The sequence below is a fragment of the Dreissena polymorpha genome, chromosome 2, assembly GCF_020536995.1.
Source record: "Dreissena polymorpha isolate Duluth1 chromosome 2, UMN_Dpol_1.0, whole genome shotgun sequence".
Classification (NCBI taxonomy): Eukaryota; Metazoa; Mollusca; class Bivalvia; order Myida; family Dreissenidae; genus Dreissena; species Dreissena polymorpha.
Genome location: NC_068356.1, coordinates 150,068,173 through 150,212,351, shown reverse-complemented (window position 1 = coordinate 150,212,351; position 144,179 = coordinate 150,068,173). Strand labels below are relative to the sequence as shown.

Here is a 144,179-nt window from a genome sequence, read left to right as displayed (position 1 = left end):
AATTAGCTATAACGCTCACCTGAGTTTATCTCGGTATAATGAGTTTTTTCAACCGACTTCTGTCGGTGATTTCTTACGACATCGCGAACACTATAGTTTGATTACCTGAAATAGTCAAATTGTACAACCTGAAAGTCAAACGTTCATTAATTAGTAATAGATCTAGTATCTACAGATGGTATACACTGCTGGTAATATTTTAAATACGAAGAAAGTAATTCTACTTTGATTTGCAATTATCTAGGTAGCTGTTAAACTGTGACCAATCAGCATTGACCAGGGGACTGCGAATGTGTTGTCAGTGTAGACGGTCACATATTTCGTCGGCACACATAACTAATGGTCGCGTAACGACGCATCTCTGGGTCTGTGTGTGGGCGGTTTTTGGTAACCCTTAACATGGTTCAAGTTGAACAAATTAAAACTAGAAATGGCGCGGCTGTGGCAAACGCCGCATGTTTGACCCAGGGGCGCCCCAGGATTGGTAATGGGGCCATGCATAGTTGAGATTGACCGTATTGTCAAAAGAGATGTTCAGTATCAATTGAAAGTAAATCGATGTAAAAATGAAGAAGGTAATGTAAAATAACATAAAACAAGAGATATGGATGTCAGTAACACAATGCCCCCTACTACGCCGCTTTGATTTTTTTTTAATGATCATTTGGCAGGTTCATTTATTACATCCCTTTAAAGCTTATTACTTCCCTTGCATTTGTTTTTAACCTTTGACCTTGAAGTATGACCTTGACCTTAAACTTTCACCACTTTTAATGTGCAGCTCTATGAGATACACATGCATCCCAAATATCAAGTTGCTATCTTCAATATTTCAAAAGTTATGACCAATGTTAAAGTACATAAAATAAAAAAAATGAGTGAAAATATCTGACCCGGCCCCAACCCAACCCCCATAACTTTTGACCCAGGGGTCAAATCAAAATTCCAAATAGTGCAAGGTCGCACAGATGCTGATAGCTACCATGTGTGTAAGTTTCAAGGTTCTAGCATGCTTATAGTGTAGGAGGAGATAGTGGCCAGGACGGACGGACGGACAGACGGACGGACGGCGGAGATAACCACAGTATCAGCGTGGGGATAAATACATTGTATATACAATTTTATAAGCGAATCAGATTACAATAAGCAAATAATGTTAGAAATATACAGAATGAATATATGCACGAAGTCAAAATATAAATATTTCTTACATTCCTTTGACCTTTAAATATGATGCAAGAGCCCCTACTGTAGACCGTCAAACGACGAAAGCTGGTATTGAGGCACGAGGCACGACTCGATCTCGGTGCAAGACTGTTTTCCGGACACGCTAGAGGGAGTTCGACCTCTAGACCGTCAGAAGAATATCTGGATGGACATTGTAAAAGAGTGGGTGTCCCTTCCCATGGATGAATTATTTTCAGCAGCACACAACAGAACTGACTGGAGGAGGATTTTTGTATCGTCGTCCCTAATCCCCTTTACGGCCCAACCGGTCGAGGGAACGATCATGACCCTTAAGGGTCGTATTCCAGACAAGTATAACGCGAACAAACCACTTCACTTCAACAGACACAAGTTCATAAACGCAGTCATTTGTTACCAGTTTTTGAGGAAATGTTTCATTCCCAATTGCGGAAAAGGTCAACCGGTCCACGTAAGTGATTGACAATCACGATAGCCATTTGTGCAACACAATCAAGGCCGCAATCGAAATTGACGTGAATCAGTAATAATGACATTAGTATGAAACGCATTGGATATGTTCTTACTCGCATCTTTTAAGTACCGGTATAGCGTTTTCAACTATAGATACCGGTAGATGTGTGTCGTCAAGTACTGCTGTCGTCCAACAATGAATAAAATGAGGTGACAAGTTAAACTGACTTTCTGTTCAGTGTAACCAGTATTACAAGGAAATGTAGTAATGTAATTAGAATCGATGGGTAGCTCGATCGCTTGGTTTTCTTCGGCTCAGGTACCTCGACTAACCATGGATCGCCGTTATCACAAAGGATCATACATGGCAAACACAAACTTCCAAACTTGCATATGATAAGGGATGATAAGGTTCAAGCTGGTCTTGAAATGAACGCACCTGCACATTCAAACAGAAGAATGTGCGATCGTGAATTTAACGAAGAGTTTTATTTGAATATGCATATGTGTCTTGTTTTGAGAAATTTGGGCTTAATGCATGTGCTCAACGTGTCGTCCCTGATTAACCTGAGCAGTCTGCACATGCTAATCTGGGACGACACTTTCCGCTTTTATGTTTGTTTTAGTTTCAAGGAAGTCCCTCCTTACCGAAAATCAAGTTTGGCGGTAAGTGTCGTCCCTGATTAGCCTGTGCGGACTGCAAATGCTAATCTGAGACGGCATTTTACGCCCATGCATTAGGCCCTGTTTTCTCAGAACAAAGCTGATATGAGCACACATACGGGAAAGCGTGTCTACAGCTGCGGCGTCTGTAGCGCTAGGTTCTCGTCTAGTCATGAGCTGAAATCCCACGAATTATGAATACACTAGTTGAAATTCGTAAGGAAATTTGTTTTAAAAGGTTATTTTAAATAAAGCACCACTCACCGTTCATTACATCCATTAAAGTTTAATTGGTAACCCCACAGTCTCACGCGATCTTGCAGCCTGCTAAAGGTACCATTTCATAACCGGTACAAAGTCTCGAACGATTGACATAATGTAATAAACCGTCTGATGATCCGAAGTGCATCCCGGGTAACACAAGCGTACAAAATGAGGCGATATTAAACGAAGTTCATTATAGGGCTAAAACCTTTATACAAATTAACCACACAAGTATATGTGAAACTATACAGTTTAGTTCCCATTGTAATACGAACCAAATTTGATGAAGTAGCGTAGCTGCATGAAGGCCTTGGTCTGCAACTGTTATTTAACCCATTTATGCCTAGTTGACTCTCCCATCCTTCTGAATTGGATCAATTTATTTCCAAAATTAGGGATGTCTAGTATACTTATTTCTTTATTTAGAATATTTCTTACAGAAATTCCTTTAAAAGAACAGCGCAGACCCTGATGAGACGCCGCATCATGCGGCGTCTCATCTGGGTCTACGCTGTTTGCCAATGCTTTTTTCTAGACGCTAGGCATAAATGGGTAAACAATCTAACTGATATATATCGCAAAGAATGCAAAATAAAGCGAAAGCTTACGGGTTTCGGGTCGCTCGATCGACTTAGCTGTAAGCCATCGAAGTCATTTCCGGACCAACCATCTCCAAAAAAGTGTGCAATTGGTTTGTTAACATGGTATATTTGAAAACGTATTCTACTCTCTGCGTGGGTCGTTTAAATATTAAATCACCGGTTGAAAGGGACTGTTTAAATTAGGAGGGGGCCTAAGGCGCATTGTTTTTAATTCTAAAGTATACATGTATCTTTTATTTTTAGTGACGTGTTAATAATTGCTGAATATTGCGTGTAAAAATATTTTTTATGTGTACAATGTATTTTCGCATGTTTTGCCCATTCGTGTACGTAGTTGAAATGAAATGTCCCTATAAACAGTCATGTTAACATTTGCACTTCCCGAAAAAATGGGGCGAAAAAAACGAATATACTACTGAGATTTGACGACCAAAAGCGGAGACCTCGGCCAACCAACCAACTGCACGTCTTGGACAAATTTTGACAGCTATAGTATACACTCCATTCAAGCACGTATTTCGCTATTTTGAATTTAATATCCTTGTTGTTGTTTTTCGTTCTTTTTTATAAATATCTGAACCAAGTATCTTTCAAACGTTGAACTGTCAACTACCAATGTGCACATGATTATTACCGATTCTCTGAAGAACAATCTCACGAATTTCTTTTCCTAAAGTTGGTCATTATTAAAGTCAATACGTTGTCATTAACGTCATAATAAACAAATTTATTCAGTAAAAGCTCAATGAATTGTTCTGACATGATGCGCGATGAGATTTTGACCGACAAAGATCAAAGTTTCAGTAAACCATTATAACACAAAAATATCAGGCGTTGGAGTACAATTTATCATTATATTGGTTAATCGTCCAATATAAAACAATTGTTTATCAACATCTCAAACGCCGTCGTGGGTACTCTAATGCAACATCATTACAAATTCTACTCTATTGACCAATAAACAATTACAAAGCTAACAAGAGCTGTCTCCATAGGATGACATATGCCCCCGATAAACTCTTTGATAGAAGTTATTAGCATTTTTCGAAATCTAAACGCAGATTTCCAAACCTAAACGCGGACCCTAAGTTCAAGGTCAAGGTGAAAGGGGTCAAAATGTGTGTGCGTATGGAAAGGCCTTGTCCATATACACATTCATACCAAGTATAAAGGTTACATCTGAAGCGACATAGAAGTTATGAGCATTTTTCAAAAAAGTGTGACGGACAGAATGACAGACAGACGGACAGTCCGATCACTATATATCCTGCTTCGGGGGCATAAAAATGAAAACAAATACACAATATAAAGTTAATATTTCTGAACTGTGCCGATCATTATGATGTCCATAATTCCAATGAGACACATCGAAGAAACCCACAGAACTGATCCTTTTGTCTCGAGATTATATCGAGTCATATCGTATATAAGCGATCCTTTTTCCGGAGATGAATACCATCAGACCTTTGAATAATCTGTTAACGTCGTTTATATGAGCCTTGTTCTGAGAAAACTAGGCTTAATGCATGTGCGAAGTGTCATCCCAGATTAGCATGTGCAGTCCGCACAGGCTAATCAAGGACGAGCCTTTCCGCATAAACTTGATTTTTGGTAAGGAGGGACTTCTTTGAAACTAAAAATACCATAAAAGCGGAGAGTGTCGTCCCTGATTAGCATGTTCGGACTACACAGGCTAATCTGGGACGACACTTTACGCACATGCATTAAGCCCAGTTTTCTCAGAACGCGGCTAATATGTTAACTTAACACCCGAGTTTTGTTCTAATATGCGTTATTAGTTATTACACTAGACCGACCGACCACATCGTGATTTAGTCCTTCCCATCATAAATCAGTACCATTGCTTACTTGAAGAATAACAACTAAAAATAATTGTTATTATTGAAAACAAGTGCCTGGTTAACAGACGCATTATATACGTAGTTATAAAGTGTTCTATTTGAAAAAAAAACTAACAACAATACTGTTCTATTGATTTTTATTATTATTTTTTTCCTTTTGAACAGAATCATTTCTAATCACAACATCGACTAGGTTTTATTTGTATATACAACGTGCAATAGAACACGTGTAAGCAATCACAAATACCACTGGGGAGACACCATTCCATCTGGTCATTGTACAAGAAAGAAACAACACTTAAAGATATAAGCAAAAACTGTGAACAGGGCCAGTTTTCAAAAAGCAATACAGAACAGGACTGATTTTCAAAAAGCTCCTTAGGACATGTGTTGTACTAAAGAGCTAATACAGATAATCATTATATGAGAAATCTGATGTTTTCTGTTTTCAAACAAATGTAAACAAGGGACAAAATTGTCACAAAACCAGGTTTTCATTGTGAAAAAAAATCTGATAAAGGGAGACAACTCAAACTGAACTTTTGAAATGAACAAACAAAATTAACCCCCTTTGTAAGTTTGTTTTAAAATAAATCTATTTTTAGTCGTGGCGACCTTGACATTGGAGATATTGACGTGATTCTTTCGTGCGACACACCGTCCCATGATGGTGAACAAATGTGCCAAATGATTTTAAAATCTCATAATGAATGACATAGTTATAGCCCAGACAAGCTCATTTATGGCTATTTTTTACCTTTGAACTCAAAGTGTGACCTTGACCTTAGAGATATTGATGTAATTTTTTCGCGCAACACACCATCTAATGATGGTTAACAAATGTGCCAAATGATTTTAAAATCTCACAATGAACGACAAAGTTATTGCCCGGACAAGCTTGTTCCGCCCGCCCGCCAGCTTGCCCGCATTCGCCAATCTAATAACCAGTTTTTTCCTTCGGAAAACCTGGTTAATAATATTAACTTGTTCATAGCATGTAAATATATAAAAAAAACTAAATATGAAATAGACACAAAATTTGAATTTAAGGAATTTAACAAGGGGCTGTATTAATAAGGGCCCTGGTGTTCACAGAGCAACTATGGAACAAACAAGGGCTGTTTGTAAAGCATGCATGCCCCCCATATTGGCCGTCAGTTGTAGTGGCAGCCATTGTGTTAATACGTTTTTTGTCACTGTGATCTTGACCTGTGACCTAGTGACCTGAAAATCAATAGGGGTCATCTGCCAGTCATGAACAATGTACCTATGAAGTTTCATGATCCTAGGCCTAATTATTCTTGAGTTATCATCAGGAAACCATTTTACTGTTTCGAGTCACTGTGACCTTGACCTTTGACCTAGTGACCTGAATATCAATAGAGGTCATCTGCCAGTCATGAGCAATGTTCTTATGAAATTTTTTGATCCTAGGCGTAAGCATTCTTAAAGTAAACATCCGGAAACCATTTTACTGTTTCAAAACACTGTGACCTTGACCTTTGACCTAGAGACCTGAATATCAATAGGGGTCATCTGCCAGTCATGATCAATGTACCTATAAAGTTTCATGATTCTAGGCCTAAGCATTCTTGAGTTATCCGGAAACCAATTTACTGTTTCGAGTCACTGTGACCTTGACCTTTGACCTAGTGACCTCAAAATCAATAGGGGTCATTTGCAAGTCATGATCAATGTTCCTATGAAGTTTCATGATCCTAGGCGTAAGCATTCTTGAGTTATCATCCAGAAACCATTTTACTATTTCGAGTCACTGTGACCTTGACCTTTGACCTAGTGACCTGAAAATCAATAGGGGCCATCTGAAAGTCATGATTGATGTACCTATGAAGTTTCATGATCCTAGGCCTAAGCGTTCTTGAGTTATCATCTGGAAACCATCTGGTGGACAGACCGACCTTCGAAGGGGGGCATAATTAAGCTTAACTTTTTTATTTTCATTAAGAAATGCTTTGCTTTCTGTTACCAAGAAGATAGAATATCAAATCTTTACAATATTTATGAGTTTGAAACTTCACATTAAAAAAAAAAACAAGCATTAAAACTGATATAATAGGTGAACATGTTGCAGAATTATTTAATTTAGTTTTCCATTCCTTGTGTTGTAAAATAATATTTGGTCTATATGCTTAAGGATTTCTATGCAAAGTTTGGATTTAAAAATACATTTTATATTATATGTACATGTATATATGTTATGGCACAACAAGCATTCAAAACAAAATTTACTGGGTACCTCCAATAAAAGAAAGGAACAGTGTCCCTGAAAAGGTCAACTTCTTTGTATAATTTAAAATATTCATACTGGTGTATTAGAATATATTAATAAAATGTTAAATCTTACATAACATAATCGGAAACTAGGTCTGTTTTAATGACCATTCTGTTTCATTGGCTCATTTGATGTTAAAAGTTTTGCAGCAAAAGTTAAGAGGTGTTTCCATCATTCAAATGCTTCAGTGCAAATTAATGTATTTACTATCTATCTAACTTCAATGCAAAAATCTAAATAATCCTCATTTCAATGTAATTAGCAGTGATAAATATAAGGACAAATTTCTTTGGCATGGTAAACAAACAGTACCACAAAGGGTATTCAGACATCAGTCACCCCCATGCAGAAAACGAACCAATACTGCACATGTATATACAGCCAGTCTACATGTAGTATAACACATGATATATAAGTGGGTACATGTAAACACTAATGTCAGTCATAAGTAACATCCCATCAAACTTAAAAAGAATCATATTTTTTACATATATACAAAAAGGTGATTACCATCAAAATCCAATGGTAATTTAACTTCCAATGGACATGTATGAAATACATGACCGAGTTGTACATGAATTGGTATTGTGAAAGACTATATGGAAAATGCACAAATGCCAATGGCTTAGAATCCAATTCTAGAATAATGACAATGGATGCAGAGTTGTGTACAAGGGATGAAGAGTTTTGTAATCAACATGACTTTGTTATAATCCACACCACTTCCTATCAGGCAAATCAGCCATGCCCAGAGTCCAGAACATTGATCAGAAATACATGGATCAAAACACTTCACAATAATTATATGAGTGGTGTTCTGAGAAAACTGGGCATAATGCATGTGCGTAAAGTGTCGTCAAAGATCCACACAGGCTAAACAGGGACGACACTTTACGCTTTTATGAATTTTTATGTTTAAATGAAGTCTCTTCTTAGCTAAAATCCAATTTAAGCGTAAAGTATTGTCCCTGATTAGCCTGTGTGGACTGCACAGGCTAATCTGAGACAACACTTTACGCACATGCATTATGCCCAGGTTTCACAGAACGCGACTCATATATGAGCCGCGCTCTGTGAAAAGGGGGTTTAAAGTATGTGCATGAAGTGTTGTCTCTGATTTGCCTGTGCAGTCCACACCGACTAATCAAGAACAATATTTTTTGCCTAAACTTGATTTTTGGCAAGAAAAGTTATCCATTAAACGAAAAATACAATAGCAGCAGACAGTGACGTCCGTCATTAGCCTGTGCATACTTCGCAAGCTATTCTAGGACGATACTTTATGCACCTGCATTAAACTCCCTTTTCACAGAGGCTTCAATTGTATAGCTTCAATTTAATCACTGAAGAAATTTAGAAGTTATTTGCTCCATTAACATTACTCATTTGGTTTTGACAGACCAATAAATTGACCAAAAGATTGACTCCAACATACATGTACCCTCCCTTACAAATGTTGTTTGCAGGGGCATAAAAACATGCAAATGTATAACAAAATTCAATGTTTGTTTAACATTTCAATACGCATGTAAATTGTTAATGTGGCAAATTACTTTGACGATGCGACAAAACTGCAATGGTAATGTGGTAATATGATTTCACAATGGGGCAAAATGCAAAGGTCATGTGGCTATATGATAAGACAAGACAATGTGGAAAAATGCAATGGTAAATGGGAAAAAATAGGCAATGAGGCAAAATGAAATAATAATATGGCAAAATACATTTATAATGAGGGAAAAAAACTATGAGAATGAGGGCATTTGTTAAGGTAAATATAGCAAAAGCAATACTTATTCAAATCAACAACGATATTACTGTCCATTAAATATGCTTGAGAAAATGAGAACAGACAATAGTCTGCTATTGCAAAGGAAGCATTGAAATAAAAAAAAGAGGTAAAATTAAATTATTATTTTAGGTCGAACATAATCAATGGAAACAAGAAACTGTCGGAGACGAGTGATGCTCCCCAAAGGTTTTTTTTTGTCACAATATTGCACTATATATTCAGATAAAAGGAAACGTCTTGAGGGCACAGTAGTTTGGGGGACAATAATTTTTTTATAGAAAATTTCAAAGGGCCATAACTCTATGAAAAATCATCCGACCAGAACCCGCTGATAATATGCACATCTCCTCTTGGTAGTGAAGCTTCCCATAAAGTTTCATTGAATTCCGGTCATTAGTTGCTGAGAAATAGCCCGGACAAGAATTGCACTATTTGTACAGTTAATGGAAAATTTCAAAGGGCCATAACTCTGAGAAAAATCATCCGGCCAGACCGGCTGATCATATGCACATCTCCTCTTGGTAGTGAAGCTTCCCAAAAAGTTTCATTGAATTCGGGTCATTAATTGCTGAGAAATAGCCCGGACAAAAATTGTGCACGGACGGACACATGGACGGACAGACGAAGCGGCGACAATAAGCTCCCCCTAAAAAAAATTGGGGAGCATAAACAATCTGAATTACATACAATACACATAAATAAAAAAACAACAGAAAACATCCTGAAAGACAGACTAATGTGTCAATTTAATGGCACAAACAGACATGCAAATCAAAATCAAAAGAGAACAACAATTGCTCATGTTCAAATGTACATTCATAAAGATAAGTCAAGCAACTGTCAAATATTACTATGTAAAGTTTGTTTTAAAAATGGGTCTTTGTCAAAAGATGCCAATGCATCAAAATAGTTTCACCTGAAACTTATTATTCAGAATATTAAGCATGAAATACATTGAAAAGAATAAAATGTAAACAGAGTTTAAAGGTTTTTAGGTTTCCATTTTCTGTTAAGATCTTAAAATAATAAATGTATATAATCCACCCTTTATTGTGCGATGCAAAAATTACATTACAAATATAACTCAAACATTTTTCTATTAATTTTGGTGGGACTCGGAACACCATTAGTGTTTATGTGGTTACACATGTAGTTCCCTGTTGTCATTGTCGTGCTTGGACTTAAAAAACATAATTCTCTTTCACGTTTCTGCTATTCATTATTTTGCTAGGACTCAAAATTCCTAGTTCTCTTGGATTTCTTTCAATTACTTTTTTGCTTAACACATGGTTTTCCTTCATCCTTTCATCCATCATTTTGTTCTTTATTGGACTATTTCCATATTTTCCCACCTTATCAGTTTGCCAGTTCTGAAAGTCTTTTCTAGGACTGAGAGTAATTTTTTTAGCCTGTTTCTTGTGAAATGACAAATCCAATACAGTTTCAGTGTCTTCTTTCAATGTTTCAACATCTTTGGTATTTTTCTGCCTGTCAGAACGATTACCATAATTTTTTAGTTTACATTTCACCTCATCCCTTGCACTTCCAGTGATCTCATTCAAAGAATCATATACGAATTTCTTCACATTATTATCATCACTGTATTCACTGGCATTCTTCTCAACAAATCCCATTTCAGTTTTAACCTTTCCTGTTTCTTTTAGCGGATCATTCATAATTGCTCTGGCCTTTCGTTTAGTGTCACTCTGGATTTCTTGACTTTGTTCACAGCTTTTATTTCTTGCCTCACCACCTGTCTTTGCCATCTCATTTTGAACACTCTTGGTCGTTTCATCATGCTTGTCAACAGTCTGTTCAAATGTATCCACATCAATGTCAATCTTCAAAGCCCCCTCCCCCAGACTTGCATCATAGTAATACATCCGGGATACACTTATATCAACCTCATCTCCATCTCTTTTGTCTTCAACAATATGTTTACCGCTAAGACGTTTTTCAATCAGAACTTTATCTTTCTGACCATTTTCAAAAGGTATAAGATTAACACCTTTCATTTTCTTGTCTGATTCATCAATTCTATTAGCATGTTCAACATTATATGCCTCATTCAGAGAAGAACAATCTTTGACATTTTTCATCCTTTGTTCACAATTGTGACTAGGTACGGTTGCCTGTACTTGGCAGGTAGACATTTTCAACAGCTGTTGCGCAACTTCGGTGCGAGTGGTACTTTCTTCATTTTTCAGCATGGAAGGTAAAGCCAACTGTTCTTTACGTGGATGAGAATCACTTTCAACACACTTTGATTCAGATGTTACGTAACTATTGTCAGTATAACACAAAACCTGTTTAGGTTGCCCAGAATTGGGCAGGCTATAATTTGAACAGTTCATTGATGACATTTCCGAACACTGGATTTTCTGCTCATTTGAATCTCTTCTACTGAGTTTCGTTACTTCTTTTTTTCTGAAATCCTTCAGTTCCATATTAACAGATCCGAAACCCCTTACTTCTGCCTGGCTTGCACTCAATGACCTTGACCTTGAGTCACTACCCTTGGTTTGACCTTGAGCCGGATATAAAGGATAAATTCCACTATTTCCACTGTTTTGGGCCATGTAGTTGAGCATGAACATGTGGTTGTAGTATGCCTGCACCTGGCTGTTGTATGCCTGACACATCTGGTTATAGTCAAGGTATTTCTGGGATCCCAACATTGCAGGTGGATTGCTGAACATTGGATAAGGGAAAGAGGATGGAACTGCTGGGGTTACATGATAAGTTGAACCAGCGTTTGTAATACTATAGGAGGCAGGGCCAAAGGTGGATAGAGTTGGAGTTTTTGACAAGGAAGGTAACTCAAAGGCATTTCCAATGACGGGGAGCTTTTGAGAAGCAGTGACTGCCCCTGATTGCAATCGGTGAATGTTTTCACTTAGTGTCAGTTTGGTGCTGAATGTTTCCATGTCTTTTGTTTCATACCCAGCAATCCTCTTGCAAGGTAATGTTTCCTTTACACTTGTTGAACTTTCATTTTTTACTTGTCCTGAATATGTTGACTTTGCTCTTATTCTTTCTTTGGGTCTCTTCACCAACCATTCTCTATCGTTCAATGCATCTTTTGGCATATTCACAGTCACATTCACATTCTCCAAACTTTCAATACTTCCATTTTGCTGAACTGATTCCACACCCATCATTGGCATGCTCAGAGATCTCCCTCTTTTATTCGCTTCTACATCTCCAACAAGCAATGAAGCCTGTGATAAAGTAGGCAAAGTATTCTCAGACTCATTGCCAATGTCCTTATTCTCTTCATGCGAGCGCAGATGCTTGTAAAGATGACTGCTCTGGGCAAACTCTTTACGACACACCGTGCATGTGTACTGCTTACTGTTTGTATGGGACCTCAGGTGCATCGTTAAATGATGTCTATGAATAAACGTCTTCTGACAATGATCACACTTGTGGGGCCTATCACCGGTATGCCCTTTCTTATGTTGCCGCAAGACACACGCTTTACTGAACGACTTACCGCAGACATCGCAGGAGTGGAGCTGAGAAGGGGAGTGGGACTTGACATGGATTTTCAGCTCATGACTAGACGAGAACCCAGCACTACAAACACCGCAGCTGTAGACACGCTTTCCCGTATGTGTGCTCATATGCATATTCAAATAAAACTCTTCGTTAAATTCACGATCGCACACTTCACACCGGTACAGCTTTTCCCGGTGCACCCGTAAATGCCTCCTCAGGTTGTTGTACTGACTAAACTCTCTTGAGCAATGCTGGCAACGGTATGGATTCACTCCCTTATGGAACAGTTTCATGTGACTAACAAGCTTCTCTGAGCTGCCAAACTTCGTGTAACACACCCAGCAGGCCAGTGACTTCTCCTTGTGTACCAGCTGGTGATTTCTTAGTGCATCAAGCGACGAAAATGATTTCAGACATTCGCTACAATTCAATAAACCTGAACTTTCATGAAGGCTTCCTGCAGGTGGAGACAAACTGTCAGAAGATCCATTACTTGACATAATTCTGACTTCATTTTTACTCTCCGAAACAGCGTCCACTGGTTTCATATTGTCCACCGAAGCCTTCATTTGCAATGAGAGACCGGTGCCTGTATTAGGAGCTACAGAGTTAAATTTCTCCAGCAGTGACACCATGGGCCCCATATAAGTCTTATTCCTGGCTTCTTCTGATTTTGAATAAGCAGATGTGCTCATTTCAAGACCAGCTTGAACCTTATCATATGCAAGTTTGGCATAAATAATTCCAGGTATATTGACTTGGCCATTCAATCCATTTGTTCCATTGGCTATTTCCTCACCCACCAGAAGACTGTCGGCTTTTACAGAATTAGCCATGTCTGTTCTCACATAACTTTGAGCACCAGTTTCTTCAATGAAGCAACCCAGATATTTTCTCTGCTCAATAGTGTCACTGGCCTGCAAACTTAGAGCACCCTCCTCAACCGTTTCCCGAAAGAGGGGCTTAGACAATTGAGGTCTCAAGAGGGTAATTCCATAACTTGGGGTTCTTTCTGGGGTTCGGTGATCAAAGTTGGTTCCAGATGCTTCCACGGGTGACGCCTCCCGTGATCTTGTCACATTCGATTCACAAGACTCACTTATCTCTGAATGTACTGACTGCAGAGAATCATTCCTTTGGCGTGGAAAATTGTGCATCGTTTTAAAATAAACATTTTCCTTGTTTTCTGTATTTTCTTTCATACCATCTTCAACAAGTCTTGCATTGATTTCGTGTTTCGACCCTGCATCAGGAATTGACTTTTGTTGGTTAAGAGCAAAGTTCTCAATTCCATGTAACAGTTTGTGCTCGAACAGCGCCCTCTTCTTTGGCGGATACATTTGATCACCTGGCAGTTGTCTCTTGGCAGACATTGGCATTATTGCATGATTGGAGCTTTCTGAAATATTAAGACATATTTTTACTTTAAGATTTGTTTACAATTATTTATTTACAAGTGTTCCACGGTCGGAGAAATATGCCCCTCCAAACAGGGCTTTGAACTTGTTTCCCCAATTGCAATAGGGGTCATCTACTGTCCAAGGACAATGAGCATGTGAAGTATCAAGCCAATCGGTCAATTTGTGGATAAGTAATTGATCAGAAACAATTTTCAGACTTATTCTGAAATTTACCTTGACCTTTAATCTAGTGACCCCAGGTTTGATAGGGGTCATCTACTGTCCAAGAACAATGTGCATGGGAAGTATCAAGCCAAGCAGTCTTTTTCTCTTTGACGAGTTATTGATCAGAAACGCTTTTCCCAATTATTGTGCCAGTGACCATGAACTTTGATCTAGTGACCCCAATTTCAATAATGGTCATCCAAGGATAATGTACATGAGAAGTATCAAGCCAATTGGTGAATCAGTTGAAGAGTTATTTATCGGAAATGATTTTCACACTGAAGTGTGATAGTGACCTTGACCTTTGACCTAGTAACCCCAATTTCAATAGGGGGTAACCCCAATTTCAATAGGGGTCATCTACTGTCCAAATCCAATGCACATATTAAGCATCAAGCCAATCGGTCAATTTGTTGATTCGTTGATTGTTGATCGGAAACTAACTGGACTACCGACATTCAGACTGGTCTACAGACATTCAGACTGGTCAACCAACAGACAACCAGCAAAACAATATACCCCTTCTTCTTTGAAGAGGGGCATAATAAACCAAAAGGGCACATTGAGGTTGAAAACTCTTGTATTTCATTAATTATTTATCTATTTCACTTGTTTGTTCTTTCCTTTTCATTATGATAATATAAAAGCATTACATCCTGTTAAATGAAACAAATATTATATGTCCTCAGGCAAGCTCAAATGCATTGAACAAGGTGTGATACATGTAATTTTCTTTCAGCCTCAGGTATGCACCTTCTGGAATATCTGCATAAGATCAGCATGTAATACTATGCTAAAATACTTAAAATATCTCTATGTAATTTTCAAAGCAAGGCAAAGCGAGTTTAACCACAAACAATTAATGGTAACATCCACATAGCGCAAATTTATGATGGGTTCATTCTACGGACTGAATCAGTAATCACAGCAAACCATTTATAAATATTTCACAACCTGTTAATAACAAATATTTTGCTCAAACTCTTTCTCTATTTCCATAATTATATGAACGGAGTACCTCTTAAAACCTCCATTTTCTGGTTGCTGTGGGGTCTTGTTTCCTATGATACTGCAGCTAGCATCCTTGACCACAATCCTGAAGTGAAAGTTCAAAGTAAAAAGTCTTATCGGTATCCTGTATGTGTTTTCAATTGGGATTTTCAAACCAAAATAATACATGTATGGAAGGAGTTTTCCCAAGAAACTTTAATTTTACGTGTCATGTTTACAGACAGTAACTAGAAATGGCGCAGCCGACGCGTATCCCCACGCCGCAGCTTTTGACCCAGAGGTCAGATCAAAATTCCAAATAGTGCACTGTCACACATATGCTCATGGCTACCATGTGTTTAAGTTTTAAGGTTCTAGTGCTAATAGTGTAGGAGGAGAAAGTGGCCAGGACGGACGGAGGAGATAACCACATTATTCCCCTGCTCCAATCCGGAGCGTGGGGATAATATTTGTACTTTGCATTGCCTCACAGCATGTATATCATGACATGAACTTTTCTAAGATTTCCTTCAAAACTAAGTAACACTCCAAAATAGCAAACATATTTACCTGTTCAATAATATTTATACATTTATATATGAACAATATAATACTTACTCTGCAGCATGTATTCGCAAATATATCCATTTACATCAGTAAATTATTGTATACATTAAATTGTTTTCAGTTTGTATTTCATCATAATGCCATACTATTGTTGAAATTAAAATGCCAAACAAATCTTCAAATTAAACAGTAGGTTCAAAGTAGGCACAAATTGATCAAATTGATTTGTACACAGATACAAATACACCTCTGAGTGAACCCAGATTTGACTGTGTTGTCTACCTCTAATACATAAATATTTCATTATCATTTCCTGATTTAACCAGATTAGAATCATAAGACCTTTACAAATAAAACAATGTACTTAACATGAACTGTAAGATTTCTCTTAATATCTGATAAACAAACATGGTCCTTGCTTTATGACCCCTTTTATTGACTGTTCAATAGGGGCCAATACTAGGTGTGATAAAGTCATTGTGGAGACTCCATGGTTAGGCAAACACTGCAGTGCCTGTTGTGTAATAGCCATGCATTCTATGGTGTTAAAGAAAACTGTAGCACAGCATGTAAGAGTGACTTAACATTGACATGGTAGATTAGTTGTGGTAAGAGGTTTGTTTGAGGCTGTGTGATATTGTCTGGGATGTGATGACAGACCGCCACAAGTACAAAGGTGTATTGCATAACACCAGCATGCTCCAACTAATCTACATACTGGGAATATATATCAAATTTCTATAGTTGTTTTTAATAAGATTACATGTGTCCATAAATATTTATTTAAAATATTGACAAAAAGAACATTAACAATGCCAAATTACTTTTTTGCATGTAGATATATTAAAGTAATGCAATACATTGCATTATCTGCCGCTTTAATTGTTTTCACCGTGTTTTTTAAATACCAACAAATATTTAAGTATGTATTGCTTATTTTGCCACAATTTTGCAATGTTCAGTAATTATTGGTAGAACTTTTCAACTTTATGTGGAACATATTTCATGACTTTTTTTAAATTCTTGAAATAGTTTTGCTTCGAATTCCTGACCTGGCAGTTATCAATCTTAAACAATGTATATTTATTTAAAAAATCTTCCTTTTCTGATATAAATACATGCTCTTGGTATGCATGTGAAAACTTCAACCAATACACAATGACTATTCCAGCATCCCTGGCCTATAACAGATCTTGAAGTAAAAGCTAGCGGATATTTGACCCTTTCCATCTCTGAAGCAATAGTTAAACAATGTAAATTAATTATGCAATCATTGCAAGTTACACCCTCTCCACACAATAAAAGTGAATTTAATTATTATAATTACAGTAATTATCATGTCACCTAGACCTCTACTCATTCACAGCCTGTCCCTTGCAGTCATTTATAAAAGTTAATGTAAAGGTATTATGACACATGTGAAAATCAGATAATATTGGTAAACTTGCCCAAGGCTGGTAAAGCTGGGACATAATAAACAATCATAAAATAGTGTGTATTTATTCCCCATAGCTGACAGAATGTCAACACAATTTTGCAATATATTATGCATGAACAAAAAGACAAATACTGATTAAATGTTATTTCATTTTCATGAGTGTCACAATATTCAAGTAACTTCTTTATGTCATCAATTACTAGTGACTCGATTGTTTGAATCCTGTTAACAAGGCCCTTCGGATGCTAGAGGATGATAGCTAGCCTCCTTGCATCCAAAGTCCCTAGACATTTTGTATGAACAATATAAGAAAATTCTCATTCTGATTTTTACTGCAAAATTAGGACATTTATGTTCATAAAAACACACGAATTACAAACCATAACATAAAAATGATAGACTTTCAGAAACGAAATTAAAATGTAAAAGAAACCTTTCAAGTTATGGAAGCGTATGACAGCACAGTCAAACACAATTAAGGTACTTAAACAACATTTGCACCAAATCTACGGGACATTTTTTCTAGGATTGTTTGTTGTCCAACTGACTTGAAGATGTGTATAATAATTAAGATACTACAAGATATTATGGCAATGAAGCAACACTGTCCAGAAGTATAACAAAATGTGTAAAATGACTATAATTTGTATTAATTCTCATAATTTAATCATTTACTTTGGTTATTATTTTGAAGCCAACTTAAATAACTTGTAGACATAAAAGAAATTAATTGGACAATTTTTTTTTTTGGTAAATCAGGATACTTTTTAGCCTACATCATCATTATCTAATGAAGTGTTCTCTGAAAGAACTGGCAGTCAGCGATATCACCTGTAACGTTCAAACTAGATGCCGACTACTTTTCCCCAAAATATCATTTGAAATGTAGCAAATACACCTGTTTTATTGCTCAGTTGCCGGCTACTTTTCAAATTAAACTGGAAACTCCTATTTTTCTAGAGAACACTGCTAATTGTGACTTGACTTCTTTAGTAGTAGTACTAACATTTTTAATACACTTTTCACATAAAAAAGATCTAGTGATATGTGGCAAATCAAATCCCTCAATTGAGATATTACACTGGTTAGAACATGTACTGAGCATCATTATCCCACAGTTGAGTCTGTTGTTGAAATTATGTAATGTCTTAACAAACACTACTTTATTAGGTAAAATGCTAAATGATTTCATTCAGATATGATTCTTTGAGATATCAGAGACATAGACGTGTTAATACTATTATCTACGTCTCTACAGATATTTTGTCCTTCTTTATAAAGTACCAGTAAACGGCACTTTCCCAATTACGAAAAAACTACAAGTTTTCCAATTGCTGTCCAAAAAATTCCCAATTTAAGGTAAAAAAAAAACATTTTGTTAGTTTCCCTATGCAGCTCTATGGTTTGAACCTAGGTAAATATAATATTGACAGCTTGAAAACACTTAGTTATCTATTTTAAAGTATTTAGGAGCATAAAATCAAATACACCAATTTCCCAATTTTCAGGTTTTCACGACTCAATTTTTCCCAATTGGACTGGTACAGGTACTTTTCCCAAATGGACAAAAAAACGCTGCTCAAGTTCTTCTTGAATGCTCTGAGCTTTTATGTGTACGGGTTATGGATGTTTCGGTAAATGACCAGTTCGGTAAATTGATTTATAGAGTAAAAGTCGTGGATGTTTCGGTAAATTGATTTTATATAGGAGGTATACCTACAACGAGGTGTTAATGACACCTATTATCGGCTTACAATAACATTAGGGGCATTTATTTGCAAACTGTGGATTAATTTTGATGTACATTAATTGAGTTGTTTGGTACTAATTAAATTATCTGTTTAAATGTACGATGTTTGCAAAGTGTTATTATTAATTATCCAGGCTTGCAACCTATTAAATTTCTAATCGATGGAGGTAAATTATATATTAAGGTCATGATCGTTTTGTATTTTATATATGTTTTTAAACATTTAGTTGATAAATACCTTAATTAAAGCAGTTAAAAAAATATAATAATGTGGCTCTTACAAGAGGTGGCCTCCACGTGGCAAGAGCTGGGCAACATATTCATTATGTTGGCAAACTACCTCATGTTTATGTAATGGTTAATTTTCGGTGGTTTAAAATAATAAGATGAGGCGATAAGAGAGGTTTTTCCTGATGCCGTGATACGGGGATGCGTCTTCCACTTTACACAGCGGATATACAGGAAGATCACCACAGAGGGACTGAGTACCGCGTATCAGCAACATGGTGACAAGTTCGAGTTCTTCAGGAAAATTATGTCCCTTCCTTATCTACCAGTTGAACAGATTGAACCGGCATTCAACAGGCTGATGGAGGTAGCTGAAGGAGTCGGGGGTCCCGTACTGCGGGTATGCGAGTACATTTCCCGTACATGGATCCACGGCAGTGTATGGCGACCCCTCAATTGGTGCGTGTTTAGAGAGGAGGTGCGAACGAACAACGACTTGGAAGGTAACTATAATACAATTAGCATTATTAATTTATAAGTATGAAACAATTCACATTGTATATTTTTCGTATATTAATCTTATACTTTCATATCATACTATAACGGTAATAAGCATTTGTTTCATAATAATGTTATTAAAAACTGATAAAAAAATGACATAATCTTGTTATTAAGTACAAACATGTTTTTATTATAATTACAGGATGGCATAGACGCATCAACGCACGAGCGTGTTCAGCCAACCTCGGGCTTTACAAGTTGGCCAACCTTCTCAGAGAGGAATCTGAGACTGTTGATCTTCATATACGGCTGGTGAGCCAGCACCTTCTCACGAAGATCAGGCGGAAGAAGTATGTTACGATACACGGCAGACTGCATCAAGCATGGGATGACTACGAAGAAGAGAAGCTGACAACAACTGAACTTCTGAGGATCATCAGCCACATCAATGCCCTCGGACCATCCACAGCGGTCCACCACATGCTCGACGACGACGAGGCTTGAAAGATGAACGACTGATATGGTTGAAATGTAACATTAAATTGAACAGTGTCGTACATGTATCTAATTTGTATTAGAAAATCTGAATGATAAAAATGTGTGATAAAAATGTAAAAATATTGTAGTGCGTCAAAAATGTATCTAATTAATATGTGCTTACTCCCTCATTTTTTTTAAATGACATGAAATATTCAAATATATATATATAGTATCCAAGGTTTAGTTGTTGCTTATTTATATTATATGGTAAATAAAACGGATTACAAAGTAGATCAGTTATTATTTATTTATTGAACCGATTTGTTAGGGCAAAAAATGATATCAGTTATTTTGGCCGTAAAACCCATTGTTCCAGTACAGTAGTCAGGTGCCAGTGTATTAATTTGATAAGATAATGATCATCACGGCAGCTTGCTATTACACAGTGTATTCATTCGGCTGGCGTTGTGTTATATGTCAATTTTATCAGTTTTCAAGTATGTGTATCTCTTCGCTTAACTCAACGTTCAATGACACGCGCACTTAACATAATTATAAAACATAACGCGTATCATTATATTACTTTTTATTAATTACGTACACGTTTTAAATTTTATATATTGTTTTTTTGTGTGTTTTTCGCAACCAGAAAGAAATAATAAAACATATAAATAAATATAAAATTCAACATGAAACCTTTATTCTTTAATCATAAAAAACTTTTTAAAATAGCATTAAACGTAATTGCAGAGCTTACATTTATTCCGCCATAAATCATTATTTCTTATTTTTACTATTATGTTATAATTTTGTTAATTAAATAAAAGCACCAATTTAAAAACCAAACAACAGTATTGCGTTATTTAAATCGTAAAATTAACTAAATTCTTTACCTTAGGCATGGCATTAATTACTCAACTCAAAAGTAATCCACAGTTTGCAAATAAATGCCCCCAATGTTATTGTAAGCCGATAATAGGTGTCATTAACACCTCGTTGTAGGTATACCTCCTATATAAAATCAATTTACCGAAACATCCACGACTTTTACTCTATAAATCAATTTACCGAACTGGTCATTTACCGAAACATCCAGCACCCTATGTGTACATACGTACAGCGACCCAGAGGGTCAATATAGCTGGGTGTTGTATTATTCCAACTATCTACGTCTCCGGAGATATAGTCTACCTACTTTTCAGTCTAAAATTTGTCTCACATCTTGGTTTGGCAAATGTGCGAGCTTATTTTAATTGTATTTATATCAATGTTATTTAAGTATATGTACTGTAACAATAACCGAATTAATATTATGATAGATGTTATTCAATGCTCAAAATATAACCTGGGCTACGACATTTCACAACCACGGCACGGGTCGACAGGATTGTGTATCGCTTATGTCATGAAAACATATTAAAATGTACAAACAATCACTGATGTTTAAACTTTAATAACAATTTTAAAGTAATAATATTAAAATTGTGTCTTACCATATTAAGATACTTTCAGGCAATACGAACGCTCCGTCAATTTCCGCAGAATTCTCGCATAAATTCGAAAAGTTTCAGTTAACAATACACATCGATGCACTTTCTTTGTACTTCAAATTATCCGCGGATTGCATCCCTTGTGTATCCGCTGTGTGTCAGCCAATCAGAACATCGAGGTATGGTTCCCGTTTTTAAACGGACACCAATCCCTATCATTGTAAACAATCAAAGCACTGTTAAGCTCCAATGGTCAGTTACCTCCCCTTACCTGTAGAAAAATGGACTTACAAACAGATCGTGTCATTGTATCTGTTTATAACGATGGTTGCAAACGATTTAGTAGGAATACGTTTAAGATCTCACCCAAAATGTGTACTGATATGAATGCGTTATGTATCTTTTGTTCAGCAATTTAATAAAAATTGATTAGAATATAAACTAAAATCAGTGTAATATTAGTTAATACACATACCTGATAAAATATACAGATAATATAAAAGTGAAGGAACGACAGACAAATTAAAAATCGATTAAGAAAACATCGTATAAATTTGACACGTCCATTACGTCGATCGATATACATATTTTTTTAATATAACCTCTCTGTATTGCGTTTATTTGCATTAGTTTAAACGGCGAGTTCAAACGTTAGCGACTTTCTGACATATCAGACTTATCAATATACAATGTATATTGATAAGTCTTTGGACATATGCATAACCATAATTTTATTCATAATGTGACTTAGAGCAGATCTATAGTATGCCAGCTTTTTTTAAGTTGTGACGAAGTCTTACACAATCGTTGCCTCTTCTAAACTCCTGAAAAAAAATAAGAGGAGGTACGTTTTTTTTATGTAAATAAGACTGTTTAAACAATCCCTCAGGGTATGTTCTTATAAAAATATGTTATTTGTAATGCTCTTATGGCGAAAATATTATTTAAAACCATATTAAATCAAATTCATTGTAATATCTGTGCGTATTCGCATACTTGTTAAAGTAATGTGTTGATCTGACATGTTCGTTACTTAAAGGCATCTAGGAAACAAATTGTGATATGAATTGTTTTAAAACTGATTGAACATGGAATGAGAATGTTCTTTGCCCATCTCCTTAAACCTTTCACCGTGTTGACAAAATAAAATGAGACCCGTTGTTGGAAAACTGGTCTTAATGCATGTGCAGCCCGAACATACTTATTAGTGATGAAACTTTCCGCATTAACTGGATTTTCTCTACGAAGAAACTTCATTTTAACCCATTAATGCCTAGCGTCTAGAAAAAGGGCATTTGCAAACAGCGTAGACTCAGATGAGACGCCGCATGATGCGGCGTCTCATCAGGGTCATCGCTGCTTTCTTAAAGGAATTTCTGTAAGAAATATTCTAAATATAGAAATAAATATACTATACATCCCTAATTTTGGAAATAAATTGATCCAATTTAGAAGGATGGGAGAGTCCACTAGGCATAAACGGGTTAAAGGGGCCTTTTCACAGATTTTGGCATTTTTTAACTTATTCATTAACTGCTTTATATCGATAAATGTAAACATTGGATCGTAAAAGCTCCAGTAAAAAATCAAGAATAAAATATAAAAAAGGAAAAGAACATTGCCCGGTCCAGGTTTCGAACCAGTGACCCCTGGAGTCCTGAAGTAAAAACGCTTTAGCCCACTGAGCTATTCCGCCGAGTACACATGCTAAACGTATTTTATACCTTATATAAGCAATCTTCGTAGTTTCACAAAATTTAACGACAAAAACGGAACTCTCCAAATTATTCAATCGTTTCGCGTTGCAACGCTTTATAATTTTTAGGTTTTAAAATCGTCAAAAGATGCATATAATGGCTCTATTAGACCATAGTAAATGTTCAGTATTACTGTTTCCTCACAAATATCATAACTAAAACGAAAATTTGCGAATCTGAAACAACTTTTTTCAATTTTGTCAATTTACCAAAGCGTGAAAAGATCCCTTTAACGAAGAATACGTTGAACGCAGAAAGTGTCGTCCCGGACTAACCTGTGCGGACGACATATTACGTACATGCATTAAGCCTTATTTCTTTTACAGCGCTTTTCGAATATATATTATCAATATTGCCGTACAAAATACATCATACAATGAAACAAAATGTTTGCCATAATTTATAAATATAATGGAAATCACCATATCGAATTAACTTCATTTCAGTTCTTTTTAGCATTAAATGTGTGGCTTTCAGTTGAAAGGTGCATATTAGAATCAAATTCGAAATATATTTAGCCGTCAAGAAAAACAACATAACCTTTGAGTATTACAATTTTGTTTAAAAATGGATTTACACAGGACATTAGAGCAGTTTTGAAATCCGTCAGCTTTTAAATGAATAGACATTAACTTTTAATTATTATTTTGCTGTCAAGCGTACAACATACACCTGAATAAAGTTAAGCGGATTAACTATAATTTTGCAACATTGTTTGTTAGTAACGGAGGTGTCATTTTTACAGCAAAAATATGTGTTCCACCAAAGTGAACGATTGTGATATTTTTAATTCATATCGTCCACTTAATTTAAAAATATGCGCTATTTGTCAATTAAAACTGGTCAATGTCCGGCAAGATTCATGATATAAGAAAAAACTGAACATTAATGTTAATGAAAGTATAATACCAGCTATCACTTTTAGATAATGAGTTATCATCCAATATTATTTGGGCCGTGCTCTGTGAAAAGGGGGTTTAATGCATGTGTGTAAAGCGTCATCCCAGATTAGCTGTGCCGTCTGCTCTAACTAATCAGGGACGACACTTTCCGCTTTTATGATATATTTCGTTTCAAGAAAGTCTCTTCTTACCAAAAATCAAGTTTAGGCGGAAAGTGTCATCCCTGATTAGCCTGTGCGGACGCATATGCATTAAACCCTTTTCACAGAGCGAGGCTCATTTGGTTCGAAAACAGTGTTATATTTCAGAATTGAATTGATATTTACATATGATACTTTGGCTCATTGGGTCATTGTCGACATGAAATGGCTTGAAGTCACCCGGGGGTGACTAGAAGCCGATTCTTGTCACCATAGGGTGATTCAAGGCGACCGGGTGACTAGAATCGGCTTGAAGTCACCCAGATTGACATGAATCGGCTTCTAGTACCCCGGATGACTTCAAGCCATTTCAGGTCGACAATGACCCAATGAGCGTTTCTTTGCATACATACATGTATAAAACATATATGTCCGTGACTGAATATTGTTTTAGGACACCAGAATCCATAGCTGACAAACATAATTCATTAGTCAAAATAATACAATTATACCGAATATAAACCTTTTCATTAACCGTTTTTATTTGTATTTTACGCATAGTGAGTAATAAAAATCTGCTATAACAAACGAGAACAGTCTTTTATCTTAATACAAACTGCTGCGGACATGTGAACTGTGAAAGACGTACTTTCCCAAGTTCTGTTTCAATTTGTTTATTGGGGAGGCATTTACTTCATAATGAAATGTCATTGAATTATTTATTTGTTATCACTGACAAGAATTTACTAACAAAATTGTAATATTTGGAAAAGTATTAAAATAACAAGGAGCACATGTCTGCCCAAATGATTGAACCCAGGACCTCTAAAACCAATGTCTGCCCTGATAATTGAACCCGGGACATCTAAAACCAATGTCTGCCCTGATAATTGAACCCGGGACATCTAAAACCAATGTCTGCCCTGATGATTGAATCCAGGACCTCTAAAACCAATGTCTGCCTTGATAATTGAACCCAGGACCTCTAAAACCAATGTCTGCCCTGATGACTTTACCTAGGACCTCTTAAACCAATGTCTGCCCTGATGATTGAATCCAGGACCTCTAAAACCAATGTCTGCCCTGATGATTGAATCCAGGACCTCTTAAACCAATGTCTGCCCTGACGATTGAACCCAGGGCCTCTAAAACCAATGTCTGCCCTGATGATTGAACTATAGACCTCTCAAACCAATGTCTGCTCTGACGATTGAATCCAGGACCTCTAAAACCAATGTCGGTCCTGATGATTGAACCCAGGACCTCTAAAACCAATGTCTGCCCTGATGATTGAATCCAGGACCTCTTAAACCAATGTCTGCCCTGATGATTGAATCCAGGACCTCTAAAACCAATGTCTGCCCTGATGATTGAACAATAGACCTCTCAAACCAATGTCTGCCCTGACGATTGAACCCGGGACCTCTAAAACCAATGTCTGCCCTGATGATTGAACTTTAGACCTCTCAAACCAATGTCTGCCCTGACGATTGAATCCAGGACCTCTAAAACCAATGTCTGTCCTGATGATTGAACCCAGGACCTCTAAAACCAATGTCTGCCCTGATGATTAAACTATAGACCTCTAAAACCAATGTCTGCCCTGACGATTGAACCCGGGACCTCTAAAACCAATGTCTGTCCTGACGATTGAATCCAGGACCTCTAAAACCAATGTCTGCCCTGATGATTGAACTATAGACCTCTAAAACCAATGTCTGCCCTGATGATTGAACTATAGACCTCTAAAACCAATGTCTGCCCTTATGATTGAACTATAGACCTCTTAAACCAATGTCTGCCCTGATGATTGACTCCAGGACCTCTAAAACCAATGTCTGTCCTGATGATTGAACCCAGGACCTCTAAAACCAATGTCTGCCCTGATGATTAAACTATAGACCTCTAAAACCAATGTCTGCCTTGATGATTGAACCCAGGACCTCTAAAACCAATGTCTGCCCTGATGATTAAACTATAGACCTCTAAAACCAATGTCTGCCCTGATAATTGAACCCGGGACCTCTAAAACCAATGTCTGCCCTGATGACTTTACCTAGGACCTCTAAAACCAATGTCTGCCTTGATGATTGAACCTAAGACCTCTTAAACCAATGTCTGCCCTGATGATTGAACCCAGGACCTCTAAAACCAATGTCTGCCCTGATGACTTTACCTAAGACCTCTAAAACCAATATCTGCCTTGATGATTAACCCTAAGACCTCTAAAACCAATGTCTGTCCTGATGATTGAACCCAGGACCTCTAAAACCAATGTCTGCCCTGATGATTAAACTATAGACCTCTAAAACCAATGTCTGCCTTGATGATTGAATCCAGGACCTCTAAAACCAATGTCTGCCCTGATGATTGAATCCAGGACCTCTAAAACCAATGTCTGCCCTGATGATTGAATCCAGGACCTCTAAAACCAATATCTGCCTTGATGATTGAATCCAGGACCTCTAAAACCAATGTCTGCCCTGATGATTGAATCCAGGACCTCTAAAACCAATGTCTGCCTTGATGATTGAATCCAGGACCTCTCAAACCAATGTCTGCCCTGATGATTGAATCCAGGACCTCTAAAACCAATGTCTGCCTTGATGATTGAATCCAGGACCTCTTAAACCAATGTCTACCCTGATGACTGAACCCAAGATCTCTAAAACCAATGTCTGCCCTGATGATTGAACCTAAGACCTCTAAAACCAATGTCTGCCCTGACGATTGAATCCAGGACCTCTAAAACCAATGTCTGCCTTGATGATTGAACCTAAGACCTCTACAACCAATGTCTGCCCTGATGATTGAACCCAGGACCTCTAAAACCAATGTCTGCCCTGATGATTGAACCCAGGACCTCTAAAACCAATATCTGCCCTGATGATTGAACACAGGACCTCTAAAACCAATGTCTGCCCTGATGATTGAACCCAGGACCTCTAAAACCAATGTCTGCCCTGATGATTGAACATGGGACCTCTAAAACCAATGTGAGCCCTGATGATTGAACTATAGACCTCTCAAACCAATGTCTGCCCTGACGATTGAACCCAGGACCTCTTAAACCAATGTCTGCTCTGATGATTGACCCAGAACCTCTTAAACCAATGTCTGCCCTGACGATTGAACACAGGACCTCTAAAACCAATGCCTGCCCTGATGATTTAACTATAGACCTCTGAAACCAATGTCTGCCCTGACGATTGAGCCATAGACCTCTCAAACCAATGTCTGCCCTGACGATTGAACCCAGGACCTCTAAAACCAATGTCTGCCCTGATGATTGAACCCAGGACCTCTAAAACCAATGTCTGCCCTGATGATTGAACCCAGGACCTCTAAACCCAATGTCTGCCCTGATGATTGAATCCAGGACCTCTAAAACCAATGTCTGCCTTGATGATTGAACCCATGACCTCTAAAACCAATGTCTGCCCTGATGATTGAACTTAAGACCTCTAAATTCAATGTCTGCCCAGATGATTGAACATGGGACCTCTAAAACCAATGTCTGTCCTGACGATTGAACTATAGACCTCTCAAACCAATGTCTGCCCTGACGTTTGAACCCAGGACCTCTAAAACCAATGTCTGCTCTGATGATTAAACCCAGGACCTCTAAAACCAATGTCTGCCCTGATGATTGAACCCAGGACCTCTAAAACCAAAAGCGACCTCGCTACCACAATACCACGTTTGTTTGTGTGAATGCAATATCGGCAATACACGTTTCTACAACATCATGAAAAGCGTTACAAACGCTATATTTTTTCTGAATTTGATTGATGAATATTAAAACAAGAACATATTTTTTTAAACATTATAAATTTCTTAGACAAGTGCGGTATAAAAGTATTTTGCTAGTTTGAATATAATGTATACCTTTCTTTTTAATATGGCAATTATTTCGAAAATTGAAATTGCGCCAAAATTTAAATGTAGTCCGTTAAACTTACGACATATTTATATATTAAATATAAATCATTTTGCAAGCGACGTGTTTACAAAATATTTTGAAAGCATTTTACCAAACCTATTCGCTGACAATAAACACGTACATTATTATATATATACCGGCACATTAATGATGTAAACATGCAGATGCCAAGCATGTGCGCAAGACGTGGGTGGAAACAGCTAGAGAGACTCGCCCAGAACCGAAACGGCTGGAGGAAGCTGGTCGGTGGAAAATGTGCCGCACAGGACCACAAGCAAAGATGAGATGTTGACATGAAATATCACAGCATTCATTCTACCAGGTATATCAAGAAACATTGTGTTCTTTTGTAAAATTGGGCCACGGTCCTTGAATCCGGATTTAACTGGATAAAATATGCTCTACCTCACACACTTCTCAGACACGTGTCTTAGATCACGATCTCTCTCAGCCATACCACCCCCTCATTCCTCAGTGTACCACGATGTGCACATGAAAATTGTATCGACGAGAGTTTAACTGTAAAAAATCTAGTTCGATTGCGTGCATGGGACGTTTGATCGATAGTTAAATAAGATTCATGAACACATTTAACGCAAAAGATAAAGTACATGTAACCCATATATTTAAAATTAATCACTTGAGGAAATAGATCTATATTATAATATTGAAGCAAACATGAAATTATAATACGAAAATTGGATCCACCAATATTCTCGCCTCCTGAATGTTATGTTATATAGCGCGTCACTGTAAACTACGTAAGTTAAGTCAACCACGATATATTGTTGTGTTTATTTGTTCTCTATGACTGTATACATTTGGTATACTGACTACTCAGTAGTCTACTGTTTATTATTTCAAGGTCAATTTCAGGGTTGTCAGCACGTAAACATTCGTGAAATATTAATTTCTCGACATTATCCTAACTGTTTATATCACATGGGTGCTATAAATCTTCATAAACATTTCAAGACTTATTATGGCGTAAAGGAGAAATGCAATAAGTTAGATCTCAATATGTTAAACGTTACAAAAACACGATTACCAATTACTAATTTGACCTATTTTCAATGATATTTAGCTGGGAGTATTATACTCGCTTATGCGTGACCTTAAATTCTATAGGCTTTTACAGTCACCGATCGCACCCCGACCGTGTGTTGAAAATAAATATTGGTTTAGAAAGTATCTGTGAATGACAGTTCATAGCGCGCATATATAATTTTAAAGAGTAGTTAAATCAATCGAAATAAGATAACCTCACAAGGTGATTTTCAATTGAATCTAATTACTTAAAAACTAATGAAAACATCACGCGGGAGTGAGCTTGCGCCCCGGAAATAGTTAACACTGTGTATTGAATGTAGAGTGTAATCTGTTAGAGTAAAAGAGGCCAGCCTTGTAAAAAAATCGTGTGTTTTTTGTTCATTCAAAACGGACTAATGAATTCGTTCATATGGATGGACTGTTTATGTACTTATTCACCGTTTTTACGGTGATATTTTTGTTCCCTTTTATACAAGGTAAGCGCCTGTTTTCACCATAATCCATTGTTTTGGTTGGTTGCAAAAACATACAAAACATCTCGCAATGGCGGCCATATCGGGGTTAACCTTTGAAAAAACTCGGTCAAGATGACCCAAACCTTGTTGTCAACAATTGTGAACACGCGGACTCATTTTGTTAAGATGTGTCGGTATTGGTTTGGTCATTGATTTGTTATTTAAACGAAATATAGATACAGATCTCGTTGTCTTGGCAGAGATGTGATATTCATCATACCGAGTTTGTGTGCATTTTTATCAACGGGGCTCCAAAGGGGAAATTAACCTTTAATTGGGCTTAGCTGACCGATGGATTCTCTTTGATGTGTTTTATAATTGAGTTATAATTGATATTTAGATGATTACGTCATCAGTGTGAACGAGACGTTGCATAGTGCACGTGATTTTCGGAACATGTATGTTGACATTCTTTCTCAGTGTTTACATGCGTGTGCACCAGCATAATATGGGTTGACTCATCAAAACATTATCATTGATTTTAAGCAATGCTTTTGTTTTAAAGAAAATTCTGCTTGCTTTTGTTTTTAATAAGTGTTTGAACTTATTTTCCCTTTTGTTTCCTTTTGGATGTTTGTGAATGTTAAATTAATGAAAGATAAACAAGAATTTCTTTTTGTCAGTTAAAGTAACAGTATCCTTTTTCGAATGCCGGACAAAAACCCTCCCGGATAAAAACCCTCCCGTCAGTTTTATAGGGGCCGTACGAAAACCCTCCCATGAATAAACGGGGACGGACAAAAACCCTCCCATGAAAAAAACAGGGAAGGACAAAAACCCTCCCATTAAAAAAAGGGACCGGACAAAAACCATCCCGTGAAATCTGAGCCACGAATTCAAGTACCAACGATTATTTATGAATTTTTTTATCCGAAATCGGTCATTTCCGAATGTCGTTTCCGACATTTGTATTTTGTTGTTGGTTATCCGAGATATTTATTTTTTGTAATAGTGACTTCACTTCAGAAGGTAACATAACACTATATATTGACTAATTCCGAAATTGAAATGCTGTTATTTTACACCCATTTGATGTCAATTATGTGTGTTGCAAATACATTTGTCGGCATTTAAATGCTTTTTATTGATTCTGTGATTAAAATTATTAAAAACTAAAAGTAGTTGAAGATTCACAGTTTGCTTTATACATTTGTGGGCGTTTAATTGCTTTTTATTGATTCTGTGATTAAACTTATTAAAAACTAAAAGTAGTTGAAGATTCACAGTTTGCAATTTTTACTTTCATTTTCGCAAAGGTTTCAGAAACTTCCCGGAAAGCACGTTTTTGCATGAATGAGCGTATGACGCGATTGAACGTATTGCACTGTATTGTATTGCATTCAATCTAAATATAAATTAACTTGTCTATAAATGGCCTCATTTTATGTTTAAATTGATGTTGTTATTATATTCATTGGATTATCGGATATATATGCACATCAGGGGTTCTGAAATAAGGTGTCCGAATTGTCCGAGTCGTCAATTTCCCCTTCCGGACAAGCAGTTTTTCAAAGCTGGCTCGTCCGGGGACAAGTAAAATTTCCGTGGTAAACATTTTTTGATAACGTAACTACTCCATTTTCCGAAAATCAAAAACGAAAGTTTATAAAAATAGCTAATGATTAATCTACGGACTGGCACACGTTTTCAACTGCAAGGTAGGTAATTTTCCGATAATAATTATTTAATGTAGTAAACCAGTCCATGCGTATATAGCAACAGTCAATCACGCATAAGATAACATTTTCAGTAGAGAAACCAGCGCACATGTCTAAAGCGACAGCCAATCACGCATCAGATAACATTTTTTGTAAATTGCAAAATAAATGGCCTCATACATGTTCTACCGACATGCAGCGAACATTATATGTTTTTTTTTTAAATAAAATGACTTCAACGTCAAGCCATGACGCAAATCAGACCAATGATAAAATCAGTTCGGCGTCGGAGAAGACGAGAAAAAACAAGTATGAATATGATAAAGCCTATGACGCCAAGCGGAAACGAGAATTTTTTAACTCTTGGCTAAACGATTCCCCTTGGCTTGAAAACGTGTGTGAATGTAAACTTTGTAAGGAGTTTCCTTTATTAGCAGATCAAGTATGTTTGTATCATTTGCTTAATTAGTAATGATCTTTTCTTTACCTATCTTTAAAGTACGGACAAGTACTTCTTTGGTACGGACAAGTGAATTTGTGGGTCCAGCTTGTCCGTGGACAAGTAGACTCTTAAAATATTTCAGAACCCCTGCACATTAGAAAGCGGTATGTTTACAGTTAATGGATACACATTTTCTTTCAATTTCACACCCCTGAAAACACAATACACAAAACCCACTATGGGTAATTTTGTCGGATTAATGAATGCAACACTAAGTGAAACAATAACATTTGTCAGTGTTAAATTTCTTTTACGGGATGGTTTTTGTCCGCCCCCGTTTTTTCATGGGATGGTTTTTGTCCTCCCCCGTTTTTTTCATGGGAGGGTTTTTGTCCGCCCATGTTTAGTCATGGGAGGGTTTTCGTCTGCCCCCTATGAAAATGACGGCAGGGTTTTTTTTATCCGGGAGGGGTTTTGTCCGTGTTACTCCTCTTTAGACTCAGAGAGAACCATGGTTGAACTCGGAGTTAAACAGTGATTTGTTGCTGTATATTTTACATTCTGATGCTTTTGGATTTGAAAAAATAATTTGATTAACCATGAAATAAGGAAATATGAAAGAAAGGAAAGATTTTATTCAACAGTTATTAAATTGTTTGTGAGTGCATGTTTAACCGTTTTTTGTTTATTAAAAATATCAACTGAGTTGGTTGTATTGACCCCAATGTCAAAAAGTATATGTTTGGCACAAATGAAGGTTTCTCCCCCCCCCACCCCCCCCCCAAAATTTCCAATTGAAGGTTTCTCCCCCCGACCCCCCACCCCCCCACCCATTTTTAGCTCCACTGGCCAGAGGCCAGCGGGGCTTATGTCATAGTCCTGTGTCTGTCATGCGTGTGTGCGTGCGTTAACTTTTTCTTTAAACATCTCCTCCTAAACTAGTGGCCCAATTCTGATGTAATTTCTCAGGAATGTTCCTGGGGTAAACCTCTTTCAGATTTGTTCAAATTATGCCCCTAGGGTCAAATTTGACCCTGCCCCGGGGGTCACAAATTGAAAATTTGCTCATACAGTACAGCCAAAGCGGAACAAACGTATTTCGCGATCCGCGGCGGCAAGGCGAAACGAGTCGATGCCGCGTCAGTCGTTGAAGCCGCGTCAGTATGCGGCGGCAAGTCGCATTTCGCCGCGAAACTTCGCATCTGTCCGCCGAGGCATGCCGCGGTCCGCGACATGATGCCGAGTCGATGCGATCATGAAATATTTTTTTTTTAATTATTAGTTACATGTAGTTAACAAATTTTGAAAGAACAATTATAATAATAATTAAAATCATAATAAAATTATTGTGCGCGGATTGTATTAGCATATACATGTAAGCATAGTTAATGTGTCTGGCCAATTATTGAGTTTGTTTCCCGCCCGTAGCGTATGTATTTCACACATAAACAAGGTCACGTAATTATGTTTTCGCACATACAAGTGGTCAAGGCTCCAGCATATGGTGGATTTATAAATTAATTGCATGTTGATTCCGCTATTATATTTTAGCTGAGAAAATTAGCAGTTTGAAGCCACATCAATAATCAAGACGGTGACGACGTATTTGTAGTTTTGTTAATTATCAGCGTATTATAACTATTGTTTGAATATGCGTATATAAACACGTTTTATTTTGTTCATATTAAACAGTTAATATCGCTACTAATTACCCGATAATCCCGTATATTCCAGTTTTAAAGCAAATGCTGGTAAATATTAACGATACACAAACATTCTCGATATTTCCTTATGTATCAAATACATTTTGGCATTTGTTACTATTTATAGAGATGATGAAATAACGTCTAATCAGGGCGTTTTTTTTTCTCCACTGAACACGCGATTTACGCCTGACGTGATGTTCATGTATTTACACAACACAAAATACACCCAAACTTTCCAAACGACGTTCTACATGTCTGCATAATTTTCGCGCGCTTTTTATGAAACAAAGGATATTTTAGCACTGTTTATTTGACGCTAGAATTTGCCAAAGGACGCGTTAGCATTAAAATTCGGAAGTGTGTTTCGGATTAAAAATTTAATAATGATAATCGAACGAATCATAAACAGTTGCGCGTAATTAATTCTACGCTACACATACAGGTATGTACATGTAGGTGGATATCTTTTCACTCGATCCGCCGCGTACGTATGCGGCGGATTTACTCCGCGAAAGTACGCGTGGTTAATACAGACTCGGCGTCGTTGCGCGGATCGATGCCGAGTGCCACGGCGATACGCCGCGTGAACACACGATTCGGCCGCCGCGGACTAATAATCTGGCCGTGGCGTAGCCGCGGATTATGTTTGTGCCGCTTTGGCTGTACTGTATAAGGCCTATTTTGTGAAAACTTTCAAAATCTTCTCCTCCATAACCATTGGGCCTAGGGCTATCAAATTTGGTATGTAGAGACATCTAATAGTCCTCTACCAAATGTGTTCAAATTATGCCCCTGGGGTCAAATTTGACCCTGCCCCGGGGGTCACAAAATTGAACATATGCTAATATAGGGTCTTTTTTGTGAAAACTTTACAAATCTTTTCGTCCATAACCATTGGGCCTAGGGCTACCAAATTTGGTATGCAGTGCCATCTTATAGTCCTCTACCAAGTTTGTTCAAATTATGCCCCTGGGGTCAAGTTTGACCCTGCCCCGAGGGTCACAAAATTGAACATATGCTTATATAAGGCGCTTTTTTGTGAAAACTTTAAATCTTTCTGTCCATAACCATATGGCATAGGGCTACCAAATTTGGTATGTAGTGACATGTAATAGTTCTCGACATAGTTTGTTCAAATTATGCCCCTGGGTTCAATTTGATCCTACCCCAGGGGTCACAAAAATGAACATATGCTTAAATAAGGCCATTTTTGTCAAAACTTTAAAAATCTTCAATGTTCATAATTATAGAGCCTAGGGCTGCTAAATTTGGTATGTAGTGACAACCCTATAGTCCTCTACCAAATTTGTTCAAATTATTCCCCAGTGCTCAAATTTGACCCTGCCCCGGGGGTCACAAAACTTAACATATGACGTTTACCAGGGGAGATTACTGCGGCCGTGTGGCTGTGACCAACAACAAACATGAGATAAAACCCTGTCATTTAGTGCCATTTTAGATCAGATGGTGACTGCTTACAAAGGAATTGAAGTAAGAACATGTGTTATGCATGTTTTTCTTATAAACTGAAAAAAATCTGGTTATATTTAAATATGTGGAAAGTGACCATATATCCGGATAAAAATATTTCGGATGACATGTTAATTTCATGTCTTTTTTTGTAGTGTTTAAACCAGTTTAATAATATCTCATGATTTAAAAAACAACAACTTCCATGAACATAATTATTTCAAGAAAAGTCAATATATGATACTGCATGTCAAACTCAAACTTTGTATCCAAGAGAAGGTGTTGGAATTAATGATGTGCAATGGTCTTAACTATCGTATATGCTGCTTTTTAATAACTAATGATTCATTGTTTCATTTGTGAATTGTGACTCATGAATTGTGGATATGATTGCAGGGCTCCCCCTGGCCCAAAAACTTCTGTAGCCAACATTTTAGCCAAATGGATTTTTTTGTAGCCAAATTTTAGAAACTGTAGCCAAAGTATTAGCAAAGCATTTGGAACCGCCTGTTGTAAGTATAGGCTACAGTAGTGTAAAAGAAGAAACTTAACAAAGAAGCTTTAATATGTTTATTACTATAATCATCATGTGTGCAGCGTTTTCATTAGGAGGCGGCCGGCGGCCGATTTGACCGCCTCAAATGTTATTTGGGCCGGTTCAAATTCGAGAAAAAAAATCTTTAAAAAATCGGCAAATGTTCACGCAGATGCAAGATATTTAGTATACATTTATTAACTGTCTGAAACGGAAGTAAACAACCGTAACCGATATATGTTAACTGCTTTCTCATTGGTCGCTTTGTTATAATTGTCTTATCGCGAAGCGAATAACATGAGTGTACGACTTTGATTAAAGGTCACGAACTGACAATGTCAACATGTCTAAAAACGAAAAAGAAATGACTTTTTCTTTTGTGTTTCGAGTAAGACCGATAGTTCGCTGTTGAAGTTATTTTGTTAAAGTTTTTTTAACGTTTATCATTATCCGGCACCTCCGGATGAATGCACTTTCCTGTTACATTTCGGTTTTATTTTCGAAAATTTTTGTTGATGGTTCAGATCATGCCGAAGTTTGGTTTCTCCGCGGAGTTTTGAGCCTCCGAACGGTAAGTGGATTTATTTATAACCACATTTTACAGAAGAGTGAGTCTTTCATTAGGAAACTCTCGAGCCCCAAACTATCCTGATATCGTCATGATTAAGGTTGGAGTTTGCCTAGGCACAATGCCTAAAATGCTAAATATATTGAATTGGCACTGCAATGTTTAGCTTTGTCCAAATTTGTATTGGAAAACAATTGACCAAAAGAAGCTTTCTCGGCAACATATTTAAATCCTAAGATTGCCTCAGCTTGGGCAACCTATGCGCGATTTTGTTGTAAAATCTGCATTGCCAAACTGCCAAATTTTTCTTTAAATTGGTATGCTAGGAGAATCTATGCCCAAATTTTATGCATCTTTTCCAGGGGGCCTCTGACAAAATTTTAAGGTCATCCATGATCTTGAACAGTGTCTTCTATATTTAATGGGCCATTTATACTGTTCTTTGAAAAAAATAAAGTTCAAAAGTAAAATTTTATCTAAATTGAAGTTCAAAAGTAAAATTCAATCTGAAAAAAACATGCTACATTTCCATATTGATTATTTGACTATTTAAGTCCTGAAGCCAAGCAGCCTATCAAGTCAGTAGTCAAGCAGTGGCTAGACAAGAAGGAGCGGCGGAAGATTCCCCCGAAGCAGCCAAGGGCCTCAGCATCAGCACCAGTTCTTACACTTGTGGATGCTAGGGTCCAAACCGATGCTACTGAGGGGAATAATGAGCTGAGCATCATTAAGACAGCTGTCGATATAGCCATACGAAAACTTAACCTGGCATCAAAGGAATATGACCCAGAATCAGATAGTGGATCATCGGATGATGATTTTTGTAGCAACTAGATTAGAATCACACCAAACTCTGTTTTATTTTGGAAAATTAATTATTAAAAGTCGAATTGGTGTTCCATGTTTTAATGTTTTTTTTATACATAAACATGTATATCTGTTTTTATCAAAATCTTGATAATTGCAGAGTTGATGTAAACTGAGGACTTTATTTTTCCTTTACCATTGACATAAATATCCTCTATTTTAACTGAGCAAAATTATGTACATTATGAGCCCAAAATCGCTCAGAGGCCACGATTCGGCACCTTTATTTAAAGAAAATTCAGGGGGAGCGAACCCCCTCAAGCAACTAGCACCTTCGATGCTCGCACAAGTTGGCCTCCTCAAATAACTGAAAAGCCTGCTACAAAATATCCTAATGAAAACGCTGTGTGTGCATAACAAAAAAAACACAGTTGTGCAGCAAAGTACACATTAGTCATAGCCGACACTACAGCTGCTTCACTTTTGGATATTGCTGCAGCCTGCGCATTTGTCATGGATGTTTTCAGACTAGACGCTTGTGAGGCCTCTTTGTGTCTGAAATAAACAAAATCAAATATGCTAAATTTCAAAACAAATAGCTCATTTTGAAAAGTGCAGGGTTTTTTTCCCACTTTTTGGGAAGATAGCCCATGGCTTTGGAATTGGGAATTTTATCGGCATTTTCATGAAATTGGGAAAATACATTCATCAGCCTTTTTTTCCACATGAAAAGTCCACTGATTAGGGAAATACTAAATTTGATGTAACTCTTTATAATCATTCAAATTAACAGAACAAAATCATATAATACTTTGTTAGATGTAATTGAATTGAAATTGAGATAAAATAGGCATAAGACTTCTTTCTAAAAAAAAAAAAAAAAAATTGTTGTTTTTTTTGTGAAATTGGGAATTTTTTGCCACATTTTGGGAAAAAAGAATACTTTTTGGGATTGGGAACATAGCCGAATTTCGGCTATAAAATCGGGCCAAAAAAAACCTTGAAGTGTCAATATATATTTATTATGAACATAAATTATTATTGTTATTATGTCCCCCACTATAGTAGTGGGGGACATATTGTTTTTGCCCTGTCTGTTGGTTGGTCTGTTGGTTGGTTGGTCTGTTGGTTGGTTTGCGCCAACTTGAAGTGTCAATATATATTCATTATGAACATAAATTATTATTGTTATTATGTCCCCCACTATAGTAGTGGGGGACATATTGTTTTTGCCCTGTCTGTTGGTTGGTCTGTTGGTTGGTCTGTTGGTTAGTTGGTCTGTTGGTTGGTTTGCGCCAACTTTAACATTTGCAATAACTTTTTCAATATTGAAGATAGCAACTTCATATTTGGCATGCATATGTATCTCATGGAGCTGCACATTTTGAGTGGTGAAAGGTCAAGGTCATCCTTCAAGGTCAAAGGTCAAATATATGGGTCAAAATCGCTCATTTAATGTACACTTATGCAATATTTCAATATTCAAGATAGCAACTTGATATTTGGCATGCATGTGTATCTCATGGAGCTGCACATTTTGAGAGGTGAAAGGTCAAGGTCATCCTTCAAGGTCAGAGGTCAAATATGTGGCCAAAATCGCTCATTTGATGAGTACTTTTGCAATATTGAAGATAGCAACTTGATATTTGGCATGCATGTGTATCTCATGGAGCTGCACATTTTGAGTGGTGAAAGGTCAACGTCAAATATATGGGTCAAAATTGCTCATGTAATGTCACTTCTGCAATATTGAAGCTAGCAATTTTATTTGACATGCATGTGTATCTCATGGAGCTGCACATTTTGAGTGGTGAAGGGTTAAGGTCAAGGTCATCCTTCAAGGTCAAACGTCATATACGGGGACATAGTGTTTCACAAACACATCTTGTTTTTAATATATTATTAATAATATAAAAAATATTCATGTATATACATTTTAATATTAATGATTGTCATTTTTTTTAATTACCTTTTGATTTTTCGTGTTTTGAAATGTCTTTTTTCAACATACTACACCCAGATGTGAATGAATTTGATTTTTGAAACTGAATGCATATTTTGCAATACATCGTTTTTGATTTTGCATTATAATCTAACCACATGAATTCCGAAATCTTTAAATGATCTTTTATCAGATATGATTTTTTTTTTAGACCGGGTCATTAGATTCGTCAGAGTCCAAAGGACGCTTATTGCCTTAGTATATGGTCGCCATTATGGAAGTCACAATTTCCGACACCTTCGCCGTAAATGTCAAGGGTTTTATACCCCTTCATCTATCGTCATTCACAATTGTAATGCATTTAGCCTTAAATCATTACAAACATTTCGAACTTCTCGAAATTAAAATCAATTATTAACTTCTTTACTTACGTTCATTGTGTGACTAAGTTGATAATTCGCTAACGGCTTTTACTCAAATTGATTGAAATCAGCAGCAATCTTTAATCAGATGTAATTGTTTATTTAAGCCGATGAGATCAACGGTTACACCAGTCAGTTTCCTTTGTCTCCATATCCGGTTTCTGACAGGTGTTAATGCAGATTGCGTATCAATTTTGCGGGTCAATAATACGGCGATGTATTGAAGCACAGTCTTAAGCTGAAAGAGTTTACTATCTGGAATGGCATTTTTCAGGAAAATAATCGTTTGGCAAAAATGTCCGGAGAACGATTTTTTTCCTGACAAAAATCGTTTGCCGGACGTTTTCGCGAATCTGGCGAACGGCAGCGGGAGCCCTGCAATTGTCAATTGCTCAACGATCCATATATATTTCTGACCATTTTATAATTTTCTTTATACAAGTAATGAATTGATCTTAGAAGTCAAATGTATCACTTTATTAAATGCATTTATAAATATAAAGAAATAATATTTAGATTATCATAATATTCTCAGGCCTGTTGGTCTTAAGGATGTGTGGGTTGTTAATTATATTTTGAGATGATTGTTTACAAAGAAAGATGCTACTATTGTATTTGTTATAAATGTGTGAAAGGCTCTGAGAAGGAACCAGAGATTATAAACCCTTTACCAAACACTAACAGTATTTTACGGGTTTGTAGCTGATGACTTTATAAATAATTGTGATAAAAGGAGAAATTGCTCAAGATGAGCAATTTCTCATTTTATCACAATTATTTCTACCCTACCTGATCATTTCCTTCATATTCCATTACAATTAAATTGTCGTCTGCAACCTCTTTCAAATTGGGACAGTCCAAAATGTGTCATTTGGTAAAGGGTTATTCCCGTTAAGGCATTTAGATTCCTATAGGTCTTGTGAATCTGTTTTAAATCAAATGCGTAGATTCGATCTTCAGCATCTAAGAATATGTGAAATAGATAGAACGACAATATCTTTTGGAGAGATAAATGTACCTACGTTATAAGCAAAGGACCTGTGCGACAATTCCCGGGCTTTTTAGTCTGTTTAGTTAACACCGTAGTAACGTTTTCCATATATAAAAATGCTCACCCTTTCAACTTAAAGCGCCCAGTGGGACGAGGGATAGAAAGAGAAAGTCACATGCTTGAGTACATTTCAACCCATGCGCATTACACGCTTTTTTCATAAAAAACAGTGGAGCGATACTGGGCCATCATGGCCCTCTTGTTTGGTAAATTAAATGCAACATATAGTTTTCCCTAGTCAACTCTATGAGTTGAATCTTCCTATTAGGCCATCCTTAAAAAATTGTTTGTTTGGCATAGCCCGACCCAGGTAAATTTGGGTGGGTAGGTAGGTAGTGATTTTTTTTTTTGTATTTTTTTTTCTGACATTGAACTCCGACATATACCAAATTGAAAGGTAATTATCAAATAAATCTCCAAGTCTTCTGCCTCATGAAAGGAAATTGGTAAAAAAATTTCTGCACCGTCCGTATCACGGCACATGTATTCGTAAGTCTATTTTTTGGTATAAAGAACATCGAAACTATAATATAATCGACGAAAAATACTATCCGAAAACGAGAGTTCAAAAAATTGTATGCAATTTTCACATGAAATAAAATGTGCATATTGTTTGACTACAGAAAATGAAAACAAGTAACCTAGCAAATTCTTAATTAATATACTATTTGGTTTACATATTACTTTACAATAGCATAGTTTGTGAGTAAAAAACAACAAAGTAATTATAACATTTTAATTTCAATCAAGAACAGAAAGGTGTAACATCTTCGACATGTACATGTAACTCATTATTTAATTATCATCCTTTAATTCAGATCGATAGACGGTACAAAGTTGTAAAGTGATCAGCTTAAAAATAATTTATTGAGTGTTACGCTTCTTTTCATTTGCTTATTTTTTATACGACTTTTGCCATCGGCTGTTATATTGTAGGCAGACGACAATATCAACTGTGTATTCCATTATCTGCGCATGAATGACCCGATATTACCCGATAGCGAACTCAATGTTGATTGGCCAGCTACCATATGCGCTTCAAAACGTTCATGGAAACAAAGAGAAAAATAGTTATAAAAAAAACAATCCGGATTAAAATGGCGGATGTTTTCAATGAAATTTAACTAGATTTTAGCATATTCGCAATTTTTTTTTTTCTTGAGCCAAAATCGCTATATTTTCGCAAATGGCGAACGACAGCGCGAGCCCTGTAATAGTGAGCATTTATTCCAATAATAACATGTTCGCAATGCTCGCGCTGTCGTTCGCCATTTGCGAAAATATTGAGAATTTGGCTCAAGAAAAAAATCTAAATTGCGAAAATGCGAAAATCTAGTAAAATTTCGTTGAAAACATCCACCATTTAATCCTGACTGGTTTTCTATATTTGTCTCTTTGTATTAATGAAAGTGTTCGCAATTCAAACAGTTAACGAAACCCGGTCTGTACCTGATTAGACATCGCTTGACCGTATTGTTATTGAAGTGCACATAACAGCTGGCCAATCAACATTGAGCTCGCTTACACATGACATGACGTTGTCGAATGAAACGTGAGAATGGGTGGAGCTATCGGATAATATTGGGTCATTCATGCACAGATGTTGTATAATTTGAATACACATTTAATATCGCAGTCTGCCTTCAAAATAGCCGCCGGTCGTATAAAGAGATAAACAAATGAAACAAAAACGTGACAATACCCGTCAATAAATATTTCAAAGCTGACCACTTTTTATCTTTCTACCGAATATTTACCGATCTGAATTAAAGAGTGATAATTAAATAATTAGTTATATGGCGATAATATTACAATCTCTTCCTATTGCCGAATTAATTTGAATGGTGATTATTATTTAATTTGTTTTTTTACTCCCAAACTATCCTGAACGACAGCAGCGTATTTTAATTAAAGTGATATGAGAAAACAGGAGCGGTTTAATTGTAGTTAAAGTCTAATTAATCGCATATGCATATGTCAATTAAATAAATAGGCGACTTAAAAAATTACCGGTACGTGTTTTGGTCATTGCTATTCTAGATATCCTTGAAAGAGCTTTCAATTAAATGACGCAAATAACCGGAAAGGATAAAAAGCGGAAAGGAAAAATTATTTTAGCGGAAAAAAATTTTGGTAAGCAAAAATTTTTTTTGGGAAAGTAACAAAAAAAATTCAGTTGGGCCGATTGTAGTGGGTGGGTCGGGTTATGCCAAACAAAAGAATTTTTAAGGATGGCCCAAATATGATATTTAAAAAACTTTTAATCTTACCTATAAATTAAACTGATATCTTTGTCAATGAGCTTATCAAAATGCTTTCAATAGAAAATAACATTAAACACATTACACCTTATTATTATTTTTTGCAACTTTACCTGTTTATTTTAAACCAAATTATCCTGTTCACCACCTTTCAGTTTTATTTATCTTTTAAGAAATATAAGAGAAAATGTAATTATGAAGACACTTTTTCAAGTAACCAGCACTGCGCTATGATGACATTTAAATGTAGAAATTTGTTTTCCACAAAAGTGCTTATTTAAGAAAGAAGAAAAAGTTAATGTCATAGTTAAGATTTTTTGTTGTTCTTTATGGAAGTTTAAGATTAAGAAATATAAATGCACTCAGTCTCTTTTGGTAAGACAAACATGAGATGAATTAATGTTGGTTGATGGCATCTTTCTATCGCCATGGTGAGCAGTTGAGAGGAATTATACGCGGCTGACATGGCCATCACCAAGATAACAATCTAAGAAAATCAGAACCCTTACCATAAAAACAAATGTTTAAAATATTATTATTTTATTTTTTTTCAGGGGACAATGCTCAGACATTATTAAGTGTTAAAACAGGCGATCCAGACTACGTTATAGCTCATAAAAACTGTGCCCTGGCCCTGAACTGCTCCGTTTTGTACAATGCATCATTTGGATATCCTCGGTTCACATGGTTGAAGAACGGGGCCCCGGTGGAGGACTCGCGCCGTGTGCATGTGCTAGAGAACGGCACACTTTTCATTCGGCGAGTGCTGCACAAGCTGAAGAAGGACGTCACGGACCAGGGCACTTATCGGTGCATTGTGGAACTAAGCGAGGTTGGCAAGGTCATTGTAAGGGACGTCAAGGTCGACATTGCAGGTGAGAAGCCATGGAGTGAAACTGAATTTCCTGCGATAATCCCTCAGTCCTTAACCTCCTTTATTGGTGTTGCTATGGTTGAGTTAACTTGATCAATTTGATTAAGCCAAATTTAAACAAAATCCCATTTAACTTTTTTTTAAGAATAAAAGAAGCGCTGCCTTACGTTTATTATATCTTAATTTTATTTCAAAAACATTTAACAAAGTATATAATTATCAATTATCCTATCCTTTGACTTTGTTTATATAATTTGAATTATTATACAGAGTTATATATTGAATGAGCTTTTCTCAAATGAGTTTACTTTTCGTGCAACAAATTCCCAATCCTGTAATTGCATTTTTGTGAAATGGTCTGGAAAGGGCCTGCCACTATGATCATTCCTGATAATTTTCTGTGCGATACACTGTAACTCCAATATAACGTAGATGACCAGGTTCAAGCAACAAGACTGCGTTATAAATGGATCCACGTTACAAGTTCTGAGCTCATTAATTGTGTCGTGATTTGCCAATACATGCATATAAACCCTACTGTATTGATAACTGTTAACTGAATATTGACGATATAAAAGTTCTCAAGAATTTCATAAACACAAATGGTCACCATTTTTCTAATGTATCAAGTTGGTGTAGGAATATGTGACTATTAAAAGATTTGATGAAATAGACGTCCAATTGAGACCGGGGTATTCCCACAGAACATGCGTAAATCACCTGGCCTGATGTTTGCGTTTATTACAACAATCAATACATGTTTTCCATATGGATGACATGAAGTTGTTAATAAAGTGCATAATTTGCGCTTTCTTTTTTTTTTTTTTTGAGATTCTTTTTTTTTATTGTCCCCTACCGGTGAAACCGGAGGGGACTTATGGTTTGCGCTCTGTGTGTCCGTCAGTCAGTCAGTCAGTCAGTCAGTCAGTCAGTCAGTCAGTCAGTCACACTTTTCTGGATCCTGCAATAACAGGGCTTAATACTAAGGCACGTCCGAACAACATTCACTGCCTGTACCTAGGTCCGGGCTAGCCAATGTCCCAGGAACATGCCCGACCGGTCATGTGTATTTTGGGCGGGATTATGTGTTCTTTTTCAATAAACTGTGTTTTAAATAAGCTTTTCAAAGATGCAGAAATCTTAATACAGTATGATCAGATGACAATTAAATCCCAGAGTGAAGTCGGAGACAACAAACGGATCGTATCTCGAAATATATTTGGAACCCTTGATTGCAATCAAAAAGAGGCCCACAATTCAGAAAATTCCCGGCGGTTTACCTGGTAAAACACGTCAGTACCTATTTTTAAACAGAATTCCGCTAGATACGGGTTTAAATTGGTTTCCTCGAAGTGACGTGTTTTCTCGATAAAAATACGTTTTAAACTAAAAGCCGGGATCGCCCAGGATTTTCCGGGATCAATGATGGTATAAAACTCGACATTAACACAAAGTTACTATAAAATTATTAGTTATTAACCAATTTTAAATAATTTTAATTTGTTTGATCGATTAGAAGTGTTTTGACAATCTTTTTAACGCAATTCAATTAGCAAAACTAATATTAATGGTTGATCCCGGATTTTAGTAGAGAGTTAACCCTGTACAATTGTTACGACTACCGTAACACGTTATTTTGCGACACCTAAGATTCACTGACCATTTGTTGTCAGACGACAACCGCAGCAATCTATGTAAAAAAGGTTTTAACATTCATGTCCTTGTTTAAGTTTGGCTTTACGGGTGGGGATGGGGGTTCCTCGGATAAGAAAAGAAAAGGGAAGGAGGAAAGTAATAGAAAGTATGAGGGAAAAAAAAACAAGGAAATTTCTGAAGTAGATGAATATTGAATTTATTAGCATTAGTAAGGCAAGCTAATAAGAATGATTGAATCATAATTGCGCATCTCCACGCACAAGAAAATACAAGTTGAATGATAAATATAAAGGTTTTGATAATATTTGGGTCAGGGCACATGAAAGAATGGTCAGGGCTAGTAGGTTCTGCATTTACTAGCCCGAATGGGCTAGTTGAAATTTTTTTTGTGTTAAGCCCTGGATAACTTTAAAAAGTTCTTTAAATTTTTCATGAAACTTGAAACATGGATAGATGGCAATATGGAGATTATGCACGTCATTTCATTGTGTTCCTACGTCAAAAATTCTGGTTGCTATGGCAACAAATATAACAGCAACAAAAAATTCTGACAATGGGACAAAACATCTATTTACAAATCTGTGCATACCTTAATAGTTGAGTTTTACAAAGCACATTATGCTAAATCTACAAATTTACTAACTGTACAAAATCAACTATTTTTTTTAATTTTATAAAATGCACACACTCTTCAAATCAGTGAAGAAAAATTCAGTGTATTATGCTGTCTTGCATATTTTCTGGGATTAAATAAGAAATCAGAGTTTATGTGCAGCCAAACAAGGCAACAAATTACAATAGAAATGGCGCGGCAGAGGCCGACATGTATCCCCACGCCGCATGTTTGACACAGGGGCGCCCCCAGGGTTGGTAATGGGGCCATGCATAGATAAGATTGACTGTATTGTCATAAGAGATGTTCAGTATAAATTTGAAGTAATTGAATGTAGAAATGAAGAAGTTCATGTAAAATAACCTAAAAAATGAGTGAAAATCTATACCCTAATTTCTCCTCCTCATCCTGCTCTCCTAACAAATCTAATAATTAGAGCTGCAACTATTCGATCCGATGCATCGAAAATCGGTTCGAAATGCGTCAATTCGATTACGATACCAAACCTACCAAATTCGATTCCATTCTTTAACATATAGACATATATACAGTCTTCGAAATTAGCACAAGCCCGATTGCCCGTTGCGAGTGGGCATGTAAATTATTGAAGCCAATTGACAGTTAATAAAAAAAAATCGTAAGTTCTTGATATTTGCAAATCTATTTTTCAATTTTGCGAACAAAAACCTTGCCGGAAATTGTAAAACAATGAAATTCGATTGGTTTAACAACACGCACCTGCTTGCACAGGTCATGGTTATTGTTTTTGACCGATGCAGTTCGGTCACATTCGGTTCTTATCGACGGTTCCCTTCTCGAAAAAGTGCACTAAATGCGCATTTAATGCGCATTAAATGCACATTAAATGCGCATTTAATGCGCATGTTATTGGCACCGTATTTTTTGCTTAACAAGTGCATTTTAATCTGTTAAAAAAAAACACTTTTTACTAGTGTGTTTATACATTTAAGTGTATTTTTTCCACAAAATAATACACTTAAGTGCGTTTATTATGATAATGAGTGCGCTTAAGTTTATTTTTAAGTGCATTTATACACTTGAGTGTATTTTAAGACATACAAATAATACACTTCATGGTCAAAGTAAATTTTTTAAAGCGCATTAATACACTTGAGTGCATTTCCAGTCATTCAAATAATACACATTACAGAATTAAAAGCAAATTATTTAAGCGCATTAATACACTTGAGTGCATTTCCAGTCATACAAATAATACACTTATCAGTAACTCAAGTAATCTTTCAAGTGCATCAATACACTTGAGTGTATTTTAACTCATACAAATAATACACTTCATGGAGTATTCAAAGTGAATTTTTTAAGCGCATTAATACACTTGAGTGCATTTCCAGACTTACAAATAAAACACTTCATTGAGTATTCAAAGTGAATTTTTGTAAGCGCATTAATACACTTGAGTGCATTTCCACTGATACAAATAATACACCTTACAAAATTGAAAGTGAATTTTTTTAAGCGCATTAATACACTTGAGTGCATTCCCGGTCATACAAATAATACACCTTACAAAATTGAAAGTGAATTTTTTTAAGCGCATTAATACACTTGAGTGCATTCCCAGTCATACAAATAATACACCTTACAATATTAAAAGTGAATTTTTAAGCGCATTAATACCCTTGAGTGCATTTTCAGTCATACAAATGATACACTTTTTGAAGTGTTGGAAGTGAACTTTTTAAGTGCATTATACGCTCAAGTGTACTTTTCATCACTTCAAATTAATATGCTTAAAAATTAACCAAATTAAAAAAAAATCCCAGCATTTTGAAGTCAGCATTCATTCTTTAAATGAAAGATTAGTGTAAAGACATACATAAAAAACAAAAAGTACAATTCAATAGATAAATACACACTTTTATTAGAATGTTAAACCTTAAAAAACAAATGTTACATATCTACATAAAAGAGAGGATTCAAACGGGCTATTGCCTATCTGGAATTAACAATTGAAAATATCAAGCTCATGCCAGTGATTTTTCTCCCCTCTGATTACCGGTAACTGATTAACAGCCAAATACAGGTGGTTTCCACTTCAAAAATATAAAAGTTTTTCCCTCCTTAAGCTGAAATGTTTTCCCTATCATTTACTAGATTTTTATATATTACATTAATTCCAAATCCCTTTTTAATATGGACAAAAGCAGCACATTTAATTCAATCATATTCTGGATCCTAATATATGATAAATGAACAGTATTCATGAAATTTATATAAATCTATACCTTATTTTTAAGATCTTCCTTTTTTTGTTCATTATTGCGCTAAAACATGCCCTTCTGAGAGCCAGTACGTACAGGTTGTTTTGAATTTCCAAAGAAAATCACTGCATACATGCTGACAATATTTAGCAGCTTAGCCCCTGTCACTATATTTGTTGTTATACACTGTTCCTTACAAAGAATGCATTCATAAACAACCCTTTATAGAGCACTTCACCAGCTAATCAGGTCTGAATACTACTGTCATGGTCTGCGAGGCGCTTCTCGTGCATGATCTCATTTGAGATCAGGTCCTGAAAGATATTTTATAATGTAAGTGTTAAATATTGCTGTTATGGTAATCTTGTTCAACAGTTGCTATAAATATCATAAATTTAAATCAAAACAAGTTTGTTGGCTTGTTGTTTTTGTTTGTTTATTTTTGCAATTTTAATCTCGTGATCACATGTGACTTAACGCTTTTCATAAATAATTTAAAGAAATTACGTTTGATAGAAAATACTGTTAATAAATGTACTAATATATGTGGTCTCCTTTGGCTGTGTGGACTGTTCGGAAGTGTGACGTCTTAGAATTGCAATAACCTTTATTATATTGACCTTATCGCGATGACGTCATAAAAGGGACAGTCCCTTAGCGACGGTGAAAACAATGCCCTAGATACGGTCGATTTACTACGCTGATTGAGCACCTCTGCTGATATTTCGTCAATTGCATTCCTATTGGGAAGTCGATAGGTAATTAAATGTCCTGTAATTGGTGTTTAAAATGTCTTTTGACTATTATGAAGGGTAAGATTGCACTTCGAAAGCCCGATATGATCAGAAAATAAAACTAATTGGACTTAATGAATGTCCGTACAAATTGCAAGCTGGATGTTGGAAAAATGACCCGACCAAGTGGCCGATGATCGAGTACGGCGACATTCATGATTAACTTTCTCACTGAGACACCGGGTAAATTCGTTTATTCTGTAATAATGGGAGTATCCTTGTAGATGTTGATGTAATGAGTATTGTCGTTCTTTTCAGGGTCCATTCATCTTCAAACATTATAATTATATTTCTACTATGTCAATTTATCATGCTAATGTGAAGCTGTAAAATATGTAGGGACATCTGGTACATGACTTACTGAAAGCCTTAGTTGTGTTCATTGTAATGAGTACGAGTGACAAATATTAAAATTAACACACATATATCTGTATAAATATTTGTTTTTCAAACATTATTTACCCCCGTTGCTGTCAAACGTAATTTCTTTGTTATGATGTCGATCGTTTATTGTCGTAACATTAAATCTTAATACGGAATGACGTCTTTTTAATTAACTGATACACGCTAAATACGTTACTTGTTTTTTTACGTATATTTTATAATTATTAAATACTTTAATAAATTAATCGGGCTAGTATCTTTACGGTGTAAATTTCTGATAATCTAAATTGGACATGACTTTAAATTTGACCATATGTCACATATCTAATTTAAGCAACTGTTAAGTACATCGGCGTTAATTATTCTTCCAAATGACTGCTTAATATTACCAGAAAGAGTAGACATGGTGGCATCTATCATGTTAAATGACACTGTCTGGACCACCCAGTGTGGTTTATGACACCTTTTTGTCAGTTAAGTTTGGACAATATTTGATCAAAACGAGATAATCGGATTATGCAAAACAAAGGGGCAATTAAACACCAGAATACAAAAGCTTACACGATTTTAAGACTGATGCAAACAATGAAATGAAAAATATTGCATTTAATTTAATTAAATGTTTATTTAAGGTGTCAACGTGTTTTATAAAGCAACTGTATACTCAATTATTTCGGCATTAAAAATTTGGCTTAAATGACTGCTCAGTATGACAAGAGATGACATAGAGGTATCATAAATTGTGTTTAATGACCACATGTGGTTTATGCAGAGCCCCAAGTATAGGTTCCCAGCTGGCTTTATGACACCGTGTTTTCTTTGTCTGGACAGTATCCGATCATAACGAGATAATCGGTTTGTGATGAAGAAAGGGGCATTCAAATACCTAACATGCGGAAACCAAAAGTGTCGAAATTGGTGTGAATTTAATAAAAACACTAACATTTATCATGAGAATTTATTTAATACGTAACAAGGTAATAAGGTAACAAATATAGAGCTTTTAGAGGTTCAAATCAGCTACTATATGTTGCATATATTTAAAATTTATTGGTTGTTTGTTTTCATCCTTATTTGTGTTCGTTCATTAAATTAAATTTATTATGAAAGAATTTCTATTTCTGGGTATTTTTATTGTAAAAAAATGGTCGCGAAGATGTGCGTTAACTTAAGAAAATTGCGAGCAGTGTTAAATATTTCAATGCAAATAAAATGGCGACAGCGCTTTTGTTTTCACCGTCGTCAAGGGGCATGTAACTCTAACTGACGCAAGTGCCCGGATGTTGCGATAAGGTCAATAGTTTTACCTCTCAACAAATCCATCTTTTCTTGGTCAAGGACAAGCTACAGGGCACGGTTTCCCACTCCTGTTCCCCTCAAGTTGGCCTGCTCGTGCAGGGTAAAACATGGTATACATGTCCATACATCAGGTAGTCTCCTTTTTGCTCCCTTTTTTGGCAGGCGATGATGCACATTCTGTCCAATGGATCTTCCGATCAATGTAAATTTCACCTTGGGGTTTAACCTTCAAATATAAAATATTAAAGTTCTGATTAAATATGGGGGAAAGAAATCTGTTCATTAATGACAAGAAATACGAATAAATAAATTTTAAGATGACAATAACCATAAAATACAGCCATAATAATTCAAATGGTGTTTTTTTCCTTAAAATTGCATTACATTTACTCATCCAGTTACATTTCCCAGTGACAATACATAAATATGATAATGATCATACTTAATTTAATTAAAAAGAGATGCAGAAATGAAAATACAAACCTGTTACAGCTGTTCTTCAGCATTCCAAAAAAACAAAAACGGCAGTTGTTGATTACTTTAACCACCCACTTTGAATCTTCTTTGCAACAAACTTATTGTTGATTTGCACATTGTAGTAAATACACATTGTTTTCAGCACACAATAGTTCATGTGCTGAAAGAATTTCAAGACATTTGACACTAGAATTAATGTTGCTGAATTATACCTAAAAATTTAGCTCAATTTAAGTTGCTGAAACCCAATTGTTTACAAAAATAACTTCCTGTGCTCCAAATAACTTGCTGTGCTCCAACCAATCAAAAGTGGTTTGTTTTCAAATAGATGGTCCCAGAACCAATCAAAATTCTATAAACACCCCTTTGTTTTGGCTAGATGGAGCACTGATAGGGATTAGTGTTTATGATGCTAATTGATCTCTTATCTGATCCTGATCTTATCTGATATTTTTTTAATAATACACAGCACACTTAGCATATTATATTTAATTGTGAATATTTCAATATAACATACTGAATGGTTTTAGGAAATAAATATAATATTATAAATATTATTTAAATTGTCTTTTAAAATGTTAAAATGTATGTTAATAGTCAATGTGGTAGACATTAATTGAATTGGGGTTAAATATCAGTGTAAGAAAGTTCAAATACTTGTTTTTTATGTTGTGGAGATATAATTGATTCTGGCAAGCCCACATAATTTTTTGACACTTTCAATATTTTTAATTATTTACCCACAGCCTGATTTAGTTGTACTTTTCCCTTTAAAAGCTGCTCTACTGATTCACATATTTTATGAGCAGACAAATTGTAATAATAAGACCATAAACATTATGTGAAGATAAAAAAGAATTCAGTACAATCCTCCTATTAAACACTATATCTCTGTCCTTTTACTTCAGTTATTTGCTATAGTGTTGCTCTTTTTTATGAAGATGCGCTAAAACAACACTTGTACAGAAAGAATATTTTTTTTGCAAATCAGAAGATACACTAATATGCACAAAAAATGCACTTCATTAAAAAAATGCACTTATTGCATAAAAAGATGCACTTTGTCTACAGAAGATACACTTAAAGTACAGTAAAATACACTTAAAGATAATGAAAATACAGAAAAAATGCACTTTAGTGCACTTAATTATGAAAAAAATGCAGAAAAAATACACTTTTTGGTAAAAATGCAGAAAAATACACTTTTTAAAGCGTATTTTGTTAAAAAGTGTATTTTATTTTGAGAAGGGTTTCTCTAGACATTAATCGAGAAGATGCTTTTTTAATCGATTATTTCAATCAAGTAATATGCTTCCGTTTTCGTCAATGTAAACAAATGGTATTGTCAACATAGAGGCTATGCAGTATCCTATGTACTTTGATGGGGCTACGCCCGATAAAGAACTTCCAAAATAGAAAATGGGCATTGATTTAGGAAAAAAGGAAGCCAAGAAATGGTACGCGGACACCAGAGAACGCTCTTTTCAAGAGCACTGGTGTAACGATCAACCGTCTTAATTCTAGTGACTGATTAGATGTCATCGTATTCACTACTATTGAAACAAATGCTCTGCTTTACTATGTGAGCATATAAGTGTTAAAATGTTGTGATTTGTAATATTTTTGGTTAAAAAAGTTTGGGCATGTAAAAAATATGTTGGGCATGTAAAAATGCTTAAGTAACTGGCCCGACTGGCATGTAAATTTTCAAAGCTAATTTCGAAGACTGCATATATATATATATATATACATAGATACGTAATGCTCGCTGTATTCTGACTATTTGATATGGGAAGGTGTAGGTTTTATCTTTACCTGTAATTACGACGCGTGCGATTGGCTGCTTATTACTTAAGTCATCCAATCAATAAGCGCGTTACGGTCTACTTTCAGAAAAAGCGTCAAAATGGCTGAACAAGTTGTGGCCGACAAATTGAAATTATCAGATGCGCCTAAGGAGCTAAAATCAAAAGTGTGGCAGTATTTTGGGTTTCGGGATGGTAGCCCTCCCGATAAAGCAAAGTGTAAACTGTGCTTCACGGATGCAAACATAACGTTGATTTAGCAAGACTAAGAGGTATCACAAGTGTAACTACTCAAGTCGCCAGCCAGAAAAGTAGTTCTGTTTCTGTTGGGAATTTGTTAAGTTTAGTAGAGAATGTGCTTTGTCCTACAGGTAACAGGTGATGCTGTCATGGCTAAATGGTAGACATGCTTGTAGCGGTTTTGGATATAAGTATAATAGTGATAGTACTATCACTCCACTGATTTTATATTATTGTGTATTCAACACAATCTTCTAGTCATAAGTTTTTATATTAAAATTTAGTCCTAATTTGCTATTCTTTTTTATGTGTTTTATTGAAATATTGACATAGTTTGAAAGACAATTGTCAGTTTCTTGCAAAATATTTCTTACAAATGTTAATTTAACACACTTTCAATAGTTTTAAAACACTGTTGAACCAACCAAACTATATCAAACAAACACAAAATTTGACAAATGCCCAAGATATCTAGGTATGTGACACTTTTGAACAGAAATTTTATTTTGAGGCAGAAGAGTGGATATATGATAAAACTAGGTTTGAAGATGAATCGAATTGAAAAAATCGGTATCAGAGTGTCTGAAATCGAAATTGAATCGAATCAAGCTGTTGGTGAATCGTTGCAGCTCTACAAATAATGAATCAACTTCACTGTAGTCAATTATGTACATGTCATCCTAATTGGAATGACTTATGAGATGGCTGAACATGCTCTCTTATAGCCAATCTTCTTGCTCCTGTTTTGGAAAAGTTATGTTTTGAGGTTAAATGGTTGACTAAATAGTAGCGTCTCAGAAATTTTCTATCGCAATCTTGTACACAACAATGAATATGTTGAATTTCATGTCTGTCTTTGATGTGCCTGTTCAAAGTCCATATTGCTTTAAATTGTTTCTCACATTTTTCCCACTTGAACATTTTGACAGAGTTTCAGTAATGAGTCTAAAATTGTAATTGCACAAATTGAAAGTTTCAGCCCTTTTATAGATTCTTGAGGTTCTATTCCATGAGTTTCTCATGCTATTTATGCTTGACTGCATTCTATCTCTTCTCTCATAAACAGGTGTCCCTTTGCGCCAATATTTTATAATCCCTTGTATAAACATTAGATGGATGAGCTAAACCATTTCACAGATGAGTTAACACAAACAATTGAATACTAAATACATCTCTGCGCCACTACTGTGTAAGTCTACGCGCCACTTTGATTTTTTTTTTTATCATTTGGCAGGTTATTTACTTACCTCCCTTTAAAGCTTATTACTTCCCTTGGATTTGTTTTTTGACATTTGACCTTGAAGGATGACCTTGACCTTAACCATTAACCACTCAAAATGTGCAGCTCCATGAGATACGCATGCATGCCAAACATCAAGTTGCTATCATCAATATTGCAAAAGTTATGGCCAATGCACCATACCGATGGCATAAAAATAAGTGAAAATCTCTGACCCGGCCCCGCCCCAACCCCCATATATTTTGACCCAGGGGTCAGATCAAAATTCCGTCACTGTCACCGTTGCACATAATGCTCATAGCTACCATGTATGTAAGTTTCAAGGTTCTAGTGCGAATAGTGTAGAAGGAGCAGGTGGCCAGGACGGACGGACAGACGGACGGACGGACGGACAGATGCACATCACCACAATATCCCCACTTTTTCTCCGAAAAACGTGGGGATAATTATTTCTTTATCTAATTGATACTTGACAGAAAAGCTCAAGTTCAATGTTATCAGCGTTAACCTCAACCAGTGTGGTAAACAAATATGGGTGATCTTATAACCACTGGTAGAATATCTATTGACAGGCTGGGGTTTGTTAACAAGAGTTTATTGCAATTAGTGGGTATGATTGAACTGGCTGATATCAATACCTTACAGGTCCATGTTAGAAGAAACATTCACCGTAAGGCTTTATTTTCAGTCATACCACAAAATGGAAAGGCTCCATGAACTGTAGGTCAGAAGAGAATATTTATTATAAATAATTGAACATGGAGATCAGCGATTTATTTCCTTCTTTATAAAGTGACGCGGAAACAGCGCTTTCCCAATAAGGAAAATTCTACAAAGTTCCCAACTGCTGTCAAATTATTTATATGTATATATAAAGAAATTGCAACATTCAGCAAGTTTCCCTATGCAGCTGTATGGCTTGAACCTGAGTAAATATCATATTTGCAACATGACAACATTTAATTATCAATTTTAAAGTGTTTGAGAGCAAAAAATCAGTTACACCAATTTCCCTATATGAAGACTTCTCAAGGAGTATTTTCCCAATTTCAGGGTTTTTGGCGCCATATTTCCCCAATTGGGCTGCAGGGTTTTTTATCTGATTTTTGGGAAAGGGCCTGGCCTTTTTTTAGGGGAAAAAAATCACGCGAAATCTCAGATTTTGGGGAATAAAATCACGCAAAATGCCGGATTTTGGGGAAAATTTTCATGGGGGGGGGGAATGAAATCTGGGGGAAAATTTACCTGCTGAGGGGAAAAAAATCCGAGGGGAAAGGGCCGTTTTTTGGCGGGTCACAAAGAAGGAAAAAAAACCAGGGCTGGTACCAGCTGTTCCTTTCCCAATTGGGAAAAAACACTCTGGAGATATAACCAATCTGGCACTGCATGCTTATATTTGAGCACCATTATAACTATAATTATCATCAGATTACATAGTCATGGTACTGGAAGAAATTTTAATAGATTTAGTGATGAATTGCATTCACAGGTTTTCGTGATTTTAAGCTCTTTGTCATTTTTGAGACAAAACTCAAATGTGACCAGAAATTTTATGGGCAGTATCAATGCACTCTTGTTCTGAGTTCCACATGGCAAAGTTGGGCCTGAAATTTACTGAGCCGCGAGTTTTACACAAAATATGAAAACGGTCACGGCTGTCTAAAATTCCTGGTTACATAATGTTATCTCAATTTAATTCACACAAATCACATTTATTTGCTGTGTACATACATGTACATATTATGAGAGATTTTGAATGCATTAATTAAGACCTTACTAGATTCAATTATTTAAGGCTTCATTTCCAACCCTTAGATGCTGATGAGCAGCAAACAGCATAATACCTGAACAGACTGTGAGTTACTCTCAGGCTGTTCTGGTTTTATGCTGTTTGCACGTCATTTTCACTTTGCTTCTGAGTGGGAAAGGGTAAAGAAATGCTTAAACGCCAGTAGGAAATGTGGCGAAGCTTTAATTTCTGAATTGATAGTTGATAAGTAGGCTAAATACCTATTTTTCTCAGTAAATGTTTTTTTTGGGACTAATTGCTGTAATTGATTCAACTGAACTTTTATTGTGAATTTGTTATGTTAAAGCACTGGCATTTCAATGGATTTTTAATTAATACAGTCTGGAAAAGAAACATTAAAAACAGGAAAAATAAATTAATAGAGCCAATTCAACATGTTAAACACCAGCATATGAGCTGTGGTAAATTAACTGCATTTTATAGCAGGGCCAGTCACACTCCCTTTAACCCTTTACTGCTTAGATACATGTACGTATTTTGACGCATTTGTAGTACCCTAGAAAGGTTAATTTAATTAAAGACCTTTCTTGCTAGATTCAAGTTTTTAAGGCTTTATTTCCAACCCTTATATACTGATGAGCAGCAAACAGCATAAAACCTGAACAGACTGTGAGTTACTCGCATGCTGTTCTGGTTTTATGCTGGTTGCAAAAGCCATTTTCACTTTGCTTCTGAGTTGGAAAGGGTTCAAGTGTGCCACACTTAAGTTACTGTTATGGTGCAGGGGTGGCTAAATCTCAAAAAACTATACTTGTCCACGGACAACCATTTAGGAAATTTAACTTGTCCGTTGCTGAATTACACTTGTCCGTTAATGTTTATATTTCTAAATTATAAACGCATTTATTAATTACCTGGTGATGTAAAATAATGTGGAATACATCAAAATGAGTATAATTTGCTTGTTTTAGTTACAGTTGTATTTCCATGGTACATTCATTTTAGCAGTATATTATAGACAATATTAAGACTTTCTCAAACTTTTCTCGATCACATTTTAGTTGACAAGATTTGTGTTAGGCACTTTTTTCATGAGCAGACAAGGTGTCCTTACGATTAACAGTCATTCCAGTGTAAAGTCCACACTTATCGGGCAAAATGGGGAACTGTTTACCTATTTTAGATGCAGCAATTTGATTATCATCAACTCATTACCATGGAAATCTTTTAGCCAAGTTTCTTGAACAGTTCTGCAGGTGCGTTTATTTAGACCATATTTTAAATCATAATGTTTCTTAGTTTTTTTGGGGGGTGGACTGCTCAAAGCTCCGGGTTTCTGCTCCGTTGTTGAAGATTTTTTTAAAAAACGTTCCATCTTTACCGTTATAAGGCGTCTGAAAAAATAAGGTAGACAGTGTTTTGGATATCTTAGTTCAATACTTTTATTTCCGTCTGATTGTAAAAAATGAAGAAACCAGTCTGTACGTGAGTGCCCATATTTATGCTTAATTGCTCCACAAATAGCACTGACTATGTAATGGCGTGTCAACATCTTGTTTTGTAAAACTTAATTACGGCTTAAATACAATGTATTTTTTTGAATTCCTTGACCGACTTTAAAAAAACTGGTTGGCCAGGGACAACTGAATTGAAAAAAATCAGTTGCCGAGACAAGCAAATGTACGACTCGGGCAACTCAGACATTTGATTTCGCCACCCCTGTGGTGACATTAATGTTGTGTCAAATGTGCTCAAACAAAACCAAATTAAAACACTGAAAACAATCCATGTCAGGCCTTTTCCTGGCTATTTTAGGTATGCAATAGGGAATTTTGTAGGTTTTGCTCAATTGGGAATACATTTTACGGGTGCCTAATAAAGACGGAAAAAAACTTACCTAAGGCCAAATATTTTTTAAAGAAAACAGCTTATAGAGAAAGGGGCCATTTATAGACATGTGTACCCTTTCAGAAAAAATCTTTTAAATCTTGCTTTTTTATCCTTTACCATTCTTTTATTAATTCCCCTTAATTAAAATGTGTTACAACGACTCCAAAAAGAGGCCAAATCGTTTTGAAAGTGTTTGTGTGTATTTCGTAGTTTATAAGGTCCTTCCTAGCCAGAGCTGCATAATGTGTGGACCACGGGAATTGAACCCAGGCTGAATAGGTGAGAAGCAAGTGTACCACTAATTAATGGCCAGTCAGCCTGATTGTTTTGAAAAATAAATCCTTTTATAGTATGGTGTTCATTCTCTTGCCTTGCAAGTCTGGTCTGCAATAATGTTTATTATTTATTTCATTTTACAAATTTAAGCTGCATCAAATGTAACGAAAATCAGTTTCTTCCTTTCAACCAAAAAAAAAAAATTAAATATTTGTATGTTCCGTTTTATATATTCATTCAATTATATCTAAGAAAAAAATTGTTACAAAATATAAAGACATTTAATTAAAAACACTCAGTGAGTCACATACAATTGGATAAAAGAAGTCCTGAAGTTGATGAGTAACCTTAATAGGTGACAGTTTTTTTTTACCTAATCAGGGATTTCAATAGATTTTAAAAACCAGGAGTCAATGACCCCTGGACTGAAATTTTGAGGAGTCAAATTGAAAAATGGTGGGGTCAATTTTGAAGCGCGTTAATTGTGTTTTTGTCTGTATTATTCAATTTTTTTGGTAAAAATATGCTCTAAGAGTAACACAATACCTTAAAAAGTAATACTGCTGTATTAAATAACAATACCATGATACATAACACAACATATTTTAATGAATTGGTACATTAAATATACTTCCTTATAGTTATAACAGATTTAAGTCTTTTAACACATTTAAATAATTTAAGATATGTACCGGTAGCAACTTTTCATCACATATTTATCGTCATTATATTACCATCATCCCTATGATAGCTTTTCTAACAAAACACAATCTAAATGCATTGAACAAATAGTATATCTATTACTGTTTATCCGAACACTTTACATGTCCGAAATATGTACACTTTGGAATGCCTTACCTGTAGTAGTTTTACTTTAATAATCCAAATTTTTCTTGTTGTTATCGGGTTTAACAAACCTTATCAAATGTTTGTTAAATCCAGTTAATGCTTTCTCCATTATTGAATCACGATTACTTGCAAATTGAATCGCCAGCTTTCAATTGAACGCGGGTTGAATGTTAAGTCTGCCATTTACAATGTCGAAGGTCATGACGCAGCAATTCAATTCTACTCGGATAATGTATATCTTATCGAGAAAATGTGTTTTCTCAATGTTTATGTGTAGTATTATTACTTGTTAGTATAAAAAATGAACTGTGATTCCAGTTTATATAAGATGGGTGTTACTCGTAATTATCGATGGATTACCAACTGACGCTAGACTTAGATCTACTATTGTATCTACGTAATTAATAGACCTTTAAACAATATGGTTTTTACTTTAATTAATTTTGCCGACTTTCTTTAACCTGTCTGAAAAGTCTGAAAAAATCTGCAATTATCGGATTGTCAATCAATTATCACGTAATCACTGCTGCTAATTACCCAGGTAGTGGGCACGCACTATTTAGACGGTGACATGTGCATTGGAAGAGATGAGATAAGATAAACAACCCCCGGGGTATTCCCTCGATTATAGACCGAGTTTCAAATACTGAAACATTAATTTCAATTAGGAGCACAGCGGGATTTATTACCATGGAACTCGAGATGTTAACTGACTGACGCACGGGTCAAATTTTCGACGCATCAAAATGACGCACAGCGGAAAAAGGGTTGCGTCAAAAATGAGTCATTTTTAATTTGCTCGCGTCAAAACGCAGGATTCTGCGTCTATTGAAATCCCTGCTAATATAACAGATGCCGAATAACGGCTCTTCCCCCACCAAACTAGGCTGTTTTTTTCCCTTTCCGGTCTTAAAAATTCCCCCTAACAAAAAAAACATTTTTTTTTTTTAATAGAAAGATTTGTCTCATGATTATAATACCTCAATTCTATTTTAATTTAATCTTGTCAAACATACTAAATTATGAAAAAAAGCAATGAATATAGAGAGAACATGTACAAATGTTATAATGAGAGAGTAAGTATTTTTCCCCCAAAATAGAAAATCGTGCGTAAAATTTCCCCAACAACCCCCCCAAAAAACCTGCATGAAATCAGAGTAGATGAGTTATAGACATTGATTAAAACAGTTTTTTTCCCCCAAATATGTTTCTTTTGCACTCTATTTTCCCCTTTCACCCAGCGTCCAGCGTCTTCCCCTTTCCCTAAAAAAAAAACATGGGTGAGGTGTAGCCTTAATAGGTCAGAGGTGAAAACAGTCCAGCAGTCACACTGAACACAAATTGTGTTTGCAAAATATACTTAGAATAGGATGAGACAAAATATCTGTAGTGACATAAGACAAGGAAATACATTAATTATACCAACATAAATGAGACAGCTTAGGGGTGATTGTGAACTAACATTGTATAATAGAAGCCCATAAAGTTGCGTGTATCCTCAAGACACATTGATGAGATAGTTGGCGCTTACAGAGCTCAATTTGAGCCTTAAAGGTATTGGAACAGCAAGTTGCTGCATTCAGGGCCCATAGCCAGTACTTTCCTTAGTAGTGAATCTCATAAAGGGGCTTGTTCACAGTTTGTTAAAACGACAAACAAATAGATTGGAAAAAGAGTGTTTTCTAACAAGCCAAATAAGAGAACAAACCAAGAAAAATGTTTGTTTATTGAAAAACATCTATCGAAATCCTAAGAATTATGAAGCCTTTGGAGCCTTTTTCGTCGAAACTTACCCAAAACATGTATTATAGACATAATTATGGTTAAAATAACCCCACTGTAAATGTTATAACCCTTTCCCACTCAGAAGCAAAGTGAAAATCGCTTTGTGCAAACAGCAGAACAGCCTGCGAGTAACTGTTCAGGTTTTATGCTGTTTGCTGCTCATCAGTATCTATTTAGGGTTGAAACTGAAACCTTTAAAAATTGGATCTAGTAAGAAAGGCCTTTAATAAAATTTAACTTTCTGAGGGACTACACATTTGTAAAAATACGTATCTAAATGGTAAATGTTACAATCAGACGTGGGGTTGTGGTCATGATTTGGCTTTTGCTTCTAGAGGTCTCTGTTCAGTCCCTATGAAACAGACATTTTTTAGCTTAATGTGCTCGTGGTGAGCTTTTGTGATCGCCTTTTGTCTGTCGTGCGACGTCAACATTTGCCTTGTTAACACTCTAGAGGCCACATTTATTGTCCAATCTTCATGAAATTTGGTCAGAAGATTGGTCTCAATAATATCTTAGATGAGTTCGAAAATGGTTACGTTTGCTTGAAAAACATGGCTGCCAAGGGGCGGGGCATTTTTCCTTTTATGGCTATATATGGCTGAAACCTGGTCAGAAGATTCATCTCAATGATATCTTGGACAAGTTTAAAAATGATGCCGGTTGGTTGAAAAACATGGCCGCCAGGGGGCGGGGCATTTTTATGCCCCCTGTCTGTCTGTCAGTCTGTCACACTTTTTGTGTCCGCTCTCTAATTCAAACAGTTTTCATTCAGTCTTTACCAAACTTGGTCAGGAGTTGTATCAAGAGAATATCTAGGTCAAGTTCGAATATGGGTCCTGCTGGGTCAAAAACTAGGTCATGGGGTCAATTAGTGCATTTCAAGGATTTAGCATGGTGTCTGCTCTCTAGTTTATGTGGCTTTCTGATTTATTTTGGTATTCTAAGACATTTGTATGACCCTGAAGGAGGGCATTTGTGATCGGTCTGTCCGTCCGTCTGTCCGTCACACTTTGCGTTTAGATTTCGAAAAATGCTCATAACTTCTATGTCTCTTCAGATAGCAATTTCATATTTGGCATGCATGTGTATATGGACAAGTCCTTTCCATACGCACACAAATTTTGACCCCTGTGGCCTTGACCTTGAACTTAGGGTCTGCGTTTAGGTTTCGAAATCTGCGTTTAGGTTTCAAAAAAACCCTCATAACTTCTACCAAGCGTTTACAGGGGGCATAAGTCATCCTATGGTGACAGCTCTTGTTCCTTATATGGCTATAGTAAAACCTTGTTAACACTATAGAGGCCACATTTATTTTCGGATGTTCATGAAACTTGGTCAGAAGATTTGTCCCAATGATATATTGGATGAGTTTGCAAATGGTTTTTGTTGCTTTAAAAACATGGCCACCAGGGGGCAGGTCATTTTTCCTTATATGGCTATATATTGCTTGAGTTAAACCTTATTAACACTCTAGAGGCCACATTTATTGTTAGATCATCATGAAACTTGGTCAGACAACTTGTCCCAATGATAATTTATATCTTGAATGAGTTCGAAAATGGTTCCGGTTGGTGGAAAAACATGGCCGCCAAGGGGGCGTGGCATTTTTCCTTATATAGCTATAGTTAAACCTTGTTAACGCTCTAGAAGCCACATTTATTGTCAGATTATCATGAAACTTTGTCAGAAGATTTGTCCCAATGATGTATCAGACAAGTTCGAAAATGGTTCCAGTTGCTTGAAAAACATGGCCACCAGGGGGCGGGGCATTTGTCCTTATATGGCTTCATTAATCTTCATGAAACTTTGTCAGAATATTTGTTTAAATGATATCTTGGATGTGTATGAAAATGGCTCTGGTCTGTTGAAAAACACAGTTGCCAGGGTGTTCACAAGTCATGAAAGTTGGTTAGAATGTTTGTTCTAATGACATCTTGGGCAGCACTGAACAGATCAGTTCCTTTGAATCTCAGGTAAGCGACTTTGGGCCTTTCAGGCCCTCTTGTTCTGTCATGCAATCCTTGGACCATAATTTGTCCCATTGGTGCAAAAAGGTACAGCATGACATTAAAATTAAAAGGTACATGGTACCGTTTTGCACCAATGGGGTGATATATTACCAGGATCTCGTATTTGACAAAGGCTTTTAAATAATGTACGACATTCGACATTCGCACCTGTTGACAATAATCTCAAGGAGGCAGCTGAAAAACTAAGCAAAATACAAACAACAGAAGTAAACAAATACAAGGCCATGTGGATGTTGATGAAGGAAGTCTTGCTTACCCTATTAATTCTAGGACTCAATGTTAGCAGTTATAAATGAACATCCAACATTGTCAAATGACAATTTAATCATTTATAAAAAAAACAGCTGCCATCTGCATGATATTATACAGAACAACTTAAATAATACTGTAATCAATTTTCAGTCTAAAAATCTGACTACAGCTGGGCATGCCATTCCCATCTGTGGCTTAAGAATGACATTGCTATTATGCTATATGCATTTTCTGCTTTAACTCTTTCAGTGCTGGAACCGAATTTTGAAGGCCTTTGCAAACAGTTTGGATCCAGATGAGACGCCACAGAACATGGCATCTCATCAGGATCCAAACTGTTTGCTGTTCATATAGTATTCTTTGAAAAAAAACGACAAAAATGCTAATTTTAGAAATTCAGTAGACAACATTTTAGCAGAGGACAAATTTCCCAGCATGCAAATGAGTAATATTGACTGTAAACACTGCCATGCAAAATGTGAAAAATAACAGGAAAATTGAAGCCACATAGAACAAGAAGGTGAAAAAGAAAACCTTTAAAAATGTCATGTCTGTCACTTAATATTTGAAATATTTGCTAAAAATTGTTTCAATGTTGTGAAATCAGGGATGAGGGCATATGAACAGTTGAATGAATGTAAACTCTACAGCTTGATGATATAGTAGTACAGTAACATGTCAAGCCTTTTCCTGGCATATCTACGGTCCAGTAAACAGACACATTCCCCTACCAAAAGGGTAAAAAAAAAAATCCCCTTATTTGGACCAGAATTTTTTAATTAAATGATTTTCGGATTTTTTTCCTAAAATGGTCGGGTAGGAGGACGGAAAAAAAAAAAAGATGGGTGACCAAAAATGCACTAATTTTTAAAATGTAATGGTATGAAGTTGTTTTTAATAAGCAACAACACTGGTTGTTTTCAAACATGTTATTGTGCAAAATGATCATAATCTGGATGTGCAGTTTTTAAATTAGTTTGAATTTTAACAAGATGTGTTTGTGAAACACAATGTCCCCCTATATGATGTTTGACCTTGTAGGATGGCCTTGACCCTGACTCTTCACCACTCAAAATGTGCAGCTCCATGAGATACACATGCATTTCAAATATAAAATTGCTAGCTTCAATATTGCAAAAGTGACATTACATGAGCAATTTTGACCCATATATTTGACCTTGAAGGATGACCTTGACCTTTCACCACTAAAAATGTGCAGCTCCATAAGATACACATGCATGCCAAATATCAAGTTGCTATCTTCAAGTTGCTATCTTCAATATTGCAAAAGTAATTATAAATTTTGCGATTTGGGCCACATATATTTGACCTCTGACCTTGAAGGATGACCTTGACCTTGACCTTTCACCACTCAAAATGTGCAGCTCCATGAGATACACATGCATGCCAAATATCAAGTTGCTATCTTCAATATTGCAAAAGTACTCATAAAATGAGCGATTTTGGCCACATATATTTGACATCTGACCTTGAAGGATGACCTTGACCTTGACCTTTCACCACTCAAATTGTGCAGCTCCATGAGATACACATGCATGCCAAATATCAAGTTGCTATCTTGAATATTGAAATACTGCAAAAGTGTACATTAAATGAGCGATTTTGACCCATATATATGACCTTTGACCTTTGAACATTACTAAGTATAATATTCAATACACTTTGACTTAAAGATGTTTGTAAGAATAAACAAGATATGTGTTTGTCAGAAACACTATGTCCCCTTTTGCGCCTCTTTGAAGCTATATATTTGACCTTTGACCTTGAAGGATGACCTTGACCTTTCACCACTCAAAATGTGCAGCTCCATGAGATACATATGCATGCCAAATATCAAGTTCCTATCTTCAATATTGCAAAAGTTATTGCAAATGTTAAAGTTGGCGCAAACCAACCAACAGACCAACAGACAGGGCAAAAACAATATGTCCCCCACTACTATAGTGGGGGACATAAAAATATCTTAACTGGTTCAAAAGGTATGCAATTTTTTCACTTGTCCATAATAAACTTGTTGGTGATTTTTTTTTCTGAGCATTTTGGTCATAGTACCTGTGCGTTTTGCGGACTTTGTGCATGGAACTGGCCCAAAAAAAGTTGTCGCCACTTTATCCCAGTGTGAAAGCGGCAGGCAATTCCAACTTCATTAATAAGGACAATCATTTAAGGAACCTTACGACATTAATGAATAAAGGCATTGACTATATTTTTATTAATTTAAGAAGTTACCTTAATACATAAATAAAAATAAGTACCTTCATAAGTCTTAATAAGCTTTATTTTTATATAAATAAGATTTTTTCTACTTGATAAACCAGATAACCAACATTATATAATAACGTTAACAATAATGTAACAGTATGCTGCATAAATGTTTCAGAATTAGTTACTATGCCGCCCTTAGAAGAAGAGGGGGTATATTGCTTTGCACATGTCGGTCGGTCTGTCGGTCCGTCCACCAGGTGGTTTCCGGATGATAACTCAAGCAAATTCGTTGAATTGATATCCCCCGCAAATATCCTTCTGGACACAAAAGTGTTATATTTGACACTCAAAAAGCATTTTATGCCCCCTTTGAAGAAGAGGGGGTATATTGTTTTGCACTTGTCGGTCGGTCGGTCTGTCAGTCCGTCCACCAGATGGTTTCCAGATGATTACTCAAGAATGCTTGGGCCTAGGATCATGAAACTTAATAGGTACATTGATCATGACTCGCAGATGACCCCTATCGATTTTGAGGTCACTAGGTCAAAGGTCAAGGTCACGGTGACCCGAAATAGTAAAATGGTTTCCGGATGATAACTGAAGAACGCTTATTCCGAGGATCATGAAACTTGATAGGTAGATTGATCATGACTCGCAGATGACCCCTATTGATTTTCAGGTCACTAGGTCAAAGGTCAAGGTCACGGTGACCCGAAATAGTAAAATGGTTTCCGAATGATAACTCAAGAACGCTTATGGCTAGGATCATGAAATTTCATAGGTACATTGATCATGACTGGCAGATGACCCCTATTGATTTTCAGGTCACTAGGTCAAAGGTCAAGGTCACAGTGACAAAAAACATATTCACACAATGGCTGTCACTTCAACGGAGAGCCCATATGGGGGGCATGCATGTTTTACAAACAGCCCTTGTTTAAAAACAATATAACTCAAGAACATTAAAATATAGATGAAGGTTTCATCCACAGCAAAGCCTGATGTGGTTATTGGTCATGAAATGTTTCTACTGCCATTGCCCCCTTCCTCTGAATCAAGTAGGGTAATTGGCGGTTACAGTGCTTTATTTCACCATTTTAGGAATGGGGCTGGGTCCCTTCTGATTGGGAAATAGTGCAATGTTTTTACTAAAATTGGGAAATTAGTGTTGTCGTTTGGCCAACAGACGCTTCTGAAATGTTAAGTGTAGGACGGTGACATGATGTTACAGCCAAGGATTGCCAGTTTGGTCTAGGTCACTGTTTCTAAAAATAGAAAAAGTTTCCATTAAATAATTGATGTTGTTAGAGAGGTATTGTGCTTTAATCCTTTCCCACTAAGTAATAGAAGCAAAGTGAAAATGGCTATGTGCAAACAGCATAAAACCAGAAGAGCCTGCGATTAACTCACAGTCTGTTCAGGTTTTGCTGTTTGCTGCTCATCAGTACTTAAGGGTTGGAAATAAAGCCTTTAAAACTTGAATTTAGTAAGAAAGGTATTTAATTGAATATAACTTTCTAAGGGACTTCAAATGCATGAATATACATATTTAAGTGGTAAAGTGTTAAATGTATGTGTTAGTAGACAATATGCAGACCTTGCTTACAATGTTAATTAAAATGAGTGCCATTAATTGGTTAACATTTAAAAATCAAATTTCTTGGCATACATGTATTGGTCACATTTCTTATTTAATGTATAAATGTTTATCTCGTAGTTTGCATGTACTATATAACTGCTACAGATAGTCAGATATTTAACTTTAAATACGCATTTGTTGTATAATTTGTAATTATAATAAATGACTATACTGGCAACATGCTTGATCCTATCAAAGCGTAGAATCTAGTTGAGACATATGTAAAAGAGACATATGGTAAAGTTTTTTTCACATAAAGTTTACCATAAAATTGTTTTTTGTGGTGTGAACATATTGTGATCTAGTTATTCAATCATGACATTCTGTTAGTGATGTTTAACTGGTTTGATTTAGTTACATATAAAACAACATGCCTTTATGTGGAGCACTGGAATCGACTGTCAAGTCTGGGATAGAAACTAACTTTTTGCAATTGGTTGCTCGACTGGCAACCATCTATAGAACTTTGGCTTCCTTGCTACAGAGTAACAAGCCTAGAATCATGTCCATAACGTGTTATTTGTATCTAATAACTTTATTATGCCCTCCTTCGAAGAAGAGGGGGTATATTGTTTTGCTCATGTATGTCCGTATGTCCGTCCACCAGATGGTTTCCGGATGATAACTCAAGAACACTTAGGCCTAGGATCATGAAACTTCATAGGTACATTGATCATGACTCGCAGATGACCTCTATTGTTTTTGAGGTCACTAGGTCAAAGGTCAAGGTCACGGTGACAAAAAACGTATTCACACAATGGCTGCCACTACAACTGACAGCCCATATTGGGGGCATGCATGTTTTACAAACAGCCCTTGTTCTATATCTGATACTGAACCTACACCCTACCATTCAGTCTGGCTGATATTTCTATATCTGATACTGAACCTACACCCTACCATCCAGTCTGGCTGATATTTCTATTATATCTGATACTGAACCTACACCCTACCATCCAGTCTGACTGATATTTCTATATCTGAACCTGAACCTACACCCTACCATCCAGTCTGGCTGATATTTCTATATCTGATACTGAACCTACACCCTACCATCCAGTCTGGCTGATATTTCTATATCTGATACTGAACCTACACCCTACCATCCAGTCTGACTGATATTTCTATTATATCTGATACTGAACCTACACCCTACCATCCAGTCTGACTGATATTTCTATTATATCTGATACTGAACCTACACCCTACCATCCAGTCTGACTGATATTTCTATATCTGATACTGAACCTACACCCTACCATTCAGTCTGGCTGATATTTCTATATCTGATACTGAACCTACACCCTACCATCCAGTCTGGCTGATATTTCTATTATATCTGATACAGTGCCTTCCCCAGGAATTTGTTCAGGCGCCCCGGGGTGGGTTCGGGAGGGGTGTCCCCTCCCGACGTTGATTTTTTTTTAATTTAACGTGTCAATTCACGTTCTGTGGTGCGTTATAACTCAAAGAAAAACAGCGTCAAAAGACGTCATTTGGTGCGCTATGACTCTTCAAAAAAATCCCCCAGTCATTTAAAAATATATTTTTTTATATTGTTTAATTGTTTTAAAACTTTTCCGCACAGATAGTAAAATCCCGACTCGAACGATTCCCCAATACATCCGTTTCAACCCGACTCTATTACTGTATACTTACTATTTTTCAAGTTTCTATTTATAACCCGATAAGCCCGTTTATTCCGTTTTTATCAATCTCTTTCTGGTTAATATTTACGATAAAAGCTTTCAGTTATTTCTTTAACACAAACCTTGCCATTTTTTAAGTGACTATTTATAGATTTGATGAAATATTGCCTCTGAATATGCGTCAATCCCCTGACCTGTTGTGTGCTTGTTAAAACGCTCAATACACGCCATGTGTATGCAATAGACGCGACGTTGTACAAGCTGCATAATTTTCGCGCTCTTTTTAATTGAGAAAAAGATTCGACACAAAATAAATTTGCACTGCTAATTTGAAGCAAAAATATTTAACGTTGCGGTATCATTTACATTCGGAAGTGTGTTTTGGATTAAAAACACGTTAACATCGACTTACGGTAATGGGTTTCGGATTACAAATTTAATTATTCCCATTTGACATTTCAACAAATATTAACCGTTGCGTTATAAATTCAACGATAATTTGTTAACACACTTTACGACTCGAATAAATGTTTTGACGGAATTATGCATGAAATTCACGTTGTCCACGAGGATCACGGTCGGTTGCCTTCATCAGTCTTCTAACTATCGATTATCGGACGAAACATTTACAAGTGTGCGTAATTAATTCAACGAAAATTTGTTAAAGCGCTTTACGTGTCGAATAAATGTCAGAAAAACGAGGTGAATCAGTTCTATAAATGGACATGTTGAAATATACATGTACTGGAATTAAATAAATTGTTATCACATAATTGCAACCGCTATAATAATTAATTGTTTACCACTTGCAATTAATTTCTCGTATTAATTATGAGTCATAGGTAACACTTGTTTACAGTAAAAAGGTGTGATGATGATGCCCGAAACCGTCTTTAATGTTCTGTACTGTACTAATTACCTGTTTTATATTACTCAAATGGTACAACTACTTGCTAATCAAGCTGCGATAAACTCTTACTTCATGCCCGACGTCAATCAAAAATAATGGTCGATAGTTAACCCCGCCCTCATAAGCATTCGTGTAACCGATTGGACGATGAACTTCACAGTTTGACGACTGGAAAGTTAACAGATACATCCTTGTCAGCATTTAAATGACCGTGTAATGTGGCTAGAATAATCGATACGCGCGTCATGCTATTCTCTTATCAGTGGATTATCCATTACCACATGTGGTGTTTATGGCGATTACTTGTGAAAGTAGGTACCGAGTGCTCTTTTAAAACAGGGAATATTGATACACTGATAGGGAAACCTTGATTTTTTTTGGACAATCTCCACTTTCTTTTACTGAAGAATACACTGATCGGAAAATTTCAAGCGCCCCGGGGACTCTGATTTCGAAATTCAAGCGCCCCGGCAAGGGGCGCTTAAATGGCCTGGGGAAGACCCTGCTGATACTGAACCTACACCCTACCATCCAGTCTGACTGATATTTCTATTATATCTGATACTGAACCTACACCCTACCATTCAGTCTGACTGATATTTCTATATCTGATACTGAACCTACACCCTACCATCCAGTCTGGCTGATATTTCTATATCTGATACTGAACCTACATCCTACCATCCAGTCTGACTGATATTTCTATATCTGATACTGAACCTACACCCTACCATCCAGTCTGACTGATATTTCTATATCTGATACTGAACCTACATCCTACCATCCAGTCTGACTGATATTTCTATTAGGCCACGACTTTTATATTTCTTGGTTTACAAAACCGCCGACCCTAATTTTTGGAAAATGGGAAAAAAAATAAAATCGGAAAATCGTCTTTTTTATATATATTTTATTCCCGACAGCTCTGAAAAAGGGACGAACGAGAAAAAAAAAACGAATTTAAGACCAAAAAAACTAGCAGATCGGCTGAAAATGGCCGCAATTTTACTATTGCTTAATCAATAATCCGGGTCATTGGAAAGCTTAACTCTGTATACAACAATAGGAAGCGTCATTATGACACGGAGCATGGGTTGCATAGCGCTATATTTTCTGACAAGTTTGTAATTTTCTAGCAACAAACTAACAATACTCGTGCATTTCATGTAAAACATGCGAAAATAAGAAATCATGTAATTCTTCCTCGGGGGAAAGCCTGGGCTATAAATTTGAATGATGATAAAAACGTGTTATGCTTTGTTTAAAAGTGAAACCTTTTGAAGTAAATTACGTTGCATCTTAAAGGCTACAGTCGTTTGAGATATGTCAGAATTATAATGGTTAAGTGGGGTTATTGTTTGTCGCACTACACAGGCGTGAATGTGTATAATGCAGGCGCTAAAAATCTAGAACAAACTGGATAACAACCAGAAGTCCCTATTCACACCTACCGTTACACGGCTGCCTGCGAAAAAAAATCTTTGACACCTACCTTTACCAGCTATCAGTATATAACATGACACATCTCAACGACTGTAGCATTTCATGCATAATACTGTCAAAACATTTATTACACTCGTTAAGCGTTGAAACAAATTATCGTTGAATTCATTACGCAATTGTTAATGTTTCTTTGAAATCTCAAATGAGCATAATTAAATGTGTAATCCGAAACCCATTCCCGATTGTTAATGTCAAAACGTTTGTAATCCGAAATACACTTCCGAAGGTAAATGTTAACTCGACGTTAACAGATTCTTGCTTCAAATAACAGTGATAATTTATTTCGTGTTGACCCTCTCGTGTTGTCTTTGTCTTCTAAATAAAAAAGAGCGCGAAAATTATGCCGAATGTAGAACGGCGCGTCATGTGCATAGAAAGCGTGGGTGTATTGAGCGTTGTATAAACAAAGCACACATCACGTCAGGGGATTTATGCATGTTCAGTGGCGATATTTCATCAAGTCTATAAATAGTCACTTACGCCGAAATTTATTTGAAACTTATAATAGAAAAATGGCAGCGTTTGTGTAAGAGCAATTATTGAGAACTTTTATCGTCAATATTAACAAGAAAGTGATTTTAAAAATGGAGTAAACTGGATTATCGGGAAATGAATAGAAACTTGAAAAGAAGTAAGTATGCAGTAATAGAGTCGGGTTGATACGGATGTATTGGGGAATCGTTCAAGTCGGGATTTTACTATCTATGCGGAAAAGTTTTAAAACAATAAAAAAATGTATCTTGAAAAATGACTTTATAGCTCGGGTTTTTAATGTGTCATAGCGCACCAAATAAAGTCGTTTGACGCTGTTTTTCTAAGAGTTATAACGCACCACAGAACGTCAATTGACACGTTAAATTAAAAAAATCAACGTAGGGAGGGGACACCCCTCCCGAACCTCCCCTATTATCCGGGGCGACTGAAAATAATCCAGTGGAAAGCACTGCGTTATGTGGTCAACAGCCCAACGTGAGCTGCCGATGCAGTAGTGCACAAACACAAACAAAGACATTTTTTGCATGTTTTATTCAAACAATTTATTCTTGTAAAAATCTGTTCATATCTGCCATTACCGACTCAATTTTTTTGTTCCGACAACGGCCCCTTCAGTCAACAAGATTATAGGGTGTTGATTTCTGAAATAAAAAAAATGGCGGCTTTTGTGATTATTTACGATTTTGAAATTATTTTTTCGCAATTGAGTAACCAGGATTGCATTGTATCAATGTATTACGCGCACCAACTTTTTAATTTGAAACTTTGAGGTAAAAAACTGCGCGGTTTACTTGGTAAAATACTCCACGGAGTGATTAAAATTGCCTGATGATGTTACAAAACTGTTTTCTATTGAAAATGTTTTTTATTTTTATTTTTTTTTCGACCGCCCGATGGACCATTTTCAAAAATATTTGTGTAAACCAATTTAAAAAAAAGTCGTGGCCTTATATCTGATACTGAACCTACATCCTACCATCCAGTCTGACTGATATTTCTATATCTGATACTGAACCTACACCCTACCATCCAGTCTGGCTGATATTTCTATATCTGATACTGAACCTACATCCTACCATCCAGTCTGACTGATATTTCTATATCTGATACTGAACCTACATCCTACCATCCAGTCTGACTGATATTTCTATATCTGATACTGAACCTACATCCTACCATCCAGTCTGACTGATATTTCTATATCTGATACTGAACCTACACCCTACCATCCAGTCTGACTGATATTTCTATATCTGATACTGAACCTACATCCTACCATCCAGTCTGACTGATATTTCTATATCTGATACTGAACCTACACCCTACCATCCAGTCTGACTGATATTTCTATATCTGATACTGAACCAGTCCTACACCCTACCATCCAGTTGAGCCGCACTCTGTGAAAAGTGGGCTAAATGAATGTATGTAAAGTGTCAGATCAGCCTTGCAGTTCACACAGGCTAATCAGGCATTACACTCAGGGGTTTTTCTACTATGTAAAAAAGGCCGTAAAACGGACCCGATCCCAAAGTAAACGGACTTGATCCCAAACCGAAATTATAAAAAAAATCCCAATTTCAAAAAAAGAAAAGAAAGAAGTGTCTTATAAGACTTATGATTATTAGACTCTATTCAATTTTTTTTTAAACAAATTACAAAATATATAACCATAATTTATATGATATTTATCCAAAATGGCCTGGAAAACCCCTGCTGTGTCAATGTTTGTTGAAACATCCCTATTTGGTCCTTTATGACGATAAAAATCCCAAATTTGCCACTTTTATCGATTAAAGAAATCCCAATTAAACCAGATTCCTTTTCTCAAAACGGCTGCCTGTTGTCTCAGAGCAAGGTTCATTTTGTATTGATGTGATAGTGTTTGTTCTCTACATTGTATGTGAGGTTAGTACCCTCCGGCCATTGCCAGGTGATCAACCTACAATACAACAATACTCTAAACCTATTTTGAGGCTTGTTCAGGGAAAACTGGGCAAAATGCAAGTGCGTATAGTTTCTTCCCAGATTAGCCTGCAGTCCACACTGGCTAATCAGGGATGACACTTTCCGCTTAAATTGGTTTTCACTACGAGGAGAAGTGATTACCTTTTAACAAATAATATCAAATAAGTGGAAAGTATTGACCCTGATTAGCCTGTGCAAATAGTGAATAAGTTTCCTTAATCTATTTGAAAGTGGAAATTATGGGTGAGCCTTGTTAGTGGCAGGAAGGCTATATTCCCTCCTGGGGGCTTATCCAACATTGGACCCCTTTCTCTGTTAACTTCTGTTTGTTTAATGGTTGAAGTGAATTTATTTTCGTTATCTCAAAAACCACAAACTGTATTGTTTATAAATATTTTATTTATTATAATCTGCATGGTAAACCTTTTGTAGTTCTATAAGGACAAATAACACAGCAGACAGATTGATTCAACAAGATGTTGAAAACATTAGTGGAAATAAGCATAAAAAGAAGCTATGTTTTCAAAGTAAACACATTTGCATTCAAACATATTTTCCCCTGTGACAGGGACTCTATTATGATCTCATGTGATACATAATTGTTACCATCTACAATGAAAACTGCTCTCCCCAGCCTTCTTGTACTGGTTTGTTTTTTATCATAATAAAAGCTTGTGGGTAAATAGGTTATAAAACATGGAGGCCAAAAATAGAACCACTCAGCCATATTACTTCTTCAGAGCATGACCTGGTCATTCCAGGTCAGGTAATGTGAGAAAGTACAGTCATTCCCATTGGTCAGTACTCACTGGTGGTATTGATAGACGTTCGTAAAAATCCCCCATAAAATGACCAATGGCATGTGAGGTTACGAAAGATTGTGATAACAGCAAAAGTCATTAACATAAAATTGGTTAGAGGTGCCCTATGGGGGAAACTGTAGAAATGTCTAACCCTGATATTCATTCTTTACCACATGGTGTAGGGAATTTTATTGCGATTTTTATCTTGATTTTCTGTGAAAGTAGTCAATAATATTAATATGGTACTGAATAAACCAAGTAATGATGAAGAAAGAAACCAATACAGCTTTTATTTCATAAACACTGCAGAGTGAATAAGCCGAGATTGTAACAGGGAACATGAATGAAAGCAAAGGCAGGAATGCAATATTGGATAGTATCTTATCTGTGTGCCACCCACATTATGCACCAGGTGTGTGCAAGTTAAAATGTTTTGTATGTAAAAGGCCATAATTTTTACATGATTCTTGACAGTTGTACCGGTATTCATTCGGCTGTAAAGGGTTCTTTTGAAGATATTGTCATTGAATATAAAAGTAAATATAGATAACCTATTTAAATGCGTTCACAAGGTGCTGCTTTGAGATAATCATTCAGGTTATAATGTGGGTATCATAAACCTGCCCAGGCAGAACTGAATGAATGAAAGTCTGTTTTACAGCTTATTGAAGTACATCACTTGTGACTTGTTTTAAACACCCACAAGTTAAGTGTTTATACTTCTAGAGAAACTTTAAAACTTGTGTTTATATGAGGGGGGGGGGGGGGGTGTGTGAAATCTTGGCTGTCCCAGTCCACACAGGCTACTCAGGGCACACTTTACACCTTGACTGGATTTCGGTTTAGAAGAGACTTCCTTTAAATAAAAATTTCACAAGAGTGGAAAGTACTGTCACTAGCCTGTGCCATCTGCACAGGCTGACATGTACATATATATAGGACAATTCTTAATGCAGTGCATACAAAGTGGTTTCCCAGGGCAACCCCCATACTTCCATTTTCTAGAAAGCACCCGAGTACCAGTGTGTGCGAATAAAGGTCTTATGATTGCTTGAGAAAAATTCATAACTTTACCAGGAATGAAACATTCAACCGGCTAGTGGCAAGGTTGACGTTATTTTTATCATTATACCATATAATGCTCCTTTGGTGCAAAAAGGTTCCATGTGTAATTGAAATGAGAACCTCTCTGCACCAATTGGGCGATACATTTATTTTTTAATTTTTATTGGGGTCCATTAACAAACATAAAGTGAGGATCAATAACAACAAGATGTGTTTGTGAAACACTATGTCCCCCCCCCCCATACATTTGACCTTTGACCTTGAAGGATGACCTTGATATTTACCTTTCACCATTCAAAATATGCAGCTCCATGAGACACATACATGCCAGGTTTCAAGTTGCTATATAATTTTATCTTCAATTTTGCAAAAGTTATTGCCAACGTTAAAGTTTGACGCAAACAAACCAACAAACAGACAGCGCAAAAACAATATGCCCCCCAGTATAGGCTGAGTGACATCAAAAGGTTGTTGTATTTGTTAAATCACTCACCAATGAAGCTTAGGCCTTACCTATGGCTTATTTCCTGATGGAAAAAAGTATATTTTTTCACGATTTTGACCAAAAATTTGCAAATGAAAGGTTTCCAAAAAATTATTTTTGTTAGATCTCAACATTTAGTTAATTTTCCACCCAGCTCTGTAACTTCAACCTTAGTAAATATAATATTGAAAACATTTAACATATTCAAACATTTATTCTTAATTTTGATTGTAAAGTATTGTTTAAAAATGCAATTTTGATTGTGAAGCATTTTTTTGAAAAATTGAATAACTTATTTCCCAATTTAAGTTAAAACGTTTTGATTTTTCTAAATCCAAAGCAACCCAGCCCCATCCAGTAATGGTGAAGAAAAACACTGTATAGCTTCTGAGAAGACCAATGTCCATGTCAAAATCTGCCCCCCCCCCCCCCACATTTTGCACATTATTTTCATGAAGGCAAAGTAACTTGTTTGTGCCAGACATTTACCGATTAAAATCAATTTGATGTTAAGAATTGGACACAGGAGGATTTTCAGCCATAAGTTACCCCATTTACAGGTCATGAAAAGTTTCAATTCAAAAGAACAGTCTGGAGCTTTTAGACTTCTTAAAATTGTTCATAGATGATGCCTTGATTTTTGCCTTGTGGTGGCTACAAATAACTATGCTGAAGCAAAGTTAAATGGCCCATTATAAAAACAATACTCAAGAATGATCAAAAGGTAACTAGCACTGACAATATATATGGGGCTCATTTACAGGAAAGATTTGGAATCTCTGCTGTAAAATGAGAATTTAAATGATTTTTTACTTGAAAACAAATATTTGTGACAAAATATGAATTTGATTTAATGTTAAATTGCTTAGCATTAACAAGGAAGTAAAAAAGATTCTGAACATTACTGGTTTGTTACAATTGAAGTTTATTTGATACACCTGTTCAGGAAAAAAATAATTAAATGTACCATCATTATCAACAATCAATGAGAATTAAGAAAAATGTAGGTTTTGTACACTTAACATGTCTAATTGTATAAAACAAGCAAATTCGTTGAATTGATATTCCCTGCCAATATGCTTCTGGACACAAATGTGTTATATTTGACACACAAAAAGCATTTTTTCAAGATACAAAGGGCCATAACTCTGTTATGAACAGACAGGGCCGGATTAAGCACTCGGCTAACAAGGCTGCAGCCTTGGGCACCCGATTTTTAAGGGGCCCCAATGGCAGGCCAGTTTCACAATTTATGATCTTTCTTTATTACACCATTTAACGCCTCTATCGGGATTGCAGTAGAAATTTTCTGTGTGATTTTACCAGTTTCCCGATGTATATCCATTATCCAATTGTAGCAGTTTAGTACGCTTTGATTTACTATGCTATCAATTGTCTTTCTGTGTTGTACATGTATATCCATTCAGAAAAATTAACCCTTTGCATGCTGGGAAATTTGTTGTCTGGTAAAATGTTGTCTGCTGAATTTCTAAAATTAGCATTTTCTTCGATTTTTTTCAAAGAATACTATCAGAATAGCAAACAGTTTGGATCCTGATGAGACGCCACGTTCTGTGGCGTCTCATCTGGATCCAAACTGTTTGCAAAGGCCTTTAAAATTCGGTTCCTGCACTGAAAGGGTTAATTTTGTTTCTCTGTTTATTATACGACTTGCCCGTATTGTCATGACAACATCTGGACACGTTTGACGACATTGAAGAAAAGGCCAAAGCGTGTGTTGCAATCAACTAATATAAGGATGCGAATAAGCGTAAGAAACAGCGGAAACGATTTCATGACGAGAATACGACACTAGATGCGAATTCAGAGCTAAGTGCCCGCGACAATTTTCGAATTCACACATTTTACAGCTGATGGTCTCACTGTTAAAATTCGCAAGCGGTTGAGCGCATATTCTGGTTTTCACAAACTGTTTGGTTTCATGACAGAGTTTGAGTCTCTCACCTTCGGTGATCTACGGAAATGTGCAACGCATCTTGTGGATTCTTATCTAGATGACATTGAGGCGTCTTTTCTTGACGCGTTCTTCCAGTTCAAAGCCATCTTAAAAGCGGACCAAGACAGAACCAACACCCACATGATTTGCAGGATTTTAGATGAGAGTTAATTACAGCGTTGCTATGGCTGTACGAATATACTTAACAATTCCACTTAATAACTTTTCAAGGTGAGAGGTCATTTCATAACATTATCACGCCTGAGGAACACAGTGAGTCAGGAAAGGATGACAACATTGGGCGCTACTGTCTTTTGAATGTCAAGTCCTCCGAGAACTAGACTTCACACAGCTGATCGATGACTTTGGTCAGCTGAAATGTCGTACAAGAGACTCTTAGGCTGGAATCTGTTACATGTAACACGTGTGTTAAATTCAGTTAATAAAATAGTGATAACTGTCAACTGTGTACACATGCACGTTTTCTTATCTTTGTAGTTGTAGTATCATGTATGATTTTCAATATACAGAAGGGGATCAGGGGAAAAGGGGCCTTAACATGTGCAGCCTTGGGCCCCAAAACAGCTTAATCCGGCCCTGTGAACAGATGTTGTACAATGCCATTTGGCGTGCATCATCCTCTTATTGATATACATACCCATACCAAGTTTCAATGAAATTCTCCAAAGCACTTCCAAGATATGGCTCCGGACACACAAAAAAAGCATTCGTTCAAGATACAAAGGGCCATAACTCCATTATTAAAAGATGGTGTACAATGCAATTTGGTGTGCATCATTCTCTTATCCATATATATACTCATACCAAGTTTCAATTAAATCCGCGAAAGCTCTCCCAAGATATGGCTCCGAACCGACGGTCGGAAAGACAAACGGACAACACCAAAACAATATCCCTGCGCCTATGGCGGGGGATAACAAGTGAAAGAGTTGATAGAACGCTGAACAGAAACCACTTATCCTTTAAGTTGCAGCAAAATATACATGTACGTAAAACTAAGATCTATGACGCAAATGTACTATATCTCCCAATGATGTTACCAATTCTTCCTATTCTGGCTTTAGGGAGAAGTGACTACTCCCTAAATTGTGAGCCTAGCTAGACCCCTGTTGTGATGCCAGAACCTTTGACCCCATGCTGTGTATGTAGATGCCCTAACCACTAGGCCACAGAATTGGTATAGTGTGACCTTGAATGATTTCGGTTTCAGGTATATCCAGAAAGTTCACCATTGAGCCCAGCCCAGTCAATGTGCCTGAGGGCGGAGTGGCGCGGTTCCAGTGTGAAATAGAAGCTGTCCCAGCAGCGGTCTACATCTGGGAAAAGAACAAAACATTTCTACCTCAAAACAATAACAGGTTAGTACACTTGAACAAAATGTGTCTGTTATGAAGCCCTTGAAGCCTGGGGGTGTGTCACAATATATTGACCGATTGGCTTGATACTTCCCATGTGCATTAGACTTGCACAGTAGATTACCCCTATTGAAATTGGGATCACTAGGTCAAAGAAAACTCTCAATTTGTTTAAATTTGGGAACTATATGAGGACCCATTCCTGATAGAAAAAAGTATATAATTATACCCCCACAAACGAAGTTTTGGGGGTATATAGGAGTGAGCTTGTCTGTTGGTCTGTCTGTCTGTCAGTCTGTATTATTAGTGTCCGCTCTTTAATTCAAGTTGTTTTCATCCGATCTTCACCAAACTGAGTCAGAAGTTGTATCTAGATGATGTCTAGGTCAAGTTTGAATATGGGTCATGCCGGGTCAAAAATTAGGTCAGGGGGTCACTTAGTGTGTTTTAAATATTCAGCATGTTGTCCGCTCTCTAATTAAAGAAGTTTTCATACGATCTTCACCACACTTGGTCAGAAGTTGTATCTAGATGATGTGTAGGTCAAGTTTGAACATGGGCCATGCCGGGTCAAAAACTAGGTCACGGGGTCACTTAGTGCGTTTTATACATGGAGCATGGTGTCCGCTGTTTTTTGTGAAGACAACATGCAAAATATTCTGTGTGAATGCGGCATGTGGGGGTATTTCAATAATTTTTCACGTCTGTGACAAAGCTCTAGTTATTTTTCCCAAATGGGATGTAAAAATTCCCATTGAAGTTTTAAGCAAAATTAAAAAAAAATCTAAATAAATCTCAACATTTAGTCTCCAATCAAGCTCTATAAGTTAAACCTTTGCATGCTGGGAAATTTGTCTTCTGCTAAAATGTTGTCTGCTGAATTTCTAAAATTAGTATTTTCTTCGATTTTTTTCAAAGAATACTATCAGAATAGCAAACAGTTTGGATCCTGATGAGACGCCACGTTCTGTGGCGTCTCATCTGGATCCAAACTGTTTGCAAAGGCCTTCGAACTTCGGTTCCAGCATCCAAAGGGTTAAACCTTTGTAAATTTATTCAAGTCATTTTTATTCTCAATTTTAAGCTTGACTTTTCGAAGAAAAATGAGAGCTATTCTACTCGCCTCGGCGTCAGTGTTGGTTTAAGTTTTTTTTCAAGTCAAATAACTTGAACACTATCAAAGATAATTAACTCAAACTTTGAATACTTTTTTTTGACAACAAGGCAATTGTGTGGGTTAAGGTGCATAACTCTGTCAGCATTTTTTTTAGAGTTATGCCCCTTTTTATACTTAGAAAATTGTAAATTTGGTTAAGTTTTGTGTTTAGGTCCAATTTATTCCTTAAGTATCAAAGCTATTGCTCATACTTGCAACACTTACCGTATAACGTTGTGTATAACGCACATTTATGTATAATGCGCATCTACTTTTTAAAGCTAAAAAATGGTGAAAAAAAGTTTTTGAAGCAAAAAATCGGGGTAGAAATTCCGTACCGCAGGTTAACTGAAAATTATTATATTTACATTGCCGATCTTACTAGTTCTTTTATTGCTTCAATTATTAATTATGTCCCCCTTCCTAGAAGAGGGGGTATATTGCTTTGCTCATGTCCGTCTGTCGGTCGGTCGGTCTGTCGGTCCGTCCACCAGGTGGTTGTCAGATGATTATTCAAGAATGCTTGGGCCTAGGAAACTTCATAGGTACATTGATCATGACTCGCAGATGACCCCTATTGATTTTGAGGTCACTAGGTCAAAGGTCAAGGTCACGGTAACCAGAAATAGTAAAATGTTTTTTGAATGATAACTCAAGAACGCATACGCCTAGGATCATGAAACTTCATGGGTAGATTGATCATGACTTGCAGATGACCCCTATTGATTTTGAGGTCACTAGGTCAAAGGTCAAGGTCACGGTGACCCGAAATAGTAAAATGGTTTCTGGATGATAACTCAAGAACGCATACGCCTAGGATCATGAAACTTCATGGGTAGATTGATCATGTCTCGCAGATGACCGCTATTGATTTTGAGGTCACTAGGTCAAAGGTCAAGGTCACGGTGACCCGAAATAGTAAAATGGTTTTCGGACGATAACTCAAGAACGCATACGCCTAGGATCATGAAACTTCATAGGTAGATTGATCATGACTTGCAGATGACCCCTATTGATTTTGAGGTCACAAGGTCAAAGGTCAAGGTCACAGTGACCCGAAATAGTAAAATGATTTTCGGATGATAACTCAAGAACGCTTTTGCATAGGATCATGTCACTTCTTAGGTACATTGATCGTGACTCGCAGATGACCCCTATTGATTTTCAGGTCACTAGGTCAAAGGTCAAGGTCACAGTGACAAAAATCGTTTTCACACAATGGCTGCCACTACAACGGACAGCCCATATGGGGGGCATGCATGTTTTACAAACAGCCCTTGTTATTTTAAAGACGATAACGATACAACTAGTTTGTGTGTTTTTGTACAAATCATATGGGCAAAAATAAATGTTTGGATTTAAATGAATTATGCATGAAATGCACTCTTTCCACGAGGATACCATCAAGGTTTTCATCATATGTCTCCGAAGTAACTGTCCACGATTTTATCGTGGAGGAGTACACATAACGGATAGATTAGTTATAACTAAGAAACTGACATTATCGATTGGTATTGTCACATGGTTATTCATGCATGACTAATTCACAAACGCGCGTTTTATTTACATTGCCGATATCATGCGTTCTTTTCGAGTGTCTATAATTGACAGGAGACTTTAACGACTCAAACTTCTCAACACCATTACGACATGACCGGCAATAAACAAACAATAGAGGTGTGAAGCCGTTTGCCGGTTTGCATGTTTTGATAATAGCCCAGCTACACAAAACTTGACAGGTGATGCAAATTGCTCGATAATCACATCCTCAATCTTGACAAGACATATGAAAACGTGTAAACAAAAACAACATCAATTTTATTAACACATTTGAAAAGCAAGAAAAATAATCATAAATATATCGGCAAAGACCTTGCCGACATACTATTGTAAATCGACAAGTGCCCCCAAATAAATTGTGTAACCCTAGTACAGTAGGGTAATATATTTTGGGAAAACAATAACATTTAAATAAGAATAGCTTCCTTGTTTTTCATTCTCTTCTTTAAATTATTTGATTTCAATGCTCTGTACATACCTGAAAAAGATAGAAAATATTTATGTTAACTTTATAATGTTTTGTCCATCTTATTCAGATCGTAAATACAACACTATTATTAACATAGTTACAGTTAAAACACCGGGGGACAGAATGATGCGAATTACCGCAACTGGGTAACTGACAGGGAAAAAATGTCTTGGCATGGCTGTAGTTGTGCATAACGCGCATCAAGTTTTTAAAATGAAATTTTGGGGTAAAAAAGTGCGCCTTATACAAAACTTTTTACAGTACTAACTATCATAAGGGGCCTGTGCAGGCAAAGTTATGTAACTCTGACTGGCATTTTGACAGAATTATGGCCCCTTTTATACTTGGAAAATTGAACATTTGATTAGGTTTTGTGTTTTGGTCCATTTTACTCCTAAAGTATCATAGCTATTGCTTTCAGACTTGGAACACTCGCTAACTATCATAAGGGGACTGTACAGGACAAGTTGCATAACTCTAGTTGACATTTTGATGGAATTATGGCCCTTTTTTGACTTTCGTCCCAGACCCCCTAGACCTAATTTTCCGGATTTTCAATTTCCGACAATTGACACCCTTGCATTCTCATTGGTTGAGATTTTAAGTTGAGACTAAGGTTAAGAACTAGAACAGTTATTGGCATGGGGCCTGGTACATTCCTATGAAAGAAAAAAAAAATTAGTTTCAAAACGGTAAAATTAAATGTGATATATTGGAGAAATAGACTTTATGAAACAATCTGCAATTGTGGTTGCATGAAGTTTTGTTGTGAACTCTATCTAAAGACCTGAGTTGTTCAAATGTTTTGAAGTTTTAAATGCAAGGCACATCTTTGATGTGAATATAAATATTCAAAATTTGAAACATGAACATTTTAGAAGGCTGTTTTCATGGCTAGATTCAAGTCATTTAATAATCAATAAAGAACTAATAAAAGATGTAGATATGATATTATTTTAAGGGAAAGGAGCTATGCAGATATTAGTCATGTTTTCATTAATATCCTCAATGGAAATACGGCCTGTAAGGATTAAAGCATTATGAAAAAGTCTGAAATGGATTATTTCTTATTTAACCAGTTGAACTTATCACCTTTACTTGTCAAATTTTAGTGACCCTAAATCACTTGGGATAATAATACATTTATAAATATGTACATGTAGCAAACACAGTGGAAGGTAAATTGGTACACCATTTAACTGGTTATATACATGTAGTGTATACAATATAATTTGGTATGCAATGTAAACACTGTAATTGGGTGTGCGATGTAAACACTGTAATTGGTTATACAGTGTAAACCATGTAATTTGGTATACACTGTAAACAATGTAAATGGGTATGCCAGTCTTGGCATTAATTTTTTTTAGGCACTAGCGCAGATGGGCTACCAGCTTGGAAATTTCACTAGCCCGAATCAATTTCAACTAGCCCAAAATAAAAGTTATAATTTTGTTACATTTGTAACTATGTTTGTATTGAACAAATATAGAACAATAAAAATTAAACACATAAACACTTGATTCTTTTTTTTTCACAGTTAATGTCTGACGAAAAATTTAACACAAGGTCTCCAGACATCTCCATTCAATCATGATCATAGTCAGTCTGAGTCACTGACATCCAGGTCTGACATGTCAGGCATGCTCTTAAAGGCTGCCTGAAAACAAAAACAAAGTTATAACATGATATGAATTTTCCACTCAAATATCTGGAAAAAAAGTAAATCATGCAATGTCAAACAAGCAATAATACCTGTGCATAAGAAGTAGAACGAGAAGGTAACAGTTCTGCCCTAACTTCTGAGTCTTCTTAATCTAAAACAACATTTGTAGCAGTAGTTCCATTGCCTAAGCCACATCTGTTTTGTCGCTGAATTTGTACCCAGAGCTCCAGATAATTTTTTCAGCCGAGGGGTATTTCACTCATGAATTTTTTAATTGATGAGTAAAAATCAAACTCCGATAATTTTAAGGTGTATTTATGTTCAAAGGACCTGAATTAATAATAAATTGTACATGTAGTGTTAACTTGCTATTACAAGCAGTTTTGTACACAATAAAGCAATAACTTTTGTTTTATTTAATATACTGTCAATAATAGGGCGTACCATTTTTTCTGGTGTTACTAATGACGATTTCGACTTAATAGAGATCGACCATTTATAACTGGCTCGCCATTAATTTTTGTTTCATTTACAGGTTACAATACACTAAATGATCGCTTCATGTAGGGCTGTACTCTCTAAAAAAATATCATAGTTGACAGGAAGGCATGTTTTACACTTTTTACCATTATTCAGGTGTTATCTTGCGAAGATAATGGTAAGGCATGAATAGGTGTTCAGTACTGAATCCCTGAAATATGATACACTTGAAGACTATAGTAAACCATTGCACTAGAAAACGTTACATTCCACTAAGAAACGGCCGAAAAAAAAAGTTGCAAAAACAGTCGATTTTGATTTGTGTCAAGTTCTTTCTTGCATTGTACATGACATATGTTTTTTATTGCATAAATCGATTCCGCTTAGAATGGCCTTTAAGAAAAGGTATGGTTATGGGGGTCTCTATGTGCAAAATGTTGCATTTATTTTCGCTAAAAGTTGTCGCTTTTACATTGAATTATATAGGGAAACTATTTGGTGTATTATGACCTAAACGCAAAACCAGGCCTAGTCACAAAGAAGCTGTATTTACAGAAAATCATCATTTTTTTAGTGAGATATGATGCGTTTTGGCAAATTTCACGGAATAAATGCGTTTGTTTCACGAATTTAAGGAGCATCGTGAGTTTTTAAGAAAAAAAATACGTTTTCAGAGGAAAATAAGCAAAAAAAATGTACAAAAACTCGTCTTGAGCATCTCAAATCGCAACAATTTGTGCTGAAAGAGCTCATGAACACGTTTTAATAGTTGTTTACTTCTTTTTTCTACATAGCTTGTAACAATATTCCAGTATTTTGACCGATTGTAATTATTTAGGGTAATCGTTTTACGCCTGAACGCCCGTTATAAATCAAAGCTCCGAACGCGAAAGCCACATGGCTTATCAGGCGTTATAATAAAACGCATTTTCAAGCATTTCTACGTGAAAGATCGGTCTGAAAATTGGCATGCACATAGAAAATAGGTTTATAAGTATCGAGAAGTGCTTATTTTTCGCGATGTTAACAGTAAACGTTGTCTTATAGGTTACAATACACTAAATGATCGCTTCATGTAGGGCTGTACTCTCTAAAAAAATATCATAGTTGACAGGAAGGCATGTTTTACACTTTTTACCATTATTCAGGTGTTATCTTGCGGAGATAATGGTAAGGCATGAATAGGTGTTCAGTACTGAATCCCTGAAATATGATACACTTGAAGACTATAGTAAACCATTGCACTAGAAAAGGTTACATTCCACTAAGAAACGGCCAAAAAAAAAGTTGCAAAAACAGTCGATTTTGATTTGTGTCAAGTTCTTTCTTGCATTGTACATGACATATGTTTTTTATTGCATAAATCGATTCCGCTTAGAATGGCCTATAAGAAAAGGTATGGTTATGGGGGTCTCTATGTGCAAAATGTTGCATTTATTTTCGCTAAAAGTTGTCGCTTTTACATTGAATTATATAGGGAAACTATTTGGTGTATTATGACCTACATGACAATAAAACACAAACACATGCAGACGCTGCTGAACATGTCACAAAAAGAAAAGCGCTTTCGGGACAGGGACTGCCGGTCAGGGCGGCACAGATCGAGACGGTCATATGAAAAACAAGCAAGCAGCAAGTTTTCGCATTACATAATGATTCTAGTGGATTCATTGATTGCAAACCGGATTTTAATATATCTAACAGTTTAAACATGTGCTTAGTCACGTTATCTGAATGGTAAGCGGGTGGTATCCGTAAAATTTGTTTATTATACATGTGTATTTCGGCTGCCATTTAAACAGTGCTTGAAGGAAAAAGGTTTTTCCATAGTGCCACATAAAAGATGAACTGATAGCAAAACTTATATGCTTGAAGTTGGGCGATTCGTTTTTTTTTTTCGAATGTGATGTCAAATGTTTTCACCATTAGCGTATATCGATTCTCAACAATGCAGCGGAGAGTCCGTTGTGTCAACATCAGCCTTTATCGTGGGCCAAAATGAAATGATACCGTTCTGACTGAGGAGTAAATTAGGTCGGGAACCACATTCTGTACATAGATGGTGATGTAACTACGTTTTTACTGGTGTGGACACAATGACGGGAACCAGTCATGATTACATGAACTTATATTCATGTATAAACGGCTAATACGCATTGAAATTGCACACGATACGTAATCCAAATTTAGCCAGGAGTTTTTTTACTCAACAAAATTTTAAGCCATGCGTATTTTCTTTTTTTTCATGCGTATTTTACGCAAATACGCATCTTATCTGGACCTCTGTTTGTACCAGCATATAAAATGCAGTATGATAACACATTTGAATTTGATATCAGGATTTGTTCTTTGACAGATTTATTTTATCTGTTAAAAACTATATTTGTAAGTTAGAGCATGATATTTAATTGCATGTTGTTGTTTTTTATGTCCCCCACTATAGTAGTGGGGGACATATTGTTTTTGCCCTGTCTGTTGGTCTGTCTGTTTGCGCCAACTTTAACATTTTGCAATAACTTATGCTATATTGAAGATAGCAACTTCATATTTGGCATGCATGTGTATCTCATGAAGCTGCACATTTTGAGTGGTGAAAGGTCAAGGTCAAGGTCATCCTTCAAGGTCAGAGGTCAAATATATATGGCCAAAATTGCTCATTTTATTAATACTTTTGCAATATTGAAGATAGCAACTTGATATTTGGCATGCATGTGTATCTCATGTAGCTGCACATTTTGAGTGGTGAAAGGTCAAGGTCATCCTTCAAGGTCAGAGGTCAAATATATGTGGCCTAAATCGCTTATTTTATAAATACTTGTGCAATATTGAAGATAGCAACTTGATATTTGGCATGCATGTGCATCTCATGGAGCTGCACATTTTGAGTGGTGAAAGGTCAAGGTCAAGGTCATCCTTCAAGGTCAGAGGTCAAATATATGTGGCCCAAATCGCTTATTTTATGAATACTTTTGCAATATTGAATATAGCAACTTGATATTTGGCATGCATGTGTTTCTCATGGAGCTGCACATTTTGAGTGGTGAAAGGTCAAGGTCAAGGTCATCCTTCACAAGGTCAAGGTCATCCTTCAAAGTCAAACGTCATATAGGGGGACATTGTGTTTCACAAACACATCTTGTTTACATTACATATGAAATTCACTTACCAGCCAGTCACTGAGTCAGCAATGCCCGCTCAGAATCAAATTCCCAAATACAAAACGTAGCCATGACCGATTATTTGTCCGTAATGGTTGGAATTTTCGTTTCATTGACTGTTCATAATTTTTTGTGGAACCTTCATTGTCATTTTGCAGTTGATGTTTGTGCGTTGCGCCCTCAAAATATCGCAGAATAGACATTAAAACAAATTTATGGCTGCGAGTTCTCCACCCAGTAATAATAATAGTTATAGTGTCTCGCGAGATTGACTTACAACACTGTTTGATAAGCGTCTTATCAATGATTGCTCAAGGGAAATAACGAATGTAGTTTTGAATAAGCGTCTATATGAACCTATTTCGGACATGTTACTAAGTTCGGACACGAAAAAGTGCAATCGACCAATCAGGCTTGGAATTTTCACTCGACCGATGCAAAAATCACTCGATTCGGTCGACGGTCGCGTGAGTTAGGTCCAAGACTGGTATGCTGTTGTAAACAATGTGCTTGGGTATACATTGTAAACAATGTGATATGGGTATTCATTGTTAACAATCTTACAATGTAATTAGATATATATTGTAAAAATTGTTATTGGGTATAAACATACATAGGTTATTCCAGGTTTTTTTTGGCCTTATTTTATAGCCGAAATTCGGCTATGTTCCCAATCCCAAAAAGTATACTTTTTTCCCAAAATGTGGAAAAAAATTCCAAATTTAAAAAATACTTTTTTTTTTTTTTATAAAGAAGTGTCTAATGCGTATTTTATCTCAATTTTAATTCAATTACATCTTACAAAGTATTATATAATTTTGTTCTTTTAATTTGAATGATTTTAAAGAGTTATATCAAATTTAGTATTTCCCTAATGAGTGGACTTTTCGTGTGGAAAAAAAGGATAATGACTTTATTTTCCCAATGTCATGAAAATGCTGATAAATTCCAAAGCCATGGGCTATCTTCCCAAAAAGTGGGAAAAAACAACTGTATTCAGTGTAAACAATCTAATTAGATACATAGTTAGTACAATGTGATTGCATATTCTCTTGCAGGTATTTAGTTTTAAGCTCAGGTATTCTACAAATCTATGGAGTCCGTTTGGAGGATGCGGGTCAATATCGATGTTATGCCACTCAGGGAGCTCCCAGTAACCTTAGCAACCAGGACGGCGATGGCGACAATTCCGACACTGGCAGCAAATACAGCATAGAGGCGGCCCTTGTGGTTGTTAAAGGTACAGTGTAGCATATGTAAGTTATCAGGCCCTTGTCGTTGTTAAAGGTATGTAGTCTACATTAGGTAATCAGCCTTATGAAGGGCATGGTTCAACCTAATAGTATGTTAGTTTATAAGGCCCTTGTCATTGTCAAAGGTACAATGTCATGGGTGAAAGTTTTCTGGGAAAAGGGAACATCTGATGACATGAGAAAACATAAGGATTAAAGAAGGCAATCCTACATGTGTATACAAGGAATTTCAATTTGTAGTAAAAAAATTCTGCTAAATTCACAATGAGTGTGATTTTGGTATCATTCGATGGTCTTGTAAAGTAGCTTGAGCAGTACTTTTACCTTACATAAAATAGTTTCTTATTGTGATATTGAGGTCAGTGGCATTTAGTGGCCTTGGGTTTGTTTTGTTGCAATAATATGACTGTCTGAGGATTTTGGTTAACAGGTTGTTTGTCATGCACAGCTCATGACAGTTACAAATTGTGTGAAAGCAGATTTTTGTATATCTTGAACAAGCTGTTGACTTGCCTATCTATCAAACATGTGAGATTTTTTTAAACATTGGAGTAGGATTAACGTATGTTCCTCTTGAAGTTTTTGGTGAAATCAAAGCCCAATTAAAAGAAAATCTTGCTAGAGCAATATAGAGTATTATTGGCCCCTTAAGTTATGAAATCGATATTACCAGTTCAAAAATATATAGCATTAGTGATGCAGCTCTTGAAATATTAAATTTGTACTCACAAAAGAGGAAAATTGTTCTAAAATATGTTGTTTATAAAACATGTGATATTGTCACCTTGAGTATCAACATATCTAGGGTATTGTTACCCTTTCAGCTGTATCTTAAATATATGTGTTATAATGTGCATTGATTTTTTCATTAAAACCTCGCATATTATTATTGTTCAAACAAAGATGTGTTTCCTTAGTAAAAAAAAGCAAAGTCTACCTCATGCATTTTGATTAATAATTTGTAGAAAGTATTTGCTGATTTACAAGATTTTTAAAATCATTTTTTGTCACATAATGTATGATTGAATTACCTTGCAATTTTATTTACATTTCACCAAACAAAATACTTAAAAAAACCTTAACTAACAATCTGTTCTTATTACATGAACAACATCATGATTAAATAAGGCTTTGAAATCTGTAAAACTGTTTTTTTTCAACCAATGAGGCTAATTTCTGGAAAAGTGTTATACAAATCTGATATTATGTCCCCAAAATACTGTTGGAAGTGTGTTTAAACCTTAAACTGTGCCTTCAAATCATTTCAGGATCAGAAACTAAATTAACCCTTTCAGTGTGGGAACCGAATTTTGAAGGCTTTTGCAGACAGTTTGGATCCAGATGAGACGCCACAGAACGTGGCGTCTCATCAGGATCCAAACTGTTTGCTTTTCTGATAGTATTCTTTGAAAAAAATCGAAGAAAATGCTAATTTTAGAAATTTAGCAGACGACATTTTACCTGAAGAAAAATTTCCCAGCATGCAAAGGGTTAATACTGCCAAAAACTAATATTTGACCTTTTTCCTTCTCAGAAGCAAACTGAAAATGACCATGTGCAAACATCATAAAACCAGATCACCTGCGAGTAACTCACAGTCTGTTAAGGTTTTATGCTGTTTGCTGCTCATCAGTATCTTAGGGTTGGAAATGAAGTCTTTAAAACTTAAATATAGTAAAAAAAGGTCTTGAATTAAATTTTATTTTTCTAAGGGACTCCAAATGCGTCAAAGTGCATATCAGAGTGGTAAAGGGTTAATCAATATATTTTGTGTACAACAGGTTCACCCGTGCCAGAGAAGCTAATTGCCAGTTCAGAGTCGTCACCCGTAACAGCACGTGTGGGGGAACCAGCCATTCTAGAATGCCTCATACAGGGGGTACCAGACAATGTCATGTAAGTCCCTCAACCATTTCTGAATCAAATACCCTTTCACAGGGGTGTCAATTTTTAACCAGGTTTTCTGAAGGAAAAAACTGTTTATTAGATTGGCGAATGTCGGGGGGCTGGTGGGCGGGCGAAACAAGCTTGTCCGGGCCATAACTTTGTCGATCATTGAGAGATTTTAAAATCATTTGGCACATTTGTTCACCATCATTAGACGGTGTGTTGCGCGAAAGAATTACGTCGATATCTCCAAGGTCAAGGTCACACTTTGAGTTCAAAGGTCATAAATGGCCATAAATGAGCTTGTCTGGGCCATAACTGTGTCATTCATTGTGAGATTAAAAAATCATTTGGCACATTTGTTCAACATCATGGGACGGTGTGTGGCACGGAAGAATCACGTCAATATCTCCAAGGTCAAGGTCGACTAAAAATATATTTATTTTGAAACAAAGGGGGTTAATTTTGTTTGTTCAATTCAAAAGTTCAGTTTGAGTTGTCTCCCTTTATCAGATTTTTTTATGCCCCCGTAGAAGGGCATATAGTGATCGGACTGTCCGTCCGTCTGTCTGTCCGTCTGTCTGTCTGTCTTTCCGTCACACTTTGACTTTAGGTTTCGAAAAATGCTCATAACTTCTATGTCCCTTGAGATGATACCTTCATATTGGTATGCATGTGTATATCGTTGCTGTTGTTCTCAAACCTCGTAGCTACAAAATGCCAACTTTTCAGGAGAGAGAAAAAACCGTCTCATTTTTTTATAACGATGTTTTAGAAATTGAAATTCTGTAGAAAGACCAAACAAATGAAGCTGCAAAGTACGGTATAAGCCGTAGACGCGTTAGTCATACTGATAAGTCATACTGACAGTCAGAAATGGTAGCTACGATATTTTGTCACCACAGTTTTGTCATTTTTATGAGGTACGACAATTCGTCCCGATAGGAAACCTCGTAGTTGCAAATAAAAATATTTATAAAAACGTTTTTGTCAAATTTGTCCAAACGAAACAACGTACCTATAGGTGAAATGGCGTCGCTACAACTTTTCGCCGGTAAAAAAGCCAACAATCATTCTACAACATTTCGTCACGTGGCTTTTTGCTTTTTCAAGGGCTCTGATTGGGGTAGAGCTACGAGATATAGCACAAAACACGCGCCAGACTTAATATATTCGGAAAAGATGAAAAAAATATTTTGAAAATTTTCGAGCTACGAGGTTTGAGAACGACAGCGATGATATGGACAAGGCCTTTCCATACACACAAAAATTTTGACCCCTGTAACCTTGACCTTGAACTTAGGGTCCGTGTTTAGGTTTCAAAATCTGCGTTTAGGTTTCGAAAAATGGTCATAACTTCTATTTCCCTTGAGATATAACCTTCATATTTGGTATGCATGTGTATATGGACAAGGCCTTTCCATACGCACAACAATTTAGACCCCTGTGACCTTTACTTTGAACTTAGGGTCCGCGTTTAGGTTTCGAAATCTGTTTAGGTTTCGAAAATTGCTCATAACTTCTATGTCCCTTGAGATATAACCTTCATATTTGGTATGCATGTGTATATGGACAAGGCCTTTCCATACGCACAACAATTTAGACCCCTGTGACCTTGACCTTGAACTTAGGGTCCGTGTTTAGGTTTCGAAATCTGCGTTTAGGTTTCGAAAAAAGCTCATAACTTCTATCAAGCGTATATAGGGGGCATATGTCATCCTATGGTGTAGCTCTTGTTTTCACAATGAAAACCTGGTTTTGTGACAATTTTGTCCCTTGTCTGGATTATTCCGGAAATCCGGATTTGAGCAGGCCAGGGTTGATTTTGAGATCAGTGTAAATCCGATGAGTTTTTTGCCCTATCTTTTATTAACTGATTTCTTATTTGTTAGAAGCTGGCACAGACACAAAACGGTAACTGACGAAACCTTTGCTTCTTTCCAAAGATCTTACAATTCTGAGAAATGTTGCAAATGTCCACCATCTTGAAATTTAAAATCATCAAGAAGCAAAGTAAAAGCACTGCAATAGCATACTGCAAGACAACATGTTAATCAAATTACAAATTTATTGCGTTTTTGTTAGGTTACTCGTTTTCATTTTAGCAGTTAAACAACAAGCACATTTCATTTCATGTGCAAAAGATGTACACTTCAACACCGTTATTTCGAAGTCGTCGGGACTGTTAAAAAACTTCGGATTAAGGATAATTCTAAATAAACATTTGACAGAAGACTTCTTTGATTCTGTAAAAATTAAACGTTGTGGAATTCGTATGTTATGGTTACAGGCTACTATTAATAATTGTTTTACTAAAAAAAAAAAAATAGTCAGATAGCAATATATTTCTACTTGTAACAAACGGAGGAATAAAACAATTCTTTTTCTTCTTTTTATTTTCCTCTAATTACAGAACATACAAAATATAATGAAAAGCACAAATTATCAGAACACATAAAATATGTTCTCCAGATTGCTCGACATTTGGTGGGGAAAATAGTAACGTGGTTGACTTGTTTGTATCAGACATATTGTAATGATTTTTGTTAAAAAGGTAGATTTATATATGATGCATTTTATTTGACCACATTTACTTAGACCTAACGTGACACGTTTGATTGTTACTAAAGAATGCAAAACTACATAAATAGTAATTATCGGCTTTTGACATTATAAAATTAACACGCTACGCGCCTACGACAAAGGTGTAATTATCGGCTTTTGACGCGCCACGCCCAGACGACAATGGTGTGAAATTACACTCAGTGTTTTGCATTTTTTACTTTGGATTAAAGATTGATAATCAAATTATCAAATTAACCCTTTGCATGCTGGGAAATTTGTCATCTGCTAAAATGTTGTCTGCTAAATTTCAAAAATCATCATTTTCTTCCCTTTTTTTCCAAGAATACTATCGGAATAGCAAACAGTTTGGATCCTGATGAGACGCCACATTCTGTGGCGTCTCATCTGGATCCAAACTGTTTGCAAAGGCCTTCAAAATCCGGTTCCAGCGCTCAAAGGGTTAGTGTTGGGACCGACAGAATCACTTCAAATTAACAATTTCTTTGGTTTAACGAAGTTCGGATTAACAATGAAATTTTACATTCAATAAAGAAGAACCAAAATTGGGACCCGTAAAATACTTCGAAATAACAGTGACTTCGGATTATCGGTGTTCGAAATAACGGTGTTGAAGTGTGTCTTTGTATGTTTTTGGACAGTCGTTTTCTGATACGGTATAATGTTCTTGGATTTTGTTTATTTTCGACGTTGTTTATTACATTTTATTGATTTACAAATACACATGGGATGTTTAAGATGATCTGGTTTATACAATTTATGTTTTTAGCTCACCTGAGCGATAGCTCGGGGTGAGCTATTGTGATCACTCAGCGTCCGGCGTCCGTCCGTCCGTCTGTCTGTAAACAATTTGTAAACATCTTTTTCTACTAAACCATTGAGCCAATTTCAACTAAATTTCATGTGGAGCATCCCTAGGTCATGGGACAAAAGAATTGTTAAAACAAATTTGATCGCATAACCAAGATGGCCGCCATGACCATATATGGTAAAAACCTTAAAAAATCTTCTTGTCAGAAACCGCTCATCAGATTTTCAAAAAATTTCACAGGGATGACCTTTGAAGGCTCCCCTGAAAAAGTTGTTCAAAGAAATTTGATTCGTCAAAAAACATGGCCGCAGGAGCTCGTTGAACTTTGCATGTTTATTCGTTTTTGCCTATTTTGTGAAAACTTTCAAAAATCTTCCACATTTTTTGTCCGATCCTTTCCAAATTTGCACAGTGTCTTTATATCAATGAGGACACGAACCCTACAGAAAATGAGCATTATTGGTCCCTGAAGTACAGAATTACCTCCCCTTGAATTGAGAAAATGGTGTTTATGCAATAAAGTCCAAATTTTTCATCCAATTCTTTCCAAACTTGTAAGGATTTAGCATGGTTCAAACAAGGGAAACAACTACGGTTTATGCATGTTCTTTTATTACAGATTTGCCTCCCTTTAATTCATTCAAAATCTCATTTTACAGCAGAGATTTCAAATCTGACCTGTAAATGAGCCCCATATTTACTGCCAGTGCTAGGTTACCTTTCCCATTTGATCATTCTTAAGTATTGGTCTTGTAATGCTGGCTACTGCTTCTGCTTCTGCTACTGCTACTGCTACTACTACTACTACTACTACTACTACTACTACTACTACTACTACTACTACTACTACGTCTACTACTACTACTACGACCAACGACTACTACTACTACTACTACTACTACTACTACTACTACTACTACTACTACATACTACTACTACTACTACTACTACTACTACTTCTACTACTACTACAAGTACTACTACTACTAGTACTACTACTACTACTACTACCACCACCACCACCACCACCACCACCACCACCACCACCACCCACCACCACCACCACCACCACCATTACTACTTCTACTACTACTGCCACTACTACTACTACTTTTACACTACTACTACTACTACTACTGCTACTACTACCACTACTACTACTACTACTACTACTACTACTACTACTTCTACTACTACTACTACTACTACTACTACTACTACTACTTCTACTACTACTACTACTACTATTACTACTTCTACTACTACTACTACTACTACTACTACTACTACTACTTCTACTACAACTACTATTACTACTACTACTACTACTACTACTACTACTACTACTACTTCTACTACTACTACTACACCCCCACCACCAACACCACCATTCACAGTGACAAAAAACGTATTCACACAATGGCTGCTACTACAACTTATAGCCCATATAGGGGGGCATGCATGTTTTACAAACAGCCCTTGTTTCTATGGGATTTTAACCACAACTGTTCATGTTTATCTCCGACACATATTTTTAGGTCACCTGTCATGAAGTGACACGGTGAGCTTATGTGATCGTGTGATGTCCGGCGTCCGTTGTGCGTGCCTGCGTGTGTCCTTGCGTCCGTCCGTCAACAATTTGTTTGTGTAGACAGTAGAGGTCATAGTTTGCATCCAATCTTGATGAAATTTGGTCAAAATGTTTATCTTGATGAAATCCGGTTTGGGATTGTATTTGGGCCATCTGGGGTCAAAAACAAGGTCACTAGGTCAAATAATAGAACAACCTTCTGTAGACAATAGAGGTCACAGTTTTCATCCAATCTTTATGAAATTTAGTCAGAATGTTTATCTTGATGAAATCTGGGTTGGGATTTTATTTGGGTCATCTGGGGTCAAAAACTAGGTCACTAGGTCAAATAATAGAAAAACCTTGTGTAGACATTAGAGATCACAGTTTTCATCCAACCTTTATGAAATTTGGTCAGAATTCTTGATGAAATCTGGGTGGGATTGTATTTGGGTCATCTGGGGTAAAAATCAAGGTCAAATAAATAGAAAAACCTTGTGTTGACAATAGAGGTCACAGTTTTCATCCAATATTTATGAACTGTGGTCAGAATGTTTATCTTGATGAAATCTGGATTGGGATTGTATTTGGGTCATCTAGAGTCAGGAACTAGGTCACTAGGTCAAATCATAGAAAAACATTGTGTAGACAATAGAGGTCATAGTTTTCATCTGATCTTAATGAGTCAGGTGAGCGATTCAGGGCCATCATGGCCCTCTTGTTACTTTTTTGTTTTCACCAGAAATTGCAGCAAAAATGACTTAACAAAATAAATATGACCCCCTTCGAAGAAGAGGGGGTATATTGCTTTGCTCATGTCGGTCGGTCGGTCCGTCCACCAGGTGGTTTCCGGATGATAACTCAAGAACGCTTGGGGCTAGGATCATGAAACTTCATAGGTACATTGATCATGACTTGCAGATGACCCCTATTGATTTTGAGGTCACTAGGTCAAAGGTCAAGGTCACGGTGACCCGAAATAGTAAAATGGTTTCTGGATGATAATTCAAGAACGCATACGCCTAGGATCATGAAACTTCATGGGTAGATTGATCATGACTTGCAGATGACCCCTATTGATTTTGAGGTCACTAGGTCAAAGGTCAAGGTCACGGTGACCCGAAATAGTAAAATGGTTTCCGGATGATAACTCAAGAATGCATACGCCTAGGATCATGAAACTTCATGGGTAGATTGATCATGACTCGCAGATGACCCCTATTGATTTTGAGGTCACTAGGTCAAAGGTCAAGGTCACGGTGACCCGAAATAGTAAAATGGTTTCCGGATGATAACTCAAGAACGCATACGCCTAGGATCATGAAACTTCATGGGTAGATTGATCATGACTCGCAGATGACCCCTATCGATTTTGAGGTCACTAGGTCAAAGGTCAAGGTCACGGTGACCCGAAATAGTAAAATGGTTTTCGGATGATAACTCAAGAACGCATACGCCTAGAATCATGAAACTTCATAGGTAGATTGATCATTACTTGCAGATGACCCCTATTGATTTTGAGGTCACAAGGTCAAAGGTCAAGGTCACAGTGACCCGAAATAGTAAAATGATTTTCTGATGATAACTCAAGAACGCTTTTGCCTAAGATCATGACACTTCATAGGTACATTGATCGTGACTCGCAGATGACCCCTATTGATTTTCAGGTCACTAGGTCAAAGGTCAAGGTCACAGTGACAAAAATCGTATTCACACAATGACTGCCACTACAACGGACAGCCCATATGGGGGGCATGCATGTTTTACAAACAGCCCTTGTTAACTAGGGCTTGGTGGTAGGGTGGGGGTTTGCATTGGCCTAGATAATTATTTGGGAAATGAGGTTTTCACCATTTGATTTAAAAAAAGGGTGATTTCATTCTTAAAATAGGGTGAAATGAGTTATATAAATGCAAACCTTAAAATTATTGTTGCCTAACTTCTGTTGAAGCTACACACTTGTCATGCTTGTGGTTATTCAATGAAACTGTAAACTATCATAATTAACTTTAATAAACTGATGTTTCATAACATCTTTAATCCTTGAAACTGTCCATAATATAAACTTTAAACTTTAAAATACGCTGATATAACAAATACATGCACAATGAGCGACGGATTAAGTCAGATTGAAAACGTATGTATGTCGCCGTAAATAATTTGGTCAGACGCTTTATTTACCGTAATTACTCTATGTTTTCGGACACTTAAAAATAATTATTTATTTTCGTGTCCGAAAACTTGGATATGAAAAATATTAACAAAATACAGATGTCAGAAAACTTAAGAGTCGAAAATTGAAATGTCCAAAAATAGCGTCAATTTATCAACGACTACCGGTAATGGCACGCGGTTGTAAAATACCATGCCGTATAGTATAAATTACAGTTATATATGTTTGCACTGCATTTTCAACAATTTTAAATGCTTAATTTATTTGACGGAAAGTTACTACAAGGTTGTACTTTGACCAATGAGTTCAAAGATTAGCATTTGATGTAACGATACTCGCTAGTATGAACCTGTAATGAACGCAATAAAAAAAGCAAACTATGAATTCTTTGTTTGTTCATTTCCGATAGTTGTTGTCTAACACCGTCAATTGTTCGTAAAATTTGCAATAGGGTGCATCACATTTTGAAGCGTTTAGTATTTGTCACAGTTATTTTACTGAGAAGACGTATTGCTGTAGATAATTGAACTGTTAATTGGCACTACTCCTGGTAATTGTCATAACGCTTATGCTATTGGGCGAAACCATTGTTTTATACCGGTTTACAAGGTTATTTACCCAGTAACGCAATTGTAATGGTTCGTTGCCCTTAGGCATGCACCTGCCATGTTTTATGATGTTAATCTGGTTGTAAAACCCCATGATCGAAGTGTCATTAGATATAGAAAACTGGACCGAAATTTGGTAAAATAGCGCTGTCTGAAAGCTTAGAGACATTAATTATGGACGAAAACTCGTGTGTCCGAAAATTAAGAGTCACGAAAAATATTTATTTTTGCTAAAAAAAAAGGGGTGTCGGAAAACTTAGAGTGTCCGAAAACATAGAGTTATTACCGTAACTATGAAATCTAATCCGTAGAGCGTTTGAATAACTTTGACTGTTTCCCTGTCCGTCATCCAGGCGCTTGTTGAATGTTACGATAATAATTCCAAAGAGAAAATACCGAAAATTAGCAAAGCATTTTCAATTGAATCTTATGCATCAAATTTGACGAATTTGCGTAAAAGTCAAACTGGTTGCGTTTTCAATACGCATGATATTGTATTTCTTTGCGTTTTTAAACGTTAATAGGGTGAACGACGCAGATACGCAGCTTATCTGGGGCTCTGGGGTGGGGGTTCGGCCCTTTAGCCCTGTTAGGGACCTATGGCCTCAGATTCCCGGTTAATATTCTTTATTTCATATGGGACAATTGTCACTCCTGCCTCAATTGTGGGTCAGGACGTGTCCTTCGCTTGTTAAAAAAAGGAGAGATAATATAAGCCGGTTTCTGGCAAAACTGAGCTTTATGCATGTGCGTTAAGCATCTAAGATAATCCTGTGCAGTCTGCACTTTTCCCCCCTGACTGGTTTTTGGTTTAGAAGAGACCTCATTTAACCCTTTAAGTGCAGGAACCGAATTTTGAAGGCCTTTGCAAACAGTTTGGCGTCTCATCAGGATCCAAACTGTTTGCTATTCTGATAGTATTCTTTGAAAAAAATCGAAGAAAATGCTAATTTTAGAAATTCAGCAGACGACATTTTAGCAGACAACAAATTTCCCAGCATGCAAAGGGTGAAACCAAAAATTCAGTAAAAGTGGTAATGTCTGTGTTCCCAGAATGTGGCCTAATGTGTGAGTTGTACTCAAAAATAGAACATGATTCATTTTAGGGATTGTCAATAGTTTGTGTTGTATATAATTCATATAGAGGATATATGTTCATGTCAGTGTAAGATCGTTTGTTATTTCACAAGTGATTATAGAAAATATATTTTAAGAAAATAATTAACAGCTGTTTCCCTTTCTCACGTGGCGTGCCTCAATAATTTCAATACACAAAATGATGTCATTATACTAGAGAAATTCTCTGGTTTAACTCTTTTACAATGTAAATAAACGGTGAAAAAGCATAAAATGAAAACAAAATTTGTTGGATGCGATGTGATATCGTTTTTAATTCACTCGTGATCTTAAAAAAATATACATAAATCGTGAAGTTAATCTTGATAAGATAATCTAAAAATAGAAAAAGTAGGTCCGAAAATTTATTTTCACCGGTGAAAATAACAATTTGTTTATTTTCACTGCTGTTATTTCATGGCAGAAATGTCATATTTTATCATAAGGTATAAAAGAAAATGTAATCTTCTATCTTAGATGGTCAAAGATCAAGAGGGATGTTCAAGGTTCAACCACTGCTGATGCGGTGCCTATTGACCGACGTCGTGTGGATCTCTACGGCAACAACCTGCGCTTTCTGCAGACCACGGTTGCAGACGCTGGCACCTACACGTGTAAGGCAGGCTCCATCACCACCACCATGCAGCTAAACGTTATCAGTAAGTGTGCAGAATTACTGCCAAATCTTTAATTTGGGCCTCTCTGTGTGGAAAGGGGGTTTAATGCATTTGTCCCAGCAGTCTGCACACGCTAATTAGAAGAGGTCACTTTCCACCTGAACTTGATTTTTTCTCACAAGAGTCTTTTTTTAAACGAAAAATACCATTAAAGCGGAAAGTGTTGTCCCAGATTAGCCTGTTTGGACTTCACAGGCTAATCTGGGACAACACTTTACACACATGTATTAAAGCCCTTTTTCACTGAGAATTGGCATGAAATGTTGTGGTTTTTCAAAAAGTGAATTTGTTGGACAACATCATTCGTGGATTTCTGATTTTAGAAGCAAAGAGGAATTTGTGTTGGTTATTTTCCAATGTGTTTGTGTTATCTTGTTGCTTGGTCAATCCATGAATCAACAATAATGTCCAAGGAATTATAATGCTTTTAAGTATTTGTTATACCCCCACAAACGAAGTTTAGGGGGGTATATAGGAGTGAACTTGTCGGTTGGTCTGTCTGTCTGTCTGTCGGTCGGTCGGTCAGTATTAAGTGTCCGCTTTCTAATTATGCCCCCCTTCGAAGAAGAGGGGATATATTGCTTTGCTCATGTCGTTCGGTCTGTCAGTCGGTCTGTCGGTCGGTCGGTCTGTCCGTCCACCAGGTGGTTGTCAGACGATAACTCAAGAACGCTTGGGCCTAGGATCATGAAACTTCATAGGTACATTGATCATGACTCGCAGATGACCCCTATTGATTTTGAGGTCACTAGGTCAAAGGTCAAGGTCATGGTGACCCGAATTAGTAAAATGGTTTTTGAATGATAACTCAAGAACACATACGCCTAGGATCATGAAACTTCATGGGTAGATTGATCATGACTCGAAGATGACCCCTATTGATTTTGAGGTCACTAGGTCAAAGGTCAAGGTCACGGTGACCCGAAATAGTAAAATGGTTTCCGGATGATAAATCAAGAATGCATACGCCTAGGATCATGAAACTTCATTGGTAGATTGATCATGACTCGCAGATGACACATATTGATTTTGAGGTCACTAGGTCAAAGGTCAAGGTCACGGTGACCCGAAATAGTAAAATGGTTTTTGGATGATAACTCAAGAACGCATATGCCAAAGATCATGAAACTTGATAGGTAGATTGATCATGACTCGCAGATGACCCCTATTGATTTTGAGGTCACAAGGTCAAAGGTCAAGGTCACGGTGACCCGAAATAGTAAAATGGTGTCCGGATGATAACTCAAGAATGCTTATGGCTAGGAGCATGAAACTTCATAGGTACATTGATCATGACTGGCAGATGACCCCTATTGATTTTCAGGTCACCAGGTCAAAGGTCAAGGTCACAGTGACAAAAAACATATTCACACAATGGCTCTCACTACAACGGAGAGCCCATATGGGGGGCATGCATGTTTTACAAACAGCCCTTGTTCAAGTAGTTTTTATCCGATCTTCACCAAACTTGGTCAGAAGTTCTATCTAGACAATATCTAGGACAAGTTTGAATATAGGTCATGCTGGGTAAAAAAAACAAAGTCACGGGGTCACTTAGTGCATTTCAAGCATTTAGCATGGTGTCCGCTCTCTAATTCAAGTACTTTTCATCCAATCTTTACCACACTTGTTCAGAAGCTGTATCTAGATGATGTGTAGGTCAAGTTCGAATATGGGCCATGCCTGGTCAAAAACTAGGTCACGGGGTCACTTAGTGCGTTTTAAACATTGAGCATGGTGTCTGTTGTTTTTTGTGAAGACAACATGCAAAATATTCTGTGTCAATGCGGCATGTGGGGGTATTTGTCACCTCTGTGACAAAGCTCTAGTTTGTCATAATTTAGTGCAGTTTTAAGGCAGGTTCCTCTTAACCCTATCCCACTTAGAAGCAAAGTCAAAATGGCCATGTGCAAACAGCATACAACCAGAACAGCCTGCCAGTAACTCGCAGTCTGTTCAGGTTTTATGCTGTTTGCTGCTCATCAGTATCCAAGGGTTGGAAATGAAGCCTTTAAAACTTGAATCTAGTAAGAAAGGTTTTTAATTAAATTGAACTTTCTATGGGACTTCAAATGCGTGAAAATACATATATAAGTGGTGAAGGTTTTTAACCAGGTTTTCCGAAGGAAAAAACTGGTTATTAGATTGGCGAATGCGGGCGGGCTGGCGGGCTGGCTGGCTGGCTGGCGGGCTGGCTGGCTGGCTGGCGGGCTGGCGGAACAAGCTTGTCCGGGCCATAACTATGTCGTTCATTGTCAGATTTTAAAATCATTTGGCACATTTGTTCACCATCATTGGACGGTGTGTCGCGCAAAATAATTACGTCGATATCTCCAAGGTCAAGGTCACACTTTGAGTTCAAAGGTCAAAAATGGCCATAAATGAGCTTGTCCTGGCCATAACTATGTCATTCATTGTGAGATTTTAAAATCATTTGACACATTTGTTCACCATCATGGGACGGTGTGTCGCACGAAAGAATCACGTCAATATCTCCAATGTCAAGGTCGCCACGACTAAAAATAGATTTTTTTTAAAAAACAAACTTACAAAGGGGGTTAATTTTGTTTGTTCATTTCAAAAGTTTAGTTTGAGTTTTCCGCCTTTATCAGATTTTTTTTTCACAATGAAAACCTGGTTTTGTGACAATTTTGTCCCTTGTTAATTTTTTTTTTGCATATTTCTTTCTTTGGTAATACAACACATTGAAGTGACCATGGGCCGTGTTCTCCCAGTTCCTATCCCTCAAAGTCTTCAAGCACTGGTTCTACCCATGAAACTTATTTGTTTTAACCTATTTATTTAAGCTAGTTTTAATTGAAGACCTAAGACTGAATTAAATGCTGTTCAGTCCATTTCCTGGTTAGAACCAGTGCTTGTCTTGGGGGAGATCAGCGGAAAGCTCTTACAGTGGGGATCAAACCGGGTTGCAAGATAGACACTATATCCAGTACCCATAGGAGAACTTTAAGCCTACGCGTACTGGAATGTTGCAATAAGGCGATGTTAACATTCTGATCTTTCGTAAAACATGTTTTAACCCTTTACCACTTAGATACATAACCATTTGTTGTCCCTTAGAAAGTTTAACTTAACTAAAGACCATTTTTTACTAGAATCAAGTTGCAAACAGCATAAAACCTGAACAGACTGCGAGTTACTCGCAGGCTGCGAGGTACTTGCAGGCTGCGAGTTACTCGCAGGCTGTTCTGGTTTTATGCTTGTTGCAAAAGCCATTTTCACTTTGCTTCTTTTGGCGAGAGGTTTAACAAAACTAAACTAACTGATTGCTTGCAGGCAAGCCCGTAATAGTGAGGATAGACCCAGAAGGCAGTGTAGTGAAACCCAAGTCATCCTGGATCTACGTCAAGTGTTTTGTGGAAGGTCATCCGAAACCGGAGATCAAGTGGCTGAGAAATGGCAAGGAAATAGAGGAAGGGGGCCCCTTGTACCAGGTTAGATGTCACTGTATGAGCCTTGCTGTGGGAAAATGGGGCTTAATGCTGTCATCCCTGAAGTAGCCTGTGCTGTCCGCACCTTAAGTGTATTCCCAGATTAGCCTGTGAACTCAGCATAGGCTTATCAGGGACGACACTCTCCGATTGTATGGAATTGCCAATTATTAGGAGGTCTCCGCTTAGTGAAAATCCAGGCATAAAGTGTCGTCCCTGATATGCCATGAGGGTCGACAATTTATGAATATGTATTAAGCCCCTTTTTCCCAGAACACAGCTCGTATAGTTTGAGGCTTCATGTAAATTAGATAACAGTTTATGTCCACTGTAGATAAACCCTTTAAGACTGTTTACATTGTAACTCCAACATACCGCGGATGACGGGTCCAAGTCACAAGATGTAATACCTAAACGGATTTGCGTTATAAGCGCTGAGCTCACTCATTCATGTATTGAATCTTTATGTTATTGAAGCTTAATGTTATTGAAGCTTTATGTTATAGAATCTTAATGTTATTGAAGCTTAATGTTATTGAATCTTAATGTTATTGAATCTTAACTTAAGATAAGCCTATTACATCTTAATGTGGACTGTAGATAAACCGGCTGACAGAAGAGAGAGAGGAAGGAAGCCGTCTGGCACTGGTACAGTCTGAGGTCAGCAACACGGGGTTCCACCAGTGTGTGGCCACTAACGAGGCCGGATCAGCTAGCGCCTTCACCTACATTGAGATCTACATGAAAGAGAACGCTCCTAACCAGGTAGGTAACTGAGCCAGCTAGATCTGTATTACAAATGAGAGCAGCGTTCTTCCTGTTGGAATGGGCAAAATTCCAAATTAACAATAAAAATCCTAACCAGGTAGTGGCAGCTTGCGTTAATTTTTTAGCTCTTTACATTAGCAAACTTGTGTATTCTTATATATTCTTATATTTTCTGACACACAGTTGAATGAAAGATGAACTTTGTCCATTTTTCCAGTGTGTGACAAGGTGGCTTTGATTTTGCTTCCTTGTTTAATGATTACAAGCTTAATTAATAAAATGGCATTGATCAAAATTATCATTTTCAAATTAATGGTACAATGCAATATGAGCTGCTATGTAGGAAAATTGGCCTAAATGTGTGTGCGTAAAGTGTCATCCACGCTTAGCCTGTAGAGTCTGCACAGGCTAATGGGGGAAAACACATTCCTCTTTAATTGAATTTTTCGTTTAACCCGTTATCCCTTATAAACGCACTTTGAGGCGTGTGTAGTCCCTTGGAAAATCTATTTAAATTTAAATCTTCTTTTACTAGATTCAAGTTTTGAAGGCTTCATTTCCAAACCTTAGATCCTGATGAGCAGCAAACAGCATAAAACCTCAACAGACTGCGAGTTACTCACAGGCTGTTCTGGTTTTATGCTGGTTGCAAAAGCCATTTTCACTTTGCTTGTAAGTGGGAAAGGGTTAAACCAGGTCTCTTCATAGCAAAAAATCCAGTGAAGGCGAAAAGTGTCGGTCCAGATTAGCAGACTGCACAGGCTTACCTGGGACACCACTTTACGCACATGCAGGACACCACTTAACCCACATGCAATTTTCTTACAACAAGGCTGATAATATATATATATATATATATATATATATATATATATATATATATATATATATATATATATATATATATATATATATATATATATACATTTGTCACAGGTAACCAACATCACGGTCCTTCATAGGACAAGTACCACGCTTGAGTTGGCATGGAAACCACCAACAAACACGTCAGTTTTAGCATACACGGTGAACTACAAGAACCTCCGGGACGATACTGTAAGTGTTGTAATGTAGGCATTGCCATGTTATCATTTTGGTGTATGCATGGTGTAGTACACGGTGTCAACATGGGTTAAACATTGCGTGGTAAGCATTTCAGTGTTTGAAAATATACAAGGAAAAAATAATTGATGGGACAAAAAGAGAAACTACCAAATAATATGAATTCACTTATACAATAATCCATGTCATTATCGGAGCTTTGAACGGTCAATGTTGTAAGATGATCTGTGAACAATTCACCAAACTGTGTTAAGTACAAAATCAGAGGGAGTTAAAAATTTGAAAACCATGCAAATACATTTTAAGAATGATTATCTTTTATTATTCATGATTAAAAATATAAAGTAAACAGATATTAAAAAAAATCAAATGTGATGACATATTTCTGATAAAACTTGAATTATTCATCTTTATGTAGATGTGTTTTCAGATGTTTTTTCTTGGTTCAAAACAGAAGTAGTAAACAAGCATAAATATAGATTCAAAGGTTAGAATTGCATCTACGAAGTGATACTAATGCTAATGTTGTACGTTGGCTGTGCTGTTCATTTTGTAAACAAATGTCATCGCGAGTCAAATAGGGTAAAATCAGGGATTTTGTTTCCAATAGCAACATTCTAGTAACAGAAACTATCATGAGACTTGTATTTTATGTGTTTAATTTATAGAAACTGGAGCAAGTTATAATAGCAACATTTATGATACTTGTATCCTGCCTTTTCTATTTAACAAAAACTATGATATTTGTATTCTACCTGTTCTATTTACATAAATTGGATCATGTGATCCCATGAGAGTCCATTCTGCTGACTGACCTGTTCTACCTGTTCTATTTACAGAAACTGGATCATGTGATAATAGTAGAGTCCATTCTGCTGACTGACCTGTTCTACCTGTTCTATTTACAGAAACTGGATCATGTGATAATAGTAGAGTCCATTCTGCTGACTAACCTGTTCTACCTGTTCTATTTACAGAAACTGGATCATGTGATAATAGTAGAGTCCATTCTGCTGACTAACCTGTTCTACCTGTTCTATTTACAGAAACTGGATCATGTGATAATAGTAGAGTCCATTCTGCTGACTGACCTGTTCTACATGTTCTATTTACAGAAACTGGATCATGTGATAATAGTAGAGTCCATTCTGCTGACTGACCTGTTCTACCTGTTCTATTTACAGAAACTGGATCATGTGATAATAGTAGAGTCCATTCTGCTGACTAACCTGTTCTACCTGTTCTATTTACAGAAACTGGATCATGTGATAATAGTAGAGTCCATTCTGCTGACTAACCTGTTCTACCTGTTCTATTTACAGAAACTGGATCATGTGATAATAGTAGAGTCCATTCTGCTGACTGACCTGTTCTACCTGTTCTATTTACAGAAACTGGATCATGTGATAATAGTAGAGTCCACTGCGCTGAGACCTGTTCTACCTGATCTATTCACAGAAACTGGATCATGTGATAATAGTAGAGTCCACTGCGCTGAGACCTGTTCTACCTGTTCTATTTACAGAAACTGGATCATGTGATAATAGTAGAGTCCACTGCGCTGACTGACCTGTTCTACCTGTTCTATTTACAGAAACTGGATCATGGGATCCCAGTAGAGTCCTTTCTGCTGACTGACCTGTTCTACCTGTTCTATTTACAGAAACTGGATCATGTGATAATAGTAGAGTCCACTGTGCTGAGACCTGTTCTACCTGTTCTATTACTGGATCATGGGATCCCAGTAGAGTCTATTCTGCTGACTGACCTGTTCTACCTGTTCTATTTACAGAAACTGGATCATGTGATAATAGTAGAGTCCACTGAGCTGACTGACCTGATGCCCTTCACCAACTATAGTATCTACGTGGTGCCCTTCTCAAAGCTAGGGGCTGGTCCCAACTCTGAAGAAGTTACCGTTGCAACCCTGGAAGATGGTAACTGTAGTTTCAAGGCTCCCTTTTGTGTGACCTGGCCTCATGTACACAATCATCCTTAATTTTTTTTTCTAAATTCAAGTTGTATTTGAGAAAACAAATCAGAGTACACTCCCTGCTGAAAACCAATGATTTTGTGTTACACAGTTGAACAAGAAGTATAATTAGATTATTAAACAGAAAAGTAACTTGACAATAGGAGTATAATTGGATTATTGAATATAAAAAGGACTTTGTAATAGAAGTATAATTGGATTATTAAACAGAAAAGTAACTTGACAATAGGAGTATAATTGGATTACTGAATATAAAAATGACTTCGTAATAGAAGTATAATTGGATTATTAAATAGAATAGTGTCTTGGCAATATAAGTATAATTGGATTATTGAATATAAAAATGACTTGGCAATAGAAGTATAATTGGATTATTAAATAGAAAAGTGACTTGGCAATGAGTACACTGCTGCTCAAACCTTTAATGTACCATTAATACAGAACCCTAGATTGAGTCTGTCTGCGAACTTGATCCCTTGACATTAAACTAGCCACATCAAAAGAACATCAAATAAAATATTTGCTTGAAATATAATGAATGGTAGACGTTATATTTAAATATATTGTACTTGGGACAAAATAATGCTTCAAAGAATTTTTTTTAAAGGTCAGGATATTGTAAGGGCGTTACTAAGAATGACCTAGTAGGCCAATCTCATGTCCTCTTTGTATTCATTATGTTATGTCATTACATATATGTCGCAATCAATATTTGTCAACCAAATATGACTTTAACCATATGAGATCAGATCTGGGAAAACAGGGTTTAATGCAAGTGTGTTAAGTGTCGTCCCAGATTAGCCTGTGCAATCTGCAAAGGCTATCCCGGACTCTTTTAGCTTTTACTAGATTTAGAGGAATATTTATGCATGAAATGTGCATAAATATAAATACACATTATTTGATAAAATAATTTTTTTGGGGTGGGATTTACAAATATTTCTCAAGTTCTTGTTCTATCCAGCCTCATTGTTCATCTCACTAGAGCATAAATAACTACCTATAGGTTTTAACTAGCCAGATTTAAATGGTTGTGACTTACTGCATATGCTTCTACTGCACAAAGGATGGAAAATAGAAGGGGCCCACTAGCCAATGTCAGGCTCTTAAAGATCGGGATAGACCCCTAGCTTTTCTTAGGAATCTCCTTCAGAGGAAACTCTTAGGTCTTCAAAACAATAGGCATAATGCAACAAAGGTGGTTAATTGTGTTCAAAAGTTTCCAATCCTGGTACATTTCTCAATTTCTGTGTTCAATTGTAGCCTCCCTGTTCCTGAGACATACTTTCTCCTAATAGAAAATTCAATAAAAGCAGTAAGTGTTTTGGACTGCACCGGCTATTCTGGGCTATTTTGGGACCAATTTTCCCACATTGTGATGTGTTTTTCTGCCTATTGATACAGTGCCTAACCGAGCCCCGTCAGTCACTCTGACCCCTCGAGGACCCAGCCTGTTTGTGCAGTGGGCAGACCTGCCTGTAGAGGACGCCAGGGGTGTTATCACAGAGTTCACACTGTACGTGCGCAAACAGGGCACAGCAAATGCCACAGAGATAATCATCAAGAATGGTATGTTCTAGTTGTGTGCCATCAATAATGGTATGTCGTGTAGTCATCAAGAATGGTACGTTGTATTGATAGTCATCAAGAACTGTATTTATTTTTTATTATCTTTAATTCGTCACTTGGTCCACTGACAAAATAGACAAGAATTAATGCCTGACAAATAATAATGGTTTCACAGTATCTGTATGCTGCAAGTATCTTGCAGAGTTATCTGCAAAGAGAGGTAATTCCCAACTCTATTGATGCAGTTATTTGTAAAGGGAGGTAAATTGCATCTCTGCGCCCCATGTATCTGGCGGAGTTATTTTTAAAGGGAAGTAATTCCTATCTCTGAGCCGCAGGTACCTTGCAGTTATCTGTAAAGGGAGGTAATTCCCAACTCTATGCCGCAGGTACCTCACAGTTATCTGTAAAGGGAGGTAATTCCCATCTCAATGCTGCAGGAACCTCACACAGTTATCTGTAAAGGGAGGTAATTCCCATCTCTATGCTGCAGGTACCTCACACAGTTATCTGTAAAGGGAGGTAATTCCCATCTCTATGCCGCAGGTACTTCACACAGTTATCTGTAAAGGGAGGTAATTCCCATCTCTATGCCGCAGGTACTTCACGGAGTTATCTGGTGGAGGGTCTGGAGCCCCACACACCATACGAGGTGAGGATGCTGGCTGCCACGTCGGTGGGATACCCGGACAGGAAACACCTCCAGGACCTCAACCTCTGGGCCTGGGTCTCTGTTGCAACCACCAACAAGGACTGTGAGTTCAATATTTTGCTCCAGCTTTTTTCCTGAGCTCCTAAATGAGAAAAAGGGGCTTTGCATTTGAGTTAAATGTTGTCGCTGATTAGCATGTGAAGTTCCCCCAGGCTTATCAGGGACAACACTAACTTCTTTTATTCAATTTTGCATTTATAGAAAGTCTCTGCTGAAGAAAATCCAATTTAATGGGAAAGTGTTGTCCCTGCACAAGCTAATTTGGGACGACACTTTACGCACATGCATTAAGCCCAGTTTTCCCAGAACGAGGCTCATTTATTGACTTTAGGTATTGTTAGTTATAAGTTATATGTAACTGTGCAATTGCTTATTTGTTCACCTTGCTCTGCAACAAATTGTGCAAATTAATGACCGCTGCAAAAATTTATTGATTTTAAAAATGTGCAATTACCGAAACAGAGTACAATGTCCTTTATATATAAATAAACCCAACAAGTTTGTGTTTAAAACATGACGTTTTACTTCCTATCAATGTTATTGCAATCCATGGGTGAAAAAAAATATTGGCATATGATGAATTTAGTGGTGTGATTCCTCTTCCTTTCAGCTGATTTTCTTCTTTTCAATGTCAAACTTATTTACAAATAGTTATAAACTTTGCTGGATCAATGTACAGATAAAGACTTTTATTGAACGCTGTATGGCATTTTTCTCCTATGAGGTGGTTTTTAAATTACATCTCTGTTAAAATTTGTAAAAGTTCCAAAATAAAGTATATTCTGATTATAGAGTTTTTACTTTTAGATAAAAAGATTTTTGTTACTTCCCTTGTTAGTATTTCTTTATAACTATTTATTCCAGACTTCCCAGCGCCTACGCTGCAGATAGTTGCCCTCAACTCGAGCACCCTGAAGGCTTCCTGGACTGTAGCCTCCTCCTTGGCCGTTCGTCGGTTCACTGTACAACTGGTCCGTCTACCAGACACCCCGGTACACGGGCCAGTAGAGGTGCAGCCTGCAACCAGTTTCTACCTCTTCATGGGGCTGGGTATGTTGTGTGTCTATATGGTAGCAAAGCTCTTAGTAACAGGATGGAATTAATATTCCTTTAGTACGTACAAAATGATGACAGGGCCGAGGGCCATGTGAGTCTTTGTCGTAACAAATCTCTTGCTTACTGGAGTTTGGAATTGTCGTTGATTTTCATCATTTTCATAATAATTGTAATCATCATCCTCATCATAATGTTTGTTTTTATGTCGTAATGATGCATTTTGGCTTTATTTTGTTGAATGTAAATGATCAAAGGCGAGTTGCTGATGTTCCAATAAAATCATTAAATTTGTTTACATGCTGATTGTCTCATGTTTCCAGAGATGAACCAGCTGTATGCGGTGAAGCTGACCACGGAGCTGGTTACCGGGACAACCACACAGGTGGTTGAGGAGTTCACACTGTCAGACCTCCCTGAGCCCCCAGTGCCCCGCAATGTCAGGGTCACCCTCAGACAGGTATGGTAGACATAAGATTCACTGCATAAATATTTTTCACAAAATATCAAGTATCAACTATCCCTTTATCACTTGGACACGTATTTTGACATATGTGTAGTCCCTTAGAAATTTAATTTGAATTAAAAGCTTTTCTTACTAGAATCAAGTTTTAAAGGCTTTATTTCCAACCTTAAGATACGGATGAGCAGCAAACAGCATAAAACCTGATCAGACTGCGAGTTACTCACAGACGCAGGCTGTTCTGGTTTTATGCTGTTTACACATAGCCATTTTCACTTTGCTTCTGAGTGGGAAAGGGTTAATGTCATTTATGTCCATAGCAATTTGGTCTTCAAAGAATTTAACATTGGGAATAATTGTTTGTTGTGATCTTAAATTCGTGGATCGGTCAACTCACAAATAACCTCCATAATTGGCTCCAGATATGGTTAAATTTTCAAGAGAAAAGCAGATAAATAGTACCAATTATTTAAACATATCCTTGTTTGTAACAACAAAGGTACTGGTTTATTGTTTTGTTATTGACCCAGTTATAAATGCCCACCATCTATTTGGCATTTTGTTTTGAGTGGGTAGTAGCCTGAGGGGGTGGTAGCCTGAGGGGGTGGTAGCCTGCATTGTGATAACCTTCAAAGCTAGAAATGACTTTCATTTTTTACACAAAAAATGCTTTTAAAGAAAACAAATTCAGGTTAGACTTGAAATACAGATTAAAACGTGTTAACTCATTGTCTGTAGGGATATGTTGCATCCCTAATATCGCCTCTTTGGTGAAAAAAGGTACCATCAATTGAAATTAATAGACACATGGTCCCTTTTGGACCAATTGGGCAATATGTTTATTGACTCTGAACTAAACATGGTGTTTATAATAATGACCTTACATCCTGATGATTGTATTTTAATTCACTTGACTCTGTACTTGATGCATATACATTTCAATTGACCGTGAACTCAAATGAGTCATAGACTAAGAACACAATTTGTTGTGTTCATGTATTTTCAATGACTGAACTTCGTTAATTCCAGTTGTTTTTTCATTGACTTAGAAATTAGAACTTAACGTATGTGTATCTATGTATTTTTATTGACTTAACTTGATGTAAAGGTTCACAGTGACAATAAATTCAAATGATGTATATATTTGTATTACAGGCGACGTCCCTGTCAGTGGAGTGGGAGCTCCCAGATACTCAGTTTGAGGTCAGCAAGTTCACTGTGAAGTACTCCCTGATAGGACCCTCACGTGAGGAGGAGGATGGCACTGACTTGATGGTCACCAGGTATGTAGGGGGCACTGACTTGATGGTCACCAGGTATGTAGGGGGCACTGACTTGATGGTTACCAGGTATGTAGGGGGCACTGACTTGATGGTTACCAGGTATGTAGGGAGCACTGAGTTGATGGTTACCAGGTATGTCGGGGGCACTGACTTGATGGTTACCAGGTATGTCGGGGGCACTGACTTGATGGTTACCAGGTATGTCGGGGGCACTGACTTGATGGTTACCAGGTATGTAGGGAGCACTGACTTGATGGTTACCAGGTATGTAGGGGGCATTTACTTGATGGTTATCAGGTTTGTAGGGGGCACGAACTTGATGGATTCCAGGTATGTAGGGGGCACTGACTTGATGGTAACCTGGAATGTAGGGGGCACTGACATGATGGTTACCAGGTATGTCGGGGGCACTAACTTGATGGTTACCAGGTATGTAGGGGGCACTGACTTGATGGTCACCAGGTATGTAGGGGGCACTGACTTGATGGTAACCAGGTAGCTAGGAGGCACTAACTTGATGGTTAACAGGTATGTCGGGGGCACTAACTTGATGGTTACCAGGTATGTAGGGGGCACTAACTTGATGGTTACCAGGTATATAGGGGGCACTGACTTGATGGTCACCAGGTATGTAGGAGGCGCTAACTTGATGGTTACCAGGTATGTCGGGGGCACTAACTTGATGGTTACCAGGTATGTAGGGGGCACTAACTTGATGGTTACCAGATATATAGGGGGCACTAACTTGATGGTTACCAGGTATGTAGGGGGCACTAACTTGATGGTTACCAGGTATGTAGGAGGCACTGACTTGATGGTTACCAGGTATGTAGGGGGCACTGACTTGACGGTCACCAGGTATGTCGGGGGCACTGACTTAATGGTCACCAGGTATGTAGGGGGGCACTGACTTGATGGTCACCAGGTATGTCGGGGGCACTGACTTGATGGTAACCAGGTATGTAGGGGGCACTGACATGATGGTCACCAGGTATGGAGGGGGCACTGACTTGATGGTAACCAGGTATGTAGGGGGCACTGACATGATGGTTACCAGGTATGTCGGGGGCACTGACTTGATGGTTACCAGGTATGTAGGGGGCACTGCCTTGATGGTTACCAAGTATGTAGGGGGCACTGACTGGATGGTCACCAGGTATGTAGGGGGCACTGACTTGATGGTTACCAGGTATTTAGGGGGCAATGACTTATGGTTGCCAGGTATGTATGGGGCACTGACTAAATGGTTACCAAGTTTGTCGGGGGCACGGGCTTGATGATTTCCAGGTATTTAGGGGGCACTGACTTGATGGTTACCAGGTATGTATGGGGCACTGACTGGATGGTCACCAGGTATGTAGGGGGCACTGACTTGATGGTAACCAGGTATGTAGGGGGCACTGACTTCATGGTTACCAAGTATGTAGGGGGCACTAACTTGATGGTTACTAGGTATGTAGGGGGCACTGAATTGATGGTTACCAAGTATGTAGGGGGCACTGACTGGATGGTCACCAGGTATGTAGGGGGCACTGACTTGATTGTCAGCAGGTATGTAGGAGGCACTGACTTGATGCTAACCAGGTATGTAGGGGGCACTGACTTGATGGTTACCAGGTATGTAGGGGGCACTGACTTGATGGTCACCAAGTATGTAGGGGGTACTGACTTGATGGTAACCAGGTATTTAGGGGGCACTGACTTGATGGTTACCAGGTATGTAGGGGACACTGACTTGATGGTTACCAAGTATGTAGGGGGCACTGACTGGATGGTCACCAGGTATGTAGGGGGCACTGACTTGATGGTCACCAGGTATGTAGGAGGCACTGACTTGATGGTAACCAGGTATGTTGGGGGCACTGACTTGATGGTTATCAGGTATGTAGGGGGCACTGACTTAATGGTCACCAGGTATGTAGGAGGCACTGACTTGATGGTAACCAGGTATGTAGGAGGCACTGACTTTATGGTAATCAGGTATGTAGGAGGCACTGACTTGATGATTACCATGTTTGTAGGGGGCACTGGCTTGATGGTTACCAGGTATGTAGGGGGTACTGACTTGATGGTCACCAAGTATGTAGGGGGCACTGACTTGATGGTTACCAGGTATGTAGGGGGCACTGACTGGTTGGTCACCAGGTATGTAGGGGACACTGACTTGATGGTTACCAAGTATGTAGGGGGCACTGACCAGATGGTCACCAGGTATGTAGGGGGCACTGACTTGATGGTTACCAGGTATGTTGGCGGCACTGACTTGATGGTCACCAAGTATGTATGCTACTGTTTAAGGCAATTTTGACATGATTGTGAATAGGTATGCACTGTTTGTTTTTTCACCATTTTTCGGTATAGAGGGAGGGCCATTTGATCGTGCAAAATTGTGTCATTTTTATGTCCCCCACCACTATAGTGGGGGACATATTGTTTATGCCCTGTCTGTTGGTTTGTTTGTTTGTTTGCCCCAACTTTAACATTTGCAATAACTTTTGCAATATTGCAATATTGAAGATAGCAACTTAATATTTGGCATGCATGTGTATCTCATGGAGCTGCACATTTTGAGTGGTGAAAGATCAAGGTCATCCTTCAAGGTCAAAGGTCAAATATATAGCTTCAAAGCGGCGCAAAAGGGGACATAGTGTTTCTGACAAACACATATCTTGTTTATTCTTACAAACATCTTTAAGTCAAAGTGTATTGAATATTATACTTAGTAATGTTCAACATTAAAGGCTGTGTAGTTAGATGAACTAAATATTCCAATTTATAAGAAAGAAAAAAAATACATAAATAAGAAAACATTCAATTGGGAAATTTTGTTTAAAAAATATTCTTTTAACATTGGGAATTAGCCCCAAATTTGGCCAAAAAAGGAACCCTGGTGAGTAAGGTACTGTTTTTTTGCTGATATTAATATAAATTGGTATGAATTTGTATACAGAAAGATTAGTGGGGGTCAAACCTCTGATTCAAGTCTTACTTTTTTATTGCTACCCCTCTGTTATTGTGACTTTCAAATACTTCAGCAACAACCCCTCTGCGTTGCTGGATGGTCTGCTACCGTTCAGACTGTACCAGATATCAGTGCGTGCTGACCTACAGGGGCTGCAGGGCCCATTCAGCCCACCTATACTGGTGCAGACCAGCGAAGCAGGTAAGCAGTGAACATTGGTTTGTTAAGCGCCCATTCAGCCGCATTGTGGAAAATACTGGGCTTTATGCATTTGCTTATTAAAGTGTTGTCCCAGGTTACCCTTTGCAGTCTGCACTGACTAATAAGGGACGAATTTTTCCACATACATAGGATTTTTTCTAATAGGAGACCTCTTTAAACAATAAATTTCATTAAAGCGGAAAGTGATATCCCTGATATGCCTGTGCAGACTGTTCAGGCTTGCTTGGGACGATACTTTACCCACATGCCTTAACCCTTTCCCAAGATACTTTACCCACATGCCTTAACCCTTTCCCAAGATACTTTACCCACATGCCTTAACCCTTTCCCACTCAGAAGCAAAGTGAAAATGTCCAAACAGAATATAATCAGAACTGCCTGTGAATTACTCGCAGTAGTCTGTTCAGGTTTCATGCTGAGTGCTGCTCATCAGTATCAAAGGGTTTGAAATGAAGCGATTGAAACTTGAATCTAGTAATACAGGTCTTTAATTAAATTTGACTTTTAAAAGGACTACAATTGTGTCAAAATTCGTATCTAAGTGGTAAAGGGTTAAAGACATATCTAAGTGTAAAGAGTTAAATACGTATCTAAGTGGTAAAGGGTTAAATACGTATCTAAGTGGTAAAGGGTTAAAGACATATCTAAGTGGTAAAGGGTTAAATACGTATCTAAGTGGTAAAGGTTGAAATACGAATCTAAGTGGTAAAGGGTTAAAGACATAGCTAAGTGGTAAAGGGTTAAATACGTATCTAAGTGGTAAAGGTTGAAATACGAATCTAAGTTGTAAAGGGTTAAAGACATATCTAAGTGGTAAAGGGTTAAATACGTATCTAAGTGGTAAAGGGTTAAAGACATATCTAAGTGGTAAAGGGTTAAATACGTATCTAAGTGGTAAAGGTTGAAATACGAATCTAAGTGGTAAAGGGTTAAATACATATCTAAGTGGTAAAGGGTTAAATACGTATCTAAGTGGTAAAGGGTGAAATACGTATCTAAGTGGTAAAGGGTGAAATACGTATCTAAGTGGTAAAGGGTGAAATACGTATCTAAGTGGTAAAGGGTTAAGCTCAGTTATCACAGAACAAGGCTCTATTGGGGATGTAGTTCAACCTCACTAACCTGCATTAGAAGAATATTATGCATGCCCCATTTAATACATGGGGGGTATTAGTTTATATATGTTGATCAGTGGTAAACCACTTGGGTTTTTACTCTTGTTTATAGTTAGCAACTTGATTATCATATTTTGTTTAACTCCTTACCTCGTCATATAAGTCTTCTGTTGTAAAAAACATTATGCATGTCCCTTTAAATATAATAGGAAATTAGTTGGTGAATGTCTAACAGTTGGTATACCACTTTAGTTTTCAACTCTAACTTATAATTATTTATTTTTAGCTCATCTATTTTTTGAAAAAAAATTATGAGCTATTGTCATCACCTTGGCGTCGGCGTTGGCGTTGGCGTTGGCGTTGGCGTTGGCGTTGGCGTCGGCGTCCGGTTAAGTTTTGCGTTTAGGTCCACTTTTCTCAGAAAGTATCAATGCTATTGCATTCAAACTTGGTACACTTACTTACTATCATGAGGGGACTAGGCAGGCAAAGTTAGATAACTCTGGCGTGCATTTTGACAGAATTATGTGCCCTTTTTATACTTAAAAAATTGAAAATTTTGGTTAAGTTTTGCGTTTAGTACCACTTTTCTCAGTAAGTATCAATGCTATTGCATTCAAACTTGGTACACTTACTTACTATCATGAGGGGACTGGGCAGGCAAAGTTAGATAACTCTGGCATGCATTTTGACAGAATTATGTGCCCTTTTTATACTTAGAAAATTGACAATTTTGGTTAAGTTTTGTGTTTAGGTCCATTTTATTCCTTAAGCATCAAAGCTATTGCTTTCATACTTGCAACACTTACTAACTATCATAAGGGGACTGTGCAGGCAAAGTAATGTAACTCTGACTGGCATTTTGACAGAATTATGTGCCCTTTTTATACTTAGAAAATTGAAAATTTGATTAAGTTTTGTGTTTACCCCTAAAGTATCATAGATATTGCTTTCATACTTGGAACACTCACAAACTATCATAAGGGTACAGTAAAAGGACAAGTTGCATAACTCTGGTTGTCATTGTTACGGAATTATGGCCCTTTTTTGACTTAGTAACTTTTAATATATGGTTAAATTTTGTGTTTCGATCCACTCGAAGTATCAAGGCTATTGCTTTCAAGCTTCAAATACTTACATGCTATCATGAGGTTACTGTACCTGGCAACTTGAATTTTACTTTGACCTTTGAATGACCTTGACTCTCAAGGTCAAATTATTAAATTTTGCTAAAATTGCCATAACTTCTTTATTTATGATTAGATTTGATTGATACTTTGATGAAACTACTCTTACCTGACATACCACAATAGACTTCACCCAAACCATCCCCCGTGCCCTCCCCCCCCTCCCCCCCCTCCCCCCCCCCCTATTTTTTTTTTTTTTTTTTTTTTTTTTTTATAAGATCATCTCACAAATGACCACCACACCCTCACACTATACCCCCACCCCACCCCCCCACCCCACCCCCCCCCGTAATTTTTTTTTTGATGTTTTTTTTTTTTTTTTTTTTTTTTTTTAAGATCATCTCACAAATTATCACCACACCCTCACACTATACCCCCCCCCCCCCCCCGATTTTTTTATTATTTTTTTTTTTTTCGCTTTTTTGGAAGATAATGTAATAAATGTCCACAACCCCACACTATACACCCCTCTTCACTCCACTCCTCCCTCCTTTGTGATTGAAAATGAGAGTCCCTTCACCTTTGAAAAGAAAATAGATGAGCGGTCTGCACCCGCAAGGCGGTGCTCTTGTATTATACTTTATTTCATGTCAAATAATTACTGTATATTATTTATAACCTAATTACATTCTGTTGTTATTTTGTTTCACTCATCATAGACAAAAGCCACATAAGTTTTATTCACATTTTTAAAACAATATAACATAAATAAACCTTCCCCATGACAACAGTGCCCTCTGAACCACGTGACATCAAGGTGATGACAGTGCAGCCGGGGCAGGTGTCTGTGGCATGGCAACCGCCTGCACAGCCTAATGGGCACATCAGCTCGTACACGGTGTACTATAGCAGCATGCCGGAGAAAGACGAGTGGTTGCAGGTTGTCAGGAATGGCTCCCAGCTGTCAGCAATGATCACCTTCAAGGAACAGGACACGCAGATTTACTATATCAAGGTCTGTACCAGATTTATTTTCAGACTCTTAATACAGATTAAATATATTATTAAAGGTTAATACCATATGGACTTCATGTTTTAAAACACATTAAATATAATTTTATTCTTCCCTATAAAGAAGGGTAGATTTCTTTGCTGCTGTATCTTACACTTTGATTTTGGGGTTGGTTGTTGCAGATAAACTTTAAAACTGTATAAAACCCTATTGACATTTTCTGTCAGGTAATCTTCTTGTGGTGTTTACCTAAAAAAAAACAGATTCATTACTCATTCAATTGTTATACCCCCATTACCATTGGTAATGGGGCCTATATAGGAGTCACTTTGTCGGTCGGTTGGTCGGTCGGTCTGTCCCGAAATTTCATCCGATCTTCACCAAACTTGGTCACAAGTTGAATCTAGATGATGTATAGGTCAAGTTTGAATATGGGTCATGCCGGGTCAAAAACTAGGTCACGGGGTCACTTAGTGTGTTTTAAACCAAAGTTTGTCCGGACCATAACTATGTCATTTATCGTTAGATTTTAAAATAACTTGGTACATTTGTTCACCATCATGGGACGGTGTGTCGTGTAAAAAAAAGTACGTCAATATCTCAAAGGTCAAGGTCACACTTGGAGTTCAGAGGTCAAATGCATGCCCAGGCCATAACTTAATCATTTATTGTGAGATTTTAAAATAATTTGGCAAATTTGTTCACCATCAGTGGACGGTGTGTTGCGCGAAAGAATTACGTCGATATCTCCAAGGTCAAGGTCACACTTTGAGTTCAAAGATCAAAAATGGCCATAAATGAGCTTGTCCGGGCCATAACTATGTCATTCATTGTGAGATTAAATCATTTGGCACATTTTTTAACCATTATTGGACGGTGTGTTGCGCGAAAAAATTACGTCAATATCTCCAAGGTCAAGGTCACACTGTGAGTTCAAAGGTAAAAAAAGGCCGTAAATGATCTTGTCCTGGTCATAACTATTCATTCATTCATTATGAGATTTTAAAATTACTTAGTACATTTGTTCACAATCATTGGACAATGTGTTATGCTAAAGAATTACGTTAATATCTTCAAGGTCAAGGTCACACTTGGAGCTAAAAAGTGAAAAATGGCTATAAATGAGCTTGTCTGGGCCATAACTATGTCATTTATTGTGAGATTTTAAAATGACTCTGTTACATTAATTTTGTTCACAGTCATTGGCAGCGTGTCGTGTGAAGGAATTCAAGAGTTCAAAGGTCAAAATGGCCATAAATTATAATGGCAAAATAATTCTTAAAAATCATCATTTAGATTCTCTTGTTTTGTGAAGACATCATGCAAAATATTCTGTGTCAATGCGGCATGTGGGGGTATACGGCACGTCTATGACAAAGCTCTAGTTTTGTATTGCTTGATTTTGTTTATCTGTGAGAAAATTTAAAATATTTTAACAAAGTTTTGTAAACAGGTGCCAAACATATTTTGCAAGCATTTGTCTTAAAATATAATTGCAATTTATCTTTATACCGTGGTTATCTTGTTTAAACGACTGTGGTAATGTGTTTCAGTGTTTTTTTCTCACCATTTTAGTAATGAGGCCGGGTCCCTTTGGATTGGGAAAATTCGCGGCGTTTTGACTTAATAGAGAATAATAGGTTAGTGTTGATTATAGATCAGGTTTATCATGCGAGGCTTAGAAACAAAAAGCACGAGTCTTGCCGAGTGCTTTTTCATTTTCGTGCCGAGCATGATAAACCTGATCTATAATCAACACTAATCTATTATTCTATTTATCCCACTTTTTATTATGCCCCCCTTCGAAGAAGAGGGGGTATATTGCTTTGCTCATGTCGGTCGGTCGGTCTGTCGGTCGGTCCGTCCACCAGGTGGTTGTCAGACGATAACTCAAGAACGCTTGGGCCTAGGATCATGAAACTTCATAGGTACATTGATCATGACTCGCAAATGACCCCTATTGATTTTGAGGTCACTAGGTCAAAGGTCAAGGTCACGGTGACCAGAAATAGTCAAATGGTTTTTGAATGATAACTCAAGAACGCATACGCCTAGGATCATGAAACTTCATGGGTAGATTGATCATGACTTGCAGATGACCCCTATTGATTTTGAGGTCACTAGGTCAAAGGTCAAGGTCACGGTGACCCGAAATAGTAAAATGGTTTCCGGATGATAACTCAAGAACGCATACGCCTAGGATCATGAAACTTCATGGGTAGATTGATCATGACTCGCAGATGACCCCATTGATTTTGAGGTCACTAGGTCAAAGGTCAAGGTCACGGTGACCCGAAATAGTAAAATGGTTTTCGGATGATAACTCAAGAACGCATACGCCTAGGATCATGAAACTTCATAGGTAGATTGATCATGACTTGCAGATTACCCCTATTGATTTTGAGGTCACAAGGTCAAAGGTCAAGGTCACGGTGACCCGAAATAGTAAAATGATTTTCAGATGATAACTCAAGAACGCTTTTGCCTAGGATCATGACACTTCATAGGTACATAGATCGTGACCTGCAGATGACCCCTATTGATTTTCAGGTCACTAGGTCAAAGGTCAAGGTCACAGTGACAAAAATGTATTCACACAATGGCTGCCACTACAAGGGACAGCCCATATGGGGGGCATGCATGTTTTACAAACAGCCCTTGTTTTGTAAACCTTTCTGTTGAAACAAAATTAGTTTGACTGGATAATGTCACTGGATTTATGACGTCATTTCGTCGAAATATTGACATCATTTCCTGCCGTTGATTATAGATGATATTTAATCAACGGGGCTTTAATCAACCGAATTCGCTGTAAAAGTGGGATAAAAATATATTCTTTTTTCAATTGGGAATGGGTCCGGTTACCAGACCCGACGTTGAATGAAAAAAACACACTGTGTTTTGTAATTTTACCCGTCTACTTACAGCCCAGTTATCGGGGTGTTAATAATTTTACCCGTCTACTTATAGCCCAGTTATCGGGGTGTTAATGTCAGTTGGTTGAAGATGTGTCTAGTATCATAATTATACTATAGACCCATGCCTTTAACCCCTTCCCAATCAGAGGCAAAGTGAAAATGGCTATGTGCAAACAGCATAAAACCAGAACATTTATGCTGTTTGCTGCTCATCAGTATCTTAGGGTTGGACATGAAGCCTTTATAATTTGAATCTTGTAAGAAAGGTCTTTAAATAAATTTAACTTTTTGAGGGACTACAAATGCATCAAAATACATGTCAATGTGGTTAAAGGTTAATGTTCATGATTCAGATTCGAGCCAGTACCTCGCAAGGCATGGGGCCCTCCACTCCATTAGTTCCTGTCAACACCAGCGCAGTATCGCCTACCACAGGTACACAATAGGGACTCCACGATAAAATTGACCATGTGGGCCAAAAAATTGTGCATTTCATTTCACGAATTGTATGAACATGTGATGTTGTGGCCTGATTAGCATTTCAATGCACCATTTCAATCCCAATTTCGAATTGATCTCAGCATATGAAGAGTATGCTGTACTCTGTCCAGCAGTGTGCATTGCACTGGAGTGCACTGACTCAGATTTGGTGAGGTGGATAGCAAGTAAAATAATATGAGTATTGATTTGGGAAAAGGGGGTTTATGCATATGCGTTAATTGTTGTCCAAGATAATATGTGCAGTACATACTGGCTAATCACCAGTGACACTTTCAGCTTGTATGGTATTATTTCTTGCAAAGGAAGTCTCTTTTTAGCGAAAAATTCAGTTAAGGCACAAAGTGACATCACTTATAAGCCTGTGCAGACTGCAAAGGCTAATCTGGGATGATACTGAACGCACATGCAAGTTTGCCTGTCATTTCCAGGTGCCAGCACCCAGGACAGCAAGACGCTGGGCATCATCATAGGCGTGTGTATTGGATTGTTCTGTATCGCTATCTGTATACTGATCCTGGCTCTCATGAGAAAAAAGTGAGTGTCCTTTATTGTTTATATGAGAACACAATTTTGAATACTTTCATTGCCATAACAGCCCTTGTGTTTTCATATATAGTCTTGTTATTGATTGGATTTTTGCAATTTTTTACAACTGTGTTGCCCTAGCAACAAACATTTATAAAATTATGTTCATGCTTAAAAGAAGTATTTTTCTTGTTAGAATGTTTTTTTTTTGTTTGTTTAATATTTATGGCGCCCTTCGAAGAAGAGGGGTGTATTGTTTTGCTATGTCGGTTTGTCGGTCCGTCCGTCGGTCTGTCCACCAGATGGTTTCTGGATTATAACTCAAGAACGCTTAGGCCTAGGATCATGAAAATTCATAGGTACATTTATCATGACTGGCAGATGACCTCTATTGATTTTCAGGTCACTAGGTCAAAGGTCAAGGTCACAGTGACTCAAAATAATAAAATGGTTTCTGGATGATAACTCAAGAATGCTTATACCTAGGATCATGAAACTTTCTAGGTACATTGATCATGACTGGCAGATGACCCCTATTGATTTTCAGGTCACTAGATCAAAGGTCAAGGTCACAGTGACTCGAAACAGTAAAATGGTTTCCGGATTATAACTCAAGAATGCTTACAGCTAGGATCATGAAACTTCATAGGAACATTGATCATGACTGGCAGATGACCCCTATTGATTTTCAGGTCACTAGGTCAAAGGTCAAGGTCACAGTGACTCGAAACAGTAAAATGGTTTCCGGATTATAACTCAAGAATGCTTACAGCTAGGATCATGAAACTTCATAGGAACATTGATCATGACTGGCAGATGACCCCTATTGATTTTCAGGTCACTAGGTCAAAGGTCAAGGTCACAGTGACTGGAAACAATAAAATGGTTTCCAGATGATAACTCAAGAATGCTAACGCCTAGGATCATGAAACTTCATAGGAACATTGATCATGACTGGCAGATGACCCCATTGATTTTCAGGTCACTAGGTCAAAGGTCAAGGTCACAGTGACTCGAAACAGTAAAATAGTTACCAGATGATAACTCAAGAATGCTTACGCCTAGGATCACAAAACTTAATAGGTACATTGATTATGACTGGCAGATGACCTGTATAAATTTTCAGGTCACTAGGTCAAAGGTCAAGGTCACAGTGACTCGAAACAGTAAAATGGTTTCTGGATGATGACTCAAGAATAATTAGGCCTAGAATCATGAAACTTCATATGTACATTGTTCATGACTGGCAGATGGCCCCTATTGATTTTCAGGTCACTAGGTCAAAGGTTAAGGTCACAGTGACAAAAAAATGTATTCACACAATGGATTCCACTACAACTGACAGCCCATATGGGGACCATGCATGTTTTACAAACAGCCCTTGTTTTTGTCTATTTTGCTGTTTGTTTCCATGGTGATTTACTTGACTGATTTTCTCACTTCTGTGTATGCCTACCAGATTTTTCCGTATGGATCGCCGGGCCAACCATGGTCATCCCCCGCTGGAGCCTCAGTATATCCATGGCAACGGGCACATCCCTAGCAACGGGAACGGACACGCTCATCACCCGGGGAACTTGGAGGGCAGCTTTATAACGGGAGACTATGAGTTGGACACCTACACTCCTATGTTGCCTGAGAATGAACAGTCGGACTCAAAGGTAATGGTTCTCTCAGATACGTGCTTTGTCTGTTTTGTAGTCCCTTAGAAAGTCAAGTTAAATTTAAGACTTAATAGATTTAAGTTTCAATGGCATCATTTCTAATCCTAAGATACTAATGGGCAGCAAACAACAAAAACCTGAAAGCCTACAGAATTACTAGAGTGCTGTTGGAGATATATTGCTTGATAGGTAGCTAAGGTGTACACCTAGTCTGGCATGGCTTCTGGGACCAGTTGAGTCAAGATGAAGGTCACTGTTTCTTGGAATAATTCAAGTTAAAGTTGTTTTAAAAACATATCTATTATATACCTATAATTTCTTTCCACCAAAACATGTTTGATGTACTATGGTTATATTAATTACGTATCTAAGTGGTAAATGGTTAAATATGTAATAAAGTGACTAAGGGTTAAATACGTATCTAAGTGGTAAAGGGTTAAATACGTATTTAAGTTGTAAAGGGTTAAATACGTATCTAAGTGGTAAAGGGTTAAATACGTATCTAAGTGGTAAAGGGTTAAATACGTATCTAAGTGGTAAAGGGTTAAATACAAGTCTAAGTTGTAAAGGGTTTAATGGGTATCCATTGTAAAGGGTTAAATAAGTATCTTAATGGTAAAAAAAAGAGGGTTAAATACGTATACAAGTGGTAAAGCGTAAAATATTTATCTAACTGTTAGACGTTTAATACATATCCAAGTGGTAAAGCGTTAAATATGTATTTAAGTGTTAAAGGGTTAAATATGTATCTTAGTGTTAAAGCGTTAAATATGTATCTAAGTGTTAAAGCGTTAAATATGTTTGTAAGTGTTAAAGGGTTAAATATGTATCTAAGTGTTAAAGGGTTAAATATGTATCTAAGTGTTGAAGGATTAAATATGTATCGAAGTGTTAAAGGGTTAAATATGTATCTAAGTGTTAAAGGGTTAAATATGTATCTAAGTGTTAAAGCGTTAAATATGTATCTAAGTGTTAAAGGGTTAAATATGTATCTAAGTGTTAAAGGGTTAAATATGTATCTAAGTGTTAAAGGGTTAAATATGTTTTTAAGTGTTAAAGGGTTAAATATGTATCTTAGTGTTAAAGCGTTAAATATGTATCTAAGTGTTAAAGCGTTAAATATGTTTGTAAGTGTTAAAGGGTTAAATATGTATCTAAGTGTTAAAGGGTTAAATATGTATCTAAGTGTTGAAGGATTAAATATGTATCTAAGTGTTAAAGGGTTAAATATGTATCTAAGTGTTAAAGGGTTAAATATGTATCTAAGTGTTAAAGCGTTAAATATGTATCTAAGTGTTAAAGGGTTAAATATGTATCTAAGTGTTAAAGGGTTAAATATGTTTTTAAGTGTTAAAGGGTTAAGTTGCATCAAATTAGAGGTTGTGCCTCTCTCATGATGTGTCTATAAAAATACGAACTTGACCGATATAATTTCCCAGATTATTTTTTTTTATAAAATAAGAAATGGGTGAGTAATTACTTTCTTGTTTGAGATTATGAAGTCAGCCTGTACTTACTTATCCCTGACATTTTTGTTCACAGGGAGGTGGTACTGGTAACGTAATCCTCACGCCAAATGGAGCCAAACTAAATGGATTCCTACCACTGAAGAAGAACGGTCTGCATAACGGCAGGCACAACGGACACATGAAGTCATTTGGAAACCCTCTCTATAGCGAGGTAGGACGCTTGTCTAGGAATACAGTTAACACCCTTACCTCAATAGAGTTACATGGCATTTGAATAAAATTATTGCCCACATCTGAATACAATACCTCTCCCATTAGAATAGAATATACATCTAATTTAATAGACAAAGCTTCTTCATTTAAATAAACTGACCTCTCTTATTAATTTAGTTTCCACTTGAGTACAGTCACATCATTCGGGTCCATTTCATTTGTTGGTCACCGGAGCAAAAACTAGATTTTATTCATGAAAACTTAAAAAATCTCTGAAAACACAAGGGTCAGGGCTTTAGTACTTGGTCCTCTAATGAGTTTGTTCAAACCATGCCCATGGGTAAATACTGGCCTTGCACTAGGGGACACATGCTGTATATAGAGTTATTTAGTAAAGAACTTTTAAATAAATGAATAGTTTAATGTTCTATGAAGACTCAAGAAACGATGGTCTATTTTTCTGTATGAAAATTGCATGGTGGTCCTCTCCAAAGTTTGTTTAAATAACCCTGCCCTTGGGGTTACTTGTTTTCCTTATTATAATGTAGAAAAAATGTGTACTGTTTCTTTTCTTAGGAGGAATAGTTATGAAAATTACAATCAAATTGAAAGATAAGATTGGAGTTCATGAATTGTCCTACTATGGCTCTGAAAATAACATCTAAACTATACCTGGAAAAGAACGGCCTGATGTAACACGGTAATTGTTTATATTATTTATCTTAGATACTTTATGTATACCTACCTTTCTAAAAAAAAATTAAAAAATAGAAGTACCTACTTGTTTATAGGAGACGAAAGGGCTGATAGCTGAGATGTTGAGTGGGTCCCCCAGGACCTCTTGCCTTCCGGTTACCATGGGAGACGAGCGCTTCACTAGGAGCCACTGTGAGGACTCAGGCTCCCTTGACAACATTGATAACAGCAGCACAGAGGGGGTACTACAGGATGCCCCTCAGGAAGTCTTGTGTGGGGAAAGGGCCGAGCTGGATAGCGGGGAGGGCAGCTGGAGCTACAGCTCTAGTGATAGGAACTCCACCGGGTACATCAACTCAGTGCCGCATTCAGATATGATTGATGCAGGAGAATCTGTCGTGTTTTGTGGAGATTCCGGTGTGCATGTACCCACAGATGGGGAAGGTCTGATTGGTTTGGATGAATGTGACGGTCATTTTGAAGGTCATGGTTGTTATGTTAGTGGTCAAGGTGATGAGAGAGGTCATGGTGAGGTAAGGTCATATGGTGATGGGCATGGATCTGTTGGAAATGTGAGACTCATGTACAGTGCTGTGATTGATGGTAGATTACCTGAGCAGAGAACTGTCTGGAATGTGAGGGGTGGCGATGCAGCCATGTCCAGTTTCAAGCCATCAGTGGTGACTGATGGTAGTGGTGGATCGAGTCACCATGTTGACCTCAAGCACCAAGCAGATGATAGATTTGCCCACACCATGGCTGGGGACACAGCATCCCCAGTCAAGGACATACCTCAATCAACCCCTACCTCAGTAACTCGCAAGGACACGTCTAACCATCGTGACACCGATTTCAGGGAAAGCAGACAAGAAGCCAATCAAAAGTCAGCAGCTCCTCTGCTTGTTCAGTCTGATGTTGGAATGTTAGTACGGGTACAGGCGCCCGCCTCGAGAGGCGTCGATATTTATCAGGAATCACACAGTTTTTCACCAGGCACAACGTTACCACAGTTACCTCAGTTAAGGGTATCTACCTCGCTATCACCATCTCAGGTCGGCTCACACACCCCCGAATCAGTACGCGGGTTGGGTCCTCATCTCACCTCGCCCACTTATTCTGTTATTTCGTGTAACGGGTCGATTCCCTCTTCTGTGGCGTCCCACTCTTCTCAGAACGTACGTTCAGATGGAGTACATGAGAGCAGTAGACGGCCACGTCTTGAAGAAAACCATAGCAACCTCAGAAATAGTGTACCACTGCAAGTGAAACAGAAAAATAGGTCAGTCAAGTCATCGGCTCAGGGATATGTCCAGGGAGGAATGCCCATAGAAAGTAGTTCCGGTGTTCAACAAGTGGCCCCTATGGCCCGGATTTCGCCGTCGTTTGTACACGGTGGTGTTTCTACCTCAGAATCCGGGGAAGGGGTAAGTTCAAGGGAAGTAACTGTGCATTGTGAAAGGGACACAACTACACTACCTCAGGAGACTGTGCTGTCGGGAAATCGGGTTTTCTCCCATGCAGTACTGGATGCTGAAATGTAATTATTAACATTTATTTGCGAACAATGTCCTGTGTATGCACTACTTATAAGTATATTTTTTGTGCTGATAATTAGTTTATAAATAACATAACTGGTATATATCTCTACATACATATGTAATGAACAGTATAAATAGATTTATTGATATTTTCACGGAAGTTAAGAGGCACACAAGCTGGAAATGTAGGCACGTGAATATTCTTTCAAAAATAGAAAAATTGACATTATACCTCTTCTTTTGGTTTGAAATACGAGTTTAGAAGACAACAACATATATGTATATAGGCTTGAGAGCCTTGTTAGGTATTTGTGCCAGGAATAGTGGCTTTTTTTTGCAAAATTTACAATGTACCTCAGTTCTATATGTGCATACCTCAGAAAGTCAATTATATAATTATTTGTGTATTTTTTATTCGATCTAAGTAAAATGTGTATTCATTCGTGTTTTTTTATCTTTCTGCATTCATGCAGGCAAATTCAGGAACTTTCGGCAGGTGTTATAATTCTCATATTAACTATTTGTCTTTGTGTAATCTTGTTGAAGCATTTCCTCAATGTCAAAAACATTTTCATGATCAATGCGGGTACTTTTTGATGATGTCATGTGACTTTCATGTACACTGAGCCGGGGGTGTGGATTGTTTTCTGATTGTTGACTTGCAGAAGATTTTATTTTTTTTTCAAATTAAGAGACATTAATCTTAATTATTAAAATTATTTGTTATTCAAATGTATTATGTAAACTAGTATGATAATTAACTGTCATTTGTTTAACATTTTTTACGCATTCTGATTTTATTAATACATAAGGGCTACAATATTCCTTGTGTATATAAGGGCAACAACTCAGTAAAGTGTGTATTTGTTAGTAAGAGTTATCTGAAATGTCCTTGAAGGAGAAGGCTACAGTCAAGTTTGGCTTAGTATTTCTACACCCCTGGCTTAACTGTTATTTTATATAATTATATATATATATGTATTTAATATGCGTAAGTGTAAATGTGATTTCCTTATTTTTCTCATGTTCACTTTACATTTATGTTCAGTTTTCAGTATAATGTAGTTGTGATTTTTTCTCTTAGTATGTTAGCATATGATTTTAAATCGAGTCATTGAAGTGTTTTAATTTCAAATGTTTTTTGTGTCTGGATATATTAGTTATACATTGTGTACATAGCCATTGGCCTGCCTGGTTCAGGTCTGACTACCTCTACGTTTATATAATAATGTAAAGCCCAGTGTGTTTAGTTCTGTGTGCTTTGTTATAAGTAATTGAAAAAATACCTGTCCAGTTGAGGACCGACATATAATTTAACATTCAAATCAAATATAAATATGAATTTGTTTATAAAATCATAACAGTGATCACATTGATAATAATTCAAGTTTGCTTTGTATGAATAGATTTTTGTATTCATTACTTTATTGAAATGATATATATGATCAATACAGACAAAGCAGTTGGAAGTTGCAATGTGTGGGTTGACGTTATTTCATGATCTTTGTAATTATGGCAAGAAATACTTGGCTCTGAGTTTGTGTCATTTTAACTCCATTATTAGCTCACCTGAGCACAACGTGCTCATGGTGAGCTATTGTGATCGCCTTTTGTCCGTCTTCCGTCGTGCGTTGTGCGTCCGTCGTCAACATTTGCCTTGTGAACACTCTAGAGGCCACATTTATTGTCAGATCTTCATGAAATTTGGTGAGAACATATGTCCCAATGATACCTCGACCGAGTTCGAAACTGGGTCATGCTGGGTCAAAAACTAGGTCACTAGGTCAAAAAAAAGAAAAACCTTGTGAACACTTCAGAAGTCACTTTTGATGCCCAATCTTAATGTAACTTTGTCAAAATGTTTGTCTTAATGATATGTTGATTGAATTCAAAAATATTTCCGGTCCATTGAAAAACATGGCCGCCAGGGGACGGGGCAGTATTCCTTATATGGCTATAGAGAAACCTTGTGAACACTCTAGAAGTCACAATTTTTGGGTGCAAGGGTGGATGGGGTAATTTTCTATATAGGCCTATTGTGAATACTTTGGAACACCTTATTTTTAAAGCCAGTCTTGTCATTCTAGTAATTTGAAATATTTGCTGAAGAGTTTTAATCTTTGTTTCTTTCCATTTAACTCTCTCAGGTGAGCGACCCAGGCCCCTTTGCGGCCTCTTGTATTTTATTAATATCACTGGATTATTTCTAGAGAACTTACACTATTTTTCATTACATAATAATGGGCCCCAAGTGAAAATTATTTTATGTGAAAATTCTTTTATTTAAATTTTAGAATTATTTAAGATGTATTTAGCAGTTTAAAATATTAAAGACAACACTGTTATTTTTTTTGTAATTTTAATGCGATTCTTGGATTATTTTAGCTTATCAAGAACGTTTGTTAATGTATTTTTACAGTTTACATATGAATGCAGTATAAGTGCTTGTTTTTGGTATATGTCTTTGAATTTTATGTCGTATGTTGAAAACTAACAAAATTTTTGTTTTAAAGAAATGTTAAACTTGAGCAAAATAAAGCAAGCTTTTAACAATGGTAATTGGGAGTATTTCATTGTAAAACTGGCAATTCTTCAATCAACTTTATATACATGTATTTAGTATTAAAGGAATAACTTGAATTTCTAGCAAAGAGACGAGACTTTGCCAGACTTATCAGTTTACTCGTTACATCCAGAAACTAAGAAAGTTGCCTCTACCATGATGAAACAGCCCTTTTAATCGGATGTCGAGCCGCTCTCAATTTGTGTTGACATGGAAATCAAGGATATATGTCTTTTAATCTGTTTTAGTTTGTTGAAACTGTACAGTCAAATTCTGCTTTCTCTAACACCAGACTGTTTGCATGTTAGTGTAACCAACTATGAGCTGTATGTTGTTTTGATCCTGATTCAGGCTTAAACAAACACATTGTTATCCCAGGTGCACACTTTTGTTCTTTCAACACTTCCTGTAGAAAATATATGGGAGTATATTGTGTGTGTGTGTTTTTTTTTCCCCAAGGCAAATATAGGGATTTATGGTCTATGTGGTGTAAGGTTATGTACATTGTTACGATGGTTAGCATGTTCCTCATAGATGATCAGATATATTTGAGCAGTGCCCTGTGAAAATGGGGTCCAATGCATGTGCGCAAAGTGTCGACTCAGATTAGCCTGTTCAGTCTGCACAGGCTAATAAGGGATGACACCTCCACTTAAACTGGGTTTTGGTCAAGATTTGTTTTCTTTAAAAGAAATATTCAATATAGCGAAAGTGGTATTTGTTTATGCCTGACAGTGCTTAATGCAAGTTGAGGGACGAGATGTTAAAGGGTTAAAACCCACATTTATGAAAATTGGTCGGTTTTGAGAAATAGAAGGTGACTGTTCATTTCATGTTAATAGTTGATTTATTTACACTATGTGCTAAATTTGTTTTGAATCTTTGTTACGACCATTGCTCTATTAGTGATATGAAAAAAACTAATATTGTGCTACCTAAGTGTTTTATAGTAATTTGATGTCTTTATCTTGTTAAAGAGTATGTTTTATAATAGTTGTAAGGTACATTTCTAGGTTCCATTGACTGATACTAATGAAATTTGTCAAAAAAAATAAACCCCATTTCGGTGTGGTTTAATTTTACCAGAGGCCGTATTGCTGAAGTATCTTTAAGATATCTTTTATGTATTTTATTTCTACTTCAAATCCATTTTATGAAATGTGCACGTTCTAAAATCACAAAAAGCACAAAAAGCACAAAGGCATCTTGTAATTTTCTTTACAACTGTGTATGCCTAAGTCAGCATTATAACCCATTAACGAAGTACATGAGCTCTTACAATTACGTAATGATGTATTGATTATATTAGCATGACACACATACTTTTTATTTAAAATAATAGGAAGAAATTTTCTGATTGACTTACACATACGTTAAATTTACAATCGTTCATTTACTTCACATATAAAACAATATATGATCATTTCTTGCAAAAAAATAATAGAATTGTTTTGCAGACATTTTTACCATATTAAGTATCTCCATATTGCATTGAGTGTGAAAGGAAATTAGCATGGACTTTGTTATTTCGTTTTTGATCATCAAACTAGGGAAGTCATTTTGGGGTGGGTTGTAATTTCAATATTTGCTCAATTTTCTCAAAGTTTAAAAAAAAATCATTTTTAAATCAGTGAATTGATAGTTTTAATGCTATTGTTCAGTGTAACAGGGCTTATATTTATAGAGGGTCTAAGATAAATATTGGAAAAAATCTTAACAATTTGATTATCTGTCCAAGTGCCTTTTGTTCTATTTAGTAAGCAGAAATTGCGGTGTGTTTTTTCTCACAAGTATTTTAACTATAAATATATAATGAATATCATATTCTAACTTTGATGTGCTATTCTAACTTGACATAATTCAAGGTTGATGCAACTTTGAATTGTTTAGAGAAATATTTTTATTCCAAAAATCAATCTCTCTGTCATCCATATGTATGTGCGAGTGTAAAATCTCCGTGCCTAAATTCCCGTCTCGGCAATAACTTTTCCATGTATTTCGTTTTTAAAGAACTTTACTTGAAATACATTTACTCTATCAAAGGCTTGTGTCCTGTGTAACACCCGCCTACCTTCATCAAAGGTCACGGTCACTATTAGAGTTCAACGGTTGAATTAGTCCATAAAGCACCTTCAAAATGATCTTTCTCTGGCACATTTTTACTATTAACTTTACATTAAATGATGTTTAAATAACGTGTTGATATATAAATAATCCAAAGCTTTATCAGTTGACATGTAATGACATTCCGTTTCCATACCTCAAAGGTCAAGGTCACACTGAAAGATCAATTGTCGAGGTTGGCAATAAAATAACTTGTCAGGACTGTACCTTTGTCATTAATCATGCTATTTTTTGATAACTAGTAAAAATATCCTCCATGGGGAAACTGGGTTAAGGGTATATCACCTGTCTCATTTCCTCAAAGGTCAATGTCAAACTTAGGTGTCAAAAGTAATATTTGGATATAACAGCTGATTGTTGGCATAGGTGGCCACAAGTGAAATGTGATGGCATCTTTCATCTTGAATACTTCTTGTTTTAAATTTTGACCTTAATAATCACCTAAATTAAATAATAACTTTAAGAATGATTTTCCAGAACATTTTTTTTCGGATGCACATTATTATGGTTGTCTTTGTCATGTTACGATGATAGTAACTTTACACCTTTTTATAAATATGGGCCCAGTTCACGGCAATGTTATAATTGTACGAAGTATTATATACGCCCAAGGTGACTTCTTTTAATTTGTTAATGTATTTTGTAACTCAACTGGCGGTAAACTTGATCTGTTCTTAATCTCATTTATAAGGGCTGAGTGTAAAACTGCTGTATTTGCTTCACATGTTTATATCAGATAGGGCAGTTAAACGCTTAACCTTGAAATCAATGAAATGCTGTTGTATTTTCTCCATGATATAACCAAAAACATTTCCAAAGAATACCAAAAAATTACAGATTTGGGTATCAATATTGGTCATTTGATATATTGTATAATTTTGCCTCAATATTCTATAGAACACAGTAAAAAATACTGACTTGAAAGATTAACTATCGAGATTTGGAATCAGATTGAGTTTACATGCCAGAGTGTTGTGTAGCCTTTGAGAACTGATGGGAATGTAGCACTTTGATATCAGACTGTGACAGCCTAATACTATAATTGGAGAGATAATATTTTAAGGGTTTTATTGAAAAATTTATTGAAGTTGAACCCTGTTTGCGAGGAAGAGGCGTGGAAGGAGGCTAAGGGAATCAAAGTGCCACATTCCTTCAGTTGTTGCATCAAAATCTCTCAACACTGTTGTTTAACCCGGTGACTGTGCAGTTATTCTTGATATTATGTGATGATGAATGTAAACATTCTATATGAATGTGGAAGATTTCAATAATTCGTAATACATTACCTCTCTATTAATATTATATCCTGGAAGACCTTATCTTGGGGTCAATTTTACAAGTTTAAAAAACAAGATCTATTTTCTAAGGCTCCTTTTACCTATCGCGAATTTTACAGGTAGGTCATTGTAGTTAATATATTTTCAGATTTTTGAATTGTTCCTTCTTTTCACGGAAAAGGCTTTATTAATCAGCCCCAGTATGTTGGTATCGTTGTGTTTTTTCTGGGATCAACTAACGAAGAGGGATTTGTATGTGTAAGTTGCCTTCTTGTGCATTGTAAGACACTGACATGCTTGTATCTCATCAAATATGTGCGTGTGTTCATTGAATATTGTAATTGGCTAGATCTGAATCAAATCACAGCTAAAGTATATGTGATGTTATGTTTGGTTTTAATATGTATTTTAATGAACATCATTCAATTCATGATAATTCTTTTCTCTAAAGAATACTAATAAATAAAATGATTAATAGATCTATGTTTTTTGAACAATTACAGGAATAAATAGATTTATGGAAAGTATATGATCAATCAATGATATAGCTTGTTTAAAAGGACTTGTTCATTGTTTGGAAAAATCATGATTTAAAAAAAAATCCAACATTTGCAACATTTTCAAACACCTGTAAGAAATAAATAAAATCAAATGATTAGAAAATATGTGGAACAATTAAATCTTCGGAAATAATAAATCAAAATATATCTTTTAAAGTTTACTGTAGCAAAACACTGCTTAAAGAAGGAGCTCATGTATTATCAATTACTGATTGTTTACTGTAACACAACACTGCTTAAAGAAGGAGCTCATGTATTATCAATTACTGATTGTTTACTGTAACACAACACTGCTTAAAGAAGGAGCTCATGTATTATCAATTACTGATTGTTTACTGTAACACAACACTGCTTAAAGAAGGAGCTCATGTATTATCAATTACTGATTGTTTACTGTAACACAACACTGCTTAAAGAATGAGCTCATGTATTATCAATTACTGATTGTTTACTGTAGCACAACACTGCTTAAAGAAGGAGCTCATGTATTATCAATTACTGATTGTTAACTGCTCTTGAAATCGTCCCCATTAATCAAAAAGTAAATTGATATGTTCGTGTAAGAATAACGATAATAAAAGTGATTCATTTCATACTAAACCTCACAAACACTAAAAGTAAATGGGTCTTAAATAAGAAAAATTTCACAGTAGCATAAATTTCACTGCATTTATTTGAAAAACTGGTACGGTATCAATTAATTTTTGTACATGTTTCTAAATTTGTGGAATCAGTATTATAAAATATGATTAACTTCTTATGTATTATTTACTGATTCTGAACTGATACATTAAGTTACTTAAAATTGTACAATTTGTTATCAAAGCATTTTACTCAGACAATTTTTATGTACTGTTCATTATATATTTATGAATGTTTGCTACTGATGTATACAAAGTTGATATTTAATATTCAAATCCCGGTTGAGGTTGATCATTTATACATTTTTATACCTCTATATATTTAAATTTTACTATTTGCTTTTATTTCATACAGCTAGTTAAATATAATATAAGAGTATATGCGTAGAGGTTTAGACCCTACTTGAATCACATAGAGGTTTAAACCCTACTTGAATCACATAGAGGTTTAAACTCTAGTTACAACTATTTGAGGTTTAAACCACAATAATAAGTTAACATCATACACTGACAAAGAGCGTTTCCCACATGAGTCAGGGTTAATAATTTATCATTTTCATTTTAGTGCTTGGTTTACACAAGTGACTACTGAAACCATTGAATAATGTAATCCTAACGTTGGAAATACATCTTGAAATAGATTTCGATCCATTCTTTAATTACTATTTTACTGTTTTTTGTAACTCGTTATGAGTAAAGTATCAAAATATAGAAATATTTTCTTTAAAAAAAACCACAGCTGAGATGTGAAATGAATGTAATTTTAACCACTTGTTGAGATATGACTTTTATTGCATATTTGTGTCTCATAGAATGGATTGTTTTATCATGGTATTTTCTTTATTGAATGTAGAATCCGGTGTAAATTTGTGTCAAGAAGAATTCTTTAGTTTTCATAAGCATTTCATGATTAAAGGGGCGTATCTACCTTTTAAGACTTACAATAATGATTTAAAATAATTTATGTTCACACTTTAAATAAACAATGTTTTTTGAGGATGATGTCATTGTAATGCTAAAATATTTATACATTTGTTGGTATGGAAAATACGGTTAATTGTCCCTTGAAGAAGGCTTGTGCAAACTAGAGTGTTCCTCGGTGTTGACAGCTATTATTAGATTAGATTGCCAGGCGTAAATAGGTTAGTAAAGTAACTGTTTTACAGTTTCGGGCAGGATATATACTTCTCTAAAATTTCGACTTATTATTCAGGTCTGTTTGTCTGTTTTGGTTGTTAAACGTCATTTTTCATTTATTTATAATTTATGTATTTGTGAAAAATGAATTGAGTATTGTTTTCTCTTCGTTTTGTCTAAAAAAAGAAATATAACTCAATAACACCATACAGTGTCAAAAGTGTAAAATAGCGCAGCCATTGTGCTTTTCAGCCTTTCCGATATGAACAGAAAGTTACAACCCAGTGAGCAGAAACAATTTCAGTTTTTATAATAATTTACAAAATGTCTGAAACAATTCTTAAAAATCAGTTGATAATGGTAAAATCAATATATTAACTGATAATTTCGTTCCATTACTGGATATTTTATCGTTATAATGTGGCGATCTTGAACATACACATGGTGGATTGGCAGTAAATTGTGTATGGGTCTTCATACGTTGTCGCTTTCGTTTCATTTCTCTACTGCATTGACTAGTTTGAAATAATTAAAGTATCAAGGGACAATAATGTGCATGCCCTTAAAATTTACATCAAAACCTATAGAACACAAAATCGCTAAAATTATTCCTGCAGGTTTTGATTCATTAATGTGGTTAAAACGCTATATCTGTAATACAGGTTTTTGCTAAATTATCTTTGAAGAGCGTACTAATGCTTTATAATTTTTACTAATTTGATTGATGGCTATCACTAAACAAACATTACTTTTTTTACATTTTTTGTAAGGAGTGTTATTCTTCTTGTTTGTATATAATACATACATTTGTTTATAAATCTTTGACAACTGCTTTGAAACATTTAATTTCTCGAAACTGTTGAAAACTTTTATGGGTACACGATGTTAAGTTATTGTATTCAATTAGGCTTTTTTTAGCTCACCTGATTGCTCAGGTGAGCTTTTGTGACCGGTCTTTGTCTGTCGTCTGTCCATCCGTCGTCCACATTTGGTTTGTAAAAACTCTAGAGGCCACATTTATTGTCCGATCTTCATGTAATTTGGTCAGAAGCTTTGTCCCAATGAAATCTCGGTCCAGTTCGAAACTGGGTCGTGTCGGGTCAAAAACTAGGTCACTAGGTCAAAACAAAGAAACAACTTGTAAACACTGTAGAAGTCACATTTTATGCCCAATCTTAATGTAACTCTGTCAAAATGTTTGACCAAATGATATGCTGGTTGAGTTCAAAAGTGGTTCCGGTCCGTTGAAAAACATGGCCGCCAGTAGGTGGGGCAGTTTTCCCTATTTGGCTATAGAGAAACCTTTTAAACACTCTAGAAGTCACAATTTTTGCACCAATCATCATAAAAATTGGTCAAAACATTGGTTTTATTGATATCTCGGACAAGTTCGAAAATGGTCCAGATCGGTGAAAAAACATGGCCGCCAGTGGGCGGGGCATTTATCTTTATATGTATATAGTGGCAGTTTTCCCTATTTGGCTATAGAGAAACCTTGTCAACACTCTAGAAGTCACAATTTTTGCCCAATCATCATGAAAGTTGGTCAAAACATTGGTTTTATTGATATCTTGGATGAGTCCGAAAATGGTCCAGATTGGTGAAAAAACATGGCTGCCAGTGGGCGGGGCATTTTTCTCTAAATGTATAAAGTGAAAACATGTGAACACTCTAGAAGACACATTTTTGGCCCAATTTTCATGAAATTTGGTCAGAACATTTTTTCCTTGATACGAGAGTTGAGTGCAAAAATGGTTCCGGTCAGTTGAATAACATGGCTGCCGGGGGGGGGGGGGGGGGGGGGCAGTTTTGTTATATTTATATAGTAAAAAAACCTTGTGAACACTCTAGAAGTCACATTATTTGCCCAATCATCATGAAACTTGGTGAAAAGATTGGTTTTATATATATCTCAAATGAGTTCCCAAATGGTCCCGATCGTTAAAAAAGCATGGCCGCAAGGGGGTGGGGCAGTTTTCCTTATGTGAAGTGAGAAACCTTGTGATCGAACAATTTAGAAGTCACATTTTTTGCCTAATCATCGTGAAACTTAGTCAATACATTGGTTTTATTGATTTCTCTGACAAGTTGGAAAATTGCTCAGATCGTTGAAACACACTTTTTAGCTCACCTGATGGCTCAGGCGAGGTTTTAGGATTGGTCTTTGTCCGCTGTCCGTCCGTCCAAATTTAGTTTGTAAACACTCTAGCATTCACATTTCTTAAGCATTCTTTATCAAAGTTGCTGAAAGATCTCGGTCAAGTTTGATAATGAGCAAAATCACATAATTAATGCCATAATTATTGCCCTTAGATTGTCCAAATTTTCATTATATTATACAAAATCCTTGTCAACACTCTAGAGGTCACAATTTTGTTTCAGATTTTATGAATCTTGGTCATAATATTTATTTTTGTTAGCAATTAAGTTTGATGTTTGGTAAGGGGGGTCAACTCAAAATGTAGGTAACCAGGTCAAATCTTACAAAAACAATAACACTCCATATACCAGAGTTTTGGTTCAAATGATGAAACTTGACCAGGATGTTTGTCTGGACAATATCTAGGTCAAGTTTGACATTTGGTAAATATTGAATGAACCGACTCTTCTCAGGTGAGCGAATTAGGGCCATCTTCGCTCTTTTGTTTATGATACATTGAGTTAGTATCGTTGATTATTTAACATTTGTATTCACTTTGTTTATATATATTTTTTGTAAATTATTGTCATACGGTAATGTTTTTGTTTTATGGACTTAATTAAACAGTTGTTATTTGCTCTAGATTAGCCTGTTGCTAGAGACAGGTGCTAGGTTACTAGGTAATTGGCATTGCACTGTTTCAGTATTTTATGAATTTTGACAACTTTACTAGGCCAACAACAATTTAACAAAGTTTAGTTGTTTTAACAAAAGTTACTTTACATATTGTTGTTTTTTTGACACATCTGGTATACAACCACATCATATATAAATGAAAGTTTATTTAAGAATTATTAATGAACCTTTTTTCATTTCAATTTCTCATAACGCTTTTTTATTCTCATGGTGATGATCATGCTAGTGTTGTCAAGCATTTAAAGTTGCCAAGGCAATGTTTGCTAAGAGATCTACCTCATTTGTCCATATTTGTTCCATTACAAATCTCAGGGAGACCCACGTCTATCTGGAAACTGAACCACGGATTCAAGGGCTCCAGGGGCCAACGTCTTGATAGGACAATCTTAAGTCAATTTCTAAAAAAAGAAGGAGGCATTTTTAGAGTTTTGTCTTTTTGACACAGCTACAGTGTAGATAAATATTGTGATTTAATGATTTACAAGCTGTTTTAAAACTCTATTTTGTAACTATGTTTCATTTGTATTTGAAGAGTTCAGTACATAAGTATTGCTTCTAACAGAAAATAGCATGAAGATTTGTGTCTTGACCTTTTTTTCTGCTTATGGTTAAACAAATTTATTTGATTGGAATAATTCATAGGTGTGACTTGAGATTGATCTATGAAGTTTTATGCGTTTTAACCCATAGACCCCAAAGAAAGGCATTCTAAAATTTGAATGATTTCAGGGGTATATTGACTGTTTTGTGTTTCAATTGGAAAATAAACAGAAATGTTGAAACATCAACATTCAACACTATCTTAAAAAAAAAATAGGCAATACAAAAGTAAGAATAAATTATTTTTTTTAAGTTTATTAAAAGTCGGACAAAAGTCAAGAAATATGTGGGAGAGGGTTATGTGGTCTTTTTTATAATTGGTAGTTATTGCATGCGTACACTTTTCTTACTTAAAAGCACTAGTTTGTTAACATTAAGTGAATTAGTTTACTACGAAATCAAAGTGATTAAATTCAAAGTATCGCGCCAAAACAGTCAATATAACGCTGTAGTCTTGATTATTAAATTGTGTTTATAGTTATCATATTTTAACAAAATAAAATATCATATTAAATCAACTTTTAACAGTCGTGGAAACATTCTTTCTTTGTTAAAAAATGAACATAGCAAGGAAGGAATAGATTTTTAACAATCATTCTTAGTTAAAGTTTTTATATACAAAATGTGTTCTGAAACTTCGTTTATATTTTATTAATCCTAAATGTATTATTTTTGATGTTACGAAAACAAAAACAAGGTTTTTCCTGTTAAATGATAATATGTTATGCTCTTTCTTCATCAGACATTGTTTCATTCTGATTTGACATGTCATGTTCACATGATTTAATGGTGTCATTGTTTTGTCTACATATGGCCCTGGACATCACCAATCTTGTCTTAGACTCACGAAAAAAGACTTGACTTGGAGTTAACTCCAAGCAAAAATACTGAAACCAGATTAAAACACTGCTTTAACTTCAAGCAGTGATAACATCATTACAAAATGCCTGAATGAAACATTATTCATGATTTCTAAGACCTGTGTTACATAAAAGTCAAGTATGACTCCACTGAATTCAAAGCACTCGTTAGCACTTCACAGTATCAAACCTACTCAGTCGTGTCAGTGTTAGGTCTAAGACATGTTTGTTGACTACGGGCCTCAGGTTTTGTCATACCTCAGCTATCAGTCATTTAAGCCTGTCTGGAGAAACACATATTGTAAAGCGATAATTATATTAAACTTGATCCGTATGCTGATCTGGTGTTGTTATTTATATGTGTGTTACCGTTTTATATACAGGTTAAATTATGTTAGTTTGATTATAGTTTATACTGGATTTTTGTTCAAGTTGCGGAACCCGTAAGGGTCTCATTTGTTTCATGAGCGGAATAGGATATTTGTTGACTAAAAAGGTTGTGTTAAATAGCCAAATCAATATCAATGAACAGTTCTTCGAGTAGTTTGCGTCTTTATTCCACATAACTACACTACAGTACTGTTGTTCAGGTAAAAGCCCACTGAACATGACAATTATTTATATATGTTCTGTAAACATTACCGAACAATAACGATTATATTTGGAAGTGATACGTAACATCTATTGGCTTTAATTTGAATTTGTACATGTAATTATTCCACTGAGGTTTTAAAATGCCATACCTTATGTAAAACAACGGGAAAGAAGCAATATCGTGTACTTATACATAGACAAGATCGCGGTGGTGTAGTGGATGAGATGTTTGCCTAGCGATCGGGAGTTCGTGGGTTCGCTCCCTACTCGAGGAGCGTTCTTGTTATCTCCTCCATAGACACCAAATACTGGTAATGTCCAAGAAGACGTCCACAACGTACCCTGTCAGTAATATTCGAACACGATTGTAGACAGTTGAAGTTTACAAATACTTCTTTTATTAATTGATACCAGGGGGTTATCAAAAGTAACATATACATACTATTATGTGTTACTGAGACATGAATTTTGTGGTGTGCGGAAAGTTTTGATATTATACGGACATCCGTGCGTAGTATTCCTTGGTATTGAGATACGAACATTTTCGGGTAGAACGCGTAGATATTGTGATACGGACATTCAGGGATAGTATGCCTTAAGATTGCGATGCTTACATTCGTGGATAGAATGCGTTGATATTGTGATACGGACAATCGTGGATAGCATGCATTGAGATTGCGATGCTTTACATTCGTGGATAAAATACGTTGACATTGTCAATGTGAAGCATGAAGCTAAAAATCAGATATTTCAATTGTTTGTAAATTCGATCAGCATGTTTTTCATCATTTTTTGGAATGGTGCAAAGGCTCTTTTGATTGGCAAAAAGCGTGTTGTTCTGGCTAATTTGGGAAAATAACTGTATTAAACATACTTTAAAATACTTTATTAACAAGTGGACCATGAGGGCATAAAGCGCTCACCTGAGTTTGAGATAAACATATTGTCAAAACTTGACCTGGTTACCTTGTTTGTAGAAACAGGCGACTTGGCCGAGATATCGTCTAAAATAACATTCTCACCAAGTTGTTGTTATCAAGATTGAACCATTAATCCGGCCTAAATAGGTGTAACAAGTCTTTGTCTGAGATTTGATCAGGTGACCTAATATTGTACGCATGGGGCCCTGATTTGAGCTCGACATATTTATGCCCCCCTTCGAAGAAGAGGGGGTATATTGCTTTGCTCATGTTGGTCGGTCGGTCTGTCGGTCCGTCCACCAGGTGGTTGTCAGACGATAACTCAAGAACGTTTGGGCCTAGGATCATGAAACTTCATAGGTACATTGATCATGACTCGCAGATGACCCCTATTGATTTTGAGGTCACTAGGTCAAAGGTCAAGGTCACGGTGACCTGAAATAGTAAAATGGTTTCCGGATGATAACTCAAGAACGCTTAGGCCTAGGATCATAAAACTTGATAGGTAGATTGATCATGACTCGCAGATGACCCCTATTAATTGTCAGGTCACTAGGTCAAAGGTCAAGGTCACAGTGACCCGAAATAGTAAAATGGTTTCCAGATGATAACTCAAGAACGCTTAGGCCTAGGATCATGAAACTTGATAGGTAGATTGATCATGACTCGCAGATGACCCCTATTGATTTTCAGGTCACAAGGTCAAGGTCACGATGACCAGAAATAGTAAAATGGTTTCTGGATGATAACTGAAGAACGCTTATTCCTAGGATCATGAAACTTGATAGGTAGATTGATCATGACTCGCAGATGACCCGTATTGATTTTTAGGTCACTAGGTCAAAGGTCAAGGTCACGGTGACCCGAAATAGTAAAATGGTGTCCGGATGATAACTCAAGAACGCTTATGGCTAGGATCATGAAACTTCATAGGTACATTGATCATGACTTGCAGATGACCCCTATTGATTTTCAGGTCACTAGATCAAAGGTCAAGGTCAGAGTGACAAAAACATATTCACACAATGGCTGTCACTACAACGGAGAGCCCATATGGGGGGCATGCATGTTTTACAAACAGCCCTTGTTGTTTTAAGGATAAACAGACAGACAATTTTATTGGCAAATACAAGCAGTACATATCCATGTAAACGTAGCAAATCATTAATTTAGC

General features: G+C 36.6%; 3 protein-coding genes across 4 annotated transcripts; 2 read left to right on the top strand and 1 right to left on the bottom strand.

Moving 5' to 3' along the window:
- Positions 1 to 5,175: 5,175 nt before the first annotated feature.
- LOC127869422 (uncharacterized) lies at positions 5,176 to 21,850 on the bottom strand. 2 transcript variants are annotated; one of them, XR_008044557.1, is made up of 4 exons: positions 21,709 to 21,850; positions 15,280 to 15,357; positions 6,566 to 14,035; positions 5,176 to 6,419 (listed from the first exon to the last, which is right to left on the bottom strand). XR_008044557.1 is itself a non-coding variant. In XM_052411998.1 (3 exons), the coding sequence occupies exons 2-3, from the start codon at positions 15,293 to 15,295 to the stop codon at positions 10,317 to 10,319; spliced, it is 3,735 nt and encodes a 1,244-aa protein (XP_052267958.1). In that variant the 5' UTR covers positions 15,296 to 15,357; positions 21,709 to 21,850; the 3' UTR covers positions 5,176 to 10,316. The 2 variants fall into 2 exon arrangements, 1 of the variants encoding a protein (XP_052267958.1); XM_052411998.1 differs by having other exon boundaries at positions 5,176 to 14,035.
- LOC127869423 (uncharacterized) lies at positions 19,382 to 20,506 on the top strand. Its single transcript, XM_052411999.1, has 2 exons — positions 19,382 to 19,737; positions 19,938 to 20,506. Exons 1-2 carry the CDS (start codon positions 19,542 to 19,544, stop codon positions 20,237 to 20,239), a joined length of 498 nt encoding a protein of 165 aa, XP_052267959.1. The 5' UTR covers positions 19,382 to 19,541; the 3' UTR covers positions 20,240 to 20,506.
- Positions 21,851 to 29,824: 7,974 nt separating the features above from the next.
- LOC127869410 (protogenin-like) lies at positions 29,825 to 131,900 on the top strand. The gene is made up of 22 exons (XM_052411956.1): positions 29,825 to 29,973; positions 43,429 to 43,749; positions 79,265 to 79,412; positions 88,957 to 89,138; positions 90,933 to 91,047; positions 100,377 to 100,558; positions 103,874 to 104,031; positions 104,629 to 104,793; positions 105,733 to 105,852; positions 107,651 to 107,795; positions 109,256 to 109,420; positions 110,020 to 110,175; positions 110,997 to 111,182; positions 111,509 to 111,645; positions 112,804 to 112,931; positions 115,967 to 116,094; positions 119,149 to 119,372; positions 122,641 to 122,722; positions 123,217 to 123,322; positions 124,773 to 124,974; positions 126,520 to 126,657; positions 127,451 to 131,900. Exons 1-22 carry the CDS (start codon positions 29,907 to 29,909, stop codon positions 128,894 to 128,896), a joined length of 4,701 nt encoding a protein of 1,566 aa, XP_052267916.1. The 5' UTR covers positions 29,825 to 29,906; the 3' UTR covers positions 128,897 to 131,900.
- Positions 131,901 to 144,179: the final 12,279 nt, after the last annotated feature.

Excerpts from the sequence above, each read along its gene's own strand:
- LOC127869423 (XM_052411999.1), top strand. The coding sequence starts at position 19,542 with ATGTCCCTTCCTTATCTACCAGTTGAACAGATTGAACCGGCATTCAAC. Across the intron at positions 19,738-19,937 it reads AACGAACAACGACTTGGAAG|GATGGCATAGACGCATCAAC; the intron begins GTAACTATAATA and ends TTATAATTACAG.
- LOC127869410 (XM_052411956.1), top strand. The coding sequence starts at position 29,907 with ATGGATGGACTGTTTATGTACTTATTCACCGTTTTTACGGTGATATTT. Across the intron at positions 29,974-43,428 it reads TTTGTTCCCTTTTATACAAG|GGGACAATGCTCAGACATTA; the intron begins GTAAGCGCCTGT and ends ATTTTTTTTCAG. Across the intron at positions 107,796-109,255 it reads CGTTGCAACCCTGGAAGATG|TGCCTAACCGAGCCCCGTCA; the intron begins GTAACTGTAGTT and ends CTATTGATACAG.